Source organism: Pholcus phalangioides, unplaced genomic scaffold (genome assembly GCF_987345545.1).
Source record: "Pholcus phalangioides strain wild (caught in Gottingen) unplaced genomic scaffold, Ppha-v1.0 ptg000010l_1, whole genome shotgun sequence".
Lineage (NCBI taxonomy): Eukaryota > Metazoa > Arthropoda > Arachnida > Araneae > Pholcidae > Pholcus > Pholcus phalangioides.
The window spans coordinates 4606569-4741494 of NW_028301603.1; the positions used below are offsets into that span (position 1 = coordinate 4606569).

At 42.2% G+C, this 134926-nt stretch overlaps 4 protein-coding genes and 1 pseudogene across 4 annotated transcripts; 2 read left to right on the forward strand and 3 right to left on the reverse strand.

Moving 5' to 3' along the window:
- Positions 1-28288: 28288 nt before the first annotated feature.
- LOC149080780 (uncharacterized) lies at positions 28289-29101 on the reverse strand. Its single transcript, XM_089237371.1, has one exon. The coding sequence runs from the start codon at positions 29099-29101 to the stop codon at positions 28289-28291; it is 813 nt and encodes a 270-aa protein (XP_089093497.1).
- Positions 29102-32576: 3475 nt separating this feature from the next.
- Positions 32577-87885, reverse strand: LOC149080781 (leukocyte elastase inhibitor A-like). Its single transcript, XM_089237291.1, has 4 exons — positions 87791-87885; positions 35806-36355; positions 35245-35719; positions 32577-34354 (listed from the first exon to the last, which is right to left on the reverse strand). The coding sequence occupies exons 2-4, from the start codon at positions 36315-36317 to the stop codon at positions 33995-33997; spliced, it is 1347 nt and encodes a 448-aa protein (XP_089093417.1). The 5' UTR covers positions 36318-36355; positions 87791-87885; the 3' UTR covers positions 32577-33994.
- Positions 45724-47001, forward strand: LOC149080782 (serine/threonine-protein phosphatase 2A regulatory subunit B'' subunit gamma pseudogene; annotated as a pseudogene).
- A 4833-nt stretch (positions 87886-92718) lies between the features above and the next one.
- Positions 92719-102038, reverse strand: LOC149080783 (uncharacterized). Its single transcript, XM_089237373.1, has 3 exons — positions 101351-102038; positions 100619-100729; positions 92719-92843 (listed from the first exon to the last, which is right to left on the reverse strand). The coding sequence occupies exons 1-3, from the start codon at positions 102036-102038 to the stop codon at positions 92719-92721; spliced, it is 924 nt and encodes a 307-aa protein (XP_089093499.1).
- A 9212-nt stretch (positions 102039-111250) lies between these two features.
- On the forward strand, positions 111251-112304 carry LOC149080784 (uncharacterized). The gene is made up of 2 exons (XM_089237374.1): positions 111251-111413; positions 111457-112304. Exons 1-2 carry the CDS (start codon positions 111251-111253, stop codon positions 112302-112304), a joined length of 1011 nt encoding a protein of 336 aa, XP_089093500.1.
- Positions 112305-134926: the final 22622 nt, after the last annotated feature.

Here is a 134926-nt window from a genome sequence, read left to right on the forward strand (position 1 = left end):
TAGGAATTTTTGGTCTTGATTCCGAATCGGTATATTCGGAGTCGTTGGAATCGTAAGTCCAGTTGATTGGACGTCTGAATTCAGTTTCGCATGTTTCAAGATGTTTAACAAGTTTTATTATGTGATTTGCATTCCTGGGACTTCTGATGATGCGCCGTTTCCAGAGTGTCAGCTTGTCCTGGTCTGGTAATTTAAAATGGAACTCTTTGGTCTTGGGGCACTCTGTGAGATGAAATGGAAATTGTTTCCCTCTTTTTCGCAGAGACTGAGGTTGCTATTTTGAATCTTGGATCTAGCCAGGTTGGCCGGGAATGGCCCGTGTTCTGTGAAAAAGAAGGTGATGTTTCCGGGCCATGGCAAGTGGTGTATACTGACTTTGGTTAGAATTTCGTGAATATTACGCCCTGTACATTCGGTGTCCCATCTTTCTTGCCAGTGACGTAATGATTATTCCATCCAATTTCTTTTGTATACTGATCGAGAGATTGGTAGGGTACAGGGGGTTCCTTCCAACAGGTTCACTTCCTGGTGGCCAGCTTTGCAAGGAAGTCAGCTCGCTCATTTCCTGGATCTCTTTTATGAGCTTTAATCCAGCACAGATGCATTTTGCTGTTTTGAATAAGTAGCTTACGGACTTCATGGGCCATTGGATTTGTTGTGAGTGGGTTTTTGAGAGCTTTCAAAGAGGACAGGCTGTCTGTTTTTATTATGATATTATCCAGAAATATTGTTGCCACTTCTAAAGCTTTCTTGATGGCCAGCATTTCAGCTTGGAATGACCCAGGAGAGAATATCGGGTATCTAGCCCGGACTTTGATGGCTAGATTACTGGCAAATTTATAGTTCGCGCGTTGTTACCTAGATGGCAGCACAAGTTCAAATATTTTGGTCTACTTCCTATCTGCATTTGAGGGTGATTTTGGCTGGAAACTTTTCAAGGCTCTGGCCACTCTGATTGCCCATTCGTCAGGGTCCTGCAGCGTACTGTGGTGCATTGCATATTGTGCTGTATTGCTTATTGTAATGCAGTGCTTACGGTGTATTGTGGTACATATTATGGTACTGTGCCTATTGCGATGCATCGCGTATTGTGGTGCATTCCTTATCATGGTACACTACTTATTTTGCAGTATTGCTGATGTTGGTGCATTCCTTATCATGGTACACTACTTATTTTGCAGTATTGCTGATGTTGGTGCATTCCTTATCATGGTACACTACTTATTTTGCAGTATTGCTGATGTTGGTGCATTGCTTATTGCCGATGGTGGTACATTGCGTTTTGTGCTGTACTGTGGTGCACTGCATATAGTGGTGGATTGAGTATAGTGCTTTATTGCCGAAATAAAGTATATTGTCGGTTAGCAATAATGAAGGATCAACAAGTTTCGTGGAGTTACCTGTGTAGAGCCGGGTTTTCCTAGGAGCAGGTTGTTTGCGTTGCAGCGCGACCGGTCGTCGACTGCTTATTCACTCACCAATAGAAAAAGCAGTACAACTGTTTTCTACAGAACGCAATACGCCTCACGCTAGCGCTTTACGTTGGGCGTGACTGGCCGACTGCTTCCAGAGGAGTCAAATGCGTCGTGATCAACGCGTTTCGTCGTTCGTTTCATTTTTTACATAAGAACAATGCAGAAACCTAGAACTTTTTAATAACGAAGTGATTTCTACGGTCTCTTGGAGATCGCTCTAACGGGATTCGACTGTAGTTCATATGAATTTCTCTTCCGATGAAATTAATATTTTCAAAGATAGATGACGCTGCCGAAACTTTACATTTCTGTAATCAAACGTTCATTCATACAAACCATTTGTTGCATGCTAACAAATTTTTGTATGAAAGGAGGAGTAATCCCCTTTTCGGAGCAAATTCCAACGACAGAACAGCTACTACTACTAAACCAGACATGCACCTCTTCCACATTCCTCTGCGGAACTTCTAACGAATTGGTGCATGTTGGAATGTGTGTGTATGTATAGTGAGCCTTTCGTGAAGTTTGTTTCCTTGTAATTCTTGTTATGTGTAGTGCTGCCATCTGCAATCAATTTTTTTAACTATGAGATTTCTTCTCAATCCATAGAGAGTGAAGTGCAATGAATGAATAATTTGCAACGTTGTAGGCCTGTTGCTCTCTGCGGCGAGACATTTTAACGGGGAGATCGACTCACATTCGCGCGTGGAAGTTGGGAACCGCAGAAAACCAACTTCAGCCGACCACCACTGTGTCGACGGCTGACTGGACTAAATGGGCTTGACTTTTCATATGGACACCCTGTCCTCAAAAACCTAATTAGAAAATTGTTTCCCGTCTTTTCTGAGCTAGACAAAAAAAAAAAAATTTTAATGTGAAATATTCGCTTAAGATTGAATTAAAAATTTGCTGAAGATGACGGAAAGAACAGTATAAAGTGGCAGAAAAGCTCATTATAATGTTCTTTTCGAACTTTCCTTGTATGCTTGAATTCAAATATATCTGCGAATATTGCACATAGTAATTTGGAATTTTTATTTTTGGCTTCTGGAGAGACCGGGCAACAACTTTCTAATTTGGTTTGTATGACTATGTAATCCCTTTCAACATGAACAATGTATCTGATAGTACTTTTTCTAGTGGAAGTATGGTTGTAGGATCAACGGTTCTAGAGTTACTGCAGGATAAAGTGACTTTTCTATGCACTGTGTACATACAAGGTTTGTTGAAGACGTATCTGACCATAATTTTTCGTGCATAAAATCAATGAAGCTAAGGAGGCATGGTTTGGTGCATGTATGTAGGCGCTCCTAGTGAGAATGCTTGCATTTTTTTCCAGCCGGCAGGCTGCCGATGAATGAGAAAATGTGCCACCGCATTTTTGTTTCTAACAAGATGGCAGGAAAATCTTGAACAACGCTACTGCATTAGTTTTTGTGTGAAGAGTTTTGGTGATTTACGAGTGAAAATCTGCAAGATTCAACGGACCTTGAGGATGAAATGAGCACTACACCAATGATGAAGGCGTGGCTGGTAAAACGGCTTCAAAGATGGTCGCACATCAATGGAGAGTGAAGCACGTTCTGGTAGGCTATTATAAAACCATACAGGCACCCAGTCCATATTCCTCTGTGGAACTTTTAACGAATCGGTACATGTTGGAATGTGCGCGTCTCCATGTTGTGAACCAAACAAAGTTTGTTTCTGTGTAATGCTTGTTATGTGTAGTGATACCATCTGCCATGAACTTTTCTAACCATGAGTGAAATGTAATGATTGAAGATTTTAACGTTGTGTAAGCCAGCTGATCTGTCTGTGGTGATAAGTGTCTCAAAGTTGGGAACCGCAGAAAACCAACTTCAGCCGCGGTGACGGTGGGGTTTGAAACCGGATCCTCACGATGCGAGTCCGTCACTATGACCACTCGACCACCAAAGCAGCAACGATAGAACAGCTGCGATACTCCACGCTAGGAAAACAAACTCGTAGCATGATGAAATCACACGTTCCTGCCGACGCGAAAGGGTTCTATTCTGTTCACGCGATGCAAAAAAATCATGCTCCTAGTACAACCCGGCTTAAGGGTATTTCTAGTATCTCTTGATTCTACAGCTTCGGCAATTGTTTATTTATAAGTGTGAAAAATTCATTCTTTTATTTCAAAATCACGTTCAATTTGGAAGATTTTTAAGCCTGTAGCAGCAGTAATACAACGGTGGTCGACTGAAGTTGGTATTGTGCGGTTTTCTAACTTCGAGGCGGCGCGATTGCGAGCCGGTCCCCCATTTGGAAAAGTTCCTCCGCAGAGAGCAGGCAGACCTCCAACACTATGCTTGCATAACACGAATATTAAAGCATATGTCATCTTAATTTCAAAATATAGAAGCAGGGCCGAATTAAAACGTTTGAAGGCCCTAAGCAGGGCCGCGAGTATATTTTTTGCCGCCCCCCCCCCCAAACTTTAAAATTCCATAATTTTGTAATTGTGTTCTTTGTTCCCACCTAAAACTGCTGCCCCATAATTTTTCAGACTTGGGCAGTTGCCCGCTGCCCCCTCTAGTTAAGACCCTGCCCTAAGCACTTGAATGGTTTTGGTGCTCTCCTCTTCTTGTAACTGGGCCCCTTGGTAAGATCTGTGGAGGGCCACCTGCTAGGGTCAAAGTAATGAAAATCCCAATTTTTTTAATGTTATAATTTTAATTAAATACATTCACAAATTTGTAAAAAATTCAAAGTCTAATGATGCTTTTATTTCATATCTATAAGGTGTGTATGACTTGGCAGCATCATATGCAATCATCCCCAAATAGAATTTTGCCCCCACCTATAAATTTCGTTAGGCTAATATTTTGCCCTTATTGAACATAGATCACACGTTGCTTCATAATATAATTCGGGCGCGGTAGGCCAGGTCGATAAGATATACTCTCCTAAAGTACCAAAGGATGCTTAGAGGTGTCGCGAGTTCGATACCCGGTTCTTCCTTGTCAGAAAAATTTATACAACAAAAACGGCGATAAGACCGCAGGAAAAAATTGCTACCGCAAGGAGTCCCCCATCGAGGGGTTAGCGCACCAACCCTCGACGAGTATAAAAAACAAGCCTGCCGTTCAGAATCGGCAATAAATTGTAGGTCCCGGTCTAATTAGCCCTCGTGTGCAGAAAATGACCGTGGTGCGACAAAAAATTATCAATGATCACATAATATAATTCTCAAAATGAATCTACGTTTGTCAATGGTAGTACAGAAGGTGCTTTTTCGAAATAGACTCGCCATGCGTTATGATAAACAACTTTGGGTTCTTTATAAATTACAAAAAAATACTGCGTTGACGAATTGGGTTTCCCATGTTTTAACTGGAAAATACAGTATATACAAGTACTAATTTAAAAGCCAGGTTTGGGAAGTATATACAGGTACTAACAATATTTCTTTGAGGTGAGTTTCAGAATGTGAGTGGGGGGGGGGGGAAGGAATTCTGTGGGCTCTTTTCTGTTGCCGCTATGGTGGTCGAGTGGTAACAGTGACGGAAGTTGCGAATGCGAGCCGATCTCCCCGTTAAAATGTCTCGCCACTGAGAGCAACAGTCCTACAAACAGCACAAATGTAATTCAATCATAACACATCGCTCACTTCACTTCCGAAATATAGATGGCAGCGCAGAAAAATCAAGCATAACACTACATACGAACTCAGACTGTTAGGTACACACACAGTTACACCTCCGGTACAACTCACTAGGTAGTGAATCGCCCATAAATGATGATAGACCTGAGTTGTGCTCGGTTTGGAAGAAAAGAAATTACTCTTTCCTAACGCATTTCTAAAGGACCTAGGAATAAAAATGCTATAAAATAGTTATAAAAAGTTATAAATAGTTAAAAAATTTTACGCAAAAGAAGAAGCTGGTGACATTTTCAAAAAAAGCACTATTTTTGAAATAGATTTTTACTACTTGAATCACATGTTAACATAGAATGCTATGCATCTGTGTATGAATGAGAATCGTGCAATTATCCATACAATCCAAAGTGTATTTGTTTATTCATTCACTGTTTTTTCATCCCTTTAATAAGATACACATGATATACTGTACATGAAAAAAGTTCCTTTTTTCCTATTACATATTTATTTTGTTTTATAAATGACTGAAAATATATGCAGTCAAACCTCGTTAGTGCGTCACCCGGATAACACGTCACTCCGTTTACCGGGTCACTTTTTGGAAGTCCCAATTGCCCTCAGGTAGGAATTGGCACAGCTATGGCTTACTCCGTTTAACGAGTCACTCCGCTTACTAAGTCATATTTTTGCCCTCCCAAGAGTGACTCATTAACGAGGTTTGAGTGTATTGCATGTGTCTTCTATCGCATCCCCGCGCGTGCTCGGCTTCTTCGCGCGGCCGAATAAATGCTCTTGGGGAAAGTTTTGATGTGAAAGGGTCATTTTTTTCAAATATTGTCAAGTTTTTATTAGAAACTCTGGCCCTAATTCATACTTGAAAATAATGTTGAATTATAAGTATAAAATCTTTTATGTGTGTGTGTGTGTGTGTGGTAAATGTATAACATATCGGCGTTACAGCGTGCTTGTGCTACTCGTTTGTGGTGCTGCTGGAAAACGATCTGAAGCCGAGTTTTCCCAGGAATAGAATTTCTGCGCCGTGTGCAGCGTGGAAACTCTGATTGGTTAAAAACTTGAAATTCAGATTTTTTTTTAGCTTTACAGGGATGACGGGTTTCGAGGACGTATAAATCTCGGGGGTGTGGCTTTCTGCCCTAGAAGGTGTTGGCTATAGCCTGAGGCGGGAAATTCGGTGGGGGCAGCAAATTTGAGAAATGCTTGGGAGAGAAAATTATTAGAATAGGAGAAGCGAGTGAGATAAAAAGTTTTATTGCACACAAGCAGTGAAACTATAAGTCGGCTTCTGCCTACATAGTGATGGACTATGTCAGTAAGTGACCAAATGAGGGACCCACATTATTTGCAAGCATGTGAGTGAACAAAATAGCATGGAAGCACGTGAGGGATCAAAGGTCGACCAAGATAGCAAAGAACCTGTCAGTAAGCGTCCAGAAGAGTGACCTAGATAGTGAGGGACGAGGTCAGGAAAGAGCAACTTAGAGAGTTTATTAGCGTGAGAGTGATCTGGAGATCAAGGGACCGGGTCAGTCAGTGGCCAAAACAGTATGCAAGCATGCGAATGACCAAAAGAGTGGCCTAGAGAGCGAGAGACCAAGACAGTGTGTGACCTAGAATGTGTGTGAGCATGCGAGTGACCATAAGAGTGACTTAGAGACAGTTGTATTTACAATGACGGGGCCAAGAGGGTTATGGCGCAAGGCTGCAAATTTGAGTCAGTAAAATTGAATGGGCGAAGGGTGGCAAAATTTGTACACGCACACGCGCGCTCGTCAAAAACATAATTATACCTCTGGGTATAGTCAAAACATCCCAGATTGAAGTAGTATCTACAGAGGCTTTGGTATAGTGCGTCGAATTGAGAAAATGCTGGAAAATAATCACCAAGAAACGAAACACACGTGACCTTGTCCATATTACGCCATGTTTCTCTTTTCAAGAACATTGACAGATGATGCGCAGTTGATTATTTTTCTCGTGCCGATGCTGTTTTTTTGTGTGTGTGTGTGACGAGAGTCATTGCCAAAAAGAAAAACATAAATACATGACCAAAAGAGCTTTTCATTTCATAAATATGACCTTGTTCCGCCCTCGCGGATTTGCTTCCTTTTGACGTTCAGAGATTAATCATTAATGACAACTTCCTTATTTGACGAATGTTGTTGAATGTAGTTGGAATAATACGAACAAGGAAAGTTCTCTTTTTTTTTCGATATGTATGTAGTATTGTTAAGAAAAGCGATTGGGTGGGATTTTTCGTAGAACATGGCCATGTAAATACAGTAGACTCTCGCTAATCCGGGGCATATCAGACCAGGGTGTGCCGGATTATCGAAATCACCGGATTACTGGAAGTCAGTTGAAAAAGCTAATTTGAATAATACAGTAGACGCCGCTTACCAGAATTATTATCATCATTCCGGGTGTTGTTATGACTTTTGCAAAGTAGGGAACAGACCAATATCATGACATTGGGGAAAAATCGTTTATAGTTATCATAATTTCGGTTTATGTTATCAAGGTTTTTTTTGGGTACTGTATTCCGACAATGAGGTTCAACCCAGGGTGGCCAGATGAGAAACCGGGACAAATCTCAAATTTCTAGGTAAAAACCGGGACAAAACACGAAATCCATTAATAGGAAACGGTCAAAACCGGGACATTTCAGAAACTATTTTTTTGGGGGGACATTACAGTATAAAATTGCAAACTTACAATGTATTACGAAAATATTATCACACTATTTCTACATAAAGGTGCCAAAATGAGTTAAATATCAGGATAGGGCTATGAATGTACATTCTAAAATCCTATGTTGCATAGGACTTTATCCATCACCCAATTGAACGGGACGGAATGTATTTGAAAATGATTTTACTGTATTTCATTTGATCTTTGACTGCGCAAAGAAAAACCTGGACAAATAGGTGTCCCGAAAGCAGTGAATTTAGTAGCGAAAAACCGGGACATCTAGCCAATCTAGAAAACCCGAGTCCTGTGATGTGGATCACATAAAAAACGCGTGCACTGTATAAAACTTCTGCGTATAGACATATGCAGTGGCATGTTTTACTCGTCTGGGCGTGGTAGCCCAGGCAAGGCCGTCTTAAGAGCATCATGGGCTCCCGGACCAAGTGATGTTTCTGAGGCCACAAAAGGTAAATTCTAGAAAACTTCAACCAAATCTCAATTTTGTGAGGTTCCCGGGCCGTGCCCGGGTGGGCCCATGCGTTGAGACGGCACTGAGCCCAGGTCGATAAGATATGTACTCGCTTTGGCAGTACATATACTAAAATTGGAACGATACAGAGGTCGATAAGATACTCGCCTCGAGTACCAAATGATGCTTGAAGTTCGATATCGTATTCGTCCTTGTCAGAAACTTTCCTGATTTAGGGGTACAACCGTCGAGCTTATATTACTGGAGGGTGTATCATGTCAGCTGTCTCCGCCTTTTGGCAGTGCTGAGAACGGTGTCGCCAACATCATTCATCGGGAGATCACGTGATTCGGTGGAAACACACACAATCCCCAGTTATTTTCTAATGGCATAAATAGGGGTTTTAAAACAATAAACGAAAGGAAATAATTTCAGCATCGATGAGGTACTTCAAAAATCAATGAAAGAGATAATTTCAGTATTGACTAAAGATAATTCCAGAATTAAGGAAAGATATAACTTCAAAATTAATGAAAGAAAAATTCTAGAAATAATGAGGGAGATGATATTTCAGCGTCGATGAAAGAGATAATTTCAGCGTCAATGAAAGTGATAATTCCAAAATGAATGAAAGAAGTAATTCCAGCATTAATAAAAGAAATAATTTCAGCATTAATGAAAGAAACAAATCCAGAATTGATGTAAGAAATTATTCCACAAATAATGAAAGAAATAATAATTAATAAAGAAAATAATTCCAGCATTAATGAAATAAATAACTTAATCTATTTGTTATCTTTGAGAGATGAGTTCTCTATCCTTTTTTTTTTCATTTTTACAACCGCAATATTTAGAGACTGAAATGTACATTTCAATGGGGAAAATGCCAGGCGCGAAAATCTATTCACCGAGTCACGTGATTTTCCTGCATTCGATGTTGATCCCGTCGCAGAGGCTCGATGCTCCCTCCAGTAATATAAGGGGCCGTTCAAGTATTACGCCAGCAAATTTTTAGATATTTTTGACCCCTTCCTCCCATGTAAGCAAAACTCTGACCTCTCCCCCCCCTCCCCTTGTAAGCAAAATTTCGTCATCTCTGCCCCCCCTACCTCCTAACACATATGGGTGGTATCAGAGACGTACGCGAGGGAAAGGGCATAGGGATGTGCTAAAGTGATAAAGGCCGTGATAAAGGCCGTGATAAAGGCCCAGATGATCAAAAATTTATTTTTTTAACGCAAAAAATATTTTTTTTTAAATTAAACTTTGAAAAGAAAATACTTTTATATGGTAATATATTAGATTTCTCTCTATCAATTTCAATGCCATTTAAAAGCTAAGAACTCAAAATTTCTTTTTAAGATATGCATTGCAACCCACCCTCATATATGGTACACCCTTGGCCCGCGGACCAAATGTGTCCCTGGGGGTTATCTGATGTGGCACGCCACCTCAAGCCTAATTTTGTAAAAATGAACTGAGCGGCCCATTTACTGATCTCTTAGGTCACCCTTGCCACAGTTCCAGAGCATTTAAGCGGCCCGTAGCATATTTTCAGATCGCTCATGCAGGCCCGGGGCTCATTCACAGATCGCTTATGAACTGAGTGACCCGCTTAAGTGACCCGCGACACAGTTCCAGAACACTTAAACGATCCGTGGCACATGTAGAGATCCCTTGAGTGACATGTGGCACAGTTTTAAAGCACTTATGCGGCCCCCAGTGCGGATCAACATCGCTCAAGTTAAACGTGGCACATTCTCAGATTACTCAAATGATCCACGGCATGATTATAGATTGCTTAAGTTATGCGTGGTGCAGTTCCATAGTACTTGAATGGTCCGGACACATTTGCAGATCACTTGTGGATCCGTGGAACATTTAGAAAAAATTTAGACTAAAGTGGGTCTCTGTAGGGGACTTATCAATAGGGAGAATGTTAGTTCAGGTGTCCACAAACTAGCGAAAGGTTTGTCCTCGTTTTTGGCGCATCGAGTGAGATGGCATTAAGAATATTTTATATACATTCGAATCCCATTTTAACGAATACCCTTATAGCGAAAATCTCGTTTTAACGAACACTTTTCTAATCCCGCAGATAAGTTTACATAGAAACAATGCAAAAACCCCGAATTCCTTCATAACGAAATTTCGTTATAACGAAGTAATTTCTCCGGTCTCTTGGAGTTCTTTATAACGGGATTCGACTGTATTTTATAAAGGGTGGTTGATGACGTAAGCATCATCCAAAATCCCCTCTCGTCATCAAAAGTCAGCAAATCGGTAACCCCCCCCCCCCCAATGCTGACGTAATAGTTGAATGCTCCCCCCCCCCCAAAAAAAAAAGCTCAACAGAAAGAGTGACGTGACCACAGTAAAAGATTGCTACCGCAGGGAGTCGAACATCAAGGGATTAACGCACCAACCTCTCGGAGAGTATTAAAAACAAGCTGCCGTTGAGAATCGGCAATAAATTGTAGGTTCCGGTGAAATTAGCGCTCGTGCGCGAGAAATGGCCAAATTTTACTCTTCTGGCTTTAAAAAAGAAAATGTCGGACGGGTAGGATCATACCGAGATTCTACTGTACGCATCTTACGCCGCTGTGGTGATCGAGTGATCATAGCGACGAACTCGCATCGTGAGTCGCTACTTCGCTCTAGAGATTGGGGCCTCGTACTAAACTTTCCCCCGAATGACTGAAAGGTCCAGTTTTTAATGTTGTGACCCTACGCTTAATCCCAGAATCAAGAAGAAGTCCGTTATATTTGAAACTACCCAAAAATTGAGAATAATGTACGCAATAATGCACATTGAGTAGTTGCATTGCGTTTAATCAACTTTATGTTGATTAAATAGTTGATAAGGTTTTCGCGGCCATCATTTAATGAATCTTGTTTGTTCGGGATCGAAAACCGTCGTCCGTTTGAGTTAGTTCTCAACGTTTCCCCAACACTAGTGGTTGACATCATCAGGAGAATTGATAAAACTTGATCAAAGTTGTTGATTGTTTAGTCCGGCTTCTGAGGGGGGGGGGGGACAGGAACGGATCCAGAACTGGGAAAAATATTGGAATTGCCTCTTTAAAGCCTATATGTTCCTAAGTCTATAATCTATATATCTCCCTCCTCCTCCTCCTCCTCCTCCTAGGAGGAGATATAGAGGAGATCTCTGGGGATATAGCGAGATATATGGAGGCGCCCCCTCCTCCTAGGAGGAGGAGGGCACCAAAATGAGTAATGGCCCCGGGTAACAGAGTGAGTTTTCTGTTCTAGTTGCAGCCCTGGGGTGATGCTCCCCACAAAAACAAGCAATACAATGAATATTAATAACAAATAAGCGTTTTGTCCCGTAAATGCAGGACTTTTTTTTTCATCATACGCCCTTTGCTCCCACTAATTCGCCCTCCCCAACATATTACTCTGGATCCGCCCCTGGTTGCCAATGTTTTGTTTTGCCCTTTCACGTCGGATTTGACGCCACTTCTAATGCGCCCAGTGAGATCAAAAGCTGCCCCTGGTTGCAACTAATGACTAGGAAAGTCAGGTATGAAGGAAAGTGGTGTATCAGTAGTCGGGGTGCCAAAGTGCACGGGTTTCTCCGTGTGGTGAGAGAGTGAATTTTTGTTTCTCCTTGTGCGACGGATAGAAACGTGGCCTGAACGCAAGATTCCTGTTGAGAAAGAGGACCTACAAATCATAGAAACAACACTTTTTATACTCATCCATTTTTTCTTATATATCTCTTACTTCAATAGTTTTTTTTTTTTCAAATGCGTACCATGTTGTTGATTCCAATCCCTATACTAATAAGTCGGAAAGAAAGGCAAGAAATGCTTCTGTTCATAAACTCACCCTCAAAAAACATTTTCCCTTCAATTATTTCATCTTCTCTTCATGCTGCCCTCAACGTTACTCTAGTACGGGACGAACGAAATCAAAACAGCTCAAGAGTGTGTGTGTGTGTGTGCATTTTTATCATGGCCAAAATCGGTATATGTATGCAGTGGGGGAACCTTCCTTAGCGGACACTCCCAGTTAACGGACACCTCCCGTTAACGGACGCTTTTCTGTTGGAATAGGACTTTAATGTGTATCACTCCCCGTTAGCGGACAGTAAAATCAGGCGAGTTCTAATTTTTTCTAATTTGTGAATTTATGTTCATGAATCGAGAATTCATCATATTCAACGGTGATTATGTATAATCCCAAGCTCGGTAAATATGATAATCCGTAAATTAGTTAGTTAATTAACTGAACATAACTATGGTCCAGGATGGTGATTTCGGATGGTAATGTTGGTTTTGTTTGCACATGAGTTGATACTTGTGAAGAGACCTAACATTACTGATAATGTTGCTATGAACGTTTTTTCTTTTTCTCGCATCTTCACACTTACTATTTCAATGTAATTTTCATTGCAAAATATGTGTCGTGCACGTATCACGTACGGGTAAAAATCTCTTTAGTGAAGAGAAGAGAGAAAGGCTACAAATTTTTCTATATTTATCAGACTTTCCAACTTTATTTGGGAATTATGCATAATCACCGGCAAAAGTGATAAATGTAATGAAATTTAATCAGACTTTCTTTATACATCGAGACGATTCATCATTATGCATAACCACCGCCGGTGTATCAGTTTTACACACGTACACAGTATTTTAGTAACCGATTGCGCCGAAAGCCAAACGTCTTATAAACGAAGTTCGGCTGTATATCGTACCTCCCCAATAGCGGACACTCCCCGTTAGCGGACGAAAGCTTTGGTCCCATGGGTGTCCGTTATCGAGAGGTTCTACTGCACTATACTGTTGCACTGGTCATCGAGTCTTTTCCTAAAGAAATATAATCGTAATTTGTATACTCAAACATTCAGTTTCATTTTCTCATCTCGGTCATTTTTCATGCATATTATTTGGCGCCCTGTGCAATTGCACAGGTCGCACCGCCCCAAGACACGACCTCCTATATAACCTATCTAGGTGGTCATCTAGGTGGTCGTGCCGAACACCGTTCCTGTCCAGGTCGCTTGAGTCACCTGCAAATGTGTCCCGAGTCACTCAGTAAAGTTGAAAGTGTATCGCACGCCATTTTAATAATCTGCAAATGTGTAGTGAGCAGTTAAAGCGATAATGGAAAGGTACAAAAGCCACCCCGGTGATCTGAAAATGTGCCGCGGTCCAGTTGAGTCATCTACTTCACCGCACATCAACTCCGGTCATATATCGCCGTACGGCAATTTCCAACCAGTGGATCTGGGTGGAAAATGAAGGCTCTATCCATCGGTGGTCGCCCCAGGCTCGGTAGGTGGGGGAGGGGGAGGGACTTGCTGCTGACGATCTATAGCCCGGATTCGAACCCATGGACCTTGACGGTAACCTTCATAGTGAAAGACGAGCATCTTACCACTGCGCCACTCGGACGCACTTGTGCCATCTGGAAATATGTCGCAAAAAGTCAAAATGATCTGCGTCAAGTGATTTTTTCCTTTCGTTTCGAGCACAACTCAGGTCTATCGCCTATGGCAATTTACTACCAAGTGAGTTGTGCCGAAAGTTTAAGTGTGTGTACCTAACGGTCTGAGTGCGTACCTAGGTGTTGTGCCTAATTTTTCAGTTCTGTCATCTATATTTTAGAATGGAAGTGATTCAATATTTGTAGAACTGTTGGTCTATGTGGCAAACGTCTGTGCTCTCTGGATCGGCTCGTCTCGATGTTGGAAACCACAGAAAACCAACTTCAGCCGACCAACACTGTGGCACCTGTGGGTTTCGAACCCGGGATCTCCGGATCGCGAGTCCGTCATTATAACCACTCGAGCATCGCAGCAGCACGTGTCAAGAGCTATTCGCAAGTGATTTATAAAAATGCAGGAGGGGGGGGGGGGGGAGGCTGCACTCAAGTGAACTGCAAATATGCTGCGAGTCACACAAAACGAAGCGTAACGCTGGCCTTCTCGAGTGATCCGGAACTGCCTGGCAGCCACCTAAGTAATACGTAATCCATACAGTACCACGTGCCACCACCAATTACGTAAACAGGAGGCGTACCACTAGTCACTCAAGTGATTTAGATGCGTGCTTCTGCATGGGCACTCCACAAGGTCGTGGCTGACAGTGCCCGGGACAGTTCTCATAATTTGTTTTTTTTAGGCTATAAATTCAATATAGAAGAGCCCATGAAAAGTCTGATCCTGGGGCCTGCCAAAGATCCCAGACTAGAGGTTAGGGGCCCTGATCTAGTGTGGGAAATCATGGTCACTTAAGTTATCTGGCAATGTGCCACGGGTCACTAAAGGGATTTGATAATCATTCGTGGTTCACTTGAGTAGTTTTATTATTATTCACACGCGACTAAAATGTGGCCCGTGGCCACACGTTAAGAATTAAACCTGGTGGGAAAAACTTTTTTTCAGTTAGCACTAGCACCGTTAGAATCATAGGCTGAGATAGACGTGAAAGTCTGACGTGAAAGGAGGCATGATGATGATGATGATGACGTCGATTCATGTATACGCATATAAATTAGATCAGTGGGCTCAACCTTTGACGCTGGTGGAAGCAATGCCTCCATATTTCCGCCCATGGATAGATTAAAGAGGATTTCGACTGCGAGTATTGGTTTGAATACAATTGATCAAGTGCGTGTATTTTACATATTTTCAGAAAACACATTATTTAAATGAATCATTGAATTTCTGATTAACGCTCCACAAACAATTTGCATTCGAAAGCCAATTCCTTTGGCAAATTAGTGCAAGATTCCGACAAGAGCTGCATTTCTGATAATTCAAAAGGCCGTTTCCCATTAATTTAACATTGCATGCATAAGCTCGGAAAAACAGCTGTCGAAAATCAAATATTATTTCTAAAACATTAAAATAAATATTGTGGCAACACAGGATAGTTATGGCTTCTGCTCAAAAAAATGCATAATGATTTGAGAATAATTACCCTAGAAAATAAATCATCAATAAACCGTAGTTTTACATTGCTTTATCATTAGAAGATGTCATGCCGATGAATCTGATGACGTCACTCAAACCTCGAAAGCGAAAATTTGAAATCCGGTTTTACGGCCCACCTGACCAGTGACGTCATAAATCTCTCCAATGATTCGTTACTCGTTTCTTCGCCCCTCCCACAGATGATGTCACTGCTCGTTCCGCGTCTCTCATTCGTTCTTTGATGATGACGTCACGGGATTTCATCCTCAAGTTCAAGACTCAATGCTACGCTTTCAAGTCGAGCCCAGTGATGGCATAACTCGTGGGAAATTTCCCATATTCGTTGGAAAAATTGGCCGAAATTTGTCAAAGTGGGAAATTTCTTGACATTCGCGGGAAATTTTGTGAGTTCAACAATCAAAATAGTTTTTGAAAACATAAAATTTAATTCACTTTTCTATCGCAAAATACTTTTCCCGGTAGGTGGCAGCACATATACGGAAAGCGTGGGAAAAATTTAGTCAGAAGGGGAAATTTTTTGCTCGACTAGGTTACTATAACTGGTCGAGATACTTCATTGATTTGAAAACGTATCACGGGCCACTTAATAAAGTGATCTGTAAAGATGCCTTTTCATTTAAGTGATCTGGCGATATGCTGCGGTGTAAATGTCTGTAATTACCCGTCGACACATTATCGGGCTCTTGTGGGCGATTGCCCTCGTCAGGCTTGAGTGGGGGGGGGGGACAGGCACGGATCCTGAGCTAGGGTGGAGATCGGAATTGCCTCTTTAATGCCTACCTAACAGTTACAGCACAGCTATATTGATTAAGTTCATCACGATGATTCGTATTCCCAACAAACACTGCATGAACGAAATACCTCGGCTTCTTAAAACGCGCCGAAGTTGCTTGTACAGTAAAACACGTTTTCCATCCGCCCTCCCCCCCTCCTCCAATCAATCAACTACCAGTTGGTGGAGTCAGCTCTTGTTCAAGGTTAGATACGAGAAGGTGCGAGAAAAATAAACACATTCAAAGATCACTTAAGTAAATCGCGACAGAGATACAGGACACTTAAACGATCCGTGGCACATTTAGAGATACTTTGAATGACATGTTGCACAGTTTTAGAGCACTTAAGCGGTCCCCAGTGCGGTTCTACATCACTCAAGTAACCTGCGGAACATTCTCAGATAACATAAGTGTGATCCGTGGTATAATTACGGATCACTTGAGTGATGAGTGGCACAGTTCCAGAGCACTTAAGTGGCCCGGAAACATTTCCAGAGAACTTGAAGGATCCGTGAAACATCTAGAGATCACTAAAGTGGCTCTGTAGGGGACTTATCAATAGGTAGAATGTCAGTTCAGGTGCCCAATAACTATCGAAAGTTTCTTTTCCGTTTTTGGCGCACCATTAAGAATATTTCACATCTTCATAAAGGGTGGTTGATGACGTAAGCATCATCCAAACATCCCCTTCCCCCCGTCATCAAAAGTCAGCAAATCGGAAACTCCCCCATCGATGCTGACGTAATACTTGAATGATCCCTTAAAGCTATGGGTGGAGTGAATTTCCTGTCTGGGGTGGGGGGAGACATTTATCAGCTCGCAATCGGAAAAAAAAAAATTCTTCTTGAAAATAGGTGGCAATTTATGAAAGTTTCCCAATTTCAAATGTGGCAGTTATAATGCGAATCAGGGGGAAATTTTTAAAACCGCTTAAAGGGTTAAAAAACCCCGTTTCGGAAGCTTCTTCACTGAGACAGAGATTTGTTAATTGAGATTGATTAATCTTTATGTGGGGACCAATTGGAGTCGGCGTACGTTTGGCAGGACCGCAACGGGGGAGGAACAGGCGGGTCTGGTGCCCCGGTTCAGAGAGGAGGTGCAAAACTTCACACTTTTTGATCTCTCCTTCAACATCACAAGGGGGTGCCAGAGTGCGTGTTCGCCCCGTTTGACCAAGTACCTAGTTACGGCCCTGTGCGTTGGAAGTAGAGAGGGTCCAGTCACCCTATGTAGGGAGGGGGGGTCGCCGATAAAACTCTTGTCAAAAGGGGGGCTTAGAGAGGACGTGTTGCAGGAGTGGCAGACCGATTGGAATACATGCGCAGCAAAGGACGCATACAAGATACAACGACGAGTTCATTGGCGTTTGAACGTATGGCCTAGAGAGAAAACAATCGCTATCACCGAGCACGGCCCTTTTCCTGCGTATCTTCTGCGTTTTAAACGTTTCAGTAACAGCGTATGCATCTGCGGTTGAAATGGTTCCCTATGGCACTACATCACCTCGTGTCCCCAGACGAGAGACTTCCACTTTGGCCAGAGTCCAGAATGCTGGCTTGGAAGATAAGAATTCTAGACAGCCCTCTCTGAATATTATAATACTAATAATTATTCTTTGATTATTTACATAAGGACTATTACGATTAACGACTGATTATCTGTGGATAATATATTATGATTACTATTTTTACTCCAGATTCTTTATTGTATATATGTATGTATATCGTTGTTTGTTATTTTCACATAAACTAATAAATTTCCGGATACACCCATTTCCGGGAAAGCTTCGATATCTCAGTGAGATGGGAAGCGGGGTGTGCCCGGTCCTTCAATGTTCAATGCCAAAAGGGGGGTTGCGCTTCAAAAAGCTTGGGAACCACTTTTCTAATGCTAATGTTATGACTGAGAGGGTGCTCATAGTACCGTGACCCAAACACATGGAGTCGCTGCACTTGTCTTTTTCTTTTGGTCTGTATCTGCAACAAATGGAACATTTAAAAAGCAGGCGTCTCCAACCTTTTTCCAGTCGCGAGCGCTGCCGCTACCCATTATCAAAAGAAGGGCACCCTTACGGCAAGTTTAACATACGAATACACATGAAAAATGACGATGATTTCAATACTTGAATGCAATTCCTCCAAGGTGTTTAATTGGGAAACGTTGATCAAGCGCTCGCGAGCACGAAAAATCGGACACGAGCATCGAGTACTCCGGGTACTTCAGGGGAGCACTGTGATCATAGGCGGAGAGAGACGTGAAAGTCTGGGGGGCATGATGATGATGTCAATTCATATATATACGCATATACATTAGATTAGTAGGTATCTTTGACGCTGGGGGGGGGGGGGACACTGCTTCCCATACCCCCCCCCTCTCCCCTCCGTATCTCAGCCCATGACCGTGGTGCTCGCGAGTAATGGGGTAAAGATGCCTGATTTGAAGTAATTGAGCTTCAGCACTCTGTAGGTAGTTCGTGTAAAAGGCTATATTATTTTTAATTTAGCCTAGGTCAGTGAAGGTAACGAGTGACAACTAGGCCACCTAGATCTGCCGTAGGTAATTTGTGGTAGTGATTGAGATTGGCTCGATTCGCTCGACCTTATGCGATTAATTATTTTTTAATACCAATGGTGGATTCTATCAGTACTGCGTACTTTCGAAGACATTGCATGTCTTCTAAGGTGTTCTCTCGTACGGTTTACACACTGTAGTTGGCATACTGCAATTACGTTGCGAGTCATGTGAGTATTTCATTCCGTGGGCTTCCTATTTACTCTGAACCTCGTATTTGAATGCATATTGTCGAAGGGTCTTCTTGCCTTGAAATAGAGGTCCCCCCCCCCAACCAAATACCTTGCATAACTCTATTATTTTCGTATATGCATGACCTCGCGCATGATTTTTGAAATTGTATGTGAATGAACATTTATGACTTAAAGAGTCCTTCAAGCCCGACGGTAGGAATCCCGTTTTCTCTCCCCCCCCCCCCAACTTGAGACTCAGAATTTTCTACGGAACGCTTATTACATAAGCGACATAGCCTGGTCGTTGCGACCTATTCTGTTCTGTGGGCTTCCTACGAAGGCCCCCCATTTGCTACTGGAGGGAGATAGCTTGAATAACATAAAGACAAACTAGCTATGATACCCGGCGTTGCGGGTTTTCTGATCACGTGATATCTCCCTCTCTTTGAGGGATATACGAACCGTGTCTAAGTTAACCAATATGGCGACTTCCTGCGCGACTCATGAAATAAACAAATCTAGATTTAAAGAAACATAAATGAATAGTTTTCTTTTTTAAGGAGCGATAGGTATTCCGATCCCCCCCCCCCCGAACTTCAAGTTATCCATCTCTGCCTGTTTCAGCTTCCAAAAATGTTTAATTAAAGCTGTGGTATTTTTTCGATGCACTTTTTGCGGGCCCATAATTAATTTTAAAGCAACCGAAACTACATGAATTTATGCAGTTCAACATTGAAAGATAATACGTGGAGACATTAATTTTCATGCTTGAGAAGATGTAAATAAAAAGTTGAAATCAATGTTATTGCATGGATATCCAACTCGAAAGTAGGCCCGGCTAATTACTTCATATTTAATCTCCTGGGCTTCGTATATCTCTAAGCGAACTGAATATTTCAAAAATCGAGAATTCAATACAATTTTTTAAATTATTGATGTGACGGAAAACCCCACCAAAATTCCGCATTTCTACATTAAAATCGGCAATTTTAACACTGATTTCTATGAGGATCACCCTTTTCCTGACCCTCAAAGCGATGCTGATGATGATTATGACGTCATCCAAAAACCTCATTACTGGGAGAGTATTGAAAAAGTGGCAAACCATTATAAAGGCATAAACGAAAAGTATATTATGATATACATATACTAATAGGATTAGAGAAGTGACAAACCATTGTAAAGACCTAAACACGTCTGAAACGCATTGCTAAGGAACCACGGTAACCAAAGTAAACGTTCGGAAAGTGATTGTTGAGGCTCAAAAACCATCGTTGCCCGACAGTTCCTTGCCCATTTGGGGCATTTGCCCTGCTCTGATGAAATTTTAAAGTACCCTATCGTTCAAGTCGGGTCCCATTTGGTATATATGCAAAATTTGGTGACGATCGATCTAAAATTGTAGATGTGTATAGAGAACACACACACACACACACAGAGAGAGAGAGAGAGAGAGAAAATCAATTTTATATGTATAGATTGACTAGCTGATACCCGGCGACGTTGCCCGCCCCGTAAAAAATTTATATATGTATAGCTTATTAATTACTTCTTAATCAAAAAAATTTCTGCATCAAGTAAGAGAAAATTACTTTTATATTTAAATATTTTAATTAAAATCTTCAGGCAATCGCTTGTGGGTACACAATATTTTTTCTTTTTCCATCTGGTGTGTAGATGTACAAATTTTTGCTATTGCCAACACGCGAACAGGTGACGAAAAGGTGTGAAAAACAGGGCTCAAGTAAGTTGATACCTGCCACTGCTAACAACTGGCCTTGCACTTTGTTGATTGTCATGGCAAAAGCTAAACGAATCGGGAACTGTAACCGCTTGAAAGTGAATGGCATTTCTTCGGTGATAATTGGGATACGTGGAATGAAGACTTCTTTTTCTTTGTAACATCCAGTTAGAATCGTTGCTTCAATGATGTAATTGTGCAATTTCTTCACGCAGAGTCTGTTGCCATAGCAGAGTATCGGTGTCTCCAAATTTCTTAAAAGCATTACAGGTGCTCCGACTTTGAGGGTCAAATTGTGTGGTGGCACACCCAGAATATCCAAAGAGTTCAGAAATTCTGCAGGATACAGAACTGTCTGCTCTGTGTCTGTGACAGTGTCAACCGATTTGTAAGATGTGGAGTCTCCCGGAATAATTTTTAGGATTTTCTCGTTGATCTTGTTCACACTGTCATTTTTCGGTGCCACAATCGCTCTCTCACAAAGCCACTCATGGTTTCGGTGATTTTGTTGAATGTTTGGGAAGACTTTGTCTGCAAGTTCTTGAACTGAGTTTAACAACAGGCAAAATCCAAAACCCCCTCCCCCCCCCCCTCGATGCTGACGTAATACTTGAATGGCCCCATACGTGGAATGAAGACGTCTTCTCCTTTGGCCCATCCAGTTAGAATCGGTGCTTCGATGATGTAATTGTGCAATTTCTTCACGCAGAGTCTGCTGCCATTGCAGAGTCTCGGTGTCTCCAAATTTCTTAAGAGCATTATAGATGCTCCGAATATGAGGGTCAAATTGTGTGATGGCACACCCAGAATATCCAAAGAGTTAAGAAATTCTGCAGGATACAGAACTGTCTGCGCTGTGTCTGTGACAGTGTCAATCGATTTGTAAGATGTGGAGTCTCCCGGAATAATTTTTAGGATTTTTCCGTTGATCTTGTTCACACTCATTTTTCGGTGCCAGAATCGCACTCTCACAAAGCCACTCATGGTTTCGGTGATTCTGTTGAATGTTTGGGAACACTTTGTCTGCAAGTTCTTGAACTGAGTTTATATATATAATAACTGGCAAAATCCATTTGGGAACGTTATCAGTCCAGTCAGTCCAGTGGGTCTACGGGAATTCTTCCATTGCCAAGTTTGATCAACTGATGTGAAAATGATAGCAGTGCTGAGTCATTTTGCAGTTGAACTCGCATGTTGGTGGATAATGATAATTTTTTAGCTTCGTGCCAGAGTGTTGATGTCCTAACAAACTCGAGGCGACCACCGATAGACAGAACCTTCACTTCCAACCCATCTCACTAATGGCAGTAAATTGCAATGTAGCGATATGGCCAGAGTTGGTGTTTGGTGAAGTAGAGTGCTGATGATTTGAGGCAAGCATTGAGTTCATCAGCTGGCGTAGAACATTTTTATTCCCTGTTTTATCGTCGTAGTTGTTGTTCTCTGTTGTTAGTGACGTCAGATGTCCAGCTTCTGCAGCGAATATTATTCAAACTCCTTTTAAGCATTTTTTAAATTGAAACTATACCTCAACGATGGGTGGTTGGTGAGATAAAGGCCACATTAGCACTTACAGGACACCCTGTATACATGCAAGCAAAAATATCTGGCGCTTCCAGGGTTTTCTTCAATTACTGGGAGTATTGGAAAAGAGCCAAACCATTATAAAGGAATAAACTGTAATGATGGCAGCGTTAAAGATGTGACAAACCATTGCAAAGACATATACACGTCTGAAACGCATTGTTGGGAACCACGGTAACCAAAGTAAACGTTCCGAAAGTAATTGTTGAGGCCCCAAAACCATTGTTGCCCGGCAGTTTTTCGCCCATTTCGGGCATTTGCCCAGCTCTGACGAACTTTTAAAGTAGCCTACGGTTCAATCCCGGACCTGTTTGGTATATATGCAAAATCTGGCGGCGATCGGTCTAAAACTGTAGATTTGTATAAAGAGCATACATACATACATACATACATACATACATACATACATACTTTCACATTTATATATAAGATTCAGTTGGTTGCGAGCTTGCGATGAAGCCAGGGAGTCGATCTTAATCGTAACTACTACCACTCAACCGTAAATGCACCTCGTATGAACATCCCCCTCGAAAATTTCTAACTAATCGGTTACATATCAGAACATGTTGTACACGTATGTATATGTCGAGGTATATGTGATAAATCTGTAATCATACATAATAACCGGTTATCATGCGTACTTACCAATTGTCTTGGTAAGTTTGATAAAATTATCATCTTTACTGGCGAATACACATAATAACCAAGTGTTGTTGGCAAAAACTTGAAATTTTATGCCTTTATCTGTGATTATGCATAATACCCTATTACCGAAATTCAGGAATTTCGGTAATAGGGTATTATGTAATAATTCAGGAATTTCGGTAATAGGGTATTATGTAATAATTCAGGAATTTCGGTAAATATGAAAAAATTCCAAGTGAGTCTAGTGTGTGTAATGAATATAGTCGGACCCCGATAACAAATTTTACGATCGCACTCCGATATAATGATACAATACATGCGTGAATTATCATGTGTAGCATATTATATACATTACATGTTTAACAACGACGCGACGCTTGGGTATAAAGCATAATCACCGGCAAACGTGATAATTTTTTAGTATTTACTAAATTCATCAATGATGCTTGGGAACCATGCATAATCGCGTTTAAAAGTGATTTATTTATGGAAATTTATCAAATTTCCCAATGACGCTAGGGAACTAACTATGCATAATCGCCGGTAAAAGTGATAAATTTAAAGAACATTATCAGACTTACCAAAATGCTCGTCGATTGTGTATAATAACCGGATACTTATGTTTTATAACCGGATTTATCACCTTTACAATAAAATATATACGCGTGGGCCCCTAAAAGAATTATATTTTCAGAGTTACGCTTATTTTTTATTACACTGGTGCTGCCATCTGGCTTTCATGCTTTGAAGTGAAAATGGCTGAACTATCATGAATGTAAGTATCGTGCTGAAGGTCTGTCTACTCTCAGCGGAGAGACCTTTTTCATATATTTTTTTTCTAATAGGAGACCAGATCGTAAAACCAACTTTAACCAAACCACCACTGTGTAACCAAATATACCTGCTTGAATCATCGTTTATCAAACAACAGAACATGGACATACATCTATTTCTTATTCTCTCCGAATCATCTTAACACACGTTCTTAAAACATTTCTCAAAATTCCGAATAATCTTCACATTTCCCCCATTTCCGATATTTGCAAAAGTAGGTGGCAGCACATGCAAACAAGGGTAAATTATACGTCTTTCAAGTTCACCCTGGCGGTTGCAAGACAGTGTACCACGGAACCCAAAATAGCCTCTGAATATTTCTGCAGAACCCTGAAGAAAAAGCACGGTTCCATTAGAAAGACCAGTTGAAAAAATCCACGCTCTCGATCAGTGTTTCCCAAAGTGGGCGATGGAAGCTACTGGTTTAACATAGGGTCCTATGGGTTCGCTTGAGTTCGGGGTGATGAGAGAAAAACATTTCTGAAGAAGGGGGCGATGGAACAAAAAATTTGGGAAACTATGCTCTAGATCAGTGGTTCTCAACTTTTTCAAGTCCACGGCGTAAGGTCATTTATTTTTGTGACTTAAAGGCCTGGTCAAAACACACGACCAATGGAAAATGAATGAGAAAAAATGAAACGGCTAATCACTCGCGGCCCGGTATGAATGATATCAGGGCCTGGTACCGGGCCGCGGCCCGACGGTTGAGAAACACAGCTCTAGATCAACGGTTCTTAACTTCTCGTCTTCCACAGGCCCCTTGTGCAAAAAAAACAAAAAAAACGAAGGCCGGGGGGACCCCCCCCCCTCCTTTTTGTTGATACAATAAACGCCACAGACCTCCTTTACTGAATAATATCGTGCATATAAAATAATGCAAAAACAATAAGTTGATTGTATTCTCATCTATAAACGTCCGGATCCCCCGAAACTTCTCCGAAAACTTTCAAGAAGTCCGTGGAAAACTGGTTAAGAACCATTGCTCTAGACCAGTGATTCCCAACGTGGGCGTTAACGCCCCCCTGGGGGACGGTGGAATGTTCCAGGGGAGCGGTAGAAGCTACGGGTATAACATAGGTTCCTATGAGTTAGATTGCGTTGGGGGAAGATAATTTCTGAAGAAGGGGGCGATGCGGCAAAAAAGGTTGGGAAACTATGCTCTAGACGCAGCCATTTTTCGAGTTGGAACTACTCAAACGTTTGAGTCTCATCCAGAGGTGCCGTCAGGAAGAAAAGAAAACATTAGAGGGACTGAAAAGTGATGATCGTCCCGTATATACGGGACTCAAGCGCGTACGTAAGATATAGGAAAGGTTCATTGCATTGTTTTTTCAGAAATTAATCGGGAAGGGGGCGGCGGCTCAGCTCTCTTTCAAAATTTTTTGGGGGTGCTCAAACAGCCTCGGTACCAGTGCCGTCTTAACGCATGGGCCTAACCCGGGCACGGCCTGGGGGCCTCAAGATAAAAGGGGCCTCACAAAAATGAAAACTGGTTCAAATTTTGTTCAGAGTTTTATCGGTTCAGAATTTACCAGGTAGGGCCTCAGAAAAATCACTTGGCCCGGGGGCCCGTGGTGCTCTTAAGACGGCCCTGTTCAGCCCCTAGGTTCCGGCGCCTATGGTCTCATCGAAATCGCACCCGCACCACGATTACACTAATACTATATGCAATATTTATTAGAAGAACAGTGTTTTACTTTCTTTCTTTCTTTCAAACCGAGCACAACGCAGGTCTATCACCCTCTACGGGCGATTTACTATCTAGTGAGTTGTGCCGGAAGAGTAACTGTGTGCGTACATAACAGTATGAGTGCGTATGCAGTGTTGTGTTTGTTGTATGGCAGTGTTTCACTAGTAGTGTAGTATCTAAAACATGAATTTTTAGTCGTTTATCAACAAAATATTTGATTTATAGTGTACGAAAGGAAAAACAAAACACACGTGAAATACGGAATTAAACAAAAGAAAATTTAATTTGGAAGTAAAATTTGCAATTTCTTCTAGAATTTGATGAACCAAATATTAAAAGGATCATTAAAATGATTATATAAGAATACGTTTTTAAAGACTAATAAAATTAATATTATTTATTTGTAGTTAGGTGTTGTCATAGCTGCCAGATGTCCAGTGAGATAGACGTCGGTGGTATTTGGAATTTCTGTGCTGTACTTCGGCACACGAAATGTGAACGTTGTGAGGTCATCGGTGAGAGAGAAGGAGTACGAGTGGCCACGCGCGGGAACCATTGATTAAAGGGCAAGTTCGTTCGTGATGCTCCCCAAATAGTGTGTTTTTATTTCGTTTTGAATACAGAGTTGTTGAATTTTTCCATTTTATTCTCCTAGGGCTGTGTAGAGAGTCTGTATTGGTCATAATGACGGACTGCAAATACACTTCGCAAATACTCAATTCGGACAGATCGTACTTTTAAGACTTATTAAAGAAGGATTGATTGAAAAGTCCCCCTCAATTTCTAGTTTGTTGGTCATCGTACGTTGGTCGGTGAAATGTACATTTTGAGATATTGTAGTTCATACGTCGAGGAATATGACGTTACCATAACTATTTAAGCCGAGTCCACACCGGGCGCGCTGCGCGATACTGAGCAGCGCAAAACCAGTTTTGGAGGGAAGGCTACGCAAAATCAGCCATTAAAATTGCCCGCGCGCTGTGTTAGCCACACCTAAAAAACCGGTTTTTCCAAGGGTTGAAGCTGAGTAGTGCTGCTGACGTGGATCCGGCATTATGATGGACGCAAACGAAGAGAATGGCCCTGCCATCTTTTTCCCAATGGTTTTCATGGCGATCAAGTTCGTTCCTCTGCAATGAAATCATTACTTTTAGCAAAACTTTATTAATCAAAGACTCATATATACATATTAATTAATTTATATAGAATTTTCTAAATTTGTAAATTAATTTCTACAGATATTTCGTTGAAATTTACAAAATAGTGCAGCCATTTTCTGCTCCGAGATATTTGCATGGCCTTTGAAAAGAAAAAGGGATACATATTTCCGAAAGATGCGTATGATCTGTCCAGCAAATTCGTTAGGTAGGGTGCATGTACACTGGGGCGATACTCCGAGCGATGCAGCAATTCGACAAGGATTGGCTAAAAACTTGAATTTCAAGTTTTTAACCAATACGCGTCGAGTTACATGCTTACTTACTTACTAACCGAAACGACGACCCAACGAGTTACATGCTGCATCGCTTGCAGTATCGCGCCCGTGTGCACCCTGGCTTGATAGTAGAGATCCATACCTCCTCTTTCTAAACCAGAACATAGCCTACCGCTCTGTCTCAACGAGGAAATATAAGCAGGTGGAATAGAATGAACCCAAACTGGGGATCAAACCTGGCTGGACCTACACAACCAAAAGTTAGCACACCAACCACACTCGACTGCCAGGTGGCTCAAATAAAACGTTAAGCTGTTATTATTTTTTTGAATTAAAATTTTTCAGAATTCTGTTAACCCTTTAAGCGGCACAGCAGAAACGACTAAACCCATTTGAAATGCCACGCATGTTATAATGAAGTAGTGTTTTCTTCCAATTTTTTAGCAAGTGGAAACTAAGGAGTATAGGGGAAAAGTGTCCCATTGGGAAATAAAGTTTACAAAAAATCTGAGCTTGTCAATGCTACAATAAGAGGCTTTCAAGAAGGCGAGATATCTCGTCAATACCGCTTAAATGGTCAATGTGCATGGCGAAATAACCAGTTTGAACGAGATTTAAATGAAAAAACACAACTGATCAAATCCACAATTTATTATTTTACAGAAATCAAAATACACATGTGGGTGTTTTACGTTTTATACAAATAATTCGGTGTTGGTGACTCCCGTTACTGATATAGTCTTGTTATATGAAGCCAATCGTTAAGTTGACCCAAAAGGCCTGGAGAAACTGGAGAAACCGCGAGACACCCAGGCTCTGTCGCAAGAAGCAACGTAAGCACTTCGCCCCCCCCCCGGAGGGGGGGGAAACAGGGCATCTCCGGTAAAACCAAAATTTATTGATACGTCAAAGATTACATATAGTGCAAAGAAATAAAAAATTATGTAAATCGAAGAATCAAATTAATCAAGTTAAAGTAAAGTGCAACGGGCACGGGTAATGAATAATCATGGAAAGTTGTATAAAAATCGTATCGCAAAAGGCGCAATCAGAAATTTGATTGATCAAGGATTGAATCAAATGACAAGAAGGGCAGAGCACCTCATTGCACTCCGGCAGTTCAATACAGTCAGTCTAATTTCTCCGAGACTTTATTAATTAGGTTTGGGATTCGTCGTGCTCCTCGCACGCAAACAGTGCCACCAGCGCACTGTCAGGGTGAAGACGCGGCGATCTCCTTAACGGCGCTGGTACCGGAGTTGCAGGAGCTGGAGGAGACGGATTCCTTATCTTCTCGGGATATTCTTCAAGGAATTTCACCATTTTTCTTACCTTTTCCTTTGATTCCTCTCGACGTAGTATGCCAAGCATCCATGGTCTGTGAAGATGAGCAGCCGGCGAACAGAAGTGAAAAAGCGTCGTTTCTGGACAGCATGTGGCGTAGTGCAGGGGCGTGCCAGGCTCAAGACAAGAGCATTTATCGCTGGCAATCGCTTTAAAGCGATTTAAGGTTGCCGGGAAAGGCCCATGGCCGGTGACAAATAAGATGAGCTCTCGTGACCAGCCCCTGCTCCTAGTATCTACTTTCTTCATAACTTCATGAGTTGATCTTCCTGACGCCTCCGGCATATCCCAATGCAATTGCCAATTCGCTATCATGTCCCTGCAGAGGAGTGATTTTGCGTGAGAAGCTGGATATAAGAGTCCGTCGTAAAAGACTCCGGTATTGGTCGCTTCTTTGGCCGCCGCATCCGCAAGCTCGTTTCCCCACTGGGGCTTTTACCCAGGAGATGCGTATTGATGGGTGAGATACAAGTATATTCCTGATCTTTCTCGCCATTGCGTTTTCAGAGAGCGGGTTTAGAATGGCCTGGAGACTTGAACGGCTATCCGATCTTATTACAGTCTGCCTCCTGTTTGTAGCTGCATCCAGAGCTGCTGTAAATATAGCGAGCATCTCAGCTTGATATACTGAATTATTTTCTTTTAGTTTAGCAGCCCATTTATGCACGATCTCCGTTCCCACGGTTTTTATACAGGCAGCTCCTCTACCTGATTCCAGTTTAGAGCCATCCGTGTAATATACGACGGATTTCTCCTCAGGTGTATCATCCTCCGAAGATTCTAGGAATACTTGATTGGCCTGCAGAGATTCTGCAGGATGCGAGGTCCAGCCTATAGTTTTTTGCTCGAAGGCGTCCGGGACTAATGTTTCCTCTAACAATGAACATGGCTTGTGAAGCTTTAGAAGACGTGTGACTCTTGCCAGGAATTCTATCTTGAGGGATAATGGCGGGAGCCCCAAGATCACCTGAAGAGCATTCGTAGGAGTAGTTCTATATGCACCAGAGATATAGAAGGAAGGGTCTTTGTATAGAATCGAGCCGTCTGAATCTTGGGAGAATGCCATATTGAAGCTCCATAAGCTATCATAGGCTCAACCACTGTCAAATAGAGGGATCTCCTCATAGCCCGTGTCAGTCCCCACTGTGGTCCAGCCATCAGACGCATCTTCTGAAGAACACGTGACGCCTTTCTCTTCTGTTCTTTGATGTGATCTTCCCAGCTAAGTTGCTTATCGATAAAGACGCCTAAATAACATAGCACGTCCGTTTTCTTGATGGTTTTCCCTTGGAACCAGATGGTGGGAGGTCTTTTCTTTGATATCCACAAGAATTTTGTCTTAGCCATAGAGAGAGTGAGCTTATGCATTTGACACTGTTCTAAGGGCTTCTTCTGCTAGATCACCTGATCCCTTGACGGTAGGGGCAGATGCAATTACCAAAAGGTCATCAGCATAAGCCTGAACTTTGACGTTTGAGGGCCAATTAATTTTCAACAACTCATCCAGAGCAAGATTCCATAACAAGGGAACGGAACACGAGCCCTGAGGAGCACCCTTTTGAAGCTCTTTCACAGCTTTTCCCGCATCCGTGACCAACACCGCTCGGCGGTGGTTCAGAAGGTCCGATAAGATGACCTTGAGCTGTTGTGGTATGGGCGCTATTGCTAGACGGTGGCGTATAGACGAGTATCTGAGGTTATCGAACGCCCCTTCTATATCCAGGGATATGATGGTAACGTCATTACCTCGATTTCTTTGCATCTTGACCTCTTCCATCATGTCTGCAAGCGCCATTTCCGCTGAACGACCTTGCCGGAATCCATACTGGTTGGCATGCCAGAATCCTTGCCTCTCCGTGTAAAACATGATTCGTTGTACCAAAATTTTTTCCAGTACCTTCCCGAAGCCAGAGAGTAAAGAGATAGGGCGGTAAGCTTTTGGGTCTCCTGGACGTCTTCCTTTCTTCAATAAAAGGAGTAGCTTACCTTCTTTGAAATGATTTGGAAAAATTGACCCAAAAGGCCTAATGACATCACGAGGAAAGATAACTCTAAACGCTCTCTGGGGTATAGTGCTTTTCAATTAAGTTGAACTTACCCGAGGACCCCCTTTGTAAACAGCAAGGGATTTAAAGCCTCCCTCCCCCCTTCCTCCGGGGTATGCGAAATTCAATGCATCACGCACCCTCTATAGCATAGTTTCCCAAATTTTTTGTTCCACCCCCCTCCCCACTTCATCAGAATTTTTTCATCTCTCATCGCCCCCACTCAAGCGAACCCATAGGATCCGGTGTTAAATCCGCGGATTCTATCGCCACCCTAGACCATTACATCGCCCATCCGGAGGTTGGTATTGCCCACTTTGGAAAACACTGCTCTATAGTAAAGGTCAATTCTTTGCGGACCCCCTGCAACGAAGGTCAATTTAGAGCCCCCCCCCCCCCCCACACATCCCCATAAAATCCAAAATGCATAGTTTTGTGCAATTTGCATACCATAAAAGACTGATGCAATAAATTATAATTTCACAGCACTAAATGAGTCATTCATGCAATGGTAGTGAATGAAAATGATAAATGATACCATGGGGCCCTTTACAAATTACTCACAGACCCCTAGGGGTCAGTGGATTGAGGCATTCTTGTCCTCATTAGAAGGAAAAACGTTTGAAAGTCACACACCCGAAATTTCAGAACGATATCTGATGAGAGCCAAATTGAAAAAATGGGGGGACAAGTAAAATGATTTTTTACGAGGTTTTTGACTTCGCGGCCTACGAAACTGCTCTCGAGGTTCTCTCGGCTACAGGAGACGATAATATTATATGTGGAAACTACAATCCTGAGACTTTGGATAAGGTGTCATTAGAAACTCTTCACGTGTGACGCATTATCATAGGGCATTGGAACGAATTCAAGAGTCGATTCTTTTGGAATAAATCCAAGAGTCCAACTGCAGCTGAAAAAGCATAACGGGGGACAAAACAAATTCTTAAGCACAAAAACAGATTTCTCTACGAATGGCTACTCTGGCAAATTTTTTTTTGTGTTGAAAACTACCCGTTCATTTTGAAAGTGTATATACAGATCTTCACGAAATATTTCTAATAATTAACTTAACATAGTGATGAGCAAACTATACGGCCCGCCGCAGATTTCCACAATAACGCTATATAAATTTTCGATTTCAGCGTCTAAAAGAAATTTATTTAAGGTATCCGACTACCTTTCTTGTCACTTTTCTTTAAAATGGTTCTGGAGTGAACTTTAAATACATTTTTTGATAGAAAGTGTCTCGAAATTGGTCGAAACAGTGACAAATTTTGGTATACCTATGGCATTTTGTATGAAAAAGTCGTTTTTATGTCAAATTTTAGGCAGAATTCATGTGATATTCGAAACACGATTGTAAAAAAATTTATTAATGAAATGCTTTGTTATTTTCACAGTGCATTTAGCTAGTAATGTTGCAGGTTATGAACTAAAACTTAAAGGATTGCGTGATACGTTCATAAGTTACACCAAAATATGTTTAAGTACGCGTGAATTTTTTGAAATTTCATCCTACATTTTGTCTACAAAACACTGTAATTCAAAAAACATATGTGATAGAGCTTAGATTTTGGTTCATAACCTCAACAATATATAGTAAAATATCACATTAAAATTTCGTAAGGATGCAATGAATCAATTGTTACTAATCATGTCACAAAGTCAAGTAAAATGTCAAAAATATCAGCCTTCGTAAAACATGTTTAAAGTCTTTATTCGCGTATTACTTGTACGTAAACACGCAACACTAAAGTGAACGTAACTTTGATTCTAAGCATCATATAAACAAAACAAGGCCCGTTTTGGAATCACAACAAATAGGGCTTTTATAAACAATAAAAAAATCCATATTTTCTTCCAAAATGACGTTTTCAACGTAATCGGAGACCTTAAAAGGGGGTGGGGCTTCTTTTTTTGTATATGGAATATATAGTTGTGAAGAACTTGAATAGAAATTGATTTATATATGAAAAATTTCGCATGTGCAAAATAATGGAACACATGCAATAAATATGAACGAAGTTCACTTGATCACTTAATTAGGTTGACATTTTCAAACGCCGCTTAGTGAAGAGAAATTTCCATAACATTTTTTCATTTAAATTTACTTAAGAAATTGCTACATTTTAATTGCTTTAAAAATTCATTAAAATAATTAAATAATTGGTATATTTGAATGCAATACTAGGAAATATCGTTCAATGAATTGCTTTTTTCCGATAAATTTATTAAAAAAATTTACTAAATTTTTTGTCAATAGGGGGCTGTTTCTCAGCAATCAAATCTACAGTTTTTTTGGAAAAGTGTAAATTTGCATTCAAGAAAATGTTTGTGAAAGACATCTTGGCAGTAATTTTTCCATGTGCCCCGCTAAAAAAATTATATTTTGCAATCGAGCTTAGAACCTCCTTATATCGCTATATGGCAAGCTCAAATTCGGTAAAGAATAATTATTCAGATGCTAGTTTAAAAAGTAGTGATTCCCCCCCCCCCCCCCGATCACTGGAGTGTTTTTGGGTCTGGAATAACCCGCGTGCACGGTTGCCTATCTCATTCAGCAGAGTAAAATTTTCCAACCCGGATGTGCAAAGTTTCCTGATTCCGCCTAGGATTAATGTTGATGTTGGGGAGGAGGGGGTGGGGGGCATCAAAACTCTCTCAATTTTGAGCTCTCATTCGAGGGCCAATGAAAGACACTTGAAATCAATTTGACCATGCAAAAGAGGTTCTTTGCCATACATAATATTATCATACATGTCACATCAAACTCCTTGTCCTGTCTTAAGTAATCTAATGTTTTCAAAGAAGTGAGATTTGCGGGCCAGAATAAAGTTCTCGAAATGGCCGGAGTGGTTCGCGGGTCGGAATTAGTGCTCCTGCGTGACGTGCTTCCTGCTTCCGGTGACAAGTAACGCACTCGCTTACAAGGTGGGATTCAGTGGTTTCCAACCTTTTTGTGGCTTGGGGGCGCATGCGTGATTTTGCCAGGGTGGCAGCTGGCGTCGATGTCAAAATTTTACTTTTAATTAAAAACTGCTTGTTCATTGGCTTAGTTTACTTGTAAGTCGTCCCGGGTACCATGGTGACCGCCCGCATCAAGTTGGGGACCACTGGTTTCTCCACTTCATGTAGAAGCAGTACATGTTTGTCGTAGAAAGATACATTGCATTTGTGTGGAAACAAATCATTAACAGGAGTGGAGAAAGAAAGGAGGGAAGGAAGAAAAGCAACTTCAGTTGATAGGGTTACTTCGTATAAAGCTTCGCGAAGGCGAAGAGAGAAAGAAAACATGGAGAAACATCATTAGAATTTATTCCACTGGCGTTTAGACGTAACATTACGCCCGTGATCGTCAAGGGGTTAAATTCTCGTAATTACAAGTGCATAGAACTATTACTGCATGATATCCTTACAAATGTTCATCTAAATGCCAAAAGCCAATTTTCGGAAGAATCTTGTGATTCGATTTTATGAAACGCCATCTATCAACAAATACTTGACTAAGCTTTTTTTATAAAAAATAGCCCCTCTTCTTCACACAAACTGAAACTGCACACCATCACCTTCAATATTTAAAAATTTGTAAAATATATACAGCTTTACGAAACACCTTGTATCCATGATACTGTGTTTGTGACAGTAAATTGATACAGAAATGTCCGATAGAGGGCCTCACTGATTTGTAAAAAAACACTAACGATCACAGTTTTTTCTGCAATTATCAAATTTTCGCTGATCTTCAGGCGATAACAGAGTCACTCTGGGAGTTGAAATACGGGACAAACGTTCAATCATTAACAGGAGTGCGAGTTATTCAGATTCGGTCTGAAGTATCTGATTGTCTAATCTCTGAATCGAGAAATATTTTTGGTCTGAAGCCTTGAAGTGTTCACGGGAAGCCATTGCGATCACCCATGGTGGGGGAGCGGTCTCTGTACTGCGTTTTGTCCCTGATAAGGCCTGACCATTTTCCCCATAGCGAGAGCAAGGCCGGTGATGTTATCGATGATAAACCACAGGAAAGGTTTGTCGAGGGCGAGAGTTTGCTGACCGTCCGGACTATTCGTTCGAGTCGGCTTCTGGCCGTTCTCTTCAGACTCCTTTACCTCGATCAACGAGGCGTGGGTCATGTTGGTGACGTGCAGCCAACCGAAGTTGCTCATCCCGAACAGGTTGGCGTATCCTGGAGTGAACAGGTCGATCAGCCCCAAGTTGTACAAGGCCTTGGTCAAGTTCCCGTGGATTTGTTCCATCAGTATCCTAGGCATCTGCAAATAAACAAATATACGGTGGTAGGTTATAGATAAATAATATATGGACTAAAGCAGCACCTCCTAGAGATAGAAGGCCTATGCACTGTTTGCCATAAACGTCATTCAGGCTACCTAGCAAGTTTGCCGCACAGCATCGTACTTCGTTTCTTCTTATTTGGGCGTAGAATCTTCCTGATTGGCTCACAAATACCGCATAGCGATTGGGTGTGGGGCATAGAAATCGCCTATTCTGAGCTCGATCATTTCTTTTCCGCACAACGATGACACTGGCACGAGCAGGGAATTTTTTCTCCTGAATATTCTGAGGGACTATTTACTGACGTTACAAGCAGCGTGCGGAGGCTTTCTCTCTCTAGAAGGTGCTGGCTAAAGGCCCCTAACACTTTTTGAATCCCCCGAAATTGTAATTCTGTCCCCTGGTAACGCTATTATTTTCGCAACGAGCCTAGCGTCTGGTAAGGGCGGCTTTGATTCAATCCTTAGAAGCAAAGCGGATGTGGTATTCCCTCAATGGATTTGATCGATACCTTGCGAATTGGACATAACGCATTGAGCACCCTTGAGTTCTCCAGTGGGGACCGAAGTGTTCGTGATTGACAAGCTGAAGAAGTTTCACAGCCACTCACAGTGATATGGTCGATTTCTTTTGAACCAGCGGTAAAGATTCCCAAGTACCCATGATTTAAACACCCATTTTACCCATATTGAAAACATAAGCGGAGATAGACATGGAAGTCTGGGGGAGCAAGGTCATTATTGCATTCACATATACATATATACATTAGATCAGTCGACTCCACCTTTGATGCTGGGGGGGGGGGGAATGCCCCCCACGTATCTCCACCCATGATTGAAAATATATATATATCCTTTTGGATACTCACCATGAAACTGATTCGTTTGACCTGCATGCTATTGATGATGTCAGTCAGCCTCTGAGCACTGATTCGAGTTTCCAACAGCGTCATTCCTTCCGGATCGTTAGGCAAGAGCGCCACCAGCGAGATGAGTCCTCCTTTGAACGGGACTTCGATGGCGCTGCAGTTCAGATAGTCGTGAACCCCATAACGGACCCTGGCTTTCCGCGCTTCCAGCATCAGACCCATCGGGAATCGCCTCTCGTCTCTCAGGTCGTTACCGAACTTCTTACCGTGGTCGATTCTTGTCATGTTCATGTCCAGGGTTCCTTTGAAGTACAGGGCGTTGAGCAGAAGCAGGTTCGTCGATGACGAAGGGATGTGAGTCAGCATTTGACGAGTTTTGCCGTCACTGATCCTCTCGAAGAAAGAATTGATGTGTTTCATGCTTTCTTCGCCATTAAGTATGAAATCCAGGGGATGTACGGAGGTATTGTAGTACCTACGACAGAGAAAGGTTAAAATTGAAGTATAATTTCGGTATTGACCAACTGGATGGGGTGTATTAACCAATCATGTAAGACTTACCGTTGTAAGTAAAACTGGTATGGGTATCGTATGGCGAAATGTCTCTGTATGTACAGGCTGTTAACCATCTTCAACTCATTCGCTTCTCCGACGTCTCTCGTCTGAAAATGGTAACCGGGTCCAAATCCGGTCGGCGACTGTCCAGCGGGACCCTCGTCGCCGTCCCTCAAGTTGACACCGAGGTGCGAGATCAAATCGTGGTAAGCCAGGTGGATTTCTTGAGGATGCATTCCCCACAGGTAGAGGGCCTGCCTGAGCGCCATCGCAGTGTTTCCCTCGGAGCCGAGCAGCACCATGGCCAGGGAAGACCCGATGCAGAACGGGCAGATGGCAACGTTCTGGTCCGTCATGTTCAGCGCGCGGTATAGGTCGATGCCGAACTGGTTCGTCGAGAAAGCCAGCTTCCTCATGTTGAACGTTACCACCTGCACATTGCCACCGTTCGTGGCGGATGACAAGGGCAGCAGTACCAGCGGCAGAAGGTACCAGAAACGTGGCAGAGAGTCAACCATAGCCTCACAGACGCGACGAGATAAATACCCGTTTCAACCTGAAACGTACACGTAAGCAAAAAATTTTACCATAAACATTCATAGCGACAATACAATTTTGATTACAATTAATATATTAAAATTTCTATACACTCAGTTATTAAAGGTATATAGAAAGTAATTTCGATTATATTGTATCTGATTGAGTAAAGCATACTTTAGCGATTTCTACAGAAGTCAAAGCTGATTTGCATCGCTGTGAGTCCATGTGCAGGTTGTTACAGAAATTACTTCTCAATTTTGAAATGATATAACTTAGAAAGAGTGATGGAGGGAAACATGAAACAAGCATTTTGTTTAATAGCTGAGCATGGAATTTCAAACTGGACCGGCTTATGAAATTACTTACAGCTTCGGAACATAGATGGCGTCACGGTCTCGTGGGTGAAATCACATTACGATGGATTCGAAATGGTCATTTTATCTAGCAATGACATGACAAAAGTAAAGAAAAGAGTTTGAAGCTACTTCTCTGCGAATGTCTTCACTGTAATGAATGCATATGCCTCACAGATGAACTGGCCAATCTGATTCAGCGTTTGAAGACCCTTCCTGTAAACAATGACCTTCAAATGACACTGAAACGTTGAAAGACCAGGCACACCCCGCTTCCCATCTCAGCGACAGATATCGAAGTGTTCCAGGAAGTTTACTTTATAATTATCCATTACACTTTATAATGGAGATTAAATCAATTTTAGGAAAAAATAAGTTCAGAAGGCGAAAGCTGCATCAACTGAATTACAACAAATGCTCGAATGACACTCAATAGACGACGCTGCTTCTTATTTTGGCACTTTAAAAACTTTAACAAAGAGTTTTGATTGGGGGAGAAGGAAAGTTGGCGAATGAAAGGGAAAGAATCTATGAGATACGCATCTTGTTTTTGTTTTTAATTGCAGACACATACAAAAGTATACAAATAGAATACACAATGAGACTACACACATGAAATTGAGCACGCACACAAAATGGCATCCACGTGGCTCCAAGGGACAATTGTCCTTCCAGGAGAAGCCGAAAAGGTGGATATCTTCTGTGTTTACACAACCAAGAGAGAAAATAATAATAATAATAATTATATAATTATTATTATATAATTATTATTATAATAATAATTATTATTATTATACAAAATAAGTGATATATACAGACTAGGAAGTGCATGGCGCTTCCCCTAGCCGTTTGCGTATTCATATAGTTTGTAAGTGGATTGTTTATTCATATATTTTCGTGAAATAGTGTATTGTTAGCTATTTGAAATGCAACGGAACTGCACGTGAACTCTTCGACGCTACGCTGGAACGACAAAGAGTACAATAATAACTATCAAAAGATTTATTTGATTAATTATTACAAGAATTGTCGAGAAGCGGCGGCCGCTGATGTCATTGCGCAGTCTACAACGACGTAAAAACGATTCAAGGACGCGCATGAAGACACCAGGTATGCGTTTGATGTCTGCCGCAGCGACGACAAGCCGCGCTACGAGATACTTCGGTGTATCCATAGGCGTCGCATAAACGAGTGATTTAAGGTAACCCCATAGGAAAAATTCACGCGGATTGAGATCCACCATTCGTCTCCTCTGGACTCAGAGCCTGCATGCGGATTTCGCGATTTTCACCCTCTTAACGTGGTTTGCGACGCCATGTCCCATTGCAATTTTTGTTCTTCTTGATGCCTAACAACCCTCTGAGTTTGTCGGTCCATTAACAGAACACCACGTATTATTAACACCATGGTATAATCTCGGCATATTCAAAAATACAAATACAAAATACAACGCCACAACAGGAAAAATGCTTAACGAGGTGGCTGAGAGAAAGCTGCCCGTAACAGATATGGATGTCACGTACTTCTGAAATACAGCATCCAATTACAAAGCGGCTGGACTTTGAGGGCTGGGTGACGGCTGGGCAGGTGTCAGGCAGTTGAATGCATACAGTCGCTTTCGTGACCCGGGGTATTTGGGGGGGGACACACTCATACTTCCGGCACAACTTAATCGGTAGTAAATTGCTTATAGTAGGGGTCTTCAACGTTTTACGCTCGAGGGCCACATAAAAAATTTGTCGCGTTCCGCGGGCCACTCCCCCCCCCCCCAAAGACGATGACAAATTAAATATATTTCAAAATATTTTATAGAATTCAAACATTCAATTCAATTAATTTTAACAAATATTAATTTTGAATGATTTAAAAAAAAAACATTTCAAATTATAGTGTCAAAAAATTCCTTTTTTGCTATATTAATACATTTCTGTTACTGGTAAATGCTTTTGAAAGTTGGTAAATTGTATGAAACAGAATGAAAATGGATGATTTTATATGTGAATTAATTACGCACGAAATAAACAAGAAAATCTTTGGTTACTTACATTACGAATGCGAGTGGATGTAATTTCTAAATTAATGCGAAACTTGACTGTGTTTTTGCTTGACTGAAGCTTCAATGTTAGGCAAAATTTGTGTTGTTGCTATTTCAACAACACAGGGAGATTTCACATTTCTTGTCGATGTCACTGGTCATCTGAATGATCTAAACTACCACTCACTGGGAAAAGACCTACTTGTCCATAATTTTTATGACAACGTAAAAGCGTTCGAAACTAAATTAGTCCTTTGGAAACGTCAATTGCAAAACAAAAACTGCATACAAAATTATTGAAGTTGGTAAATAGATCTACAACTTGGAAACCGGACGATTATGGACAGTGCATTTCAAATCTGAGAATGGAATTCAGAAGCAGATTTTCCGACTTCCGCGAGAACGAAATTTCTATGAAAACATTTTCCTAACCCTTCTCGGTCGATATCGAAAGTGTTCCACCTGAGCTGCAATTAGAATTTCCAGATATGCAATGTGACTGCAGTTAAATGAAAGTTTTTTTGAAATTCCTTCATTAATTGATTTTTATTCTAAATATGTGTTCAAAGAAAAGTATCCAGAAATATGCAAATATGCATTGTTCATATCTTCTATATACAGGCAGCATATTTTTATTATATTTGCTGCCTTATAATTTATTATATTTGGCAGCACTTACATATGAGAATAGTTGTTTAGTCGAATTAAGAATACAAAATCCAAAACTAGAACACGTCTGACTGATCAACATTTGGAGGATACTTCACGTAAGTGTATGGTGTGGTTTCTTTTACGTTAAAAGCTTTATTCAGAAGCTAAATACTGTACGCTGATCAGCCTGTCCTTGTTATAAGTCTATATGAAGCTGGGTGACTTTTTTTTGTTGAAATCTTCGTTTCACCCCATTTTTGAATGATATTGTGTCAATCGATCGAAATGTTTTGGTGGGCCACCAAAATAGCGACGGCGGGCCACGGGTTGAAGACCCCTAGCCTATAGCGATACACCGGAGTTGTGCTCGGTTTGAATGAATGAATGAACCAATTACAAAGAATGTATAAGGTAAAATATTATATACAATGCCCATAAAGAATACTTATGATTGTCTTATTCTAAGAATGGATAGAGCTTCTCGATTTACCCCAACATGTTTATCGTATTTATTTTTTAAACGTGTCAATTGTGTTACAATTTACTACCTCCGGGGTTTAAGCTATTCCATTTATTAACAACCCTATTTAGAAGAATTCCCTGCGACACCATAACTTAGAATTGCCCCTTACCAATCGATACTGGTGTCCACTTTGTCGAAGCCGTCGATTCACGGCGTATTAATGTTCCATCCTATCCATCCCGTTGAAAAATTTGAACACTTCGATTCCCCCCCGACACAAAATACATAAATGATGCTCCGCGATTTTTCTTCTTCTAAAATACATAAATGTATGCAAACATATGATAAAAACATATTTTTGAGCTCTAATAAAAAAAGAAAAAACCGAGAGATTTAGATGAATGCAGATCTATCTTTATTTTTAGTGCATACTTTAGCATTTTTTAAGTGCGTATCTTGCCACATAAACTGAAGCGCCAAAAAAACTGGTACAGGCATGCGCATGCAAATAAAGAGATATGGAACCAATCAGAGTACGGCGCTGCGGCCGGCAACGCCTATATAATACAACAAGTGTCGGGCATAGTTGTTAGATCGGTTACTGCTGCTACAATGGCAGGTTATCGAGATTTAAGTGAGTTTGAACGGGGTGTTATAGTCGGCGCACGAAAAATGGGACATAGCATCTCCGAGGTAGCGATGAAATTTGGATTTTCACGTACGACCAATTCCCGAGTGTATCGGAAAAAATTATATCTACGACATCGCTGCAGCCGGAAAAACATCATGCAAGAACGGGACTGGCGAGAATCATTAAACGTGACAGACCCTTCCGCAAATTGCTGCAGATTTCAATGCTGGGCTATCAAAAAGTGTCAGCGTGCGAACCTTTAAACGAAACATCATCGATATGGGCTTTCGGAGCCGAAGGCCCACTCGTGTACCCTTGATGACTGCACGACACAAAGCTTTGCGCCTCGCCTGGGCTCGACAACACCGACATTGGACTGTTGAGGACTGGAAACACGTTGCCTGGTCTGACGAGTCTCGGTTCCAATTGCTTCGAGCTGATGGACGTGTACGGGTATGAAGACAACATCATGAATCCATGGACCCTACATGAGAACAGGGGACTGTTCAAGCTGGTGGAGGCTCTGTGATGGTATGGGGCGTGTGCAGTTGGCGCGATATGGGACCCCTGATACGTCTAGATACGACTCTGACAGGCGACAGGTACGTAAGCATCCTGTCTGATCACCTGCACCCATTCATGTCCATTGTGCATTCCGACGGACTTGGACAATTTCAGCAAGACAATGCGACACCCCCACACGTCCAGAATTGCTACAAAGTGGCTCCAGGAACACTCTTCTGACTTTAGACACTTCCGCTGGCCACCAAAATCCCCAGACATGAACATTATTGAACATATCTGGGATACCTTGCAACGTGCTGTTCAGAAGAGATCTCCACCCCCTCTTACTCCTACGGATTTATGGACAGCCCTGCAGAATTCATGGTGTCAATTACCTCCAGCACTACTTCAGACATTAGTCGAGTCCATGCCACGTCGTGTTGCGGCACTTCTGCGTGCTCGCGGGGGCCCTACACGATATTAGGCAGGTGACCAGTTTTTTTGGCTCTTCAGTGTATTTACTACCATATAATCCGTGCCCTAGTCATCAGTAGAAGCTTCTGGGCTACAGAGCCACGGTTCGAAGTTACGACAACGTTAGGCAAACGCGAAGCAACCCGGAAGAGAGATAACCCACTGATGAGAGAAAGCCTGCGCATTCTTGCAAGACCCGTGTAAGTTTGATTAATCCAGTCCCAGAACAGTACCTATTAAGAAGAGTTGTTTGTAAACAAGAGGCCGATTAATAGCGAAAAAAGAATGAAAAGAGAAATGGCCTTAAAATGACGTTTTATTGTGGGGGTTACGGTACGTTTGCAGTGTCGTCCGTTCACCCACGAGTCGCGAACCAGAAACTGCGTTCTCCTCCAGTGAGTGCGTCCTGAAAAGATTCGTCCGAGTTCTTTGTTGCTCATCGTCGTTTTCAAGGGCTTGAATTCCAGTCCACCGTATCATAGAAGTTTCCCCCGCGGAGAGCACACACAGCCAGGCCTTAAACACAAATACTTGCGTAACATGAAAATTCAGGGATTTTCCATTTCCACTTTGAAATATGGCAGCAACAGTAAAACACAAAACACGCGTAACTCTGACAACATAAATACGCTAGAGCCACACGCGCACACACACACGCACAACATGTTGCTGCGTTTAACCAATTCGTTAGGAATTCCCGTGAGGTGCATGTACGGTTAAGTTATAGTACAGAATATAGATGACTGGATACCAAGCGAAGATAATTACAAAGAAATGTCACATTCCTCTGTGGGGGGATCGAACTACCATCCTCGCCGGGAGCGTGCTCAACCATTAAGGGGTCATTCAAGTATTACGTCAGCATCGAGAGAGAGGGACGGGGGATTCGGATTTGCTGACTTTTGGTGACAAGGGGGGGGGGGGGCTTTGAAGGTTGCTTGCGCCATCAACCACCCTTTTTGAAGATATGAAATATTCTAAGCTGCTCACGAAATTTTGCTGACAAGGGTGGAGGGGGGTCAGTGTTTTGCTGACTTTTGCTGACGGGGGTGGGTCCAAAAATGGCTAAAAATTTGCATACGTAATACTTGAATGGCCCCTAACATACAGAGGACAGACATTTTCTTTCCTAAGAGCACTGTTATTCCTTTGGGGTTGAAAGGCTGCGCAATAGACATCAGCAACAGCTCGTAACGAAATTAGCCCCCCCCCCCTCCCCGCGATGGTGACATAGAACGAACGGAACGGAAAGTGAGAGGTTGGTGGTTCGATTCCCCGCAGAGGAATGTGACTTTTGTTTCCAATCATCTTTGCTCGGTAATTAAGCGTATTTTCGTAGCTGAACTGAAAACATTCATTATAATGTAATTGTATTATTTTTAAACATTTACATTAGACTTTAGATTTAAAATGATCATAATAACGGATTGGAGCTCGTCATTGGACGCCGGATCGGCTAGTGGCAACGGGTTTTGCTCTGGGAATAGCATTATTTCGAATCGTTAGTATGTGACGGCGTGTGCTTTCACCTAATACACTGGTGTAAGAAATGAAGAGAATTTGCAGACTTGAGCGATTTTAATGAAATATGATATGTACATACATTGATACAATACAAAACAAATAACCATTCACTAATCGTAATACGCCAGCATGATCGTGCGTAACACTCGTTGGAGTCGGAAGGTGTGAAACAGCGGTTGCAGAATAAACAAAAAAATGGGTTAATAGGGGGTATGGTCCCCTCTTATATCACAGCGTGATTTCATACTTGAAATAAGGCAGTTTATCATTTCCTGTAGCAATTGGTTCCACTCGTTCAGCAACGCTGTTTTCATTCCCTAGATGGTTCCCGGAGGGGGGTTGCGAGTTGCAATTGCCCTCCCCAGAGCGTCCCAGACATGCTCTATAGGGTTAAGGTCTGGAGACCTGGCTGGCCAATCCATCCGGCGAATATCCTCACTCTCTAGAAAATCGTCGAGCAGAACAGCTCTATGTGGCCTCGCGTTATCGTCCATTAAAATGAACTCAGGGCCAACTGCGCCCCTGAAAAGGCTCCAAGACCTCATCCCTATACCTCACACCAGTCACAGTGCCTCTTTCAAAGACATGGAGAGGTGTGCGGCCATCCAACATGATGCCTGTCCAGACCATTAAACCTCCTCCGCCATAATGGTCGATTTCGCGGACATCGGAGGGTAGGTAGCGGGTCCCTGGTTCTCTCCATATGAACGTACGGCGAGAATCGGTGCTTAGGCTGAATCGGGACTCATCAGTGAAGAGAACGGTCGCCCATTGATCCATACTCCAATCTCTATGCTCTCTGCACCATGATAAACGGATTCTCCTGTCCGTAGAATTGAGCGGGACGCAAACAGCAGGTCTTCTTGCAAACAACCCTCTCTCATGAAGTCTTTTGGAAACAGTCACCCTTGATACACGGGCTCCTGTGGCTGCATCAATGGCGATCTTCTTTGGCCGTCGTGGCTCTTGGACGACCTTGCCTAGGCTTTCTCTCGATGGATCCGGTATCCTGGAACTGTTTCCATAAGTTATACACAACGCTGGGCGTTAAATTGAACTCTCTACAAATCTGGACTTGAGATTGGCCTCCCCACAATTCGCCACCTCATTCCATCATCTAAACGTTGGTGGTTACTCATTTTTACTGTTACAATTTGAAATTAACCGATTGCTGCAAAATAACACCAAGAAATTCGCTGAGGTGTGCTAGCGAACGAAATGCGTCTTAACTTACGCGCGCTTATAAAGCCTGTTTCTCTACTGGCTCCGCCTACACACACGTGTACGCTTACGTATTTGACGTACAAGATTTGCATTTTTGTCTAGAAGCAGTGGTTTTACATTCAGTTCAGTTCTTTTCATGAAATTCGATAAAATATGCAAATTATCTTAATTTATTTCACCAGTGTAGTTACGAGATCTTCACGGATCAACGGTTGTCTTCAAGTTTCTGAACGCTTTTCCCGACGTCTGTTTTGGTCGTAGGGTCTTGCCGAAGGTAAAAACCTGGCCCTGACCACAGATGTGGCTCGTCAGGGATAAGTTCTCGACTTTTTTCAACTGCGTCATGCCACTGCTGTATCTATTCCAATCCCAATGACAGGGCACAAATTTTGGGGCTTGCAGAAAATGCTCACGATGACAAAGGGAGGGATCTCGAAACCTTTGCGGGAAGTTTCTTTCCCTGGATTCGAGCTCAATATCACGCAGGCAATGATGGGTTTTGTTGATGATTGTGAAGTGATTAGTGAGTTATTGGATGTAATTTCAGTGTATGTCGAGTATCTGGTAGAGCCATCGAATGGAGATATATGCCGTAAACTAGTAATTGACGGTTGTGCCTCTCTGGAGGACACTAAATCTTTGCATAAACATGGTATTTCTTCTGTTAATGACACCGATAAATGTAGTGGTGCTAATGATCGTCATTTATGCCCATATCTCAGAAGGTATAATTAGTGATGGTGCCACCTTGAATGCCACAAAATTTTTTGATGAAAATAGTGTTCCGAATGGTGAAAATTCTGACAAATATTGTGGCACAAATGATTATAATTTACTGTGTGATGCTCGAACTTTAGGAGATGTTCCTAATGATTCGCGCGATAAAACTTATGTTGTAAATGATTCATTGCCTTCTAACAAAGATTTGTTGAATATATACATTCGTTGTAAAATTCTTGTGCACACGTTGCTAAACGTGCTTCTGTTCACGCCAATGCTCCACAGCACTGCGTTGCTAGCGTTGGAGGTACTGATTATACTAAAATTCATAAAAAATGTTCAAATCAATCAACATTTTTTTTTCCCATTTCGCAACCCCAAAAATGCTCTCCCGCAACCACTGCTACAGAGTGATGTTCCAGAATCTGGGCTGGAAGAGATCTCGGCAACGGGATAAGTCCAGTGGCAAAGTTCATTCATTCATTCGTGCTATAGAGTGAGCATACACCCCGGTCTGTCATATGAATCCTGGCGCACCGACGGATTTTTGAGCTGCTCCAAGAAAACATAATTTTGTCGTAAATAGGCCATAATTGGTGAGATTATGCAATAAGTCCCGGTTTCGTATTTTCAAAATCCAGTCACAGAGTTCATTGAAGTGAAATGAACCCATTTTTGTGAAATTATGATATCTAGATCAAAGCCGTCTGGCTCTAGAAAAATAAACTAGTATACGAATGTCTAAAACATCGTAAGCTGGATCCAACGCGAATTGTGAAACTGAATATCAGCGGACATTCGTGCGATGGATATTGATATCACAGCGAAGATTTTTGGTTCAGACATCGTCTCAACCTCGCCGTACGGCAAACTATTTCTTGATGACTACCGCGTTCAGTTGAGGAATCATCGTCCTCGGATCACGCACTCATCAGACGAATACCTCAGGAGTCACGCGTATGAGCTCCAACACAAATTCAGGCAGAAGTCCAGGTTCCGATCCATCAACAGGAAGAAAGAGGACCTTCCAAGCGAACAGGATCTACGAGACATGTGCGACATTCTCAAGATTTACCAGTCCCGGAACGGCGATATGATCGACTTCACTGACTTCAAGAACATCGGGGAAGGCTTCAGTCGGAAATTCGCGACATACTTTACAGCCGCGACTTTCGGCAAGTTCGCGACTCAGCTGGACAGTTACGGTCGGATAAGTATACTGGATTTCTTCGATTACGTCACCGGAAAAGTAAGGATACAGTGGAGGTGCCTGGACCTGTATCTCTACGACAACGCTGGTACCGGTTACCTCCGGGAGAGGGATCTCGAGACGTACTTCCTCAAGTCCATACCGATGTTCATGAAGGACGAGCTGGACGCCACTTTCCTGCCTTTCTACTTCTTCACCATCGTCAGGAAGTTCTTCTTCCATCTGGACCCGATGAGAACCGGACGGATCAAGATACAGGACATCCTATTCAGCAGTCTCCTCGACACGTGGGACGAGAACATTTCACCGTCGACGTGCTCGGATTCGAACTGGTTCTCCGTAGAGTCCATCTTCCGCCTCTATTGCCTATACCTAGACCTGGACGAGGACCGTAACGGGATGCTGAGCTCGGAGGAATTCGCCAAGTTCGGTGTGAGTGCGCTCAACCCGGTTTTAATCCAGCGGGTCTTCCAGGAATGTCCGACGCACGACGGCGAGATGGACTACAAAGGGTACTTGGATTTCGTCCTGGCCAAAGGAAGCACGAAGGACCCGCAGTCTTTGAAGTACTTCTTCCGAATGTTGGACTTTGACCAGAAGGGGTACCTCACCGCTCTGGACATCTACCATTTCCTCAAAGGGTTGGCGAAGCACGTCGATACCGAGGTCCCTTTCCAAGACGTCGCCAATGAAATCTTTGATATGGTGAATCCGTCTGATCCGGATCGTATAACGATTTGTGACTTGGTATCATGTGGGAAAGGTGACACCTTCGTTAACGTCCTCATCGACGCGGACGCGTTTACGACGTTCTTGAACCGGTACCCTGGAACTTCCGATGACTTCGACGACGATTATGCCAACTATTTCTAAGATTATATAAAACATCGTGAATTCGTTGGCTTTCTTTTCCGTGATTTATGTTTGAATTTCCTGCAGGATATGGGAAACAGCGTGTTCTCTTAAGGCTCTGATTGGAGCGTTCGAATATAAAGTATAATGTGAACCTCGTATGTAAATTAATATAAGAGTTATATTCAGAAAAGATGGAAAAACTTTAAGAGGTGATAGTACACACCAATGTGCCCGAGTGGCGCAGTGGTAAACATGCTCGTCTTACATTCTGAAGGTTACCATCAGGGTCCATGGGTTTGAATCCGGGCACAGAACCATTCGAAGCAAGTTCTTTGCCTAGGGCGACCCCCGATGAATGGAGCCTTCATTTCCCACCCAACTCCACCGGTTGGAAATTGCCGTATGGCGATATATGACCGGAGTTGGTGTAGTAGTACAAACAATTGTCATCGAAGAATGCATGGTCTAACATGAAACGGCCGCTCCGCAAACGTTAAAACGGCACTATAGTAGCCAAAAGCCCTGTATTATTGTATTGTATTCTTAAAAACGGCATTCCTATTGAAATTTTTCGGGAGAAAAAGAACACCATGCATGCAAATGTAACCGGGGGAAGAAGAAGAAACCGTATGCAAATCTGCAAAATCACAGTGCATCAGACCGGGAAGCAAGAAAGGATCCCGGTTCTGCAAAGCTGTGTCGATGCAAGTGCGCAAAATGTTTCCGGATTAGGCAACCGTTTACGGGGAAAACGCTCACCGTGCGTGCATTCGTGGCTGCCTCTGTGGTACTCCCGTTTGCAGCTCCGTAAATGAAATAAATGCATGTCTGCTTTTTCAGTATTACTAAAGTGCGCCATTATCCCGTACGTTACAACTATTAGAACAGTTCTGCGCACTAGAATAACTTCACTGGGCTGGTGTCCGTCTATTTATTCACTGTGACGTAGATTTGCATGCAGTTTCTTCTTCCCCGGGTTACATTTGCATGCACGGTGTTCTTTTTTCTCCCGATAAATTTCAGCAGGAATGCCGTTATAACGTTTGCGGAGCTGCCGTTTCGAAACGCGCTAGAGCGTTTGCGTTTCACGTTAGACCATGCATTGTTTGATGTCAATTGTTTGTATTGGTTTGCAATATCACCTCTTCAAGAGTTTTTCCCCATCTTTTCTGAATCACCCTGTATGTGTGTATTTATTGCTATACTTAATTTTTTTTTTCTTCAATAAACCCTTATTCACAATTCTGGACAAAATGGCCTTGCTACGACTAAGACTAATCTTGTGTTTTGTTACCGTAAAATGAGTTTTGATTGTCATTTTATGATCTCTTGTAATTTTTGATTTCATTTTTACTTGACAGTCCAATCACAGAGGACTATCAATATACTGAATACCTTTAGGCCTGCTGGAATGACTTTTCAGTCCCTACAAAGTTCAGGAAGAAAATTCATCTCTTCCTCTACGGAACACGAACCCCGTCCTTTCGTATGCGGGACGAGTGCTCTACGTCTTTGGAGAAAAGTGCACTGTCCCCGTGTATGCAGATAGATAGATAGAACCACTCACAACCCCGGACTGATGCAAAGCAACTTACTTCCGTTACCTCAAAAGAAGCAGGGTTGTGTCGGAAAAATTAGCAAAGATTAATAGTAGTGGCCCCGTGCTCGCAAGTATCAAATCACTCGCGTCGTTCCGTGTAGGCACAGAGAGGAATTTTCTTCCTAAAGCAAGGTTTTCCCTAGGAGCAGGTTTCTACAGCGCGTGCAGCATGAAAACGCTGATTGGTCATGAACCTGAAATTCAGGTTTTTTTTTTTTGACCAATCATCGTTTTCACGCTGCAAATGTTGTAAAACCTGCTCCTGGGAAAAACTCGGCTTTAAAGGTGGATTCACATCTACAGACACTCACCATGTCATGTCGGACACGGCATACATTCCTTAACGTAAAAATGGCTGCCTGCGTAGTCACGATACGATAGATACGAATACGTTCATTGGTTTTATGCCAAAGAATATTTGCCGTGTCTGAGACGACACGGCGAGTGTCTGTAGGTGTGAATCCGCCCTTAAGCATCATAATCTGTAGATATAACCGGTCTTCCGAAAATATTATATTAACAAGTGGAGAGGACACATCTTTTCTACGTACAAAGTGTTTGTTAAACATTGTGCGTGCATGTATTTGCGTATTATACAGGATGCGTAGGTAACAGAAGGTATGGCATTTCACTGGCGATCCGCTGATCCTGGATGCATACTTTCAATTAGAAAAATTATCTAAATAGCGTATATATAGTACGCTCACTGCGTGTAGTCATTCATGTAGCAAGGGGTTGTATGGTTATTAAAACAATAATCTTAACTTTTCATACGGATACCCTGTGTTCAAGAACCCGATTAGAAGGTTGTTGCCTTGTGCCTTCTGACGCCAAACAAACAAAATCCACGTTTATGCGTGCAATATTCGCAGAGATATTTGCATCCAAAAATTGGAGGGAAATTGGGAAAAAATAGCTTTAAAAATGCGGGAAAACCGTTTTACCCGCATTTAATGACGTTTCTTCCTTCTTCTTTTTCGAATTGAAATATTTCCGCGAATATTGCGATTAGAAACGTGACACTTTTTTTTTTCGTTGGTGTAAGGTTCAGGAGAAAAGAGGTTGGAAAAAGGCCGAGGGGAAACAGGAGTCGCGAGAGAGAGAAACGAGAACGAGTTGAGACATTCGAAAAAGAGAGGATAGTGTAAGAGTTTGTACCGAAGAGACAGGACGGTTTCGTGGAGGTGTTGGATAATAAATTAAATAAAGTGTTGTTTTCTTCCTTTTGGGAGTCTAGAATCCAGTTATTTCGCCCTGGAATCGTAGTGGAGGTACAGCCGAGGACCTACGACCGATAAGAAGAAGAGGGGAACCTTTACTGGCGCAGTCGGCAGGATGAGGTCGTAGCTTCAACGACTCAAGATTGCGAGCTGAATTCGAAGAAGAGTGTCCTAGCGACGGTGGAACCACCCGGTTCGTATAGAAGGATAGTAGCAGCGTCAAGCACCCACGCTGTTTTTTTTTTTTTCGTGAAGTCAACCCGACAACCGGTGCTGAGAGGGGCAATCCTGCCCAGGCAAAAAGGAGCAAGTGTTGTACGGCGGTATCGAGACGATAAATAAAGATGGCGTATTTGGCAAAGGGGAACAAGGAGGATCTGGAGACCATGGCCGCCAACTTGTGAGTAGAAGTCCGACCGGAGTTCAACTTAATGCAACTAGTGAGTACCATACAGGAAAGTGAACTGTACAACGAAGCGACGTGCAGAGAGATGCTGAAAACGATCATAGGCAATAGGAAAGAAAGAGAAGAGATGGAGGAGAGGCGTAGAGAGAAAGAGATGGAGATGGAGGAGAGGCGTAGAGAGAAAGAGTTGGAGGAGCGGCGTAGAGAGAAAGAGTTGGAGGAGCGGCGTAGAGAGAAAGAGTTGGAGGAGCGGCGTAGAGAGAAAGAGTTGGAGGAGCGGCGTAGAGAAAAGGAGATGGAACATGAACTCGAAAGACTGAGGATCGAGACAGGAGTCAGAAGAGAGGAGAATAATCAAGCTGGGCGCGGCAGAACCCCCAGCCGGGATTTCCAGAACATGATGCAAAAGTTCAGAATGGAAGAAGACATAAGTCTGTCTGTACCTGGTGCTGTTCGAGCGGCAAGCTCGTCGCGCGGCCCTGGCACGGGAAGATTGGTTAGCTGAGCTCTTGGGACTTCTTCCCTACGAGATGAACCAGTTAATTGCCCGCGAGCCGGAAGAGCAAGTACAGGACTATAATCAAGTTAAGGAATTGTTATTGCGGAGATTCAAACTCACCCCAGAGAAGTTCCGACAGATGTTTTCTTCGCGCCACAAGAATCAAGAGGGCACCTGGAGAGATTTCTACCACGAACTGTGTACCTATTTTGATGGATGGACGGAGGCTTTGGGGGTCACGACGTTTGAGCAACTAAGAGATTTAATCATCACCGATCAAATGAAAAAACGCGTTCCAGCAGATTTTAAGGAACACTATCTGGACGAATGGAGTGATATGGTGTCACCAAGTGAGCTATCGGAGAAACTAGATAGATTCGATGATGTGAAGAGGACTCTGAAGACACCCTTTCCTAGTGACAGGACGAGAACCCCAGGACCGGTTCATCAAAATCCGAGATGGAAAGCCAACGGAAACCAAAGGCTTCAGGGTGAGTCCTGCCCACCTAAGGCGACGATGGGTTCGAATTCCAGAGAGAGAGCTGCAGTCACTTGTTACGCGTGTGGAGCAGAAGGCCATATAGCAAGGTTTTGTTCTGCAAGAGGCCAGCAGGAGCCATTGAGTCGGGCCCAGGTGAACTCTGTCCAGACAGAAGAGGGGGACACGATTGAAGAAACCACAGTTCTAACAGCACATATCACGGTGCCGGCAGCACCGTGATGGAATGATGGAAAATGTACCAGTTCCAAGTCCGATCAATGAGCCGAGCCGTAGGGACGGTGTGTGTACTTCATCTGCCGATGGCAAACAGAAGGCCAACAACGGCAATAACAACGATTTTTGCATACCTAACGAAGAACTTGAAGAGAGGATCATATCCCAAGTCGAGAGCTACTTCACCAACTTTAACATCATGAAGAACAACTTTCTGCTGAAACAAATCCAGAGAAACAAGGAGGGCTACATCAGCCTGAGGTTGGTCTCATCTTTCAGGAAGGTCAAGACTCTGACCAAGGACTGGAGGGTCGTCCGGTACTGTCTCAGGAACTCGAACAAATTCCAAGTCAACGGAGGAGGCACTAAAGTGCGCTGTATTGTGCCCGTACCGGCTTGCGAGACCAGATGCGCTAAAATGATCCCGGTCTGCAACATGCCGTCCGAGGGAATGACACCCGAGTCAGTGTCGCAGTTTATATCAGAACACGGAGAAGTCGTCGACGTGGCAGTCGTCAATCGAGGATCCAAGATACCATATGTCTGTACGAGGCGCTGTCCCTACGTCAACGGGAACATGGTGAAGAAGACGCTCGCCCTCGTCAAGTGCAAGACCAATCGGGACGCGTCCGCATCCGAGGGCAAGGCCTCGCAGCTCAAGGAGATGAACTCGAAACGATACGACGATGGTCATGCTGTCAACAGGAGGAGATCGGCAACGAACCAGTTCCCGGCTAGGCAGGAAACGTCCAAGCAATCGGACTGGCGATTGTTTTCGTGTCCATTTGCCAAAGGAATCAACAGAGCTACGAACCGGCAGTCGAAGACCGAGAAAACCAGAAGCCAACCGGCTAAATCTTCAATCGTCAACAACGGCGTACCCAGGAATCAGGGCAGGGAAAGGTCATCCTTCTCTTGTGCCGGTGGTGACCACCACCCCATAAACTCTTGGATGAACAACCGTTATTTGCCATTCAAGGGTGGTATGGCCGCCGCCAAAGTAGCTGCTACTGCACGGTACAACACTCGCCTACCGGATAGCGTCATGCGTTGGCCTGGGGGACCCGAAAGGGTGATACGCAAGATAATGCCGACGTCCTGTCACAGTAGCAGTGAGAAACCGAGTTACGCTCTTGAAGCATCATCATCATTTAAAAATGATGGATGTGCTTTTCGATGATGGGACGTGTAAGGTTCAGGAGAAAAGAGGTTGGAAAAAGGCCGAGGAGAAACAGGAGTCGCGAGAGAGAGAAACGGGAACGAGTTGAGACATTCGAAAAAGAGAGGATAGTGTAAGAGTTTGTACCGAAGAGACAGGACGGTTTCGTGGAGGTGTTGGATAATAAATTAAATAAAGTGTTGTTTTCTTCCTTTATGGAGTCTAGAATCCAGTTATTTCGCCCTGGAATCGTAGTGGAGGTACAGCCGAGGACCTACGACCGATAAGAAGAAGAGGGGAACCTTTACTGTTGGTATCAGGAGAGACAGGGCAACAACTTTCTAATTGGTTTTTTTGAAAACGGAGGACGATATAGAAAGTTAAATTTTTTTTCATTTTAGTAATTATGCAACCACTTGCAACGCAAATGACGTATCTGATTACTAGATACACGTTATTTGGATAATTTTTCCAATTAGAAGTATACCTCTAGGATCAACGGTTCGCCAGTACAATGCCATACGCCCTGATACGCATGGTTTATACGGGGGGGGGGGCATGAGGACATTGCCCCCCCCCCCAGGGCCAAAGGCAGATGGATCTAATGTATATGAGTATATATGAATTGACATCATCATCATCATCATCATCGTCCCCCACCCCCAGACTTTCAAGTCTATCCCCGCCTATGCTGTTACGTATGCGCCCTTTACATAGGAATTTGTGTTATGTGTTTGTATAATGCGGAGATACTGCATGTGTGCGGAATGAAAAATCGCATTGTGCACTGGTAATTTATTTGGGCAACATTTACGGCACACGTATTAGAGTCACAAAATTTCGTAGTAGATTCATAATTATTTGTCCTGTCCGCGATTCTGTGCCGGGTACTGAAGACCTAGATTTTCTCTGCTTACTGACAATATGGGGGGTCTGATATGATTTCGAAATCAGCAGCTGACAAAAATTTTAGCTCACTTTTCCCCCGATTATTCACCAGGAATTATTCGATTATTCACCGCGGATAACTAGCAAAATGGCAACAGTGATCCGTCTGGTTTTATGCTCTCATCAGTTCATGAATATACCTACGACTTTCAAACATAAAAAGACCGTAAACGGTATTTTGACGTATGATTTGACATGTAACACACCCAGTCGGTTTATCTCAGGTTCTTCAAATTTCATGACTTTTCTCACCTTGTTAAGGTCTCTTAAATTCCCAAAATATATATGTGCTAGGCCATTGGCGTACACAAAGAGGGCCCCCCCCCCCCGAGAGAAGAAAAACTCCCCAGAAAGAAAAGAAAAATCTGAAACCCCCCTCGAGAAAATTCTGCGTACGCCTATGCCGTAGGCTTCTTAGTTTAGTCGTTAAAATGAAGTTCTAGCTAGAACTACGGAAACGGTCATTTTGACCCTTATAGACACATTTAAACAGTAATATGATGGAAGAAACATATTGAAATGGGCAGTCTTCTTATGCGAACGTTAATATTGACTTAACAGATGTTTCTATCACGGTTTTTTGACCTTTTCCACTGTTTTGACTCTGCTCGGACTGTATCTCAATAGGGTTTTTTTGTTGAAAACTTGTGCCGCTTAGTTCATTCTTACAAAATTGGGTTTGGGGGTGGGGGGCAAGCCACATCACATAACCTTCAGGGCCACATTTGGTCCGCGGGTCAAGGATTTACCATGTATGGCTTAAAGGGTGGGTCGCAATGAATTTCTGAAAGAGAAATTTTGTGAGTTCTTACCTTTCAGATAGTATTGAAATTAACAGAAATCGATAACAATTACATATAGAAGGTATTTTCTTTCGATTTTTTTTTCATCGGGGGCGGGAGGCACACGAGCATTCAGTCCTGCAATAGGAATATTTACAGCGCCTCTCCGAAGTAAAGTGTCTGCCACCTCTCATTGCTGACAAAACTGACTTGAGAGCCGGCGTCGAGTAAACATCCCGACAACTGGCCTCTGAATGTAAACTATTGCTGTTGACGACAGAAACGCATCCCCCTTTTCTCGCTCGGACGTAATAAGCAACTGCCAACACTAATTTCGTTTTGGTTTTTGTGGTTGTGCACACACACACATGCAACCATCCTCCGTAATCCATCCTCCCTATGGATTAAAACGAACGATGCTTCTTTTTCCGCACATCTCTTATCGCTGCCGCCCTCCATGGGATTCCAGACATATATTCCCTCTTTAATAGAAAGGCTATGAAAAGTTCTACACTTGTAAATCGGGTGATTTCTCTCCGCAAATGGGGGCAGGAATTTTGCTATCAGACTTTTAGGTTTTGAAAATGCATCGAATTTAGATTTCGCGTAGGAAACTCGCCGAGTATTTTCAAGTGCCTGCTGTGACTCCTTCTTTGCAAAAAGTCAACAAATTCTTCCCATTCGGTGTTTTTCAGTCGTACTGCTTGCGTGACTCACGGCCTAGCTCAGGCAAAATAGCATTAACAAGCAGAAGCTTCGTCGTTAAGCCGGGTTTTTCTGGGAATAGGTTTTTTTTTCCTTGCGCAGCGTGAACCGAATCAGACCATTTCACGCCGGCAGAAACGTGTTACATAATCACGCTACGCGTTTGTGTTTCCCTAGCGTGGCACATCAGATCAGGGCGGCTATGTTATGGTATATGGGCTTGGCATCAGCTACACCGTCGTCTGCATGCGCCGGTTTAAAGGGAAGGGAAAGAAAACACAAGAGCGAAGAGAACATCTGCAAAATGCTCGGCGCACGACGCATTTGACTCCTCCAGAAGCAGTCGGCCATCGGCCAATCACGCTCGACGTAAAGCGTTGTCGTTAGGCGTATTGCGCTCTGTAGGAAAACAGTCACGCTGCTTTTCTTATTGGCGAGTGGACGGCGTGTCGCGCTGGGCGAATCACGTTGCGCGCGGCAAAGGTTTACAAGTTTGAGCCCTCTGAGATGTCCCAGGATAGCCTTCGCCATTTTTCGAAGCTCTTCAGCTGACTCATGACGTATTTTCTTTAGGTTTAAGGATAGCGTTGATATGCGTGTCAGCGATGAACCTTTCGTTCTCAAATCGCTTCTCTAATTCTCCGAAAAGCGAGTCGAAGGTATCGCAGACCGTATCGACAAGTTTCGCTTCCCCCTCTTAACGAGGCTCGAAAACAGTGAAGTTTATGAGCTTCATTCAATGATTCATTGTCTGTAATTGAAGATTTGAATGAGCTCCACTATTCCGGATTTCCCGAAAAACTCGGCAAAGGAATCTCCGGCAATTTTACGGTTGCGGGTCGAGCGACCTGGTCATATGCCGATTTGATTTTCTTTTACATGGCTCATGCTTTCCACTGAGCAAAAAAAAAAAAAAAAATTCAGTTGGTAAGCAGAGAAAATCTAGATCTTGAGCACCACGCACATGCAAGATTGAAATTGCGGACGAAGAAGATTTCTGAAAAATCATGAAATTACTCTACTAATGAGTATCGTCGATGTTTTGGACAAAATGAATTCATTCAGTGCGAAATGGGATCGAAATCGAAAAGCTGTCTCACGTATGTATTTCACATTGCTCAGAATTTGGCGGCGATTCGTGGTTTTTTCATTCCCCCACCTGCAAACTCGTAAAATTTCTCAAGCGTATTATACTTCAAACCTTATCAGTGGACTGCCAAGTGAGAATGAAGCCACAACAGCTCAAAGAACATATACATAGTCAAATCTCTTTTAAAAGTAACAAAACACGGGATAAAGGGTTATATTAACGAGCATAGCGGAACGTTAGTCGATGTTTGATAAAACCGAGAAAACTCAAATAAGTAGTTCTTCGTTATTTGAATGTGACAATAATTTTTTTTTTTTTTTTTCAAAAGTCTGAACATTTTAAAATTAGGCTAAGTGATGTGATGTGAGCCGCGGTTCTTCAAAAGGTATTGTTCTTCACGTTTTCGCAGCTCAAGGACTGGTGTGGTTGACTTTTACGTCACTTCAACCTCGTCGTCGGAAAATATGTGACAGAATTATGTTCAAACACTACCGTTTCTAAAGCTCTTAGCGACCTCCAGGAGCTGATGGAAAAAATTGTATATTGGAATTTAGTGAATAGGGCCAAAAATTAAATGTCCAAAAGTCTAATATATTTGTCGAGTCACACCAAATGATTCTGATGACCCGAGAGTTTCCACGTTATACCCATTTCAACTTTCCGAATTGAAATATGCTGTTAAAGATGCTGTAAACTTGTAAAATAATGGCAATTTTTGAAAATTGGTGACAAAGTAAATCCCTTTAGTGAAATTGGATTATTATATTATTGTAGATAATGAGAATATTTGTAATCTTCTCAAGATATACATTTTGAAAATATGTGTAAACTAATGTGGTGAAAGTTGTTATGATTTCTGCAAATTGTAACAATCTAAATCACTACACTGACTGAATTGATTATTGTAAAGCATTGGAAAGACATATATATATATATATATGTAAACCATAGTTTAATTTCGGTGTAATACAGTTGTCGAATGTTCAATATTATTCATACCTGAAGAGAGTTTCATATAATACAAATACAACGCCACAACAGACAAAATGCCCAACGAGGTGGCTGAGAGAAAGATGCCCATAAAAATATGGATGCCATATAATTCAAAAATACAGCAACCCAATTAAAAAATGCAATTAACACAAATTATAAACAATATATACACATGATAAAATATTATACAATGCCCATAAAGAATACTTATGGTTGTCTTATTCTAAGAATGGATAGCTTCTCGATTTACCCCAACATGTTTATCGTATTTCTTTTTAAACGTGTCAATTGTGTTACAATTTACTACCTCCGGGGGTAAGCTATTCCATTTATTAACAACCCTATTGCAGAAAAATTCCCTGCGACACCATAACCTTGCATTGTCCCTCACCAATCGATACTGGTGTCCCCTTGTAAAAGCAGTCGATTGGCGGTGTACTAAAAGTTCATGGTCCATCCTACCCATCCCATTGAAAATTTTGAACACTTCGATCATATCTCCTCGACACCTGCGTTCATCCAATGTAAACATATTCAAAAAATGAAGTCTCTCTTCATAACTCAAGCCCTGTGTGCCAATAAGGACACGCGTAGCTCTTCTCTGCACCCCTTCAACCAAGTCTATGTCCCTCTGTAGGTATGGTCTCCAAAACCTTACAGCATACTCCAGTCCAGGACGAACTAAGCCTCGAAAAAGCGGAAGAATGACTTTAGGAGAACGCGAAGAGACCTTTTTGAAAATGACACCACAAGCATTCTATTCGCTTTTTTGACAACCGCTGAACAATGTTCAGAAAACTTAAGTCGCTCGTCAATGAGAATTCCCAAATCGGTGACTCTAGTTGCATCCGGGATAGTGACACCATTCAACTCGTAAGAGAACCGTGGGTTGTTCGAACCAAAATGAGCGACCATGCACTTATCTACGCTAAACGTCATGCTCCATTCATTTGCCCATTCTGCAATCCTGTTTAAGTTGGTCTGGAGCAACTCCCTATCGCATTGATTCCCGATTAGCCCCATTAACTTCACATCATCTGCAAATTTGCTAGTAATCCCATCGATACCCTGATCGAGATGGTTGTTTTTAAGCGGTCATTTTGCCATTGACTGATGAATATCTCTACCTAAATAGAGAAACCAAGACGACGAAGACGAGAGCTCAGTACTTCGTACCAACCTAGCAACGGCAACGTCTCTTTTACACCCCCTGAACAACGCTAAACTCTAGATACTCATACCAATGTAATAAAAGTATATGCGTAAGCCAGGACCGCCCTTAGGGGGGTGTGCGACAGGTGCGGTCGCACCGGGCCCCGCGCTTCTGGTGATAAAAAAATAGAAAACCAAAATTGTGTGTGTAATTTTGGTAAAAATTTCAATAATAAAACAAAGTTTCTGCATTTTGACAAAAGAAAAGTAGAGAAATCTAACTAACGTAATGAATACAAGCGAGAATTATTGGTCACATCTGTTGGAGTGTCTCCCTAGTACAGGTGGACTGAGTGACCGAGAGACTGACTTTCAGGAACATTCGTTTTTAGCACACGTTACTTATATATCCGCGTCACCGACGTAAACACATATAACAAGTATAACAAATACAAATACAACGCCACAACAGGCAAATTGCCCAACGAGGTGGCTGACTTAAGAACATCATGGATCCCCGAGACATTTTTTGGAGTCCCTACCTACCACTGCTACACCACACATGCACCCCCCCCCCCCCCCGCGGAACCCCCCCCAACGAACCCCCAACGAATCGGTACATGCGGGAATGTGAGTGTACGTGTAGTGCAACCTGACGTAAAGTTTGTTTCGGTGTAATGCTTGTTATGTGTAGTGCTGTCATCTGCCCCCAGTTTTTCTAACTATGAGTTAAGTGTTATGGTTGAATGATTTATCGTTGTAGGACTGTTGCTCTCTGTGGCGAGACTTTTTAACGGGGAGATCGGCTCGCATTTGCGCCTTGAAGTTGGGAACCACAGAAAACCAACTTCAGCCGACCACCACTGTGGGATTCGAACCCGGATCCTCGCATCACGAGTCCGGCATTGTAACCACTCGACCACCACAGCGGCAACATAACATGCACTAACCGTCATGACGTCGGTCGAATATCAACAACACGTTCCTCATATTGAAGCTTCTTCATGACTGAGTTCGGGAGGCTTATTTACTCTATAGGGTGTTGACATCAGGGCAATTTTTTTAACGATCAAACTGCCATCTCTCGTAAGACGCAACGCTGTGCTACGGTGAAGTTTCTGAGTGTTTTCGAGACGCATGGCATTTTGCGCATATACAGTGCAATATTTCAATCTAACATACTTACAGAGTTTTGTGTAAGATTCAAGTTTTCAACTTAGGGCTATCTTCGTGGCAATAATGTCAACACGAGAGGGTGAAAAATTCGGAAAATGTGAAACTGTTCGTGAAAAGGCTGAAAACAAATAATAAAAAACAAAAACAATATGTTAACACACAACGTGGTGCGTTTGAAAAATTTCTGCAGCCCGCAATTCAGCCTTCGAGTAAAGGGAAGTGGATGATATTTCACAATAAATGGAGCCTCAGCCACCTCCGACACTATGACTGTATCACGCATACCGATTTGGGTGCAGAATCGTCCGATGTCAAAGAACTTCGCGAGTTATTAACAGATGACATTCAATGCGTTTTAAAGTTCACGAGCGAGATCCAAAAATCCTTTTCCGGACGCTTTCATAGCAGCATATAGGATACCACTTACTGTTCCAGTAACAAATACAACGCCGCAACAGGCAAAATTCTGAGAAAAAGATGCCCGTAACAAATATGGATGTCATACATTTAAAAAGTACAGCAATCCAATTAAAAATGCGATTGCAAACAAGTGATATCCATGATAAAATATTATACAGCACCCATAAAGAATACTTATGGTTGCGTTATCTTACAAGAGAGCGTGGAAAATTCGGAAATACGAATCTAGCAGTGAAAAGGCTAAAAAGAAATCGGAAACAATATCTTAACACCATGGGCGGAGATACAGCACCCCCCATCCGCAGCGTCACAGGTGCAGTTGACTGATCTAATGCATATGCCTATATATGAATTGACATCATCATCATCGTGCCGCCCCCCCCAGACTTCCCAGTCTATTCCGCCTATGCTTAACACGCAACGTGATGCGATTGAGAAATTTCAATTCAGCCTGTGAAAAGAAGCTTTTCACACTTAAAATTAATAAAATATTATTTAAGATCTGAAATTAGTCAAGAAAGATCGCCATCTTTAGCGAATGAATGAATGAACGCCAGGGTCTCTGCCACCGGACTTATCCCGTCGCCGATATCTCTTCCAGCCCAGCTTCGTGGCAGAGTCTGGAACAAAGTGAGCGTGTACACCTAACAGGTGTTGTGTATGATATTTCAGTGCTGCCATCTATACTTCAAATTGTGAGTGAAGTGTAATGATTGAATATTTGTAACGTTGTAGGCCTGTTACTCTCTGTGGCGAGACTTTTTAACGGGGAGATCGGCTCGCATTCGCGCCTTAAAGTTGGGAACCACGGAAAACCAGCTTCAGCCGACCGCCACTGTGGGGTCACTATAACCACTCGACCACCACAGCGGCCGTCATCTTTAGCTACATTATCAGCCCGAAACGGACATAGTGGATGAAATAAATTTTGACGAGGACCCAGTTGCAGTGAATCGTATTGAATACTATAATTAGTAAATTATTTTTAATAAAATTAAATAAATTCTATTTGTTTTTCTCTGGGGCCGTTCAAGTATTACGTAAGCAAATTTTTTGTCATTTTTGACCCCCCCCCCTCCGCACCCCCTTGTCAGCAAAATTTCGTCATCGCTGCCCCCCTACCTCCTAACGCATATTGGTGGGATCAGAAACGTACGCGGGAGGGGGTGGGGCTCGTGCTCTCCCCCCCCCCAGAAGAAGAAATATCTTTTAATGCAAAAAATATTTAAAAAAAAATTATAATTTCGAAATAAAATACCTTTATACCGCGTACCAAATGAGGCCCTGAAGGTTATCTGATGTGGCTTGCCACCCCCCCCCCCCCTCCCTCAAACCTAATTTTGTAAAAATGAACTTTGCGGCACAATTCCAGAGCATTTAAGTGTCCCGTGGCACTTTTTCAGATCACTCAAGTAGGCCTCAAAGATCACTTTCACATTCAAAGATCATCTAAGTAACCCGCGACACAGTTCCAGAACACTTAAACGATCCCTTGGCACATTTTGAGATCCCTCGAGTGACGTGTGGCACTATTTTAGAGCACTTAAGCAGCCCCCCAGTGCGGTTCTACATCACCCAAGTTACTCGCGGAACATTTTCCAGATTACTTAAGCGTTCCGTGGCATAATTACTGATCACTTGAGTGATGCGTGACACAATTCCAGAGCACTTAAGCGGCCCGGAAACATTTCCAGAGCACTTGAAGAATCCGTGAAACATTTAGAGATCACTGAAGTGGCCCTGTAAGGGACTTATAGGGAGAATGTTTATATATATATATATATATATAGTTCAATACTATCGATACTTCGTGCCCAATAACTCTATCGAAAAGGGTTTTTTCTTCCGATTTTGACGCACCGAATAAGATGCCATTAAGAGTAAGTCATATTTTCATAAAGGGTGGTTGATGACGCAAGCATTATCCAAACCCCCCCCCCCCATCACCCCCTTGTCACCAAAAGTCAATAAATCGGAAACTCCCCACCCCCTCCCGTCCCTTCGCACCGGGCACCGGTATTCAGTCACCTGGTAAGGACTGCCCTGGCGTACGCCATGCCTATCAAAAATGCTTGGCGTGTCTGCTGCCGTCTCCCTTTGTTATGCCCATTCCACTGGCCTATGACTGACTGCGGTAATAATTCTAAACTTTGTTTTCTAGTATCTCTGTACTTGAAAATATTAACCGCATCCCCCCCCCCCTCCGCATCAGCACGTATGCCGTAAAAATCGAGGGACGCCAGTTTTTTATGAATGCCGGGAAAGACGAGGTTCAATGAAGATCACAGTATGTATGCATTCAGCCGATTTTCAATAGACTTTTACAAATAAAGATATTTAATAATTTTCTAAAATCTGTGATTCGAAATTTCCTTTCATACCGGGCAAATACTGGTCTCCTTCGCTGTTTCCTTGCACGCCGGCTACTAATTCCGGGAGAACGACGTGCAGGGTTGATTACAGGGTGACTGACCCAGAGCAACACCAACTTGAAATCTGGTCGAGGGCCTCCCATGCGTAGGGACGTATGGGGATCATTTAACCTCTTCTATTATTATTATTTCTACGACGCTCTCGTGGCAATAAAATTCATTTAAACAGTCGGATGAAATCTAAATCTTATTAATCATTAGCGCCCGGAAGTTCAGTCAATATGCCATAAATGCCCTTTTTTGCCAATTTTCAAAAATTTTCAGTAAAAATGCGTTTTTTTAAAACATTTTCCTGCCATTAGTGCCTATATCGATATTGTTTTATGTTTATTCGTGACGTTTAGAGGATTCATTCTGTAGAACTTTCAAAGATTTTTTCGTGTTAAAATCTTCGAGCTTTAGTACGGATCAAGGTGCTCGATCGATTGCCGTCAAAATGACAGGGCGTGAATTTTCGTGTTCCCGACCATAAGTCGATTGCCCTCGGTCTAATTTTCGCAGGAATTGCCAACCCGTGGCACGTCATGGTATCAGAAATGGCACATGAAGCGTCTTCAGTAGAAATTCTATTCCATTTTTCGATCGAAGAAATTTTCTCCGACTTTGAAACAATCTATTTCTTATGAATAGAGGTCCTGTAGGCTGCCAGACCTATTTTTAGTATGGTATAGGCACTCTTAAAATAATAATTATGCGATGGCTTTCTATTAAATACTTTTTTGTTTGGTTTTTTATCTTTGGGCATAAGGGAGGGAGGGCATGCTTTTTTTTATAATACAATTACATTATATATCCTTGAATTCTTAGGAGGGGGGGGGGGAAGGCCAAGCCCTACGAAGTTTATTGGGAAGGCGCTTATTTTAAGAGAAATAAATAAATAAATATATGAGATGCATGCAAAGAAAGAAAGGGAGGAGAGAGAGAGAAAAAAAAATCAAAATACACAGTTTTCCTGGTACAAATGCTTTACGTATGCATAGAATGTAGTGAATGAATTCCCTGGTTCAGTAGCAATTTTCTACACTCATGTCCATCAATTAAGGATAATTCAGAATCACACGGAAATCGAAATCTCAAGTAAAAATTTCACCTGTAGAATTATCACACACATCTGCAAGAATGATATGCAAATTTCAGGAAGCCACCAGATGATGCCGATAGTACGTCACAATGACGAGAGTGTAAGAGTAGGGTATATAAGGAATGGTGGCAAAGAAGTAAAATTGTTCACAAGAGTTCTGTAAGGCGCTCAGTGCCATAAGCGAATAGTTACGACACAGAGGACGCATGTGTATGATTTTTTACGTGGTAGAATTATCGGCCGCCTGGAATGTGGGCGTACTCAGATGGAAGTATCCGAGGAACTTGGAATTGCCCAAAGCGTCATCTCTAGGCTTTGGCAACGATTCCAAGATAACGGAAATGTCAGTAGACGTTACAGTACAGGTCGCCCCCGAGTTACAACGCCGAATGAAGACCGGTATTTGGCAGTAACTGCCAAAAGAAGTAGACGGAGCACAGCATCCGACCTGCCTCGTCAGCTATCTGCAGCCACGGGTACCACAGTTTCAAGGCAAACCGGGAACAGACGTTTGGGAGATATTGGTCTATATTCTCGCAGGCCTGTCAGATGTGTTCCGCTCACTGTCGGCAGCGATTAGCCTGGAGTAGAGAACATGCAGTGTGGACATCGTCACAGTGGGCTTGTGTGATGTTTTCCGACGAGTCCAGGTTTAGCTTGCAGTCTGATTCACGTCGGACTTTCAAATGAAGAACGCCAGGTACCCGTTACCACCAAGACAACATCATTGAACGACACCGTTACGGTGGTGCAGCATTGCTCGTTTGGGGTGGAATCATACTGGGTTCCAGAACAGATCTGCATGTTCAAACCGGAACCATGAAAGCCCAAATTTATCGGGACATCATTCTGGAACAACATGTATGTTTGTTTAGGGGTGCCATGGGCGCAGAATTTGTGTTTATGGATGACAACGCCCGTCCTCACCGAGCAAACATCGTAAACGAATGCCTTGAATCTCAGGATATAACCCGTATGGAATAGCCAGCATTCTCACCTAACTTGAATCCGATAGAGCATGTGTGGGACATGCTTGGCCGACGAGTTGCAGCCCGTCAACCACCTCCTACATGTGTACCGGGACTTCGGAGAGCATTGCTTGCTGAGTGGAGTGATCTTCCCCAAGATCAGATCGATAATTTGATACTCAGCATGCCTAGGCGTTGTACGGACTGTATTTCATCGCATGGGAGACATACAATGTATTAACCATCATACCAACCATGTAATAGTAAGTTTTTGAAAAGGAGATTTTTCACAATTGCTCCAGGGAGCAAAAATCGAAGTTTTTATGAATGGTATCGCACATACACCATCGGTTTTGTTCTTTATCTTTTGTTTAATAAATGGGCTTTATGAATGAATAAGTAACGTTTGTTTTGTTTCTGAACCTTTATTTGCCGGAGCTGGCATTATCCTCAATTTATGGACATGAGTGTATATCAGATGTTGAGAGTACAAACTTTTTCAAAGATTTTTTAAAAGTATACTCATTTTGAATGCTTTGTAAATTTACTGGTAAACTATTATATTTTGTTTAGGGACTAGGTAAATATGAAACTTTTTGCATAAAATGTTTTCGTCAGGTTTGGGATTCACTGATGTCTGGTCTCCTTGGATTAACTGCTGCACGTTTTTCACACAAGTTAAAATTTCTATAAACACTCAGACGTACTTTATATAAATATAAGTGATTGGTAAAATGTTTAAAAATTGTTTTAATGAGTCAAGTTAAGGGGCCGTTCAAGTATTACGTAAGCAAATTTTTTTGCCATTTTTGACCCCCTACCCCCCGCCTCTCTTGTCAGCATAATTTCGTCATCAGCTCTGTTCCTCCCTCTGAATCCTAATAACGCATATTGGAGGGATCAGAGACGTGCATAAGGGGGGGGGGGGCTCGTGCCCCCTCCACGACAATAAAAAATTTATTTTTTTAATGCAAAAAAAAAATATTTTTTAAATTGAAATTTCTGAAGAAAATATATGTTGTTATAACCAATTTCTGTTAATTTCAGTGTCATTTGAAGGCGCTACGAACTCAAAATTTATCTTTAATAAATTCATTGCGACCCACCCTCTAAGCCATATAATGATAAATCGCATAAAGGCCCTTGTCCCGCGGACCAAATATGGCCCTGGGGGTTATCTGATGCGGCCTGCCCTCCTCAAACCTAATTTTGCAAAAATGAACTAAGCGGCACATTTACAGATAGCTTAAGTGTCCAGTCGTACTATTCCAGAACATTTAAGCGGCCCGTGGCACATTTTCAGATCACTTAAATGACCCGGGACAATTCTAGAATACTTAATCGATCCGCGACACATTTAGAGATCTCTTGAGTGACATGTGACGTAGTTTTAGAGCATTTAAGTGGCCCCCAGTGCGGTTCTACATCACTCAAGTTACACGCGGCACATTCTCAGATTATTTAAGTGATCCGCGGCATATAATTAAGGATCACTTGAGTGATGCGTGGCACAGTTCCAGGGCACTTAAGCGGCCCGTACTCATCTCCAGATCACTTGGAACCGCGAAACATTTAGAGATCACTAAAGTGGCTCTATAGGCGGAAGGGGGGGGGATGTTACTTCAAGTGCCCACAAACTATAGAAAGGTTTTCTCGTTTTTGGCTCACCGAGTAAGATGCCATTAAGAATATTTCATATGTTCAATAAAGGGTAATTGATGATGCAAGCATTATACAACCCCCCCCCCCCCGCATCAAAAGCCAGCAAATCGGGAACCCCCCCATCGATGATGACGTAATACTTGAACGGCCCCGTAACGCTTTCAGTCTGATTTGAAAGAATTTTTATAAATTTGTTTTGGGTCCGGGTTATATTTCACTAAATAATCACCTCCATATGCTCCGAAGCCGTAACTAACGTGCGATTGGATCCACGCGTAATTAGAGTGTCAATAGAAATCTGTGATTTACTTTATATTTTAGGTGATAGAATTTGCTTCCTAAAACTTCTACCGATATACATTGCGCACAGAATTTGCATTGCAATAATCGCATTTACGACTCGAAAATAAAAACAATTTAGAACTCAAAAGGGTGGCTATTTTCCGAAAATAGACAAGAGAGTGAAAAGAGGACAACAGAGCCAGGCAATATCTTGCAGCAACGAAGAGAATGCTCTCGACCCGTAAAAGTGGGATGTATGGTTTGCGTGTCAAAATACCCACGAATTGGCACGAGCATCGAAAATAATCTCGACTATTTCACGGCTTGGAAAAAAAGATTGGCCACCAGAGCATCATGGGCTAAGTGATTTTACTGAGGTCCTAACCGGATGGGCCCCTGCATTAAGACTTGCATCTAAACCTTCGGAAACGTACCTTCCGTTGAAGGTATCCAAAATCAATGGCTTAGAACCGCACATACTAAGCTATGAAAGCACTGCGCCGTCGGTTAGGATCGCTCTAAGTTTTATACCAAAATCACGAATGTGACAGCTGCTTCGAGACGATTTCGCAGCGTGGAGACGCCTTGAAGTTGTATATCCTGTGGCCTTCCAACTTCAAGGTGCTCTGCGCAGGAGGAACAATCAGGGCTACAACATTTGAAATTCACTTACGGTTACACCAGAGAGATGGAGGGAGAATTTCGAAGCTTCTCAAATGTGTTATGTGTATTTTATCAGTAATAATAATGTGTAAAAATTATGCGCAAATGAATGGTCAACAAATTGGAAGAGCGATGTGTTGATGCGTGTTAACCAGAGAAGAAATGCTGTACTAGCGTCCTCTGTCGCTGACTTAAAGCATTAATTTCTTAATTGATGCGTATCGTAATAATATATATATTTTTTCGAGAAATTTATGTTTCAATTTATTATTCCGATGAAATTTGTTATAACTAGGTTCAATCATGGAGATATTTGAAGACGCCATATTTGATTTTCTCGTTCTTTTTGGTTATTTTGTTCGCGTTTCGGCGATAAAAGAGTAACTAATCGAACACGCGTTCGATCAAATTCTCTGCTGTATGGACCCCACTACCCTCCGGGAATACCAAAATCACTATGTGCTGAAAGAGTCTTGGGACGAGAAAACGAGTTTCATGTCGGTAAGCAAATTACTTATTTAGTCTTTGAAACTGTGAAACTAAACAAGTCTATCTAAGTATGAGTTAAATAGATAGACTCACTCATTTAACCGTGAAAGTTTTTGTGATCCATCATCGTCTACAAAAATGGAAAAAACAGCCCCCCAGGTTATAAGGTCCAAACATATCAGATCACTGCTATGGTCTGTGCAAATGCCACCAGAAATCATAGGTTACCCCCTGCTTGCAACTGGTAAATCCAAAAAAAGCCACGTGCTTTTAAAAATTTAAATATGAACGCATTGCCTGTGTGTGGTTGGATGAACCGAACAACTTCTTCAGAATGGTTCCACAACGTTCTCGTGCCTCAAGTTAGAGCTTATACGGCAGAAAATCAGTTGCCGCACAAAGCGCTGCTTTTAATGAACAATTCCCCGACACACCCCCTTCTTGTGAACTCCAAAGTGATGACCACCATCATCAGATATGATGCCGCTTTCCCCCCAGCTAATCCAACTCCCTCTATCCAGCCTATGGACTAGGCCATAATTGTAAATATGAAGCGACGTTATCACAGAAAAGCTTTTATTGTAAGGCTTTCTCTTATCTGATGATGCTGCCAAAGAATTTTGGAAGAGATACAACATAAAGGGAACTATTTCCAATGTCGCCACTGCCTGGGCTGGCCTTATATTGGGATCCGGAACTTTCGTCCCCGACATCTCGCCCCTGGAACGTTTCGTCCCCGTTACATTTGGCCCCCGGAAATTTCGTCCCGGTACATTTTGCCCCAGGTGCGTTTGGCCCCCGAAAACTTCACACCTGACATTTCAACTGCCCTGAACGTATGAGTGATTGACTGTATGAGTGACCGTGTGAATGACCAAGTGAGTGTGAAATGAACTGTAGGAGTGCGTTTGTGACCGTACAAATGACTGAGCGAGTGGCAGAATGACTCACCACGTGAGTGATCGTATCAATTAGTGTGCAATTGACTTTATGAGTGAATGACCGTATGAGTGACCACGTGACTGACCGAATGGCCTAATGAGTGACCATGTGACTGACCGAATGGCCTAATGAGTGAGCAAATGAATGACCGCATGAGCGACCAAGTGATTAACTGTATGAGTGATCAAGTGAGTGATAGTGGGATTGACCGTGTCAGTGACAAAGGGAGGAATTGAGCGATGGAACGTTTGAGTGAATAAGTGACTGACCGAATGAGTGACCGAGTGAGTGGCTAATTAAATACTGGTGTAAGTTTCCTAGTGAATGATTGAGCGTATGACTGACCGAGTGGCTGACGGAATGAAAGACAGAGTGAATGCTTGAATAAATTTGCGAGTGACTGAGTGATTGAGCATATGAGTGATCAAGGGAGAGACTGAGTGATTAACCGTATGAGTGACCGAGTGACTGACCACATGAGTGACCGAGTGGTTAACTTCAGGAGTGACCAAGTGAGTGACTGTATATGTGACCAGGTGAGTGACGGTACGAGTGTTCAAGTGAGTGATCAAGGGACTGACCGCATGAGTGACCGAGTGGTTAACTTCAGGAGTGACCAAGTGAGTGACTGTATATGTGACCAGGTGAGTGACGGTACGAGTGTTCAAGTAAGTGATCAAGGGACTGACCGTGTGAGTGACCAAGGGAGTTACTGAGTGATGGAACGCATAAGTGAATGTGTGACCAAGTGAGTGACTGCATGAGTGACCGAAAGATTGATAAAGTGAATGACCGTATCATTGACCCAGTGAGCGACTGAGTGATTGGCAAAGTGCGAGGGTGGAGTGTCTGCAAAGATGATCCTCCTCATCCCCTCCCTTTGTTCACAGCCCTGTCCGGACGGTTAATCGAAGTTTTACTGTACGCAGTATATATTATTTTTTCACTATGTATTGAGAAACAGTCGACGCTCGTTATAACGACCGCTACGGCAGTTCCCAAATGTTTTGCTATAATCGTGCTGTTTTTTCTTTTTTATCTAATATAACTGTTTATTTTATCCTGTGGGTCCGTGAGTACTTTGCAAGGGGAGCTCAAAGTGAAATCATTTTCATTCAGTACCATCGCATGATGAATGGCGGCACATTTACTTTCTGTGTGAACCTGTATATTAGTACTTCAATTTTTTATGATATGTATATGATAAGAAGCAATAAATTTTTGACAAAGGCGCCGACATGAAGAAAAAAAAAACATTGAGGGGCTGAAATCCGCCTTTTTCGTCCCGTATACAGTCAAACCTCGTTAGTGCGTCACCCGGTTAACACGCCACTCCGCTTACCGGATCACTTTTTGGAAGTCCCAATTATCCTCAGGCAGGAATTGGCACAGCTATGGCTTACTCCGTTTAACGAGTCACTCCGCTTATCAAGTCATATTTTTGCTCTCCCAACAGTGACTCATTAACGAGGTCTGACTGTATATGGGAGTCAAACCCATACGCAAAAGGCACAATCCTGTTTCGCAATGCATATTCATTAATTACTGGAGGAAGGGGTCCTCGGACCCCTTAAAAATTTATTGGGGGGGATGGAGTCATATAGCCTCAGTCTCCAGGTTTCGGTACCTATGATTTTGGGTTTTGAAAATATGAAGCATAGAGTATGAAAGAGTACGATATATACATGGTTTAATCAGAGACGGATTCAGGTCGGTTGGGGCTCCAGACGCAAAATTTAAATATTGGACCCCCTCATATTAGAAAAAAGTGTAAAATTAGGGTTTTGCGGGGCCCCTCCCCCCAAGAAGTCGGGGCCACCGCCGTTAAATCCGCCTCTGTTTGACCCGTTCTTGACGGCTCTTCCAAATCGTGGCCAAACTGCACAATTCTTTTCTTTTTTTTAATATGTGATAACTATTTAGTTACTTGTATAAAATATTTGAAAAGTTTCAAAAATTTGGACCTTTTAAATTCCAAAAAGGCTCATTACATACAAAAAATTAGTGGAAAAATTAAGCGAAAAAATTTAAACAAAGTTTGCGCCAAAGGAATAACAGTAAAAAAGGGAAGGTTAAAGATAAAGGCCGGAGCCATACAACGATAATAGTAGTCATACAAAAGATAACACACCTAGTCTGATCTGCGCAGCATGTTCCAAAATTGTGCTGAACCACATTGGAATACAAAGTGAACTGGAAGAAAACTAAGCACGTTTAATCCCAATAAATGCAATACTACTTTGCTTTCAATTTTAACCTGCATAGAAGAATGGTTCACGCATTTCTTTGGTATCTAATCGTATATAATAGGAGCCATTTCAAAGTTTGTATTTACAAGATTGTGGCTACTTGCGGTGAAAATACCCATTTGTTTAACTTCGGTGAACTGATAGTTGCTTTCAGCCAGTGGCGTCAAAACCAAGGTGCTGTGGATACGCTAGAACCCACCATTATGGGACCCCTCCCCCCCAAAATAATTCAGATAATCGTGATTTCTCTCACAAACAATTCAAGCCCCGCACCAATGGGTCTAGAACACTTCCGATACGCGCTACCTTTTGGGAATGCGTAGCTGGCTGTTCCGAAAGGTATTGCTGACTAATTACTAGGGCTGTTGGGGTAAATCGAGAAGCGATCCATACTGAGAATAATACAACCATAAATATTCTTTATGGGCATTGTATAATATTTTATCATGTATATATATATATTGCTTTTAATTGGGTTGCTACATGACATCCATATTTATTATGGGCATCTTTTTCTCAGCCACCTCGTTGCGCGTTTTACCTGTTGTGGCCTTGCATTTGTATAACTAAAGGAACCTTCCTTATACGATATCTAGATAAAGTGTTAATAGATTTAACTGCTGATGAGGAAAACGCCTCTACAGCACAGCAGCAAAGGAGCTGTTGTGCAGTAGGTACTGAGCTGGTCGTCATATCGCCAGCTGTCACTGCTTCCATCAGTTAGTTCTTCAACAGAAGTTATATGTCAACAGTCGCCACGAGCAGAGAGGGGCGAATTTCAAGGCTTGGAGATTCTGAGAGAAAGGGAGATCTGTGTGTGTGTGGTTGTTTATTGGATGATTTTTGTGCTTTACCACTTCTCTCTCGAACCGCCGACTATAAACAAAAATAGAGAGAGAAAAAAAGGGCAGATGGCCGCCATGTTTACCGTCATGTAAACGGGCCTCCGGGGAAAAAGCTCTGTATCACATAAATAATTCTCTTACGAGAGTTCCAATTCATCCACGAAATTTGTATAAACAATATCTCTCCTCCTATAACCTTCAGCGCGCGGTCAAAGCAAGTGATCGATGCGGTCCAGACATGGGCGGTGATACGGAGGCCATGGCTCCCCCCCCCCCCTCAGCGTCAAAGGTTGAGTCGACTGATCTAATGTATTCGTGGATATATGAATCGACATCATCATCATCATCATCACCGTGCCGCCCCCCCAGCAATAATGACCGTTCCCCCTTCCCCAGATTTTCAAGTCCATCCCCGCCTATGGCCCAGACGCGGGAATGCGTGTTCGCTAGAGGTACGAGTCGAGAAACCCGATCTTTGGTCCTTGCATTGTGCTGTAATGCGTGTCCCGACCTTAGAGCGTTGTCGCCTCTACGGAAAACCCGGTAATTAACTGCAAGGCCAGACACGGCACAGGCTCTTCCCCATGAGGGCTATAAGATCTTTATTGTACCCCTTTATGGGGGTACACGGTGACAGTATAAAAAGTTATTATATTTTATTTTAATAACTATAAACCCTTTGAGACATGAAATGACATGAGTGCCATGCGTTATTTGGAAAGTTTTTTCCAATTGGAAGCATACCTCTAGGACGAACGGTTCGCCAGTAAAATGCCATACCCCCTGTTCACTCTGTAAGCACCCTGTATGTAAAAAAACCTTCGTATGGTAGCGGAGAGTGACGTCATCCTTGTATATACCTACTAATTCCAGAACTCGAGGAAATACGAAACCGGGTGATGATGGAACCGAGAATGAACCTGCCTCACCTCCAGATGAAGAAGCAGAAACATAAACTAGTCCCTGTCTCCAGTTACAAATGGGGTTCTCAGTTGAACCAATCAGTGAAAAACATCCAGTTGCCAGAAAGTACAATCCCTACGGGAAGGGGGAGGGGCATCTCAAGAGCATCATGTGTGGCCCCAGGGCCGAGTGATTTTTTCTGAGGCCCTACCAGACAAATACTCGTAAATTTCATTCGGTTCTCATTTATGTGAACTCCCCTTTCTCTTGAGGCAACGTGTTGGGCCCATTCGGTAAGTCGGCGGGTCCTTCCATGGTTAATGAGTCCACCCTCTCTCCAACGACTACTCGCCATTTCGCAAAGCCGGACAAACCAGCCAAACAACATTCATTTCATTCATTCAAACCGAGCACAACTCCGGTCTATCGCCATAGGCAATTTACTACCGATTGAGTTGTGCCGGAAGTATGAGTGTCCCCCCCCCCCAAATACCCCGGGCCACGAAAGCGACTGTATGCATTCAACTGCCCGACACCCTTATCTAATTAAATACTAATTCGTGACTTCCTCCTTCTTCGCCTCGTCCTCATTGGAAGTCGGAGTCGGAGCCTGGATCGTCTGCCTCTTGATCTTCGCTTTCCTCCTCAGTCCATTCTTCTTCTCCCTGTCGTCCCGTCTCCTGTTCTGTCTCCTGACGCCTTCTGATTCTCTCACTCCTTCTCCTGGGTGCAGGTGGGCTCGTCGCTCGATCTGCTGCTCCCGTCCGTTTATTATGGAGCCACTCCATACTCTCTTCCAGAAAGCCGACCAGTTCCCTGATTTTCCCGAGTGCCTCATCATTCTTGGCCATTCTTTTAAACCACTCGTTCTCCAGTTGCGGCCGTGGCTTAACTAAGTGGAAACGACTGGTGTGGACACATTCCGTAGCAAAGTGAATTGGACTTCCCACTCCTCCGCATATACATTGCTCGTTGTCGGAAATTTTGAAACGCTTGATGTTGGTGGAAAACTGTCCATGGCCCGAGAAGAAGATTGTCTTTTCCCTACTCCAGTAACGTTCTTTCCACTGGACTTTTGGGATGACTCTATGAATAAGCCGTCCGTTTGTTTTTGGATCATTCCATTGCTTCTGCCATTCCACTATTGTCTGCCCCTTAATTATTCTTTTGACCGTTGCCGCAGCGATCTTCTTCTCCTGGGACGTTGTCTCCAGTTTCGTCGCTTCCCGCGCCAACTGATCTGCCTCCTCGTTTCCACGTTCTCCCACATGGCCTCTCACCCACATCAGTGCGACATTCCTCCTCTCTTTCAGTATTCTTCTTATGGCTCTAGCATCTTCGTGTCTTGTTAAAGGGTCCCTGATAGCTTCCAAGCTTGATTTACTGTCTGAATATATGGTCATCTTCTCCAAATTATCCTCCCGTTGTTCCATTGCTTTTCGGATCGCCCACAGCTCTGCTTGAAATACCGTGCATCCCTCTCTCAGTTTCTCTCTCCAGGACTTGACTCTTTCACCCCCTTGATACTCCACGTACGCTGCTCCTGTTCCACTATCCGTCTTGGACCCATCCGTAAATATTGTCCTTCCCTCGTATGAGATGGCTTCTTCTCGCTCCGTCGTTACGACCTGTTGCTCCTGGATTTCGTTAGCTGGGTGGTCGCCCCATCCTATAGCTCTTCCTTCCACCTCCTCTGGTACTATCAGCCTTTCTGCAACTGTCACCCTTCTGTTGAGTCTGGATATTCTCGCTGATTTGCATACGAAGTCGGTATACAAACTCAGGGGGGGGTACTCCTGCTATGCTCTGCATTGCCGCCGTCGATATTTTGTGATACGCCCTTGTCATAAAGAACAGGAACCCTCTTTGGATGGTATCAAGCTGTCTTTTCATTTTCTCTGTCGGGCTAGCGTACCACGCAGCTGCTCCATACGTTACTGTCTTGGTTGCCACCTGGTCATAGAGCACTCTCCTCATCCTCTGGTTAATTCCCCATCTTGGACCTGCTATGGCCATCATCTTCTGTAGGTTTGCGTTGGCCTTCTTTCCTTGCTGTCGAAGATGTGGAATCCAATCCAGGTCGCTGTCGATAAGCACCCCAAGGTATTTCATTTCTTTTCTCCATGTGAGTCTTTGGTTTCTCATCCTGATTTTAGGTCGCTTGTCTCGTGTGCTAAACCACATGTAACCACTTTTGTCGAGTGCTGGCTCTAGGTCGTTCCGATCCATCCATGTTGCAATTGTCTCCAGCGCTTCTCCAACTGTTTCCTCTACATCATCCCATCTGGGCTCCGAGATTAACAGCAGTAGGTCGTCTGCGAACGCTTGTACTCTGACCCCCTCCCCCCACCTTTCTTTTAGCAGCGCATCCATCGTTATATTCCACATGAGAGGGCCAGAGCATGATCCCTGTGGGCATCCTCTTGTCTGTGCATGCTCCACTGTCTCTCCTTCTACCTCCATCAGAACTTTTCGGCCCTTCAAGAGAGCTTTCAGTGTCAGCTTCAGCTCTGTTGGTATCGGGAGTTGCTGGATTATTTTCCGGAGATTTCTGTAACGAAGAGCATCGAATGCCCCCTTGATGTCAGCTGATATTAATACCGTATGTTCTTGTCTCACTCTTCTTTCTCGTAGACTGTCTATTATATCACACAACGCCTCGTCCGCCGACCTCCCCATCCGGAATCCGTACTGGTTTGGATGCAAGAATTTTTTCCTGTCCAGATGATAGACAGTCCTAGTCACCAGTATTCTTTCCAGAATTTTTCCCGTATGGGATAGTAGTGTCACCGGGCGGTACGATTCCAACTTTTCTTGTTCCTTCCCTGGCTTGGGTATCAATACTATCTTTCCAATCTTGAAGATCGTCGGTATGCTACCCAGATCCAGGCACTTGTTATATAACTCAGTGAGCAATTCCGGGTATTCCTCGTGAATCTTTTTGAGCATTGGTATTGTTATCCCATCTGGGCCTGGCGCTTTTTTGTTTCCAGTTTTATTCAGCGATCTCTGGATCTCTTTCTCCGTTATCCTTGGCTCCGTCCTTCCCTGATGTTGACCGTGTTCTGCTGTCTCCTGTCCTCTCTCTCTGTTCTGCCATTCCTGTTCTTCTTCATCTATCGGGTAGAGTCTTTGGAGCTGTTGTTCCAATGCCTCTTCCATGTTCTCTGCCTCCTCTCCCATTAGAATCTGGGCCGCAGACCTCCTTGTCTTGACTGTCGCATGATATACGTTCCCGAATGGATCTACCGCTTTCGCGCATAACTTCCTCCATTCTTCCGTCTTAGTTCGTCTTACCAGCTTATTGTATATCGCTGTCTGTTTTCGGAATTCTACCCTATATTCTATCTTTTTCTCTTCCGAGGCTCTCTTCCATCTCCGGAGTTTGGCTCTCAGCAGCTTCCTCTGTACCTCTAGCTCTTGGGTCCACCACGGTGCCTTCCTTTTTCTCGGTGCCTCCCTGGTTGCTAGGGTCCTATCCGCCGTCTGCTTTAACACCTCCGTTATTTGTTCAGTTATTCTGTCCAGTTGATCTACATTTCCGATTTTCTTGATATTGTCTATCATCTGTTGTGTCCTGCATTTGAGCTTTTTCGCGAAGTTATTGATCCTTCTGATAGACGTACTATACGTTCTTCTGTGTGGGCTTGGTTTCTCTTTCCCCCACCAGAAGTGCAGATACTTATGTGAACTTCCAGTGATTTCGTCTCCTACGCTCCATCCGCTCAATTCCCCTGCTTTACTGCTCATCGTCAAGTCCGGCCATCCCTCTCGTCCGTCAAGGTCGTATGTCGGTGTTGTATTCCCTCTGTTGACTACTTCAAGACCCGTCTCCATAGTCATGTCGTGGATTGTTCTTCCCCTGTTGTCACTTTTTTTGTACCCCCACTCCTCGTGATGACCATTGGGGTCGGCTCCTATGATCACTGGTACTCCTTTACTCCTCCTTACCGTCTCCTTCATTTCGTCGAGTGCTTCTTCCAGTTCCTCGTATGGCGATGAGTAGCAGCTGGATAATGTTATCTCCTTTCCTCTCACTCGCACCCTAACTGTGGCCGAGTGTTCTCCAATTTTGACGGTTGCTCCCTCAATCTTCTTGTTGGCTATGATGACCGCCGCTTTCAGGTTCTTTGAGGACCATACTTTCCACTCCTGTGGGATTCCTTTGACCGCTCCTTTATACTTCCAAGGTTCTTGCACCAATATAACGTCGACTCCCATGGCTGCAGCATTGTGAGCCATTTGTAGCATTGCTCCTCTCGCTCTGTCAGCATTGAACTGTAGGAACCTGATCCCTTGTTTTTCTGGTTCCTCTGGTGGCACCATCTCTGTGCCGTGTTATGTCATCGTTCTGTGAAAAAGATTATAAAAAAACGAACAAATTTCAACAGCGCCTGTTGTCTCTCTTCTCAACTCATCGTTGTTACCTCCTGCCTCTCCATGTCACTGTTCTGACCGGGCTTTCCCTTTCTCTTAACTCCTGTCGTCTGGTTTCTGTTACGACCGTCACTTTGTCAGCTCTGAAACTCTCCTGCGTTACTCCCGCTCTGTTTTCTCTTCCTGGGATCTGCACCATTAGTGCGGGTACCTCTCCTCCGTGGGCGCCTTTTTTTCTTGTCCATGAAACTCTTCTTTCCACTTCTCTGTGGGGTCTCGAAGCTGCGGCTCCTCTTCCCTCACTTACTCCTGTTCCTCTGGATTCCTCGTTTTCGATTCTAATGACCCTTTCCGGTCTCCATTTCCATTTCATTGGTGCCCTCATATTGGAGAAGTTGCCCCCTCCTCTCGTCAATCGGGGTCTTCCTCCTTTATTATCCTCTGTCCGACTCTTGCTCTCCACCTCTTTCCTTTGGATTCTTTCCGACATTCTTGGCCCTCTCTGCGGCCTCCCGGTTGCTCTTCGGTACACCGGGCACGATATCGCTGATGCGCTGTGCCTCACATCATTCCTGGTGCCCTTTTGTTGGTTGCTCCATAAACAGTTGATACATCGCATCCTTTCATTATGGCAGGCTATCGTCTCATGCTTTTCTGCACATCTGGCACATCTTGGATCAACACTGGTGCACCTCCTTTGATGATGCGTCATTGCCTGACACCGGAAGCATCTGGGAGACGGTGTGAACAACTTCACCCTCACTCTTTTTTTCCCAATCCACATCTCGCCCCTCCTCAGTGTCTCAGCCAGGGCTCTATTCGCTCTCACCTCCACCACAATATGTCTCCTCTCCTCCACCTTTGCCCTCAACTGGAATTTGTAAAATACTTCCTCTGCCTCCTGTCCTAGTACTCTTGCAATGCCATCCGTCAGCTCCTGAATATCCTCCTCACTTCTCCTGTCTTTAACCATGATATGTTCCCTCCTTGGTTTTGGGGGCCTAAGCGCCATCATCTCATTTAAATCACTCATCTCTGCCACCTTCCTGGGGAGTTCCTTGGCATCCTCCTCACTACTCAAATCTACCGCACAGCCCCTCTGTATACTCCTGATTCTCACTATCCTTCCTTTCAGGTTTAACCTCTCTGCACTTGCCCTAAACCGCTTTGGCAACTCTCCTTTGTCCTCCTCGTGTCTTGGGAAAATCAACACGGTGTAGATCTTTTCCCCTTCTTTCATCGCTCTGGCATATGAGGGGCTTTCTGACTCACTCTGTGTGTCTGGGGTCTGCATTGCCATGTTTAGTAACCTCCTCTGGATATCCGTCATCCCTTCCGACTGCGGCTCCCTCCTTTCTCTTCTAGTATCCTCTCTGTGGAAGTCCGCCCATCTCACTCTTTTAACCTTAGTTCTTGCTGACGGCTCCTCTCGGTTTTCTTCCAATATTTCTCCTTCCTCTATCTCCTCCTCACATCCTCTCTCCCCGGGTTTTGATTTGGGCCTCGCTCCCATTCTCATCCACTGCTCATTGTCTAGTGTCGTCTCTTTCGTCTGCCGATCCCTAACTCCTTCCCTAACCCGTGGGTCTTCTCTCTCCTCCGGTTGGGCATCACAGTTGTCTACATCATTAGTATTCGTTCTGACCACCTGCTCTCCTCCTGCTTTTCTCTCTTCCTTGGTCTGCACCTCTGGCTTCTCCGGCTCTTTAATATCCATCAGTCTCACCTGCCTATCTCTTTCCCGAATTTCACGAGGGACCTTTCTCCCCTCCATTTGGGTGCTTAATTCGACAGTTTGGGTTGCAACATCCATTCCATTCAGCCCTTCCTCTAATATGTTTCTCTCTTCCGTCTGTGTTTCCTTGTCAACCTGGGTTGGAACCTCCTCCGCACCCTCCTGAACAGCTATTTCCCCTTTCTTCACCAACTCCTCGACACCTTGGTCCTTTTGGGCGTCTATTCGTGGAGTTTCCCTCGATATTTCAGACACATCAATCTCTACACGGGGGGCACTCTCTTTTCCTCCTGTCGGGGTGCTTGTCATCTTTCCTGACACACCATGTGCCTTAGCCATCATGATTGTCTCTTCAATCAGGGCCTTTACATACCCATGGTACTTCTGTGGCATCCTGTATTTTGCGCTGGGTCCATATCCAGTCTTCTCTGTGATTATGTGCCACAGCTCGTTAGCCGGATCAATTTGGAACAGGTCCTTTCGGAATTTATAACTTTCCTCCTCTTTTTCGTCTTCCTCTTCTGACTCCTTCAGTCGACTCTCCTCAGACTCCGTCGTCCAGCTCACCTTGAGGTTTAGCGAGTCCCTTGACCCCTGCGTGACCTGTTCTTTTTCCAACGATTCCACCTCCACCGTTTTTGGTCTCACCTTTCTATCCTCTTTTTCCTCTCTGTCTCCTCTTGCCTGTTTCGGAATAAAGTCTGAAGGAAAAAATGACTTCGTTGATGTCGAGAGGCTAAACGTAGGGTGTGATGAGCTCTCATTCCTCGTGTCCCCACTGCTCTCTGGATTCCATCTAGGGATTTTTGATTTTCCCGATCTGGTCCTTCTTTCCTTCTTGTCTTTGACTCTTGTTTTGGTTGTCTCCCTGTATCTCTGGATTTTCATCCTTCCCGTTGCTTGTTTCTTTTTATGCATCAGCCCTCCTTTGTGCGCCTCCCCTTTTGGTAGCTTTGGCGTCTCCATCATATACTTTTCTCTAATTTAAATTCAATAATATGCAATGCGAAAAAAAAAAAAAAAAAAAAAAAAATGTTCGTAATCCATGTAAGTCCCTTCAAGCGCCATCTGTCGAGAGCGTTGTGTACTAATCACTCATGAAAGAGTACTAACGAAAATTTCTGCTCTCCAATAACCAACGATAACAGCAGGCAACGATAAATAGGTTGAATTATAGCAAATGTTCTGATTAATGATCTCTGCTATCAAGTTTCAAAAATCACTCACCCCTATCATGTCCAGGCGGTCCTTAAATATATATTTTAGCTTGAAAACCATTGAAGTTTATATCCGGAGTTTGTGCAATCACACCATCCACTTCGAACCAATTGGAATGTTTGAATGATCTTCATACCGTTTTAAAGCTGACATTCCCGCCGACAAATCAAATGAAAAATTTACACTGATCATCACTGAAAAATTTGAGTCATTTATAGCGGAAAATGATAACCGTCACTAGTTGATGAAGACTGCACCGATACAGCACGCGTGGCGTTAACGATATCCAAATTTCTTTCCCACTTCACACCACCACACAAGTCCACATATGCACCTTTACTCCTAGACTTAATAAACAGTAATTACGTATTTACTGCCTGCCATAACCTAATAATCACGTTTTAAAACAAAAGTTTTAACGGAGCACGAAAGTAAACAAACTGCCTCCATTATGACTTGACTGGCCAGCCAAACAACAACCGTTTGCGCTCTGGAATCCACCGGCTGCCCAACGCAATAATGATCTACGCAAAACGAATGTGATCGATTTCTCCTCAGATCTGGCGAAAAGTATTAAAAAAATTGCTTCGCCAGAACCAATGTAAGGCGAAGATGGGCCGCGTAAGCGAAATTGTATTTCGGGCTGAATCGCGCACTGCTCAGAATTGCCCACTACTTGAGAGCAACCCATACTCAAATTTTGAATATCCATCCACACCATCTCCTCGTCGATGTCCCACTGCATCGTATCTTCATGAGTCTGTACCAAGTTGTGACGGCTTATCTCCTCACAATACAGATCAGCAAACGAATGACGGTGTAACTGAAATGGAAACTGAAATTCTTTCAGTGTTGTAACCTCGTTAACTTGTTCCTCAAATGAAAAGAGGCCATTGTAAAGAATGACTTGTTAGTTTTTTCATTATCTAATTGTATTTACGCGTATTTATGTCTGTACTGTACTTAAGGTATCCGACTACGTTGAAAACGTCATTTTGGAACAAAATATGGATTTTTTATTGTTTATAAAAGCCCTATTTGTTGTGATTCCAAAACGGGCCTTATTTTGTTCATATGATGCTTAGAATCAAAATTACGTTCACTTTAGTGTTTCGTTTTTACGTACAAGTAATACGCGAATAAAGACTTTAAACGTGTTTTACGAAGAATGCTATTTTTGACATTTTACTTGACTTCGTGGCATGATTTGTAAACATTGATGCATTGCATCCTTACGAAATTTAATGCGATATTTTGCTATATATTGTCGAGGTTATGAACCAAGATTTAAGGTCTATCACATATATTTTGGGAATTACAGTGTTTTATAAACAAAATGTAGGATGAAATTTCAAAAACTTCACACGTACATAAACATATTTTGATGTAACTTATGAACATATCATGAAATCCTTTAAATTTTGGTTCATAACCTGCAACATTACTAGCTACATGCACTGTGAAAATCACAAAGCATTTCATTGATAAAATGTTTTGCAATCGTGTTTCAAACATCACATGAATTTTGCCTAAAATTTGATATAAAAACGACTTTTTCATAGAAAATATACCAAATATTGTCACATTGATAGACCAAAATTTGTCACTGTTTTGACCATTTCGAGACACTTTCTATCAAAAAATGTATTTAAAGTTCACTCCAGAACCATTTTAAACAAAAGTGACAAGAAAGGTGGTCGGATACCTTAATTAAGTACCTTATTTCTCAACATGCAGAATAAACCGTCGTGTGTAAGGAACTTCCTGATTCTTTGGGCTGAAATTTGACAAAAACTTTTAAGAATATTTTTCTATAATACAGGTATAATACACTATCCACACTTATAAGGAAACCTATCCCCTATTTTTTATTTATTTTGTTAACCCAATTTTTGGCTAAAAGGGTTCCATGTACACGTTAAAATGAGTATATGTTAAAATAAATATATCAGTATATATATGGTAACATTCAAACTCGTGTTATAATATATAAATTACTGTTACACAGTCGACATCTCTTATTAAAATCATAGATAGTGTTATCACTGGGGTATTGTTATCACTTCCGCAAAGAACGGAGATCGTAACACGGAAAAAAAATTGGTTTATGAGTTTTCGTTTATATCGGACTTCGGATTAAGTTATCATTTTTTTTTTCCGTCTAAAGGTTTTTCGCGCATCCTAAAGCTTTCATCTCGCATAAGGAACACTAAACACATCAAAAAGGAAATAAAATGAATACGAGTGTGCATACTACTTAAATAAAAGTAACGAATATCGTTAAAAGTCGATATCGACGAAACCGAGAGAAACAGGCGGTGCTTTCGGCACAGCACATTAACGAACAAACAAAAAACGGGAATGTCCCGGAATATCAGGGCATATGGTCACGTAAAGTGATAGGGTCTCGCGCATCAATAACTTCGGGAGAACCGCTGCATAGCACGGATCCATTGTAACGCTCTCACTACAACGGCTGAATGTAATAAATGTAGGATTTTACGGATCGGATTTTTTCAATCGATGCGAACCGAATACACAAAGCTCAATATTTTAAGAAATTTTGAGAAACATGTGCCAAAATTATGAATTTTTCTTTTGATGATTCAATATGAAAACGATTTACTTTTTATACAGTGAAAGCTGTACCAAACGGAACGTCAATAGACCGAAATAATATTCCGTTTTAGACAGTTTTCCGTTTTATAAAGGTTCAAATAAATAACTAATATTTGAACCTATAATTCATTAATCATTGAACGGACTGTATTTTGATTCCGTTTAAGACAGGTTTCCGTCTCATACAGTGTCCGTCTTAGACAGGTATATCACTGTATTATCATTCTTTAGTTCCAGCCAGCACTATCTTGCATGTCAGAAAGTTATACCTAACAATGAAGGATCACAGACACTTTTTTTGGGATAATGATAACTTAGCTAATTATACAGTTATTATAATCTATTATTGGAACAGTAGATTCAGTGCATGCATTCAGTTTATTTAAGAATTTTCGGACCCTTAATATCGTAGCTTTTACTTTTCCCCACTGAATATAAATGCCCTTTTTTTAGCGCCACTTTAAGGGATTTTTCAGTGACTTTTATGCTGCCTATTTTGACCATTTTTTGTGCGTAAACTTCCGGGCTCCGTTAAGCACCATGTGGACTATCAAGATTGTCGCCTTGGCTCAACACCCCCGAGGAGACGTGATGAGAAATTTTGGAGGCGACGTATTAGAGGAGAATATCAAACTCTCTTCGGCAAAGACATCCATGAAATAAATAGTTGGGATTCGAACCTAGATTGGTTTGATGTACTGACAACGCGGCTAAAACCCGGAATAACGGGATTTTGGCCGATTTTTAATAACTTATTCCGTACAATATCGATTTGCTGAATGATTTGAATAACAGATCCGAAAACTGCGACGTCACGGGGCAGAAATGTAATGCAGGGTCGCCCTTGGGGCCCCGGTGCGGAAATAATAGCGGGGCACGCTTTAGCTGCTTTTTTCCTGCTGTGAGAGGGGGGGGGGGGAATCGAAAATATTCAGAAATCAAAATCATGAAAATTCAGAATAAATGAAAGAAATAGTTTCAGAATTGATGAAAATTCAGAATTGCAGAAAATTTTGAATTTATTATAGACAATTAATTCCAGACATGGGGGTGGAAATTGCAAATTTATTCATGAAATTGCAGATTAACAGAGTTGATGAAAAACGCAAATTTGCAGAGTTAATGAAAATTCAGAATTTATGAAAGAAATTATTGTTATATCGTAAATGTGGGACCTTCCGAAAATAAGGGGCAGGTGCGACTGCAACTGTTGCACACCCCAGAGGGCGGCTCCGATACAAAGGGTGTCTTTTTTTCTCCAAAATTTATTTAACAAAAGAAATTTACAAACGTACAAACAAATGGGGAGAAATGGTCATCAAAGGTGAAGACGAGTTTTAATTTCGGTAGTGGCTCTGCTCTTCAAATCGCTTATTGACGTCCTCACTCGAATGAAATCCTCTCGGTGATCTCTCTACAAGCGCTTGTTTACGAACCTCTGATGCACTGGTAATTCAAAATCACGCGATTACTCGGTATAAGGAAGGCAATAACTGATTGAAATTGGATTTTCAATCGTGATGCCACGGGAGGAGATACGTGGAGCAGCATACCAAAGATATGTGCATATACGTATCGGGATCATCTCCATGTCCTTCTCTCCCAGACCATTATATCTTATTTCGCTTATGCATGTGAAATTCAGAGAATTAATATTACTCGTCCTTCTCTAGTTCAAATTCAAGAAGTAGTTAAAAATTTAACGGCGGGAAATATACAAAAATAACGTGAACGCATCCTATTCATGAATATGCTTATCTTCTGAACGGATGACGAATCAAAATTGCATTATTCCCCTCCAAGATCTTTGCCGGATCCTGAGACGCATCCAGAGAGAAGCGATCAACCCTCCTAGGAACCGAATATAGTATGGGGGGAAAAAATCGGTCTATCCCGTGAAATGAGGGACAAGCCAACGAAATTATACAATAAAACGCCGTGTACACGTGCCCGACTGAGTCAAAGGACTTCTTGAATTCTTTTCTAGGCAGTCCCGTTTTACTTATGACCAAAATATGCGATTGGACTTAATTCTGGACATGGTAGTTGGCAATCTAAATGTCTCAAAAATGGCGCGTGCTCTTTCGCCAGTTAGTTTTTCACAGCTCAAGACAAATGCATTTTTGTAATGATGGTCTTTGAAAAACGTAAAGGAATGACTTATCATGGCAGGGATACACAACCACCGACCCGTGAAGGGTGTGTTCATGAAAAGAAATTCCCATCCACACATAACACGATAAACACAGCAGTTTACATTCCGCGAGCGGTAATAAGTTACCGTAAAATGGAATGACTTGGGTACATGCCGTAATTTTTTTATTTTGGATTAGCTGTTCCCCGCAGCTTCGCACACGCAGATTTCGTAATCTGAAAATTCTTCCTTACGACTCCTCCCCCAGGGGTCGCATTTCAAAAAACCCTTCATAGTTGTGAAATAAAACTACTGCCCGAATTTCATATTTATTGCTTCAGCGGTTACGGCTTGGCGATGATTGAATCAGTCAGTGAATCTCAGTCAGGACATGTTATTTAATGTGTATAGATGACGCCATAGACACGCTGAGAATGAAATAGAGAGGTCATTCCGGGTCTAGCCGGAAAAGTGAGCCTCCACGATTCAATATTGTGCCAAAATTTCTGTGATAACTATTCCCGTCATTTTGTTATCAGTCACCTCGTTGGGCATTTTGTCTGTTGCGGCGTTGTATTTGTATTTTCCCCCGCCAACGTCGAATTGTATCTAAGTTCCGATTGTATCTAGCCACCCACATTTTGCTCAGTAGGGTGGGCTCGGTATCGCGAGCTCACCGCGACGCACCTGCAAAGGTTGGTGATGCTCTTGAACGAATGTGATAAGCTATTGTTTATTTCTAAAGATCCTCTGAGATTCAATCGGTGACCTTTTTACGCGAGTGATTGATTTTGAAATAGGTCGCATCGTTGATTTGAGACAAGCAGGGTTCACATATCGACCTATTTTGCGCAAACTTGAAAAGGCTGAAAGGAGATGCAAGTGGATGTGCGTGAAAAGTCATCACAATACATAATTATTCTATCAGAATAACGATAGAAAGCGGAAATGGTATGGAACATAAGCCTCATCCTCAAGGAATCCCAATTGAGTCTCACGTCCAATTTCCAGTCACCATTCGAGTAACACGCTATGACGTACAAGTGCCGTATTACCGTCCTTCTGGTTATCATTTTCGAGAATAAATATGTTAATTGGTTGGCAGGTATTTCTAGCGGAAGGGGGGGGGATTGAGAAAAAAAAATTTAACCCTTGGAGGAAGGGCTCTGGTGACACATCCCCATAACCACAAACGTATTCATACAACAAGCTCCCTGTGCAAACTTTTACAAACTTTCGACACGTCGGAGCTCATCGAATGCTTTTTGAAAGTCCAATTTGACAACGTCGACATTATTGATACGATTTAAATACGATACAGGTTGTCCTTGCTAAATGTGTCCAAAAGTAATGGCTCATACATAAGTCAGAGAACCTTACATCATCACTTTATAATTTTAAGGTTGAAGACTGCAGTTGAAGATTAAGGAAGTTGCACTCCTCAAGTTGCAAGTCAATTATGCTCCTTTAATGGCTACGCAGATGTAAACACTGCACTCGATCTCTTGAATGTTTAATAGCATTTGAGGGGTGCTTGAATCTAAGAAATCAACTACAGTAGAGATACGCTGTTCCAAATCATGTGGGAGGCTCGACATTCCGTTCAGCTTGTACAAGACACACGCTATTGATTTGAATTGATTTTCTTGAATTCAGTGATGCTAAGTGCGTTCACAAAGAAAATGCTAAGTTCGTTCTGAATCTTATGTTGTGACGTCTACATGCTGCTACTACGTAAGCGTACATTTTACTCGTAGAAATTCCTCTTCGGATTTTCGAACGAATTGGTACATGTCGGAAAGCGTATTCTGAGTGCATGATCGGTGCTAACGTATTGATGTTGTCAGAGTTGTGCCTGTTTCTAGTTCTGCTGGCGCTGTCATCTGCCTCATATTTTGAAGTGGAAGTGGTAAGTGCTTGAATTTTTATGCTATGTAAGTTGAGGGTCTGCTTGCTTTTTGCGGAGAGACTTTTTCAAATGAGAGACCCGGCGCTTTGAATTTGGGAAATCTCAGAAACCAAGCTTCAGCCGACCACCTATGTGCCACCAACGGGTTTCGAACCCGGATTCCCTCGATGAGAGCATGAGCAAGGTGCCCATATGACTGCACAGTGGCGATATCACTACCACTACTGAACCACTCACGCATTTCGTACTCATTTCTCTGAGAAACTTCAAACGGATTGGTATATGCCGGGATGTGCTGTGTAACATCAAGTTTAATATCAAATTTGTTCCTGATGAATGCCCACGACGTATTCTAGGAGTGCTGCCATCTGCTCTCCGAATTCAGCAGCAAACACTCGGCAGTTAGTTTTGCCTGTATCCTGTAACCCCTTACGTGATTTTTAAATATTTTAGGCGTGCGTGCGTGAGAGAGAGAGAGAGAGAGATACTTATACAAGAGATGGTTCGCATTTGCACTTTGAAATTGTAATAACACAGAAAAACAAATGTTCAACCGACCAAGGCATCCACACGCTGCTAAAAGAGTCTCAACGCAGCTGTTGACAGTGCGTACTCGTGATTTTGGTAGAAAATCTTGCAACCATCCCAAAAATACCCTCAACCTGGACACCCTGTATACATATGAAGTAACTAACTGACTGCAATGTGGTCAGAATACGCGCGGTACTGATCATAGGCGGAGATAGACTTGGAAGTCTGGGGAGGGGGACGGTCATTATTGCTGGGGAGGGGCACGATGATGATGATGCCAATTCATACATACATTTATACATTGGATCAATCGACTCCACCTTTGACGCTGGGGGCAATGCCCCCCCCCCCCCAACGTATCTCCATCGTATCAGTATACGTGTCTGTCGTCTATCCAGGATCGACACCGGCTCTTTAGTTAAGTCACGACTGCTAGGAAGCAAACAACTCGGCAGTTTATCTTGACTTTATCACGTAACCGTAAGTGAATTTCAAATGTTGTAGCCCTGATTGTTCCTCCTGCGCAGAGCACCTTGAAGTTGGAAGGCCACAGGATATACAACTTCAAGGCGTCTCCACGCTGCGAAATCGTCTCGAAGCAGCTGTCACGTTCGCGATTTTGGTATAAAACTTAGAGCGATTCTAACCGACGGCGCAGCGCTTTCATAACTTAGTATGTGTGGTTCTAAGCCATTGATTTTGGATACCTTCAACGGAAGGCACGTTTCCGAAGGTTTAGACGCAAGTCTTAATGCAGGGGCCTACCCGGTTAGGACCTCAGTAAAATCACTTAGCCCAGGAGCCCATGATGCTCTTGAGACGACCCTGCCTTCAATCCGTACAATCTTCATACAGATCATGTAAACAACTCATTAGAACGTGTCGGTAATAACAAAAGCTTACCTTGTATGATCCAAGTGAGTGACTTATTCACAACACCAAGTCCGTATACGGATCTAAAAATAACCAATACAAAATACACTAGAGCGCGATACTGATACGTGTCTGCCGTCTATCCAGGACCGACACCACAACGCTTGGAACTGGAACCCACGACTGTAGTGGATATATAAGAAATCTTCGACACGGGCTTTTTCTTTCTTTTCTCTTCAGAAAAAAAGACTTTCTGGGCAGCTTTCTTGGCACGCAAGGAGAAGAAGACCAAGCGTCATATCAATTCCTGGAACTTGGTAGACCGCACGCTTTCTCTCTCCCACCCTGCAGAAAAAAAAGAATGTTTAATAAATAATCACGATATAATAGAAAACAAACATGTTAGTGTTGAATGAAGGAGAGACGGACACAAAAGACGTCGTTCCCATGCGGAACGGGGCCTTTTCTCTGTTTCCAACATGCTCCAATTACCGCCAGGTCACGACTCTCACAATGGGAACCACCACCAGCAGCAGCGGCACGGGTCGATGGTAATGGAGGACCTCGAAGGGCGTTTGCGAACATCCATCAAGAGGTTTGATGGTCCTTTTTTCTGCAGTTCGTTCCCTTTGTCTTCTTCTGTTTACGGCATTTCGACTTTTATTATGAGAGATGCCGACGGGGACGACGGCTCGATTCATTCGACTCTTTTGAGGATCGCATTTCATTTCGTGTTGCGCGCACGAAACCCTTGCTGTGTGAGATAATCGTTATTATTGCCGGCTGAGTTATTATTATTATTACTGTGGTTATCATCGCGAGGGTGGATTGAATGCGGATCGCTTTCGGGAATTAGGACCAGAATTCAAATGCAAATCATTCGTTCGAGACGAATGAGATGCTTATTGTGACTTCAGCTATTCCCAGCAGAATCGACCAATGACATTTTTCGACGTGATGTCTGTCCCTTGCGGACGCTGTTGCCACAAATGCGTGTGTGGGTTGCCTTTTCCTCAATGTAATATATATATTTCTTTTTCTTTTTGATCTAGGGGAGCTGAGTCCTGACTTGAAGAGTTGTGTAAGTTTTTAGTTAGGTTTTAAGTTTTTTGGCTTTCATCAGAGGGCAGCATTTTAAAGTTGCGGGTGTTTTTAGGATGGTTTATAGGAGAAAGTGAGTCTGAGGAAGTGTGATTTATTGCATAAAATTTAGCAATGAAATTCTGGAAAAAATTGGATGTGGAGATGAATATACCCTTTTGCATCAGCTTGGCTGAAAAAATTTGGACGAAGTGAATTAATTCTTCACAAAAAATCGAAAATTTAAAGAAAAAAAAATATATATATATATACAGTCTAACCTCGTTAGTGCGTCACCCGGTTAACACGTCACTCCGTCTACCGGATCACTTTTTGGAAGTCCCAATTATCCTCATGCAGGAATTGGAACAGCTATGGCTTACTCCGTTTAACGAGTCACTCCGCTTATCAAGTCATATTTTTGCTCTCCCAGGAGTGACTCATTAACGAGGTTTGACCGTATATAAATACAAATACAACGCCACAACAGGCAAATTGCCCAACGAGGTGGCTGACTTAAGAACATCATGGATCCCCGAGCCCCTACCTACTACTGCTACACCACACATGCACCCCCCCCCTCGCGGAACCCCCCAACGAATCGGTACATGCGGGAATGTGCGTGTAGTGCAACCTAACGTAAAGTTTGTTTCTGTGTAATGCTTGTTATGTGTAGTGCTGTCATCTGCCCCCAGTTTTACTAACTATGAGTGAAGTGTTATGGTTGAATGATTTACCGTTGTAGGACTGTTGCTCTCTGTGGCGAGACTTTTTAACGGGGAGATCGGCTCGCATTTGCGCCTTGAAGTTGGGAACCACAGAAAGCCGACCACCACTGTGGGGTTCGAACCCGGATTCTCGCATCACGAGTCCGGCACTATAACCACTCGACCACCACAGCGGCACAATATACTATACAATATATATAAAGATTTGCTGCCATTTATACGTTTCCAAATGCATTCTTTGAGCATCAGAAAATGCAAAAATACGTTAAAAATTCCAAAAAAAATGAATGCTCGGGTCCGCAAGGTTTACATTACAGTGCAGTCGAAACCAGTTATAACGATTCCCAAGAGACCGGAGAAATCACTTCGTTATAACGAAATTTCGTTGTAAAGGAATTCGAGGTTTTTGCATTCTTTCTATGGGAACTTATCTGGGAGATCAGAAAAGTGTTCATTAAAACAAGATTTTCGCTATAACGGCATTCGTTATAATGGGATTCGACTGGATTGTCTTGAATTTTGAACAAGAGAAACGCCATCTATTGTTCAAATACGAAATAAATTATTTATTTATTTAAAAAAATTAAATTGTGAAAATTCTATAAAAAAATTAATGTTCTGTTGTGAAAGGGATGCCTTTTCATGTTTAAAAAGCTACAGATTCATTCATCAACCGATGAGAACATCAAATCTGACAGATAATTGTTGCCATGTAAGACATGTTATCAGATATTCATATGGTGAATTATCACGGAATATATTTCCTGGTGGATATAATCAGGGAAGAATGAGCTAAAATTCTTCTCTCTATTGCCGATTTCGGAACCATATCATATCCCATATTGCCGCTGCCGTCTCAAGAGCATCATGGGCCCCCGGGCCAAGTGATTTTTCTGAGGCCCCCACCAGGCAAATTCTTGAAAATTTCCACCAGATGTCTTTTTTCGTGAGGCCCACTCTCCTCTTGAGGTGCCCGGGTGGGCCCCCATGCCTTAAGACGGCACTGCATATTGCTGGTAAATAAAGAAAATTTAGGTCTTCAGTACCAGGCACAGAGGAGTTTCTGTGGACTGCTTGCGAAACTCTGTCGGATGCGCTCCACTTGTTTATACCAGCGGTTCTCAACCTTTTTTGACTCGCGGAGCACTTTTTAGTGAACAAATTCTACAAAATGAGCCTCACAAAATGAGATCTGGTTGAAATTTTTGAGAATTTGCCGGGTAGGGCCCATAGGCGGATATAGACTTGGAAGTCTGGGGGGGGGGCCACGATGATGATGACGTCAGTTCATATATACATATAGTAGATCAGTTGAGTCAACCTTTGACGATGGGAGGGGGGCAAGCCCCCCACGCCCCCCCCCCCGTGTCTCCGCCTATGTTAGGGTCTCGCAAAAATCACTTGGCCCGGGGGCTCACGATGGTCTTGAGACGGCCCTGCCTATACATTATTTGTTAAAAACGGATTAAAAGCTGAATAGTTACGATTCTTTTTAAATCGGATGATTCTTTTTGAAACACCCTGTATAATTAAATTTTGTCCACTCTCGCCAAGCTAATCTCATATAAATTCGAAACATTTCACAGGGACGAGCCCGTCCCACTCCAGCCCGGCCCAATCAAGACGATACACTATTTAAACATTTTTACGTGTGTTTTTGCATTAGTTTAGAAATTACAATGTCTCAGGTTCATGTGCAATGTAGTGTACACAAGCAACTGCATACAGTGCAGCAATTTTCCACCGAGTGGGCAGAGATACCTTGAAGATCAGCGGGGGGAGATTTTAGGTCAGACACGCGCTCAACGCATGGTCCAGAGGCCAAATGTGGCCCTCGGAGTCATCTGACGTCGCCCGCGACCTGAATCATAATTTTATGAAAAACATTAATCAAACAGCACATTTTTCCTGATCGCTTGAGTGACTTACGGTGCAGTTCCACATCACTTGAGGGACCCGTGAGATATTTAGAGATCCTTTGAGTGACCCGCGGCATATTTGGAGATTCTTCAAGTGACCCCGCGGCACAGTTCCAATTCATTTGAGAAACCCACGTGGCACATTTACGGATTACCGTAGCATGGTTCGGCCTACAACGGTAAAACCTTCAATCTTTATACTTCATTCATAGTTCAGAAAGTGGTGGCTAATGGCAGCACTGTAACAAACATTACACTGGCACGAACTTCACCTTAATTTCACAACACGGACACGCGTATTCTAATATGTGCCAATTGGTGAGAAGTTCCGCTGAGGAATATGGACGAGGTGCATGCGAGGTTTAGTAGTAGTAGTATCATGGTTCCAGAGCACTTGAGCGATCTACGGCACAGTTCCAGATAACTCGAGCGGCCTCTGCACATTACTTCTGCACGGATCCTTCAACTGCTCTGGAAATGTGCCCGGGGCCGCTTAAGTGCTCTGAAACTGTGCGACGCATCCCTCAAGTGATCCGTAATTACGCCACGGATCATTTGAGTAATGTGGGAATGTTTCGCAGGTAGCTTGAGTGATATGTAAAACCGCACTGGGGGAGGGGACGCTTAAGGATTCTAAAATTGTGCCACGCGTCACTCAAGGGATCTCTGAATGTGCCACGGATCGTGTAAGTGTTCTGTAACTGTGCCGCGGGTTACTTAGGTGATCTTTGAATGTGAAAGTGATCTTTCAGGCTTACTTCAGTGATATGAAAATGTGCCCCGGGCCACTTAAATGCTGTGGAATTGTGCCACGGGTCATTTAAGCGAGTTATTATTAATGTGCCACTTAGTTCATCCTTCCTCGTCTACAACAAGCACACACACACACAAACAGTCGAATCCCGTTTTAACGAATACCGTTATAGCGAAAATCTCGTTTTAACGAACACTTTTCTAATCCCCCCCCCCCCCCAAATAAGTTTACATAGGAACAATGCTGGGTAACCTGGAATTCCTTTATAACGAAATTTCGTTTTAGTGAAGTGATTCCTGCGGTCTCTTGGCGTTCGTTATAACGGGATTCGACTGTATAAACAAAGAGACAGAGTAAAAGGGTGGGGGGGGGGGGGAAGAGAGGAATTGAAACTAAACCTAAAGAGCTTTGGTGGCCTCTTCCTGGAACGTCGTCGTGGGGGAAAGAAAGAGAGAGGGGGGACCCCTTTTGGTTGGTTTACCCTTCATCCTCCCCGGTGTTTTGCATCGAAGTCTTCAAAAAAGCTTCGACCGAATCTGGATGTTGGTCCTGCGTCAACGGTGTTGTCCATGGGAAGATCAGCATCTGAAAAAGATTTGTCACTACAAGAGAACAAATTAGAAGGGTGCATTATCGTGCATTTCTCAATGGAAAAATTCTTTGTATTGGACGCACAAATGTTCCGGATCGAGACTTCACTATGGCAGTTCTTATTTTTCTATCTCTCCCCCCGGAATCAGCTCTGAGTGATTCTCGCCAAAAGCCATTCCATTATCTTCATGGAATCGTCCCCAACAAGGAAGACATACACAACTTTCAAATGGGTTGATGATAGTTTCTTCATTTCTTTGTATTAGTAGGCCCAAATGTTCTTTACGAAATCGCTGTCGTAAATCGTGTGACGCTTTCTGTAGGTAACGTATTCTTTTTCTGAGGCTGGTAGCTTCGCACTCACCAACGCCTTGCACATCGTAAACCATGTTTTGGTTTACAAACATCGCGACACTCGATCTGTAGGACCTCGAGATGGCAATATTTTGCTCTGGAATTTAGAGACAATGCGTTCTAACCAATTTGAAAACGTTTCGTGACCCAGGCAATTAGAGTTTGAAGAACAAAGTGTTTTTCGCTGCCCTCCTTATAATGCATAGAGAGGGCTTGAAAAACTTATTTTCCCGTAAAATTTCAAATATCTTTGAGAAATTTTTTGATTCATCAACCCTTAAAAAATTATTTCGAATTAACAGAAATTACGAAAACATTCGATTTTTTTTTTTTCTCAGTATAAAATTTTCACAGTATTTTTTCCAATTTCAGATAGTTTAGGGATTTTCCCCTCCCATCACATTTTCATTTCATTCAATTAAAGGGACCTATACTTTATAGTTTCGTCTTCAGTTTTGAATAACACAATATCGTCATCTATTATGCGTCTACACCCACAGGGCGCGGTAGCCCGGTCGATAAGATGCTCGCCTAAAGTACCAAAGGATGTTTAGAGGTGTCGCGAGTTCGATACCCGGTTCGTCCTTGTCAGAAAACTTTCCTGACGCAGGGGTACAACGGATACGGCGATTTGACCTCAGCAAAAATTGCTACCGCAGGGAGTCCCCCATCGAGGGGTTAGCGCACCAACCTCTTGACGAGTATTAAAAAAAAAAACCTGCCGTTCGGAATCGGCATTAAATTGTAGGTCCCGGTCTAATTAGCCCTCGTGTGCAGAAAATGACCGTGGTGCGACACGACAAAAATGATCAAATGAACAGATTATTTAAGTCATCCGCGGCATATAATTACGAATCACTTGAGTGATGCGTGGCACGATTCCTGAGCGCTTAAGCGGCCCGGACACATTTCCAGATTACTTGAAGGATCTGTGGGACATTCGGAAATTACTAAAGTGGCTATGTAGGGCACTTATGAATAGGGGAGAATGTTACTTCAAGTGCCCACAAACTACCGAAAGGTTTTTCTCGTTTTTGGCGGGCCGAATAAGATGAAATTAAGAATATTTCATATTTTCGTGAAGGGTGGTTGATGACGTAAGCATTATCCAACCCCCCCCCCCCGTCATCAAAAGTCAGCAAATTCCCCCGACGATGCTTATGTAATACTTGAATGACCCCTTATAGAACATTTAAGTAATCCGCACTTACAGTTCACTGAGTAGCCCGCGGCACATTTCCAGATAACTTAGTTATTCCGGAGCACAGTCCCAGAGATCTTTAGTGACCTGCAACACATTTCCCGTTCACTTAACCGACCCGCGAGCAGTTCCAGTTCACTCAAGTGACCCGGCACATTTACAGATTACTTAAGTGATCCGCGGCAAATTTACAGGTCACTTAAATGACCTACGGCACAGTGCGAGATAACTCAAGCGTATGTTGTTACATTTACAGATCACCTAATTAAGTGGCCCGTGGCACGTTTTCAAACCAATAAAGTGTGACCCGCACTCTCATAAAATTTGAACACCCTTGTTTTAAGTGGTCTTAGAGCCTGGTGGGCGAAAACAACTACCGTTCACGCCAGGGGCGGCTCGAGCTTACCTGCCGCCCGGACGCGAAGCCTCATATGCCGCCCCTAATAGTGACCCTGGCAAGAGGCTGAGTTTCAGTGAAGGGGAACCTCGAGATAAACCTTTTTAAAAGAAACCCGCACATCGTTGTCTACCGTGCAAAATGAGTGTGACCATACGTCCCGGCCTGGACAAGTTGGGAAGCCGAATTTTTTTATTCTAGAACAAATTCTGGTTGAGGGCATCCCGCCCCCCTCCTCATCCTAGAGCAGGACCACTAGGCTGGTATCTTTCGCGGGCCCGTCAGTCAGACTTCTCACGGACCCTTCTATAGTTAATTTATAGCGTGAAAAAGCCAAAAAAAATTATGAGAATTGTTTCTGGCCCTGTCAGCCCCGCCATCGTCGGGGCCATGGGTGGGAACCAAAATGCACGCACACGTGCCCCTTGTGGCGTACTCGGCCATGTGAGCCATTGCGTCAGCACAGGGTGCCGCTCAAGAGGAGTGATAAATTCGAGGTGAATGGGTGAAAAAAAAAACAGTTCCATTGGGCGAAAAAAATCAAAGAAAGTGTTTTCTGTCTGCTCTGGAGGGGCGCAAAATCCGAGATGAAAGGGCGAAGAAAATGTTTTTGTTAGGATTATTATTCAGATAAATTGCGAGGGAGGGGCATCACCCCCCAAGGGTAGGTTCTGACAGGGATGCAGCTTGGGGGTCCGGGACTAAATCCTCATAATTTCCTTTTTTTTCCCCACTATAAATGAATTGTGGAAGGGGTCTCATGGAAAATATGGTATGGGTCCCTCGAAAAATTCGAGCCCGGGGGTCCTGACGGAGGATATAGGGGCTATTTGGGAATGGGGCAGTAGGCAGCAGGCGCAAAAGTCCTGCACGGGTACAGATATTTTGGCTCGAGTCGCCCCGATAGCTTACATTCTTGTTTATGGTATTACGGTCAGAGGTTCTGTGTATTTTCTCAACGTTTTCGTTGTCGAGGTATATCTCGTCATATCTCGTCGTTTGACTCAAAAGCGTGATATCATGTGAATTTTTACTGTGTTAAATTTTTGGGGTCTTAACTAAAGTCTGCGCTGACGCCCGGGTACACCGCAGTCCTTGCACCCTCGCTTAAGCCGCCCCTGGTCCATGCTCACGTAAGGTCTGGAAGCACATATCCGCACCGTGCCGGGACCGTAGCTCGGGCATCAGCTGGCCGTGACTCGGCTCGTCCCTCCTCAGACCACACCTTGCCGCACAGTGGCCCAAATCGGGTGTATTCATATGGATGTGTAGAGAAATTTCTGGTGCATCTTGGGGTGATATTTGTTTACATCGTGGGGGGGGGCGAGGGGGATCCCGGGGTTCAAAGGAGGGTAAAGACTCACTCAGATGGGGCTCTCTCGCCGAAATGTGATGTAAAGCTTAATTTTCTTAGGTGGTTACTCGGTTGCGTTTGAATGGAATCATGAAATTCTTGTTGCTATTCATTTTTGGTTCTCTGTCCTTTTCGGTTCGTTATTTTCCAAGCCCCGAGTAGAAGAAATAATTTTCGTAATTCGTCCTCAAAGTTTGGCTTTTTTTTGAGTAGTTTTGAGCACAAAAAGTGAGACATAAAAAGAGTTTAACTTTGTTCAATTGTGAAATGTTTTTTCGGATTTTCCGCATATTGTTGGTGAACGTTTTGCATTATGCGTAGCCGCCCCCGATCGCCCCTTTTTACGTAAGAAATATTTTGAAATGGACTTGTGACTCGTCTGGAGTTGTTTGACGTTATTCGCGCTAATGGTGGGTTGAGCTTACCTTTTAAAAAGTCAGCAGACCCGTTAATCCAATATATTGATGAAAAGTCAAAATTTTAACATAACCCGGAAGTCAAGAGTAGGAAGTTTCGTCTGAAAATTCAATTTTTCATCAGTTTCTTATCAAAACAGTGGAGATATAGTAACAAGACCCTGACACGTTTCCTCTACAAAAATTCAGCATGGCGATTCTAAATGTTCAATCGGTAATCAAGCCCACAAATCACAGATTTTGTTTATTTGCACTGTTTATTTTTAAGGTTTTGTGTTTTAAGAGAATAATTTATTATTTTTTGAGTGAAAATCTTGATACATATTAAACTTCAATTAAGTGTCCCCCCCCCCCACCCAAGTTTTCACGGCAATATTTTGTTTAGAATGTGCTTTGGTATTATTAGAATTTTCTAAATATTATTCGTAATGAATATGAGTGATGCATTATTATTTTGGGGACGGTCAATCAGAAAAGTAGGAAACATCAGAAAAGCTGGAATTGAAATGGAAAGAATTGCAAAAATGTAGAAAACGTAGAGTAACCATGCTAAAGATTAGTTTCAAAATTACCAAACGTGTTATTATTATTCAAATATACTTCTCAGTCTGTGTGGATGCCTATTTTTGATGTGAGAAGCAAAAAGAATTTTTCAAAAACATTCACATTCGTTTCCGAGAGCGCATTTTTCCTCCTAAATTCGCCATATTGACCACTGCGCGTGCGCAGTATGCTGGCTGCTAGCTTAACGGATCTGTGCGTCTGCTTCGAGATCTTAACGCAGCCGGTTCGGTGTGATCAGTAAATTAATTAATTAATTCAGTAAATTAATTAGCAACAGTTATTTGGCGTAAATGAATAATTGTTCTAAATATTTCTGTAAATGATCTATATATGTATATACAGTCGGCCCCCACCCCGTATTCGCGGTTTTTTTCCCCTTCATTGGATTTTTTATTTTTTGCAACACATAAATCGTCATTCATGTGTTTTGTTTACAAAACTGGAGTTGTGCATGTTTAGGATGGCTCGCTAATGACATTACTGTCATCACTAAAGCCGTGACGGCTCCCAAGAGAGAAATAGTCACCTCGGGGTGGTCACTCTTTGGCCACAATGTGTGCTAAAGGACACGACCATCTCTACACAGCCAACTGAAGAGACTATAAAAGACACTGTCACTTTAGCGAAACAGGTGGAGAAAGGTTCAATGATATTTGTATAGAAGTCGAACAGCTAATTAATAGCAATTCAGAGGTATTGACTGTGGAGGAATTAATGCAGTTGACTGTTCCTGAAACTGAAGCGGAACCAGATGATAAAGAAGTAGAAGACAAGTTCACCATGTGTATATAACACAGCGGAAGGGCTTCGCACGTTCAAATCTGCAATAGATTGTTTTCATGACATAGATCCCTCTATGGTATGCTCTTCACGTGTAGAAAAATTGGCAGAGGAAGCCTTGTCATACATCATATTCCAACATACCTGATGATATGAAGAAACAGCAAACAGAAATCACAATGAAACAGTTATTTTCCGGATATTATGCTGAGGTGAGCTCGGAAAGAAAAGTCATCACGTCTCCGCCGGGACTCGAACCCAGGCCCTCTTGCATACCGGGCAAGCATGCTACCATTTACACCACTGGAGACACATGACTCTGCCTTCCTAATTTCACGCACTGTGTCGTGAGGCGGCGCTGAAGTAGAGGCATTAGTAGCCTCTCTTAACTTCAGGAAATGGCCCCCGGATGGCACGGTTTAGAGAGATATAGATGGCTTCTTTCTCAGCCAGAGATTTTCTCTCCTCATCAAGGAGGTTTCCTTGATATCCTTGATATCTCTGGCTGAGAAAAATGCCATCTATAGAAATCACAATGTTCTTTCAGAAAACAACATCGTCAACAATCGTTTGCATCCTCTTTTACATTCCTTTATACCTCTGCGTTACCCTGCTCTTCTCATGCTGTTCAATAAACGAGATATACAAGAAAAAAAACTATGGTTTCGGTTATTCGCGGATTTCCCGTATTCGCGGTCACCCCCGGAACGTAACCCCCGCGAATACGGGGGTCCGACTGTATATGCTTTCTTTTTCGTCTGTCTGTGTGCGCCTATGTTTCCCATAGGAATTTTTATTTCGGATTGATCTCCGCCAGATTTCTTTTTTGTATGTGGCAAACCTACAAAAATGATAGGATCTTCGAATGCAGCTGGAAATGAAAAAGACGGCCATTTGCTCTCGCAGTTTGAATATATATATCTCCTTGTTTATAACTTGGAGAGAGGAGATCATTTCCAGAATGATAAGAAGGGAGAGAGGAAAAGAGTCATCCCCAGAAATTACGTACACACTCGGTTGTTATTTAGAATCAACGGCCATCGTAAATATAATCATCTGTAGGGGCAGGTGGTGTTAAATTCCGATAACACCTCGGAGGAGTGTATCTCAGTTCAGTAGGAGCATATTGTATGAAATAGCGCGCGTTATCTTACTCCGTGTGTGTACGCGTGGAATCTTCTAAAACAAAAACTGGCTCCAGCGCAGATGGCAAGTGGAGATAAAAATCAATAATAAAACGGGGGTGTTTGGTCTGTCAGGGCTCGATTCGATGATATAACCGATATTCGATAATAATTTAAAGCACTCATTGCCGAAATCCCAGTTTCTGAAACACCTATGTCAGATATTTACCACGAGGGTGCTCGATTTTTTGGGAAATGTGGGCCACTTCACTGCTTCGGAAATATGTCGCGGGCTTCTTGGGTTATGCGGAAATCGAGCCTACAAAATTATTTATAAAAATACCACGGTCCGCTTAAGTGATATATAAGCGTGCCGCGGGCCACTCGAGAGATCTATAAATGTGCAGCCAACCACTCAATAGTCTAATTTTCAAATGTACCAAGATCCACTTAAATGAAGTGGAGGGGCGTACGCGCGCGTGCCGCTAGTCACTCGAGCGATTTTCAAATAAGCTTGAGACCACTTGAGTGGCTTGTTTTGGTTTTTTTTATACGTCACGGGCCACGTCAAATGATTCCGAGGGCCACATTTGTCCCACAGAACATGGGTTGAGCATTTATGGCTTAACATATAGCGTGATCTGATGCCAACTCTAAAATGTCTAACATTTTCATATAAAAACCAAATTTTTTTTTTGAACCGTTTTCAATTTAGTGTATGTTCAAACCAAAACAAATATTCATTTATAGAGAAGTATTAGAAATTAAACACAATTAGTGTTTTCCAAATTGACGTCATTATTTTAACAGAAATCTCCCGGCAAAATTTCGTTATATGCTATGAAACGTAATTTTAAACTTTCTTTTCCAGTCAAAGTTGTGAAAATGTATTTCCCATATGGTTTTCTTCATATTCCTTCCACCAGGGCCACAACAGGTGGGGCGTCTCGACAATTTCGGGGCGCAAAAAAAAAATGTTTAGGGCGCTTTAAACCGATTTCACATATTTTGTGGGGAATCGGCACACAGAATACACACGAACGCTGAGAAATATGCATGCAAACAAATAATAATAATTAAACACACAATTATCTGTCAATTAACACAAAAATTGATGGAGGTAATTTTAAACTAATGTGAGAAAAAGTTTCTGAAACTAATCAAAAATTTAGAATCGATAGATTAGAAATAATTCCAGTAACAATGAAAATTCAGAATCAACAAAACAAATAATTTCGAAATGCATCTTTTTATCATACAAGGGGAAATTATCACTTGGCCGCAAAAGAAGGGCGTGAGCGAATCTGAGGGCTGTCCGTTAAGAGGGGTTTCATCTTGTTCGAAGATTGACAGTATTTATAAAATTTTCCTGAGCTATGAATTTAGTTAGAAATCATCTTAATAAGTAGAAAGAAGGCCCCATTTCTGGGTACGAAGTGCCCCGGTTAGGATATGGTGATCCACAGTCGTTATATAGGGGAGAATGATATCGTGCTTTCGCTTCTGCCAGACGTTGTCCCTGAAGTACCGCTACTTGGCATAGGGGTTGTTCGGTTCACTACCAGGGCAGAACGTGGCGTTTTATGCTACACCAACCGTTTTCACGGTAATATTCCAACACTTTCATCATGTTCGGGTGTACCCTGTTAACGTACGACGATATCTTGTCTGCCCCGAGTAGGAACAGGAGCTCTGCCCCAGGGCCGTCTTAAGAGCATCATGAGCCCCCCCGGGGCCAAGTGATTTTTCTCAGGCCTCACAGGGCAAATTCTCGAAAATTTCAACCAGATCTCATGTTTGTGAGGCCCCTGGGCCGTGCCCGGGTGAGCTGACAAAGCTACATCTTGGGGGCCCGGGACTAAATCCTTATTATTTCCTATCTTTTCATAATATAAGTAAACTGTAGAAGAGGGTGGGGGGTGGAAAATCTGGCTTGGGTCCCGCGAAAGGTTCCAGCCTTGGGGCCCTGACGGAGAATGTAGGAGATGTGGGGGGAGAAAGGTGAAATAAAGCAGGAGGCGCAAAAAATAAGTCCCGCACGGATATAGATTTTGGGTGTCTTAACTAAAGTCTACGCTGCGGCCCCTTACAACCTGCCGCACCCCTTGCACCCTCGCTCAAGCCGCCCCTCTGCTTGAATGACCCCAAATCACTAAATTCTCTGTAGGCCCAGGGCCGTCTTAAGAGTATCACGAACCCCGGGCCAACTGATTTTTCTGAGGCCCTACGAGGCAAATTCTCGAAAATTTCAACCAGATCTCATTTTTGTGAGGCCCCTCTTATCTTGAGGCCCCCGGGCCGTGCTCGGGTGAGCCCATGCCTTAAGACGGCACTGCTCTGCCCATTCGATTAGCCTCAGGCTGAGATCGCGATCGAAATCCATGGCCTTGAGGCAAACAACGAAATCCTTCCTCTTATTACCGTTCTCTGGATTTGGCACTGATTTCTTCAATCGGAGTTTATTCTTTGGCTCCTGGCAAGGTTCCAGGGACACGGAAACAGCGACGGCCTGGTCTTCCCTCCTGACTGGACAAGAGAAGATATATCGCCTATAGTACTGACTAGAATTGGCGAGGTCCCAACTCGAGACCCATATTTCCATTCGATGAACCGTGGATGTCGCCATGTCATTGCCATCGTCGTACCATATCTGGCAATAGAGGTTCTGTTCGCTCATGCCTTTGGACATCCCCAGAATGCGGATGTAAGAGACATTTCGGCTTTTATTGCGCTTCCGTTTGTCTATGAAAGCCGAATAGAGGAAAATCTTGGAATCTGGAACCGATTGCCAGACATTACCGTCGTCACTGACGTAACTCCTCGACGAGACGTTATCGCACTTGGTGGCGTCGATCCGAGAGTCCTCCGAGTACGCCACGAGAGACTCGTACCCCGTCCAAGAGTTTGATGGTTTCTTCCGGTAACTGCCAGTTCTGTCGCTGTTGCAGAAGAAATAGAAGAAAACGCACAGGATGGTGAAGCATAGGCCGAAATATATTGCCTTGGTGAGTCTCATTTTTACTCCGGTATGGTGTTCGACAGGCCTATTCTTTACAGCCTCTGCTTCTTGAATATTTCCATAAAAAGGATTCTTGAAAATGTATATATCCACATCGTAGTCCCGTATTTCATGTATACGATGCCTTCACTGACATGGTCTTCGAAGTGAAATTGTGGTATGGCCTTTACTTCAAGCATCGGCAAAAACGAAATAAAACATGATGTTAATAATTATAAAAAAGGAAAGTTGTGGTGCAAACACACACATTAGTGTTCATTATTGATATGTTAAGCGGTGACAAATTGTGATTATGCATTATTACCAATCGTGTTGTTGAGACTGATAAATTTATCACTTGAATTTTAAATTTACCATTTGTAAGTTTGATAGATTTATCACTTTTACCGGCGAATGCATGATACCCGAGCGTCGTTGGTAAATTTGATAAATACTGGAAACATTAACACTTTTACCGGCGATTATGCATTTATAACTCGTTGTTGTTGCTAAATTTGATAAATACTTGAAATTTATATCGCCTTTATCATATTCATATCATATCTAAAGAAATGTGTATGTTACACACACACAGTAAATGGGATAAACTCTATTATAAATCATAATCGCCGACCGCATTTTGGTACGTTCGATAAATTTCCCTGAATTTGTCACTTTTGCCGGTGATTATGCATAATATAATACCCAAGCATAGCATCGTTAATAAACATGATAAATCGTACTAAGGTGGTGGAGTTGTCATACTCTCGGGCTCGCATCATGGGGTTCGAATCCCACCGGCGACACAGTAGCGGTCGGATGAGGGTGGTTTCCAACTTCAAGCAGCGAATACGAGCCGATCTCTCCGTTGAAATGCCTCGCCACGGAGAGCAACAGGCCTACAACGGTACAAATATTCACAATCACTACACTTATTGTGATGACACATTGAAAATTCAAAACACGACACTCGATACGTACTCATACTGTTGGGTACTTATATATATACACACACACACACTTCCGACACAACTCAACAGTTAGTAAATCACCCATGGCACAGACCGGAGTCGTGCTCGGTTTGAATGAATGCATGATCAATTATAATATGTGATATACTATACATGATAATTCATACATGTATTGCATCATTATATCGGGGTACGATCTTGATACTCGTTATCATTTCTTCGGTGTCCGACTGTATTCATCACTAGGGCTCGGACCCTCTAGGTCACTCTCACCACACACAATAGTGACTTCTTGGCCAGCTACAATCAATTTTTCACTCTTTTGGTCATTCAGTGACCTGGTTTTCAGCTCTCTAGGTTACTGTTATGGTCAGTGCCATGCTCAGCACACTCTCTAGGTAACTATTTTGATCATTCGATTCCTTGCACACGATTTAGGTCACTATTTTGGTCACCTATGTACGCACACTCTTTAGGTCCCTATTTTGGTCACCTATGTACGCACACTCTTTAGGTCACTATTTTGGTCACCTATGTACGCACACTCTTTACGTCACTATTTTGGTCACCTATGTACGCACACTCTTCAGGTCACTGATGGTCTATCTTTTGATCATTAATTAACGAGCTGCTTGCGCGCTTTTTTGGTCAGCCACATCCTCGTAGATACCCTAGGTCACTAACATGGTTCGTTCTTTCTATTTCATTCTTTCTGTCACTCCCATGCTCACTTAACTCTCTAGGTCACTGTTTACATCACTCACTGACCTTCGCTCTCTAAGTGAATTTTTTTGGATATTTAAATGCTTACACATTGCTCGAGGTCACTTCGTTGGTGTCACCCACCTTCGCACACTCTTCAGGTCACTCTTTCGATCAATCGCGTGTTTTCACGCTGTTTTGGTCACTCACATGCATGCACATGTTCTAGGTCACTGTTTTGGGCCCTTAACATAACCTGGTCCTTTGCTCTCTAGGTCACTCTTTTGGACATGCCCATCCTCACGCACTCTTTATGTTTATCTTTTGGTCATTCACATGCGTGTATACAGTTTTGGTCACTGGCTTGGTCTCTCGCTCTCCAAGTCACTCTTTTTGGTCATTGAAATGCTTGCACACGCGCAATGTCATTCTTTTGGTCATCTATCTTCACAAACTCTTTAGGTCACTCTTTTGATCATTCATGCGTCTTCACCTGGTTTTAATCACGCACATGCTTGCACACGCCCCTATAGTCACTAACCTTGTCCTGTACTCTCTAGTTCACTCTTTCGGTTAATCCCATGCCCCAATACACTCTCTAGGACCTAGGTTTAGGTCGTTGTTTTCGTCGTTCACTGACCTGGTTCTTCACTCTTGAAGTCACTGTTGCGTCATTCAAGCGCTCGCTCACGCTCTAGGTTACTCTTTTGGTCACCCGCGCTCACACTATAGGTCACTCTTTTCATCATTCACATGCTTTCGAACTGTTTTGTTCTCTCACATGCATGCATATGCTCCAGGTCATTGTTTTGGTCACTCGCCTGGTCCATTGCTCCCTTGAATCTATTGATCATGCCCATGCTCACACACTCTTTACGTCTTTCTTTTGGTCAAATCACAAGCTTGCACAGCGTTTTCAGTTAGAAAAACAAATGCTGACTTACCAGATTTCCAAACTTCAAAACGAGGACGCCTGCGGACGCCCTCGACAACATCACGTACACGGGTTTACAATAGATGCCGCCGTGTACCAACAGAAACCAACACAATATTGTTTTCCAACCATAACCGAACCGCTTTTAATACAAATGCAAATACAAATACAAATACAACGCTACAACAGGCAAATTGCCCAACGAGGTGGCTGACTTAAGAACATCATGGATCCCCGAGCTATTTTTTGGAGGCCCTACCTACTACTGCTACACCACACATGCACCCCGCCCACAACCCCCCCCCCCCGCGGAACCCCCCAACGAATCGGTACATGCGCGAATGTGCGTGTACGTGTAGTGAAACCTGACGTGAAGTTTTTTTGTTTCTCTGTAATGCTTGTTATGTGTAGTGCTGCCATCTGCCACCAGTTTTTCTAACTATGAGTGAAGTGTTATGATTGAATGATTTATCGTTGTAGGACTGTTGCTCTCTGTGGCGAGACGTTTTAACGGGGAGATCGGCTCGCATTTGCGCCTTGAAATTGGGAACCACAGAAAACCAACTTCAGCCGACTTAAGTGCATTATCTTTTTTTGAAAGTTCAACGGTGGGTATTTTTGATGAATTAACTAGGATTACCAGACGTCCGGACGTCTTTATTGTCTACAAATTAACGTTTCCCGGGTTACTTTCAATCCCGTGTGTGTGTGTGTGTGTGTGTGTGTGTGTGTGTGTGTGTGTGTGTGTGTGTGTGTGTGTGTGTGTGTGTGTGTGTTATCACTACTATTTCAGTTCATCAATTAGAAATTCTCAGTAGTTTCGGAATCTTCTGATTCCGCTACTTGAACTTTTAATTAATTTTTACGTTAAATTACATTAAATTTATTGGATGGGTTTTTTTTTGTATATATTTTGTTATTTTTCGGCCTTTCCTGTTTTTTTTCAGTGATAACTAGAGCCCGGATTATATGCCCTAAAAAAGTGGCAAATATTCTCTACAGATATGCAAAAATATGCACTTAAAAATGCAAAAATAAGCACTTAAAAATGCAAAAATGTGTACTTAAAATGACAAAATATGCATTAAACACCTCAGAATATACACTAGATGTATTGATAAACTCAAATATTCCGAAATATGTACAAAAAATTGAGAAAATACGCATAAAAAAAAAATCTCCATGCAAAAAAAACAAAAAAACATATGTTTTCAAAAGGCATATTTTCCATTTTTTAGTGCATTTGTATTCATTTACAAAAAAATTATCCCCTCATATATATATACCGCATATGCAAATAACTTCTACGTATTTTCTATTCAGGTGTTTTTTCATTTTTAGTTCGATATTTTTAGCTCAATAACAAAAATAGCTGTAACGAAAGAATTTGGTATTATTTCTAAAAAAAATTTAACACTTTGACATATCTCTAGAAATAGCCTTACAATTCGTAAAATACTTTATGAATATGTATTAACTCACTAAGTTTCACCTGTAAGAAAAAAAACCGATGTTTATTTCATATCTTCATAAAGGGGTGGTTGATGACGTAAGCAACTTTCAAACCCCTCCCCTCCTTATCCCCAAAAGTCAGCAAATCCGAAAACCCCTCCCCCCCCCCAATGCTGACGTAATACTTGAATGACCCCTTTCGCTTTTCTTTTTTTTTAGCCTTTTCACTACTAGATTCATATTTCCGAATGTTTCACCCACTCTTGTTGACATTATTGCTACGAAGATAGCCCTAAGTTGAAAACTTGAATCTCACAACCCCACTCGCACAGAACAGAAACGTAAAATCGCACAGGAACTCTGTAAGTATGTTAGATCGAAATATTGCGCTGTATACTCACTTAAAATGATATACGTCTCGAAGACACTCAGAAACTTCACTGTAACACAGTGTTGCGTTTTACGAAAGATGGCAATAAAGACATTAAAAAAAAATTGTCATTTAGCCCTTGATGTCAGCACCCTATAGAACAAATAAACCACCACCACTTTTTTTTATAGGCATGCAATTTTCCTCTCTTGGTTTCTCCCAAGACAATACGGTTATAGTGTTTGTTGTAGTCCTACTTGTTATATGTGTGTAGCGACCTCTACTTGAACTTTTACCGATTGCGGAGAAATAATGACGTCGCACTTCGTAATTTTCTGGTGCGAACGATTGTTACCTAGCAACGCAAGTTGTGATAAAAAATCGAATGTTTTTATTCGCAGTCGGCAAGCAACCATTGTCATGTGAAGTCCTTCATTTTTATGTGTCCGTACCAAATTAAACATGTATTATTTAAAACCTTCTGATTGTTACTATCTTTAATAATGGAGCTCAACAACCGGTCGTACAGATAGGCGCCAACACACAGGTGCCCTACACTGGAGCACTACCCAGGTGACTAAACGTGCTTATGTCGCCAACGTGTATATATAAGCAACGTGTGCTAAAAAGAATGTTCCTGTACAAATCAGTCTCCGTGGCTGTCTCCACCTGCACTAGGGAGACACTCCAACACTCTTTATGATACAATCTGGGAAGATATAATACACACGTATTATCCCCATAAATAGATATTGGAGCGGGGATGTTTATACTGTAGTGTCCTTTCCACAACTGCTTCCCCCACAGCATTCAACAAATAACGATTTTTATTTTGTTTTATCATTACTGTGTGTGGCGAATAATTTTCGCTTATATTCATTACATTACTTAGATTTTTCTAACGTTCTCTTTGTCAAAATGCAGCGACCTTATTTTATTAGAAATTTTTACAAACATTTTGAATTTCTTTTTTTTTACTGAAAACGCGGTGCGACCGCACCTGTCGCACACCCCTGAGGGCGGCCCTGTGCCAGGGCCATATACTATATCGCCGCTTTGGGCAGATGTGCTACGCTTGGGTAGCACAAATAATCACGCAAGAGCATAATTGCTTGTCTCTGCCGACGCGAAATAGACAAATTTGGTTCCCGCGGAGCACTATCTGCTCCCAGGAAAAACCGGGCTTAAAGGACGATCTCGTTGAAGCAAATCTCGCGATACGCCACGTATCAATCACACCCGACATAAAACGCTGGTACGGGACGTATTGCTGCTCTCTGTATAGCGAAACGGTCGTACAGTATTTTCTTGCCTACTAGAGCGTATACTGAACGGGGTGTTGCGCTGGACGATTGACGTTGTATGCGGCACAAAAAAAAAAAAAACTGATCCCCCTAGACGCGGTCACCAGACGCGGATCCAGGGATGTCTTAAAAATGTCGAGTGCCCTTCAGCCTCAATATTACATATTTCGTGAGATGAGGAAGAGGCGGTACCAAAAAATTCATACGTTATCACTAGAGCCCGGATTTTGGCCTTCTTTAGCATTAATGCATATGAATGCATAAAATCAAAGAATTCCCAATATAAGTGCATATTTTTGAAGGTTTATTTAAGCTCACTCCGGTTTTTTTTAACTTTTCAAATAAATATTGTTCATAATATTTTCATAATTGAAAAATTTCTGCAGCCCGCAATTCAGCCTTCGTGTAAAGAGAAAAGAGAAGTGGATGATAAGTTCCGTTCATAATCCCGACAGAGTCAAAATTCCGACACGGTCAAATTTAATTTCGCCGTATAAGCCGCACTTAGCGTTTTCCGTCGGGATTTGCATTTCTCTCGGCGAGGGACGTTAGGACGCCGATAGGAATGATAGGTTGCGATCAAATAAATTTTCAAATTTCGCCGTTTAAGCCGCACTTCTTGCTTTCTGTTGAAATTTCCGTTTGTCGCCACAAGCGGTTTGTGGTGCATACCAAGATCAATGGCAATCAATAATTCGGAAATTCATTTAATTTTCCGACTTGGCAAAAAACAAAGGATTCGGGGTTGTCTTTTTCTGGCATTTCTCGATTTTTCCTATTCAGCATAACAAGCATAAACAAGTCGAATAGGCTTGGAGAATAACAGGACAAAACGTCACTCTCCGCCAACTGCACTGCATAATACATTTGAAATTTTTGTTTTCATCACAATTTATTGTTCTTATCCACGCCCAACGCTCCCCGCTACGGAACAAGCAAATCCCAACAGAAAGCGCGAGGTGCGGCTTATACGCCGAAATTAAATTCTTAAATTCGACCATGTCGACATTTTGGCCCGTCGGGATTGTGGTCCTGACCAGTGGATGATATTTCACAAAAAATGGAGCCTCTACCAGGAATTTCAGCCACCAAAAATATAGTACGCATGTTTTTTGGGTGTAGAATCCCCCGATGTCAAAGTACTGCTCGAATTATTAACAGATGAACATCAAAAATCCTTTTCCGAATGCTTTCATAGCATATGAATACCGCTTACTGTTCCAATAACAGTGATAAGTGCGGAAAGAAAACCTTTTCACGCTTAAGGTATCCGACTACCTTTCTTGTCATTTTTCTTTAAAATGGTTCTGGAGTGAACTTTAATAACATTTTTTGATAGAAGGTGTCTCGAAATGGTGTAAACAGCGAGAAATTTTGGTCTATCTATTGTATTTTCTATGAAAAAGTCGTTTTTATGTCAAATTTTTGGCAAAATTCATGTGATATTCGAAACACGATTGCAAAAAATATTGTAATGAAATGCTTTGTGATTTTCACAGTGCATTTAGCTAGTAATGTTCCAGGTTGTGAAGTAGAATTTAAACGATTGCATGATATGCTCATAAGTTACAGCAAAATATGTTTATGTACGTGTGAATTTTTTGAAATTTCATCCTACATTCTGTCTTAGCCACCTCGTTGGGCATTTTGCCTGTTGTGGCGTTGTATTTGTATTTGTATAAAACACTGTAATTCAAAAAATGTATGTGATAGACCTTAGATTTTGGTTCATAACCTCAACAATGTATAGCAAAATATCACATTAACATTTCGTAATGATACAATGAATCAATTTTTGCAAATCATGTTACAAACGCAAGTAAAATGTCAAAAATAGCATTGTTCGTAAAACTCGTTTAAAGTCTTTATTCGCGTATTACTTGTATATAAAATCGCAACACTAAAGTGAACGTAACTTTGATTCTAAGCATCATATAAACAAAACAAGGCCCGTTTTGGAATCACAACAAACAGGGCTTTTATAAAAAAATAAAAAAAATTAAAATCCATGTTTTCTTCCAAAATGACGTTTTCAACGTAGTCGGATACCTTTAAATTAATTATCATCTTTAGTGACATTGTCATTCGAAACAGACATAGTGGATAAAATAAATGTTGAAGATGCAATGGAGGACTTCGCTGGTGCGAAAGCAAGAAAAATTAATTTTTTATAAGGTGAGAGTCAATTCAGACAATAAAGCTGTGAAGTTCTGCTGAAAAACATTTGAAAATAAGCAAGTAGTGAGTCGTATTAAATATTAATTATTAAATTATTTTCATTGAAATTAAATATATTTAATTTTTTTGCTCTACTGCTTTTTACTTACTCATGTATCAACATTTTTACTCAATTTTTTCAATAATGAATAAGATTTTCTTTTCTTTGCGGGGGGGGGGGGAGAGAAGAGGGAACTGACAGCATCTACTTTTTCTCTTTAGGCTCGGCTGACAAAAAAAGTTTTTTTGTGGTGCTTACAGGGGCCCCGCGATCATTATTGCACCGGGGGCCCCTCATCAAGTAAGGGCGGTCCTGCCCTGGCATGCATCGGGAAGACGTTGGAGCGACTGCTGATGCACAGAATAAATTTTTATTTGGAAAGGGCAAAACTGGTGGAGTAATGCCCTGTATGGATTCAGACAGGGAAGCTCAACAGAGGCAGCAATTGATGATCTCATTGAAGAAGTAAAGAAAAAAACGATATGAGAAGAAGGATGTCGCAGTAATATCGGTGGATGTGCATGCTGCATTTGACAATCTTCGGCATGGAAAAGTCTGGAGAAGATACCGGCCCCGAGAAACATCACAGTGACTACGGCTGACATCCTGACAAACAGATTAACAATCACGGAAACAGATAAGGGAACAGCCAAGCAACGAGTAATCAAGTTTATTTGGTTTTCCTCTAAAAGACCGCCAACTATCAGGTTGGGTGGGACACCAATTAAGAGAACAAAGACACTTGACTATCTAGGTCTAAGGATTGATGAGGATATGAAGTGGAGCCCCACATCCTTATCCAGAAGAAAAAGACTCTAGAAGTGCTACAGAAGCTTCGACGATTAGCAGGACCACAGTGGGGACTGCCACAAAGTCTAAGGAGGAAGATTTACTTATCAGTCACTGAGAGGATTGCGGCTTATGGGGCAGCTATTTGGTTTGCAGTTCCAAAAGTTCATTTAGGTGATAAACTGGATACACTACAAAGACCCCACCTACTACACATCTCGGGTGCGTATAACACTACGCCAACTAATGCCTTACAGGTCATCTTAGGTATCCCTCCGCTAAGATTCAAATTTGAATATGAGGCTAAATGCACGAGATTACTGAGGCTCAGGCGGACTATCACTATGGATGGGGGAGAACAAATCCACCGGGAAAATTATTGAAGAAAGATGAAGAGATGGGCTATGCATCCTAGCAAAGAGCTGCTCAAGAAGAGAAATACAATTGGGACAAGCGGAAGAAATTCCGCTAGAAAATGTGTACTATACGGATGGATCCTTACGCCCTTACGACAGGGAATAAAGTGCGGGAGACCTGGAATGCCAAGCTCCTACCCGAAAACACAGTCTTTCAGGTTGAGCTTCTGGCGATTTTAGAGGCTATCAAGGCTCCGCAAGACAGGCTCAACGACGGAAAATACATTGGATCCTCGGGCATATGAACGAAAAATAAAGGGTTGGTCATCCCACCCGTCAGTCGGGCTGCGGAATAGCCAAATACGTTTTGGCGTACCAGAAAACGAAGGTGAGCTGCTTCAGTCATCCACACTTATATACTACACGGATGGATCAAAGTCGGAAAAAGGGACTGGAGCTGCATACGTTAAGACAAAAGGCAAACAAGTAATAGCCCGATGGTCGGTCAAGCTAAAGGATGATAACTCAGTGTTTCAGGCTGAGCTTTTCGCCATCTACAACGCAGTCTTAGATGCTTCTTTACATCAAAAAGCTGCCCTAATTAGATCTGACAGTCGCTCCAACATACTGGCGGTCTCTAATACTCAGTCTAGTCATGAAACGGCTAGGACAATAAGAAAGCTTCTCTGCAATCACACCAGAATAAGCCTCTCTTGGGTAAAAGGACATATAGGCAAATGGGGTAATGAATTGGCGGATACCACGGCGAAGGAAGCTACCGAAGGCGGAATCATTACAGGTGATCTGCTGCTTCCCGCATCACACGCCAAAGCAATCTTATGGAAGGATATAATGAATAAATGGCAACAGACATGGGATGACAACACAGAGCCCGGTCGATCAACTCATAGCATCCTGCGACATGTAATGCCTCGGAACCATAAATGGCCACGTGAGATGATAATGTTCGTAACGGGCCATGGTCCATTTCCGGCTAACCTTCATAGGTTCAAATCAATCCCCAGTGATAAATGCTCATGTTTGTCCATAGGCACGCCTCTTCACTACGCAACTCTATGCCCCAAGACAACGGCTTTCCACTTCAGAGAGCCAGCTGAACATTTGCATATGGTGATAGTGATAGTCACCCTCAGTGATATAAGCTACCTTGGCTTGAGTGCATTCTGAAGCGGGAAGATTCGAAAAGTAAAATACGTAAACTGGTCCGCTTTCTAGAGCAGCACCCTGAGGATATCAGAACTACAGTCCCGGAGCCAGAACCAGATAGAGACCCACCTATGCCAGTTAGGAGATCCACTAGACTACGACGTCAACTACACCCAGACAGCGATCTCGTACATCTGTTTAGAGAAGAGGAAGAAGAAGAGGAGCCTGAGTAGTCGAGAATAGTTTGATCCACGCTGGCTCATCGAAAAGATGGATACAGGCAGCAATTGCTGACGAATGTCTTTGGACCAAATCAAACTACACGGTGCAGCGATTAGATCAACTCAGCAGCAGATTGACAGCTTTCATTGATGTGATAGTTACTGATCCAATGAAAATCCCTGAAGAGAAGCAGATCACAAATTTTATCAAGAACTATTCCCGATTATGAGATTATTACGATGATTTTGTGATTTATAACATGTGATTTACAATTGTGATTTATTTACATGAATCACGATTTTTCGATTACAAATTTTATACTTGTTTACTGGCGAGGTGCGTAATGACACCTGCCCATGTATGTAATATATCTTTCTCAAGATCAATAAATGGTTAGATTTCCCCGGAGGCACCCGAGTCCACAGGGACAATGTGCTTATATCACTGAGTGTGACAGAGTCTGGGTGTCTCTCGGTTCCTATCACTATCAAGGATGCAGTGAAGAAAGGAACATCTGCTCATATCAGATCTGATAGCCTCTCTAGCTTAATGGCACTGAAGAGTACAACGTCAGAGCATGAGATGGTCAGGAAAGCTCGTCAACTCCTGATCAGGCACCACAAAATACAAATATCATTAGTTAAAGCCCATGATGGCACATGGGGCAATGAGATAGCGGATCAGCTGGCCAAGGATGCTACTATCAATGGATCATCAAGAGATAATGTTAAACTCCCACACTCGGCAGCCAAGTTACGACTAAGATCATCTATGCTTAAGAAATGGCAAGCGAAATGGGATTCGGATATTACTGGTCGTTCTACACATGCGGTAATTAAAAAAGTCACACTACGAAGCTCCCACTGGAAACGAGAAGTGACGATGTTTGTGACAGGACATGGACTATTCCCACAGAACCTGAAAAGATTCAAACTAACAGCAAGTGACAGGTGCAACTGTGGGGCTCTGGGATCAAAGTGGCATTACGCCACGAGCTGTGCCCTCACCAGGGAACTGCACTTCAGGGCACCTGCGGAACAACATGAAGGGGCGTGGATTCAAAATATCATCAACAGACAGGATTACAGATACCCTTTACGTCAGTGGTTCTCAACCTTTTTTTGTCCATGGCCCCCTTTCAGCCATTTCTCATTCCTATGGCTCCCTCTTGCGAACATGAATAATTTTCTAACCCCCCCCCCCCGTCAGTTTTTCCATTAGAAGATAGTTATTCAAAAATTGTCTGAAGTATATAAATATGTTTGAATTTAATTTGATTAATTTTTAATTTATGAAAATAACGAAGGAGCAAAATGAACGTAATATAATACAGTAAAAAAAAATATATATATAATAAATTATTTTCAATCAATGCAAATTCTCCGCTTGAAGACGGTCTAATGTCATCAAGTTACTGTACTGGATGAAATTTGTATTATTTCAAATTAGTTTATTTTTGTGTAAATGATTATGGTTTCGTTGAGAAAATGTCAGTTGTAGCTTCCAAAATACGCATTCTTATAGTGATGAAAATCGCCAAATGTGGTAGCAAGAAGTTTTATTAATTTTATTCTCTTCATGCGGATAAAAGTAGTAATAGTAAGATAAAAGTAATATAATGAGGGGAGCAGCCACACAGAAATGAATCACAATTGAAAAGTTCAACCTTTCACATCGTTTTCACTAATGTATCAAGGATATAGGTCCATGTTGTAGCCATACTATGAACTTAAAAAAATGAACTGAAATACGTGTAAAAAGTTTTTAAATATTTGTTTGAAACATTCATTCCAGAGAAAGTCACAGGGCCGGATTAACCATTAAGCAAAATAAGCAAGTGCTTAAGGTATCAGTACTAAAGAGGCACCACCAAAAATATATCATATGGTATTTTATATTTAATGCAGATTTTTTTTCATCATCTGATAGAAGATCCTAAAATTGTAAAAACACTTGATTGTATAGTTGAAGATCATTATCACAAGAATGGCACGAAAGATGAGAAGCTAACAATGTTGCAAACTAGACTTCACATTATTGCCAAGTTTTTCGATTAGCTTTTCACAATTTTCATAAAGTACGCCCAGGGCTGTCTTAACATCATCATACGCCCACATACAAAGCGACTTTTCTGAGAGAGGAACTACTACCTTGATAAAAATTCCTACCTACCTATTTGCATATTTACTCTTGAAAATCGGAACCAGATCTAATTGTCACTTGGTTGCCAGAAGTGACCAGATGGGCGCCATGCAGCAAACCAAGTTCTACAGAATAAGGACATGATTTTTGTGAGTCATTAGTGGATCAACTGTGTAGTTTGATCTATAGAAGTAAAAGAAATGATACCAGGTGTAAATTACAAACTTGACAATGTATCTAAAAAGAAAAAATACCCAGTATATATAGCGGTGAATCGCCAGAAATAAGACACCTATTGGCAGGGCCGCAACTGGATAGTTGGTTAGCCGGGGCAACTACTCATTTAGGCACCTCCCGTAATGCTGAAGGATAGGTTGAATGGTTAAATTTGCGCCCCATTTTGTGATGCGCCCGTGCACCAGACTCGCTTCTCCCCTCCCCCCACCACTTGCGGCCCTTCCTGTTGGTAATATTATGGCCATTCTAAGATTCAATGATTTCTCTTCTCCTTGGAGTGTTGGTACAGCCTTTATTCATCAACCGTTCATCGTAGTGGGAATGGTTCTAATTTTAAAAATTCTCAAAATATGACCAAAAATCACCCTGTACGAGTTTTGAGGATGAAAATACAGTGTACGCAAAATTAAAAATGCAAATTTTTGTACGATCTCCCCCTCTAATTTTCAATCAGACAGTTATTGCTCTTTCTCTTCTGAGCCCAACAAATAAATTACATGTTTTTAACTGCATTATTCCCTGAGATATGTAAATTCAAAATCGGAGACAGGTCCGGGCTCAGGAGAATTTCGCGACCCAATGCAGAAAAAAATTTTTGCGGCTCCCTCTAAAAACATTTTATGTAGTTGTTCCCGACTTACAAACTTTTCGAGTTGCGAACATAAATCTTGGAGGAGAATTTTTTTTTCAGAGTGAACGCATTTTATTACACTAATTTTTTTCATTATTTCGGCATCTGAAGTGGCACTGAAGGATTCTGCAGGGCGGATGACGGCGATATTCTCATTAGGATAGTTGACATTGGAGGAGTGGTCGATCGGATGAATAGATGTGGACGAGAGGTGGCTCTGTCGGACCAGTTTCTCAGGTGATCATCTTTTCGTAGCGGAGGAGGGGATGCGGCCCAAGCGCCACGCAGTAAGTCGAGAGTTCGCCCTCTCTCCCTTCCAGCGAAAACTCCGGGAAGAAGCCCCGAGACCCCTTTCTGTGGGATATTTATGTCCTCCGTAGCTCTCTCTTCGTCCGAGTTCTTTCTGGAGTCTCATAGGTGGCCGCAGCTCACGTGATCGTGACGACGGCTGTAATCTTCTTCTTTTTCGGCCCAAAAGTCCGCGAAAAACCCGTCACCACCGGTGAAGGTTCGGGGTATGAGTCATTCCGGAACAAAGCTGCATTAAGAGTCTTTCAAGCGGCTTTGTTCCGAAGGAGAAGAGGGGTCGGGGGGGAGGAAGAGGGGGGAGAGAGAGAGAGAGAGAGAGAGAGAGAGAGAGAGAGAGAGAGAGAGAGAGAGGGAGCAAAATGGCACTGGAAAGCTGTGTGTGGATTTGATCCAAGACAAAGATGTTTCACATTCCACCACTTCCGTGGGATATATGTATATGAAAAACATAATAATTGCAAATCTACGAATTTTGTTACCGAAATTTTCGTCTCATAAAAAAATTTCATGCCAAAAAATGACTAAGAACTCTCTTTCATCATCTCATGAGTTGCTTCAAAATTTCGAGATTAAATGGCAGCACCAACAGTATATAAATCAAGCCTCTGGAGAGAGTAGGACGTCAGCGGTCTCCGCCTTGGCAGTGCTGAGAACTGTGTCCCCCAATATCTTCCGTCGGAACATCACGTGACTCGGTAAAAACAAACACGACACCCCCCCCCCCCGTTATTTTCTTATGGCATAAATAGGAGTTTAAAACAATAAATGAAAAAACAATTTCAGCATGGACGAGATAATTCCAAAATTAATGAAAGTTATAATTTCAGCATTAAAGAAAGATAATGTCAGCATTAATGGAAGAAAATATTCTAGAATTAATGTAAGAGATAATTACAGCATTGATAAAAGTGATAATTCCAAAATTAGTGAAAGAATTAATGAAAACGATAATAATAAAATTAATGATAGATAATTCCAAAATTAATGAAAGAAACAAATCCAGAATTGATGAAAGCAATTATTTCAGAAGTAATGAAAAAAATAATAATTAATAAAGGAAATAAAATTCCAGAATTAATGAAAGAATATTAAAAAAATAATGAAGGGAAATTCAAGATATTATGACAGACAGACAGAATTTAATTTTTCTCGTCGCTGCCCAGCCCAAAGGGGCTGCCTGGCGACTTACAGACTGATCTTGCTAGCTATGAAGAGGGTTATAGACAAGTTTGTGTAGATGTGAAGTGCTTGTAAGTTAATAGAGAGAGAGAAAAAAAAAAAAAAAAACACATACAGTCCGATAAATGCTACCATCAGAATAGTAAAATACACAAAGATCAGCCAAACTTCACCAAAATGCCACTCTATGCAATAGAGCAGATGATCAGTAAAATCAATAGTAGTAAAAAAAAAAAAAAAAAAAAAAAATATATATATATATATATATATACACATATACACACATATATATACACATACATATTATGCGATAAATGTATATTATAATGGACACAAAAATGAAATTACTTATGTACAATTCACCAAAACGCTACATAATGCACTAATGAGAAAATAATAATAAAAAATAAATCTAACATACAAAAGAAGTCATAGAAAAACAAGTGTGTTAGCCGAAATTATACAAATTGATGCAGTGCAAGATCAGTCATGTGCATCAAACCACAATGCCACTCTATGCAATACAGTTGATCGATTATTTCGATAGTAAATTAAAAGTACAAAAATATTATGATAGATCGACAAAGATTATACAGCTCAGTAGTTCAGACCCTAGCGCACCGACCATGGCACGTGCAGCACGTTTTGAGGTCTAAGAAATTTTAGTCTTTGACGTGGGTTGTAATCGACCAGCTCTCTCAGATGCTCGTATTCTGAGTTCCTCATCCTTTCAAAGTGATCCTCTGAGATTTGTTGGATGTAGCTGAGGATGGTTGGAATCTTCAGGTCTTTTCTAATGTCAGCCCCTCTGATGTACTTTGGTGCACGCACAAGAGTTCGCAGTATTTTATTCTGTTGACTTTGCAGACGCTGCATGTTGGTTTTTGAAACATGAGCCCATACTGGGGCGGCGTAGGTCATGATAGGTCTAATGATTGATTTAAACAATATGACTTTGTTTTTAAGAGTTAGTCTTGCACTTGGAAATGTAATGCGTGACATCATTCCCATGGTTTGGGTAGCCTTAGTTCTTACGTGATTTATTTGCGGAACGAAGGATAATGATTGGTTTAGAATACATCCCAAATATTTCACTTCCTTCACAGGTCTTATGGCTTCTCTGCCCAGGTAGATTGGTGCTCTAGTGAATTTGGTTCTTCTTGTTAACCAGATGAACTGACACTTGGCATGATTAAGCTCGACAGCATTATCCTCACACCAGTCTTCAACCTCCTCTAGAGTCTCCTGAAGATTTTCTCTGCATTTATCAGATTTTCTGTTGTTGGTGATAATAATTGCATCATCCGCAAAGAGACCCAGTATGCCCACTTGGGGGGCAGGGAAGTCATTGATGTAGATGGAGAAGAGCTGAGGTCCAAGAACTGATCCTTGGGGAACCGAGGCTCTTATTGGACGAACAGAAGAACAAGCATTTCCATTTTTTACCAGAAAATGTCTGTCTTTAAGATAGCTGTTGAAGAACAACACGTAGTGGTCAGGAAAACCGTATTCAACAAGCTTGGCCAACAGAGTTACGTGATTCGTTTTGTCAAACGCCTTGCTAATGTCCAAGCACATTGCGCAGGTGAAATCCTTGTGGTTGAAGGCTTGTATTGCGAATTCTACGACTCGATGCAGCTGTGTGACACAGGAATGGTTTCTTCTGAATCCATGCTGCTCAGGACGAAGAAAATTAGAAGATTCGAGATAGTTATTGAATCGTATAAGAAGAATACGTTCAAACAGCTTAGATATATTGCTCAGAAGGCTGATCGGTCGGAAATTTTTCGCTATGAGAGGGTTAGAGCCAGATTTGTGGATAGGTTTGATTACTGAAAGCTTCCATACCTTCGGGAAGTGACAAGTTTTTAACAAGCTATTAAAAATATTGGTGAGAGTCATTAGGGCAGATAGGGGCAGATTTTTGAGAGCGAGATTGGAGATTTCATCCAGTCCAGAGGCTTTCTTGATCGAGAGCTTGTTAATAAGTTCTCTAACCTCCTCCATAGTTGTTAGCTCTGAATCTTGAAACCCACTAAGACTCTGATGACGTGGTCTGTTGAGAAATTCCTCAATTTTATGCAAGTGTTCCCGCTGAGTGCCAATCGGTTGATTCGTGTTAGGTTTGAATTGACCCTCATAAGTTTCGGCAAGCACTTCCGCTATATCAGCATCAGTGAAAACCAGTTCACCTCGTTCGTTTTGAATTTTGGTAATTTTCTTGGTTTTCTTTTTACAGATCTTCCAAACTTTCCAAAGGGAACCTTCACTCGCAGTGGCCTCTTCAACGAAGTTCGAAAAGCGCTCGTTGACGAATCCTTTGATTTCTTTCCTGATTTCCTTTTCCAGTCGATTGAGTGCAACTTTATCCAAAGGGCGACGAAATCTTTGCCAGGATTTTCTTATTTTATTTTTGAGTCTAATTTTTTCCTTTAGCTCAAGAGAGATTCTAAATTTGTTTCCCGGATATTTGATTTTTCTAGTTGAATTGTGTAATGCGGCTTTAATACTGTCCGAAAAGATGACCGTTGCTGCATCAACTTCCTCCTTGTTTGCATGCCGAAGCTCGAGAACTTCGTCAACATCTAGCAGATCCCTGAATTTATTCCAGTCAGTGGAAAGGCAGAAAGGAACATCTTGAGGTCTTGTTAGATCAATCGTGAATATGATTGGATTATGTGTTGAGTTGAGGCCAGTGAACGATTCTAAGTCAACATTATTCCGAAAGTTTTTAGAAAGACCATAGTCAAGTACATCCGGTGAACCCCGCCCTCCAGGGTGATGGGTTGGTGTGGAACTGGAGTGTATTTGTAGGCATTTGTTTCTACACCATCTTTCCAGAATTCTACCACAGGAATTTGATCTGTTACTGCAGAAGGCAGGACTTTTGCAATTCCAGTCCCCAGCCAGTAGAATTGGATTGTTGGTGTTGATCAGAAAGTTAAGTAGATTCAGGTCAAGTCTGTTTCTAGGTGGCTTGTATATCGCACATAGAGATATCGGATGCCTGTTAATAAAGATGGTAACTGCCAGTTTTTCCATGGAGTCGGAGTCTGGTGTATCAAGTTCTTGAAATGGTATATCATTTTTGATGAAGACTGCTATTCCACCTCCTCTTTCGTTTAGTCTATCTTTTCTGAGGCAGGTGTAGTTAAATATGTTAGTGGAGTGTGAAGGCTTCAGCCATGTTTCGCATATGAGGGCTACATCAATTTCCATGTCGTAGAGTGCCTGCCCAAACTCTCTAAGGTCATTTCTCAGACTTGTGGCATTCCATGCCATAATACGCAGCGGTTTGCTGCTGGCAAGTCTTGGCGTGCTAATTGTTGGAGTGTGAGATTATAGTTATCAAAAATTGCAGTATGAATTCAATTTTGTCCCTGGATAGACCCAGTTCCCTCAAGAACGGTTCTAAGAGGTTCAGGAATTGTTCAATATTTTGAGCAGGGGAATGAGTTGCTGCTGTTGGATGGACTAAAACTTTATTTTGTGAGTTGTCATTATTTGGTAAGTCTCTGTCTATATTATCTTCTATACTTTCGACTATGATGTAGGTTTGATCACATTTGTTGTCATAATAGTTCCGGAAAAGTGAAGGCCGTAGAAGGGAGAGGTTTGTTGAAGACACACCCTTATCCTGATTCGTCACTTCCAACTCCAGTTCAAGTTTGTCCTGTACAGCATGATGGGTCATGAAATCTTCTAAGACTTCTTTATATCTCATTCCTGTTTCGCTGGCTTTGAATTTAGTAAGTTTTTCACGCTCTGCCTCTAAAAATTTGTTGTGCAGCTCCGCTGATAATTCTTCCATGGAAAGCTGTGGCTTGCCTTGCCCCAAAATGTGTAATCCTTTCCTCGTTATTTCCACAGGGGGTTCTTGGTCTTGAGTCGGCTGCTTGTCATTATTGTTAGCCCCTATGTTCCAAGGATTTATTCGAGGTCTAGACGGTAGCCCACTTGTGGACGAAGGACTGAAGATGTGAAGGGGTTGACTTGTTTCAGACTTGTTAGAACTTTTTTCGAAAGAGGGAAAGTTCATTAAGCTGGGAGGTAGCTTGGGAAGAAAAGTTCTTGCCCCGTCACTTCTACTGGAAGGTCTTTGTGGACAGCCTGTGAAAGTTCCAGTGTGTGACCACCACACATAATACATTTCATTTTAGATTGATTCCCTTTTGAGGGACAATCTCTGGTGCTGTGTCCAAGGGCACAAAAAGCACAGTTTGGTGAATTAAAACAGTAGTATGATGAATGTCCGAATAATAAACAATTTCTACATTGTAGAGGGAATTTATTACCTCTGTAACGGTCTATTTCAATTGGTACGTCTTGAATATCAACTAAGTTGGCAATTTCTTTGCTGCTGATAGGTACTTCTATCAAGAAGAGTGGTAGAATACGTCCAGTGGAATAATTTCTCATATTGGAGATTTTTTTGATCTCAAAACCCTTGTTTATCAAATCTGATTTAATGTCCTCAAAGCTGGTGTTCGCCGGAAGGCCTCTGATGACGAATTTTAGAGATCTCTCACTGTCTAGTTGGTATGTGTGGTATTCCAGATTCTTTTCATTTAAATACTTAGTAGCCGTTCTATGATCTTTTTCAGAAAAGACATTTAATAATATATTTCTCGATGTTGGTTTGGCTACCGGAGGGAATTCGCACATTCCCCTAATTCTTTTGAAGTCATTAACCCAGTTTTCACCCCATTTGGTGATAACTATTTGGGGAATACCCGATTTCTTTCTTCTGTGGTTCACTTGCGTGAAGTAATCATTGTTGTGGTCACTGTCATGCTCTGATTCGTCAGAAAGTTCCCCATCCTCTTTAGCTACATCCGCAGGAACACCAGTATCCGTAGGGGGTCTTTGAGGACCAGGTTTATTAATGAGCGCAGCCTTGGTAGCAAGCTGTGTTCTATCTTTGTCAAGCTGATGGGTCGCAGACACAACCTGTTTTTTGGAAGACTTAACCCGAGAGAGCTGGGTTGAGCTTGTCAGTTTATTCTTATAGTTATCTTTTTTATAATTTTTAAGTTCCATCTGTCCTTTCCTCTCTGCTGCTTTTAGCTCAGCTGTAGAAAGTCCACTAGTACCAGGGACCGCAGCATCATGAGTAGGGATCTTTTTCTTTTTATTCTTCCCTTTTTTCTTTTTATTTGCTTTGAATGTCGCATTATCACCAACAAGGTCAGCGTTTACATCTTCACTGTTCATAAAATCAATAACGGATTCATTATCTAGATTTTTATCACAATAATTATTTTTCGTTTTCTTCCTAGATTTCTTATTTTTTCTAGTTATACTCGTTTTATTTTTTAACACACTATTTTGCATCTCCGATAAGGAGTCAGATTTATACTCAACATCACTTATGATATTATTGACATTAGCATCAGAATTTTTTGGAGTGCCCATCATGTCATCATCGTTCTCTGTAGCATTCATGGGATCAGAAGTACTCAAAGGAGCATAAACATTAGAAATTCTAATACCATAGGTTAAACAGTCCAAACCACAATCACTGCTCAGGAAATCAGAAGCATTAAGGTCATTAGATACATTGAGAACGTCCATGACAGAGTGGTCACCCCTTTTCACAGAAGCTAACCTGTCATTAGCGCACGTATTCTCGCTCAAGAAACAGTTTGAAGTAGTAGACTCATTTGGGGCTTTGCTATAGCCACTAATTCCCGAGTCAGCTGACAGTTGTGTACTATCAACACGAGTTTTCCCTTCCAAAAGAACATTACATTCAGTCTGGGAGTTACAAACAATGTGAGAAAAAGTTTTATGAATTTTAGCATGATCAGCACCTCCAACGTTAGGAACGCAGTGCTTTAGAGCATTAGTGTGCGCAGTATCACGTTTATCATGTGCACAAGCATTACATTTCAACAAATATTTATTAGAAAGCACAGAATCATTAACAACATCAGTTTTATCGTGCAAAGTGATACCACCATTAAGAATAATTTCATTGGTTTGAGCATTACACTCTGAGAGACAATCATTAGTTGTGCAACTATACATATCAGTACCATTAGTAGTAAAGACACAATTTACATCCAAAATTTTTTTGTCATTCAGAGTGACACTATTATTAGGAACATCTTCTAAAGTTCGAGCATCACACATTAAATTGTAATCATTTGTGCCACTATATTTGTCAGAATTATCACCATTCGGAACACTATTTTCATCAAAAAATGTTGTGACATTTAAGGTGTTACCATCACTAATTACACCTTCTGATATATGAGCATTACACACTACATGACAATCCTTAGCATCACTATATTTATCGGTGTCATTAACAGAAGAATTATCATGTTTATCCAAAGATTTAGTATCCTCCACAGAGGTACAACCGTTAGTAAATACTGAGGTTTGAGCATGACATACCAAATGGCAACCATTAGTATCACTATTTGAATTTGGTACAAAGGAAACACTATTTTCATCTAAAAAATTTTGACCTTCCTTAACACATTTTGCTTTATGTGTAGGCCTAACATTTTTACTAATTACTGGCACTTTACCATCTCTTTCAAAGCGAAAGCTTTTTTTGAAAGCACTAGCCAGTTTATGTATACAATCAAAACCATCCAAATTGTTAAAAAATCTGACAGCTTCAATTACTAGTTTACGGCATATATCTCCATTCGATGGCTCTACCAGATACTCGACATACACTGAAATTACGTCCAATAACTCTCTAATCACTTCACAGTCATCAACAAAACCATCATTGCCTGCATCGTATTGAGCTCGAATCCAGGGAAAGAAACTTCCCGCAAAGGTTTCGAGATCTCTCCCTTTGTCATCGTGAGCATTTTCCGCAAGCCTTCGAAGCCCCAAAATTTGGGCCCTGTCAACGGGATTTCTATAGATACAGCAGAGTGGCATGACGCAGTCGAAAAAGTCGAGAACTTACCCCTGACGAGCCACATCTATGGTCAGGGCCAGGTTTTTACCCTGGGCAAGACCGTACGACCAAAACAAACCACGGCAAAAAGTTTCGGAAACTTGGAAAACAATCGATGTCCGTTGAAATATCAAGACCGTTGATCCGTGTCTCAAGATATTATGAAAGAAATGATTCCGGTATTCAATAAAAATAATTTAATCTTTTTTCACCTTTAGATGAGTTCTTCTCTCTATCCTTTTTTTAAATCTTTAAAACCCAATATTAAGAGGCCGAACTATATACATGTCTATGGAAAAGTTGCCAGGCGGGAAGTTTGTTTCGACCGAGTCACGTAATTTCCTTGCATTTGATGTCGCTGCAGTCGCGGTGGCTGGATGCTCCCTCTAGTAATAAGTCCGACCAGTAATGTCGTCTGCTTCTCTCCAGGTTACTCGTTTTGGGCGTCTCCTTGACTCCTGAAAAAATTACTGAACTGGGAGTTCGAACTTCCAGTTCTGTTTGTGAGCTTAGCTTGTAGGGAACCGACTTCTTGTCTGTCGTCTGCTCATTAAGGGGCTCTTTGTTTTGGACGTCTCCTTATGCTCAAATAAAATAACCGAACGTATAGTTTAAATTTCCAGTTCAGTTCACATGCTTTGTTTATAAGGAACTGAGCGGAATAAAGAATATAGTTTTTTATTTTAAACTTCATCATCACCACATGAGTCGCTTTTAAATTTGACATTAGATGGCAGCACATTACTATAAAGTGTTAGTGTGGAAAAATTCACTTTTTACGATCTTACCTGTCGTCGGACGTGTAGGTGCTATGTTTTTGATATATCCTTGAGTCTTGAAAAAATTACTGAACTGGAATTTTGATCTTTCAGGTCAGTTTATGAGCTTTGTTTATAAGGAGCGTAGCTGAATGAAGAATATAGTTTTTTATACATGAGCTTCTCCTCATCACCACATAAGGCACTTCTGATTTTGAAAGTAGGTAGCAGCAACAACAATATTTTTAAAAATGAATTTCTTAAAGTATTCTAGAGTATTAAATTAATTTTAATTCCCTTTTAAAATTGTTAGTGTCATTGTGAATTCGCGGCAAATGCTGCTACAAGGCGAAAAACAACAACAAAAAAACTGCTATTGGCGGATGGCGTAACAGTTCGAGTCACCCGGTATACACGGATTTTGTCATTGCGTAACGCAGTGACAAAACTGTTCATGTGAACATAATAATGATTCATTATCAGGATTTCAAGCCCAACGGGAAATATAAATAAGGGGCCATTCAAGTATTACGTAAGCAGATTTTCAGCCATTTTTGACCCCCCCCCCCGTCAGCAAAATTTCGTCAGCAGCTTAGAATATTTCATATCTTCAAAAAGGGGTGGTTGATGACGTAAGCAACCTTTAAACAACCCCCCCCCCCATCATCAAAAGTCAGCAAATCCGAAACCCCCTCCCTCCCCTCGATGCTGACGCAATACTTGAATGACCCCTAATCAGATTTTCAAATAAGAAAATTATCAATTTGTTGACTTCAATTTCGATACGGTGAAAATCTGATATTTCGTTGCATGACAAGCTACCTTCAAGCGGCTTTTTGGTTCGTAATATGGCCACTCTCTCGCAGGCGAACGAAGCAACGTGCGAGTTGGCTTAAACGCAACACAATATTTCACATAATAGTCCGTACTATATTTAATACACAGGGCGCATAGGTAACGGGGCATATGGCATTTTACTGGCGAACCATTGGTCCTAGAGGCATACTTCCAGTTGGAAAAAGTTCCCGAATAATGTGTAGTACTCAGATATTTGATTCATGTTGCCAGGGGTTACATAGCTATTAAAATAAAAATGTTAACTTTTTATGCGGACACCCTGTGCCCCAAAACCCAATTGGAAAATTGTTTCCCGGTCTCCCACAAAAAAATTCAACGTGTCTAAATTTTCACTGAGATATTCCGAGAAAGTTGGAAAAAAACAGCATTAAATGAGGGGAAACCATTTTACCCGCATTCATTGCTGTTTTTCCCAAATTTCCTCAATTTTTCGAATTCGCATATCTCGGTGATTATTGCTCTTAGAAACGTGAAATTATTTTAGTTGCCATCGGAAAAGACAGAGCAACAACTTCTTAATTGGGTTCTTTGGCACACGGGGATGGTATAAAAAGTTTTTTATTTTTATTTTATAGCTATACAACCCCTTACACCATGAATGGCATATCTGAGTTGGACACGTTATTCGGATACTTTTTCTAGTTGGGTATGTCTCTAAGACTAATGGCTCACCGGTAAAGTGCCATAAGCCCTGTTGCCCATGCAGTCTGCATATACACGTAAAAAAATACAGTCGACTCTCGTTTTAACGAATACCGTTATAACGGAAAAAATATCGTTTTAACGAAAACTTTTCTAATCCCCCCCCGGATAAGTTTACATAGGAACAATATAAAAATCTAAAATTTAACGAAATTTCTTTATTACTCCGATCTCTTGGAGTTCATTATAGTGGGGTTGACTGTATTCCCACCAAAAAATCTGATATTTTTGCAATTTTTGATGTGAAAACTGTCCTTTTTATAATGATTATGTCATTTTACTTTTATAAAATTTAAGAAGGAAACAAAAGAAAGAAAGAGTGGGGAGAAAAAAAGAAAAATGGCCAAGAGGGGCTCGCGGTTGTGCGTAAATGCTTTGAAATTCCACTTGTGCGCAAGGGGATTCGGGCCTCACTCTCAGTTTTATGACAAAATTTCACATTTATGAGACGTTTGACTGCGATTACGATTAACCTCTATTTAATATAGCTCTTTCAATATTAAAATATTTCATTTATACGAAGCACAATTTCAATTATTTGGCATTTTCATTTTGACTCGAACTCCAAATCTTTGGCATTTAGACATCATTTCCAACTATCAAATCCACGAGGTTTTTGCAGATTGTGAAAAATGCGTCGCTGAATTGGTTTTGCATGCGCATTATCAACACTAAAAACCACAAATTTTAGGTTGACAAGTACAAAGATACGCATTGAGCCGGTTGTGGACATTTCCAAGTGAAGACTTGCGTGAGAATTTATTGCACTTTTCTGAGAAATCAGCAGATGCAGTGAGTCTCAAATAAACGGATTTAAATTGCTTTAAATGTGGTCATACGCCATTTTAGATTTTTTTTTTTCTAATGTCCACAACATTGTTCTCGCAGGATAGAGAAATTGCATTTAAATTATTTGGGATGTTGCAGGCCAGTAGTAGGCCAGCAGCAGGCTTAGATAGTAGGGCAGTTAATAGGAAGCATTACAGTATAGATTAAAAAAACTTTAAAGATGTGGTGTCAATCTTAGTCCTACTAAGTCCCAATACATTATCTGCTTGGATTGCATATAGAAATCAGGCAGCAAACCAAATGACGTTAAGACCGTCTTAAATATGTTTAAAATCACGTTTTTCCTGTTAAATTGAAAGGAATGGCATAAGATCACTCGCGATTTTGAAACAACAGCAGATTTATGCAATTACAGTTTCTTAAGTTATACAGCACAATGTAGTTTTAAAAAATTTAATTTCGTGGGTGTTTTGCCTCATGTATGCTTTGGTCTCTTGGAGTTCGTTATAACTGAATTCGACTTTATTTCTTTTCAGTGGAGGCAATGGGTGTTGGCACACCCCTCCCCAAAAATTCATTAAAAAATACCCCACAGCAATCGTTCTTTATTCGATTTTTATAAATATATTCCCCATCAGACCACTCAGGTTTAGAGGTGCCGCGAGTTCGATACCCGGTTCGTCCTTGTCAGAAAACTTTCCTGACATAGGGGGTACACCAAAAAATGGTGACTTGACCCGCAGCGAAAAATTGCTACCGCAGGGAGTCTCCCATCGAGGGGGTTAGCGCACCAACCTCTGGATGAGTATAAGAAACAAGCCTGCCTTTTGGAATTGACAATAAATTGTAGGTCCCGGGGTCTAATTAGCCCTCGTGTGCAGAAAATGACCGTGGTGCGACAAAAATGATCAATGACCACTCAGTGCCGGTTGAAGATAGCTTTGTGCTAAACTAGATGGCTATCCGTCTGTAATTGCATGAAAACGATGGGGTTTTTTAAAAGCTTTAATTTTTCCTCCATCTACTTCTTGGATTGCATTTACTACCAGCACTCAAAATAATGTCAATGAATGGTCAACAAATCTTTGTCTGCTTTCTTTATGGCAGCCCTTTTTGAATGAAAAGTCTTCGAACACGAACAACTTTCTGTCTTTACAGTTACTCCATTTCGCTTTAAACCTCTTCTATAGTTTTTGTCAGGGCCTACTGTCACCCTCAAGTCGTAAACCCACCGAGATTACATGCAACGCTTTTTTTATTCCCTTCTTCATATTACTTGAATAGCGGAAAAATTGCGAAAAATATATTCTATGCATTTTTTGTTTGAAATTAAATTTTTTTTAGTCAGAGTGACTAAAAAAATTTGATTCCATAAACTTCTTCGTGGCCTCCGTATCAGTAGCCGTGGCTCCCCTTTCGCCAGATTTTCATCCGTGATCCCCTTGGAATATCCTAGGGCTCCCCTGAGGTCATATGGCCCCCGGTTGAGAACCACTGCTTTACGTTAGAGGTTCCGTAAGGAATATTAACGTGGGTATCTGTCTGGTAGTTCAAGTTCAAGACCGGATTCCACCCTAAAACTGGTTCGGATGATAAAATTTATCGAGCTACACCCCAGAAAAGTGAAGATGACACTCGAAAATGATCTAGACGATAATCAAACATCAGTGACCAGAGCAACACCCAGACGATCCTCTAGATTAGCAAACAGGCTAATCTCCTACACCGACTTAGGAAGTGGCCAGGATTCAGAGGAGGAGGATGTAATAGGGTAGAAGGTGGCTGAATGGCCCAACCGGCCCTAACAGAAAAAGGGGTAACTCAACCCACCGGACAATCTCCGGGATAGTGTAAGAATAAGTATTCTGACCTTTGATACAGAAGCGAAACGAAGCTACGTAGGGCTGGCCCTTTTGGAAAAGGGCTAATATGCTCACCGGCATATCCTTAGATCTTACCTTGACGATGAACAAGAGGGAAAATGAGATATTTAGCTCGGCCGGCCCAATAAAGGAAAAAGGCCCATAAGCCCACCGGTTTCCACTCGAGGATTTATTAGGATGAGGACCCTACAAGTGGAGAAGTTGGATACCCGTGTAGTCAGGCCAATGGGGCCCTGCATGTGAAGGAGAAAGAGTCCCGCGTGGACTGGCCACAGGGGCCCTGCATGTGAAGGAGAAAGAGTCCCGCGTGGACTGGTCACAGGGGCCCTACACGCAATGCAATGAATTTCTGAGGAGCTGTTGAGAACGTAAAGGCCAGTGTCGTGAAGCATCCAGATGTCTGCAAATATGTTTTGTGTGTAGTTAAACTACTTATTGTTTTGACTTACAATGAAGCTCCGGAAGGGGCGGGAGAATTCGGTCGTGGAGAGTGATGTGGGTTTTTGGGTGGTCGGGTGGCGGCTGTTGAGGCTGAGGATGGGCTTAGTTGGGGTTGGGGGCGCAAACGTCCTGGTGGTGCCGGGTGGAGATGCAGGGCTATTGTTGGGTTGGGAATGTGTGGGAGGCCGGGTGACGAGAGAGTTGGTGAGGGGCACCCTGGGCGGTTGGATTTTCTTGGGTTGGCTTCGCTTGGCTGAAACACCAGTAGGTTTTCCCGGTGCGTCCGCGGTCTTATGACCGCTGTGTACAAATTGCAATAGCGATAGAGCCTGGACGTGCTCGGTTCATTCTGTATTCTGCCCTGGCATCAACTATTCTGTCGTCTGCATGCTCCGGTTAGAAGGTAGAGGGGGGGGGGAAGAACACACAAAACACGAAATGAAGATCGTAGAAACGCGCGGCGCACGACGCATTTGACTCTTCCAGAAGCAGTCGATCAAACACGCCCGACGTAAAGCGCTGGCGTGTTGTTTGTAGGAAAACAGTCGTTCCGCTGTTTACCTACATGCCGTTTTCCTATTCGAGGATGGACGGTGTGTCGCGCTGGGCGATTTACGTTGCACGCGGCACCGAGGAAACCTACGATGGGCTGTTTCCACAGCTCCCGCAGCTGATGTCCATTTTTGTATGTACCGATTTTGAATTCACTAAACAGTCCTGGGAGTCCGTGGTTCAGTCGAGAGGTGAGCAGAGACCCACTGGGTTACCCTGATGTAATGGTCTGGGGGAATCAGATGCTCGGAGGGGCGTTGCCCATGCAGGTGTCTGAGGCTCCGGAGTGTGATGGAAGCCTTTATACGCTTCAACCCCCCCCCCCCCCCCCTCGGGAGTAGCAGGCAGTAAGTCATGCTTTGAAAGGCTTGGGTTGATGTCGGATGTAACTGTAACTGTAGTTATACTCAAAGTAAATATACTGCAAATAATTGCGCATTTTTTAGCGTGTGATGAAAAAAATGTACGTATATGAATTTTTAATATTTCTAATAATTAATTTATATATTAGTTGGACTTTTGATTCAAGTGATTTTCGGAAAAATCACCGACAGCAATTCAGCAATAGAAAAATTCACCGACAAAAAATATTACCGCTCTGGAAATACAAGACAATAGTTCGTCACCAGTCAGTGACCAAGTGATTGAACACGCTAGTGAATGTGTGAGTGAGTAATTTGATGAATGAGCAGCAGATAAAGTGACTAAGTCAGTGAGTGACGGAATGAATAGGTCAATGATCGTATGAAGCATTGAGTCAGCGAGCAAATAACCAACTGCATGAGCCCCCCATATGAATGACCGAGTGAGTGTACAAGTGGGTAAGGAGTCATTCAAGTATTACGTCAGCATCGAGGGGGGGGGGTTTCGGATTTGCTGACTTTTGATTACAAGGGGGGAGGGGGGGGGTTTGAAGGTTGCTTACGTCATCAACCCCCCCCCCCTTTTTGCAGATATGAAATATATTCTAGGCTGCTGACGGGAGGGGGGTCAGTGTTTTGCTGATTTTTGTTGACAAGGGGGGGGAGGGGGGTCAAATATGGCTAAAAAATCTGCTTACGCGCGTAATACTTGAATGGCCCCTAAGCGTTCAAGTGTATGACCGTATGGGTGGCCAAACGAATGAGCGATTGAAAAAACCGGTGAATGGCTGAGTTACTGAGTGAGTTCTGAGTGAGTCAGTAACCTTATCAGTGAGTGAGTGACCGAGAGAGTAAGCGATGGGATAACCGAGTGAGTGAGCTAGCAAGTGAGCGACCGTAGGAGTGACTCATTAGCTCACTTATCAGCTCGCTCACCTGCTCACTCACTAACAGCCGAAAAACTCAAATATTTTTTTAATTCTCTCAGAGAAATGAAAAAAAAAACTATCAAACATTCGAACGCGGGGATGTGAAACCGAGCGAAAATCATGCGCCGCGACAACAAAATACTGGTGTTTGTTGGGACGTTGAGCAACGTCCATAAAGGTATACGTTTTAACCGACATGAAATAGTCCCCTTAAGGGCCGTTCAAGTATTACGTCATCATCGATGGGGGGGGGGGGGGAAGGGGTTTCCGATTTGCTGACTGTTGATGACAAGGGGGAAGGGGAGGTTTGGATAATGCTCACGTCATCACCCACTCTTTATGAAAATATCAAATATTCTTAATGGCATCTTACCCGATGAGCCAAAAACGAGAAAAACCTTTCGATATTTTGTGCGCACTTGAAGTATCATCCCCCCCCTCCCTCCACTATTGATAAGTGCCCTACTGAGCCACTTTAGTGATCTCTAATTTTTCGCGGATCCAAGTGATCTGGAAATGTGTCCGGGCCGCTTAAGTGCTCTGGAACTGTGCCACGCATCACTAAAGTGATCCGAAATTATATGTCGCGGACGAATCATTTAAATAGTCTTAGAATGTGCCACGGGTAACTTGAGTGATGTAGAATCGCACTGGGGGCCACTTAACTGCTCTAAAACTACGTCACATGTCACTCAAGGGATCTCTGAATGTGTCACGGATCGCTAAATTGTTTTGGAACTGTGTCCCGAGTCATTTAAGTGATCTGAAAATGTGCCACGGGCCGCTTAAATGTTCTGGAATTGTACCACGGGACACTTAAGCGATCTGTAAAAACGTGGCGCTTAGTTCATTTTTACAAAATTAGATTTGAGGAGGGCAGGCCGCATCAGATAACTCCATGGGGCCATATTTGGTCCCCAGGGCCTTTATGTGATTTATCATTATATGGTTTAGAGGTTGTGTCGCAATGAATTTATTAAAGATAAGTTTTGAGTTCATTGCCTTCAAATAACATTGAAATTAACACAAATTGATTATAATAACGTGTAAAAGTAAATTTCAATTAAAAAAATATATTTTTTGGATTAAAAAATAAATTTTGGATCGTGGGGAAGGGGGCACGAGCCCCCCCCCCTCTAGGATATGGCGATCCGATATGCGTTAGGATTCATAGGGGCAGAGCTGATGACGAAATTTTGCTGAGAAAAGGGGGAGGGTCAAAAATAGCTAAAAATTTGCTTACGTAATATTTGAACGGCCCCTAACCAGTTCACGCGGGGCCAAAAAAAACCTGCATCTTGGAAAACAGGACTAAAAAAGGCTGTCAACATTCAAGAGAGTGCGGGCCACTTCATTGGTTCGCTAACATTCCGCGGGCCACAAAACTTATCATCTGAAAATGTGCCATGGGCCGCTTAAGTGTAGAATTGTCCCTCGGGTCAGTTAAGTGCTCAGGAATTGTGCCACGGATCAGTTAAATACTCAGGAATTATGCCTCGAATCACTCAAGTGATCTGTAAAGGTGCCGCGGGATACTTGATTGATGTTGCACTGTGCCGCGTGTAACTTGGTTGATGTGGAACTTCTTCACGGGAACTCAAGTGCTTTCGGCCTCCAGCATCATTCCAGCCATCTGTAAATATACCGTGGGTCACTCAAGGCCACCGGAACTGTTCTAAAGGTCATTTAAATGATCTGTGAATGCGCTGTGGGTCACTTAAGTGCTCTGGGTTTGTGTCACTCCACTAGATCACACAATCGGGTACTGTACCGTGGGTGACTTGAGTGCTCTGGAACGGAATGAGAACTTGAGTGCGTGGATTACTCAAGTGATCTGTAAATGTGCCGCGAAACACTTGTGTAATCTGGAACTTCATCGTGGATCACCCAAACGACCTGTAAATATGTCGCTCAATTCGTTTTTAGAAAATTAAGTATGAGGTAGTGGGCCACACATCCGATAACTATATATCGCTAAAAAATTATGCCAAAAGTAAGCGAAGCCGCCAACTCATACCAAAATCACAGAAAAGTCACCAATCGCGGGAAATCACTTCAAATTGCAGTAAATTAAAAAAAAAAAAAAAAAAAAACGCATGGCAAATCTGTGAGAGAAATATTCTTGTTGGTAGTCGTAATTATATCGTAACCATGACCGTCTTAAGAGCATCATGGGCCCCCGGGCCAAGTGGTTTTCCGAGGCCCTCCCTGGTAAATTCTAGAAAATTTCAACCGGATCTCATTTTTGTGTGGCCCTTCTTCTCTGGAGCCCTCCGGGCCGTGCCCGGGTGGGCCCATGCGTTAAGACGGCACTGATCGTAACATAATGTCTGAGTTGGAAATATAATTTCAATCGTTGATTTGAAGAATAAAAAGTCAAGTTGTGCCTTTGTTGGAAATATGTGAAAAAACGGGACATTTTTGGGAAAAAAGTCGGGATAGTGAAAAAAAAGAAAAGAAAATACCGGGACTGTTCCGGGAAATGCGGGGTGTATGGTCACCTCACGTATTGTTAAGTTTCCCGATGTGGATAAATGTCAATCCACCAATAACAGGGCTTAACAGTTTTCGCCCAAAAATATGCCACAGAGCAGACGATTTTCGTGTTCGTCTTCCCACAGTATAAACAAATTACTATAGGTACGAGTCCCCGGATGCCAGAGAAGCTCAACCCACCAATGAGAGGGATCAAAATTTCCCGCGCAAATACGATCGAGCTAGAGAGCAGACGATCGGGCAATTCTATTGCGCAGTTGCACTTCAGACGTCATCGGTGAGTGACGTGCGTAACCGTTTTCCCGCGCTTCGTGCGTTGTTTTCGCGAAAGTGTGTGTAAGTTGTGGATTTTTAGTGAATGGATTCTATTCTTCGAGGGAAAATGAAAGGATTTTTGTTCTTCTCCCCTTCCGGTGAGTTATGAAGCAATTTTTATTGACTGTTAAATATTTAGAATAAGAATTGCGTAGGGGGTCGTTCAAGTATTACGTAAGCGAAATTTTAGCCAATTTTTGACACCCCCCCCCCCTTGTCAGCAAGCTCTGATTTCTAATGCATATTGGTGGGATCAGACACGTATAAGGGATGGGGGGCCCCCCTCCCAACGATCAAAACTTATTTTTTTAAATTGAAATTTCGGAAGGAAATACCTTTTATGTGTTGTTATAATCAATTTGTGTTAATTTCAATGTTATTTGAAGGCTATGAACTCATTTATCTTTAATAAATTCATTGTGACCCACCCTCTACATCATATAATGTTAAATCGCATAATGGGCCAAATATGGCCCTGGGGGTTATCTGATGCGGCCTGCCCTCCTCAAATCTAATTTTGTAAAAAGGAATTAAGCGGCACATTTACAGATCGCTTAAGTGTCCCGTGGTACAATTCCAGAACATTTAAGCGGCCCGTGGTACATTTTCAGATCACTTAAATGACTCGGGACACAGTTCCAAAACAATTGAACGATGCGTGACACATTTAGAGTTCCCTTGAGTGACATGTGACGTAGTTTTAGAGCAGTTAAGTGGCCCCCCCAGGGCTATTCTACATCACTCAAGTTACCCGCGGCACATTCTAAGATTATTTAAATGATTCGTCCACGGCATATAATTTCGGATCACTTTAGTGATGCGTGGCACAGTTCTAGAGCACTTAAGCGGCACCGGACACATTTCCAGATCATTTGGATCCGCGAAAAATTTAGAGATCACTAAAGTGACTCTG

Bases quoted from the DNA above. Each gene is read 5' to 3' on its own strand.
- LOC149080780 (XM_089237371.1), bottom strand. From the start codon at position 29,101: ATGGCATTCTCCCAAGATTCAGACGGCTCGATTCTATACAAAGACCCT.
- LOC149080781 (XM_089237291.1), bottom strand. From the start codon at position 36,317: ATGGTTGACTCTCTGCCACGTTTCTGGTACCTTCTGCCGCTGGTACTG. The intron at 35,720-35,805 runs GTAAGTCTTACA...TCTCTGTCGTAG, and splicing joins TACCAGTTTTACTTACAACG to GTACTACAATACCTCCGTAC. The intron at 34,355-35,244 runs GTGAGTATCCAA...GTTTATTTGCAG, and splicing joins TCAAACGAATCAGTTTCATG to ATGCCTAGGATACTGATGGA.
- LOC149080783 (XM_089237373.1), bottom strand. From the start codon at position 102,038: ATGAGACTCACCAAGGCAATATATTTCGGCCTATGCTTCACCATCCTG. The intron at 100,730-101,350 runs GTCTTAAGGCAT...GATGCTCTTAAG, and splicing joins CGAATGGGCAGAGCAGTGCC to ACGGCCCTGGGGCAGAGCTC. The intron at 92,844-100,618 runs GTTGGTGTAGCA...GTTCTCTTGTAG, and splicing joins GGAATATTACCGTGAAAACG to TGACAAATCTTTTTCAGATG.
- LOC149080784 (XM_089237374.1), top strand. From the start codon at position 111,251: ATGGATCCTTACGCCCTTACGACAGGGAATAAAGTGCGGGAGACCTGG. The intron at 111,414-111,456 runs GCATATGAACGA...CCCACCCGTCAG, and splicing joins AAAATACATTGGATCCTCGG to TCGGGCTGCGGAATAGCCAA.